This window comes from Diabrotica virgifera, chromosome 4, assembly GCF_917563875.1.
Source record: "Diabrotica virgifera virgifera chromosome 4, PGI_DIABVI_V3a".
In the NCBI taxonomy this organism is placed as follows: domain Eukaryota; kingdom Metazoa; phylum Arthropoda; class Insecta; order Coleoptera; family Chrysomelidae; genus Diabrotica; species Diabrotica virgifera.
Genome location: NC_065446.1, coordinates 215,751,026 through 215,869,533, shown reverse-complemented (window position 1 = coordinate 215,869,533; position 118,508 = coordinate 215,751,026). Strand labels below are relative to the sequence as shown.

The following is a 118,508-nucleotide window of genomic DNA, read 5'->3' as shown; positions in this document are numbered from 1 at the left end:
CAGAAATGGGAAGTAGGAATTGAAAAGTGCTAATTGATTAATATGTGACAGCCAAATTTAATTGAACTGTATGTTGTTGTAAATGGAATGAATGAAGTTGAAGAGTTATAACATAAACAGACAACTATAGTTTTTTATAGCTTTAAAATTTGTCAGATTCCTCCGTGGCTTCAATGTATGTTTTGCAAAATACTCAGCAAGAGGAAAAAGTGATAGCCAAGTTTATATAAAAAAGTATACATTTTGTACTTAAAATATTTATTTAGCATAATATATACAATTTTATTACTACAATTAAATAATTTACTAGTTTAATCACATTCATTCTTCAATCAGCAAATTCTTATCAAACGTATTTTTCGCAACTGTTTTCAATTGCTCACACGTACCAGGACCAGTGTCCTCCACCATCTTAGAGAAGATACCGTTGGAATTCTGAAGTAAAAGATGTGGGTGGTCAAATTCTGCTGCTGTTCCCTGATCCATAACCAATACTTTGTCAGAATCCATGATGGTGTTCAGTCTATGAGCTACGGTTAGGACAGTACAATTTGCAAATTTGGTTCGTATGGTCTTCTGAATGAGAGCGTCAGTCCTAAAAAAGTAATAATTCGTAACATTAAACAAATATAGTCAAATCAGCATAATTGATGAAAAATATAATCGGTTTTAGTCAAACTTTCAGTTAATCTATAAAATTTCCCACCCAAAGAACTCCAATTATACTCGAAAACTCTTAAAATACTCTCTCAATGTACATACAATTATCTCATTACCCTTTAATCAATATCTGGTAGGCGTCAATGATGATTTTTTTGGAACACTCGACATTTAAAACTAAATTACCTTAATCTAACTCTAGAACCTTGTAATTTGCTCGAATGAACTTTTATGGATTTAGAGAAAGCACTGACGAGGATTGAGTTTTTGAGAGCAAAAATGTTGAGAAAAGTTGAGTTTTAATTTTAAAATATTACTTGCAAAAATAAAATTAGGTATATTTAAAGTAAACTTGGCTGGGATTAAGAATTTTTATTAAAGTACATGATCAAAATGAAAAAGGAGCCACTAACTTAATTTAATGTAAATTGCTTATTTCTTTAGGTAGGAACTTAAAAATGTACGTACGCCTAGTACATACGTCAATTTTTCATAAATGAATAAAAAATATAAGTTTATTTTCTTCGTTTTTCTTGTATTCAGTAAAAAGCAAAACGTGACAACATTTTGCAATCACATTTACTTCGTTATTGAATTTTTGTCGATATTTACGTTAAGATTGTTAATAATTAATGATGGATTTTGATGTGCTTGGAAGCCCCCGGAGGCGCAGAGTGTATCCCACAGAGATTCAAATTGCTAGGGCAATAACTTTGATTCAAGAAGGTTACTCAAGACTCCGTATAGCAGTAATGTTAAATGGTAGTCATGCTGCTATAAATAGAGCCTGGACCAGATCTGAAATGTATGGAGTTAGACCTCCTTATACAGACAGATTAGATTTAGAAGACAGATTAGAAGACAACCTTATACACATCATGCAAGGACGATTGCAGCCAGAGAGGATCGACTTCTACAACTATGGGCAGTCAGATATTATCTAAGTACTGTTCGAACGCTACAAAATGAGTTAGAAGAAGCTACAAGTACAAGAGTATCTACTTAAACTAAACGTAATCGGCTTCACGAACATGGGTTGAATGCAAGACGGCCAGCTAGAGTACCTCCTTTGACCTCTGAACATCGTATAGCCAGACGCTGTTTTGCAGAAGAGCACATGAATTGGACCAAGGCACAATGGAGTAACGTGATATTTACTGACGAGTCCTGATTTCTTTTAAACCATATTGTTGGACGTGTTAGAGTCTGGAGAAGACCAGGGGAGCGTTTTTGGACTCCATCATTCAAGAAACCCAGGCTTTTGGCGGAGGTTCCATTATGGTTTGGGGTGGGGTAATTTTAAATGGCTGTTCTGACTATTCGGCAAGGGGCGATGACGGCAGAGCGGTACATAAATGAAGTTCTTGAATCAAACGTTGTCCCATTTGCTGAAAATGTGGGTCGAGAATTTATCCTTCAGCAAGATAATGCGAGACCCCACGTGGCCAGAATAGTGCAAAATTATTTGACTACCCACAATATTCAGATTATGGAGTGGTCAGCGAGGAGTCCAGATTTAAATCCCATCGAACACATTTTTGGGATAAACTCGGGAAGCGCTTGAAGGATCGTTAACCACTTAAGAGACCTACAACATATCGAGGAAGTCCTCGTGGAAGAGGGAACAACTAGATCAAGGAACTATTCGAGATGTAATTGAAAGTATGCCTTGACATTTTGCAGAAGTACGGCGAGTTAGAGGAGCCCATACACGAGATTAGTTTTGTTTTAAAGTAATTTTTAGCAACTCTGTTATTAAAAAAATAAATAAAATTTTTCACATTTTATCACTTTTATTTTTTTTTTACCAGGAAATTTACAGTTCAGTAACAAAAACTTTGCTATGTTTATAGCGAAATATATAATTAAATAAAAATAATATAATCATATGTAAAAAGAATAAATTAAAAACTACGAACAACATTATAAGTGGCATTATAAGTATACCTCTTGTCATAAGTTAAAATAGCTCTTATCAAAAAATTATATTTTGTTTAAATTTTGTTTTTTCCGATGGGTCCAATAAATCTGCAACCGAAGCTCATTTACCGGAGACATCAACATTCACACAGTTTTTTTGCTAATTATTCCGGTAAGTTCAATAAAATTTTAATAAAAACTTATGTACAGGAGGAACCGGAGGTATCCACATTTACTCAATATAATAACACGTCTAGCAGCTTGCGCCTTCGCGTCAAATCTCCTGGTCATGGATCTCTCTCAGACATTGCTTTTTGGGTTCCACTTATCCATGTAGTTTTCGGTCTGCTCCTTTTCATTATTACCAGGGGTTGCCATTCCATTATCAGCTGGTGTTCCTTCGATCTTCCTCCATTCTTTGTACATGGTCATACCAACAAAGTTGTTTTTCTTGGATTTCTTATATTATGTTTGTTTTCCTGTTCATAATATCTGGTACTCGTTCATTCGTTATGTGTGTGACTCTATAGATGCAGGCAGACCGATCTTCGCCAGAAGTCCATTTCCAGTGCCAGCAACTTCTGTTCTGTTCGCTTATTCAATTATCAGGTTTCACATCCATACAGTACCACGATTTTAAAGATGCTATTATATAGCTGTATTTTCTTTTCTTTTGATATGGTTTTTGACCAAAGTAGTGGTTCAAAGCTACTAATACTTTCTTTCCTTTCATAATTCTTTCCTATATTTCGAATTCTGTCCTTCCACTTTGTTGGATTCTCCTTCCAAAGTATACATAATCAGAGCTTGGTTCGATAACCATATCATCCTCTAATTGAAACTCATTTTTATCTCCTCCTATATATGTACCTACATATATCTGGTTTTCTCTATACGGACGTAATTGGTGTAATTATTACAAATCATAAAATATCTCCAGACTAAAAAAAAGAGAATATCTGTGAATGGCCAAAAGTTACCGAAAAAATCAGAGTAGTTGTAATTGAAGAAATGGTCTCTCCAAACTGAACTGATCAGATATCAAAAGGATGACCAAAGACGACATTTGTAAAAAGAAGGTCTTTTACGTGACAATTTACCACCGTTAGTGAAAAATTCCGTAAAAATAAGATTTTACGGAAATTTGAAAAAAATTTGTGAAAAAACCGCCCGTTTTTCTTCAGTTTCTCATGGTTAAAAAATATTTTTTATTTTTTGGTCAAATTGTGGTAAATTGTCACGTAAGAAACCTTCCTTTTTCAAATGTAGTACGATTTTTTTGTTTCGGATACCCCAATCCTGAGATTAACAACTGTCCGCCATAATTTTTCGAGGCCTCGAATTTTGCGCCCTCTACAATATTAGTGCACGTGCATAAATGAAAAAAGATATATTTCTTGTACTCTCTAAGAGTTAGATATTAATATGTAAAAAGTTTTATGTTCATTTTTAATACAGGTTCTGAGAAAAAAATTCTTGAAAAAATGCTTATTTTTGGTCTTCTAAAGTGTACTAGTACCTTAATATATGAAATCAGATTATCAAAAATATTTGCATTTAGTTTTTACTTCTCCGGCAACAAAATGGCTGATGGACTTTATAATCAATAAGAACAATCCTCTATTTCTTTATATCAATATAACAAATATTTACTTAGTTGTCGAAAAAGTACACAAAAGTAAATACTTACTGAGGGTCGACGTTTGCTGTAGCTTCATCCAACATGAGGATCCTATTATTCCTTATGATAGCACGAGCTAAACAAATCAGTTGTCTTTGCCCGACACTGTAATTGGAACCTCTATCCATAACTCTATTTTCTAATCTGTTAATAATGTTATTGGGATCTTTCAGCTCCACTTCGTCTAATACTTTGTACAGTTGTTCGTCGGAGTATTCTTCAAATGGATCTAAGTTGTACCGAAGCGTACCCGAAAATAAAACAGGGTCTTGAGGAATGATGGAAATTTTCGATCGGAGGTCCCTCAAGTAAATGTCTCTCGTATCGATATCGTCAATTGCAATTTTGCCCTCTACGTTAGCTAGTCTAAATAGAGCAGCGATTAAAGATGATTTGCCGGCACCCGTTCTACCAACTATTCCAACCTACAAAATTAATATATGAAACAAGATTAAAAGATGTTCAAGGATTTATTCATTTTATATATCCTCAATTCAGGTTCAGTAAACAAATGAGAACCAATACGCTAAAAGCTTCCTACCAGTTCAAGCCACTGATAACATCATTCTAAAATTATAGTAGACATACTATATTAATTAATTACCATTTCATGATAAGGAAAGAAGGTATACGTGAATGCAAGGACTGCAAGGTAATAGTGAGACAGTAAGCCAACAACATAAGCTGCTTGTTCTGGACATTGAAGTAAAAAGTAAAGCTAAACCAAAACATCGGAGAGGACCACAAAAAATCAAGTGGTGGATGCTAAAAGATGAGAAAGAAGGTCTATTTAGGGAAAGAATAGTAGACAAAATATGTTGGAACATGAAAGGAAGCCCTAATACAATTTGGAGAGAAATGGTCAGTAGTATTAGAGATACTGCTATTGAAATACTTGGGAAAACGTCAGGGAAAAAGTTTGAGGATAAAGGGACTTGGTGGCGGTCAAACGAAGTACAAGGAAAAATAAAAGAGAAGGGAAAATTATATAAAAAGTGGCAAGAAACCAGATCCGACACAGATCTTGTAGCAGTAGCAAAAGCCAAAGCAGAAGCGTATTCCAACCTATACGATCAACTTGATACCAGGGAAAGCGAAACGAAGATATATAAAATAGCCAAACAGAGAGAAAAGAAAGCAAAATATTTTAGAGTAAGTTATCAATCGAAGTAGCATAGAAAACGACAATAAATATCGTTCCCATACCACCAGATTGACAACAGGTGGAATACTTTCTTTGGTTACAACCTCCCGAGATTTTCAAAAAATATAAATCATACAGGATGCCGAGGAAATTAAGATGAGAGAATTTTAAATAATTCACAACCCACCTGCACAGCGTGGTAAAAGTTTCAACAAGAAAGATTCCTTAGTACTCAACAAAAGAGTAAATGAATTAAAATGTAAAACATTTTCAATTTCTTTGCAACATGAAAATGCAGCAGCTGCATAATACTCTGGTTAAATCGGAGAGTGCAGGAAGAGTCTATACCGGTTTCGGAGGTTTTTTCCTCCTCATCAGTAGTCCGAAACCAGGGAAAAAAACCTCCGAAACCGGTATAGACTCTTCAAAATAGTTCAGATTTAAGCACGGTTAACATTGATGTTTATGGATTTAATGGTTTTAAAATGTCAAAATTGAAAAAAGTGGAGTTAGTGGATTTTCCCAGTGCGCCCATGCAATGAGGTTGACGCTTTTGGCAGAAAAATATTTGGAAGGGCAAATACAACCGTACACTTGCTTTTTTAATTACCAGAAGGCATTCGATCGTATAATGCATGAAAACATGATTTAAATCCTACAAATGAGGAAATCAAAAGTGACTTATTCAAATAAACAACATTTAGATAATATTTAGCAACTAATATTAAAATAGGAGAATTTACTTACTTTTTCCGTTGCCTTAACATTTAGAGACAAATCTTTTATAATCGTAGGACCACCTTCGAAGTATTGGAGCTTAACATTTTGAAAATCAATCTTTCCTGAACTGGGCCAATTCTTGGGAAGTGGCTTTGGATTTTTCGGTTGAGGTTCAGGTGGAAGTTGTTCGTATTCCAGAACTCTTTCGACCGACATCATCTGGTTAGATATGTCAGCTGTCATTCGCATAGCCATTTGAATCATTCCGGTTAAGGTGCTAGCTTGAGACACTGCCAGACCCACAGTTCCTCCCGTTAGTCCCATAGCTGTAATGAAACATTAGTTTTTAGCTACGGAATATTTTGTCTAAGTTTAACTTTGTTACGAAAGTTGTTTCTTTTGACATTTACATAGAAAAATAAAAATATTAGACAAACTTAAAAAATATACTCAAACACAAATATATTGCATATTTTATCCGCAAACCTTATTTTTTGTTTATTTTTTATCTTTGAAATGAGCATTCAGAATGAGAAACAGGCATTCAACAGAGTACGATTGAAGGACGTGCTCACTATCCTTGGAAAGAAAAACATAAGTCAAAAATATAGAAATATAATCAAAGAGTTCAACAGATCCAACAAAACACGAATAAAAACTCCACGCGGAAGAACTCAAAATCAATATCGGCATTAGACAAGAGGACAGAGTCAGTCCATGCCTATTTAATTTAATAATGGATGAAGTTATAGGTAGTGTTAACAAAATGAATCAGGGACACAAAATGGGTAACCGTACCATGAGAATACTTTGCTACGCAGATGATGCAATCTTAATAGCCGAAAACAAAGATGACTTACAACGCCTAATACAAAAATTTAAAATAACCGCCGAAAAGTACCTATAATCTGATACTATCAACAGAGAAAACCCAATCGATGGTAGTACCCAAGAACCCAATTAGATGTAAAGTAGTAGTGAACGACCATATAATCGAACAGGTAATGGATTGTAGATACTTGGGTGTGTAAATATCTAGCGACATTGATCTGTGGTAAGAAACAAAACAGCCATGCAACGAAATCAGCGAGAAGAACTGGTTTCCTGAGGGATATAAACTGGAGGAATTAATATAGGAGCACCGAAAGCAAAGTCCGCATTTATAAGACATGATGTGTTAGACCCGTACTGACATAGGCAGCTGAGACAAGGGCCGAGAAAACAAAGACCAAACAAATAATGAGAACAACAGAGTTGAAAACCCTAAGATCCATAAGAGGTATCACACCCAGAGATAGAATACGAAACGAAGACACATTGAGAGAGCTAGGTTTTCAAGACGGATGGACAAGAACACTACGACGCATGTGGAGAGACCACGTAGATCAGATGGACCCTGAACGTATGGCGAAATAAGCGAATACACAGAAGCCTAACAACAAGCGACCCAGCGACCGTAGAAAGACGTACAAAACGATGGTACGACAGCTGGAGCCCCTAATCCCAGCGGATACTATAACAGAAGAAACAGAACATAATCCTAATAAAAGAAGAAGAAGCAGAAAATATGTTATGTATTATTTTTATTCCAGTATGCAAACTGTGCTTTGGCGGCTTACAATGATTCTTGTTTTGTTTCTTGGTATTGAAAGGTAAGTTGGAATATGTCCGTTGAATAGTTTTACGTTTTTTCTGATATTTTAGCTTTATCCTGCAGTTTTCTTGTTGGTATGCCACATTTAAGCGAGTTAGTTGGTGTTAAAATTCTTACTTTCGCCAATTAGGACAAGATATTACGCAGAGACTGTATATCCATCAATATACTGTTTCTCATGTAATAAAGCGATACAATGGGGCTGGATAATACAAACGGCGACTTCGTCAAGGACGAAAAAACAGTACAACGTCAAGAGATGACCAGTTACAGCTCCCAATCTCAATAATGAATTATTGATCACAATAAAAGTTAATGTATGTGTCAGAACAGTGACGAGTGACGAGAAGTCACAAAGGTTGGTGTAAATCCAAAACGGCCTGCCAGGCCGTTCCAGTTTACTGGAACGACCATCAATGGGGAATCCTTTTCACAAATGAAACAAGGATATAATTATGAAAGCCAGATCGACGTGGTCGAGCATATAGAAGGTCTGGGGAACGTTTAACTGAATTTAATCTTGTATGCAATGTTAGCTTTGGTGGCGGTTACATGGTTCCATTAGGATATTAGGCACATTAGCTGCGAGAGTCGTACGGAGCTTATTGAGATGAATATCTAAATGAATGCTGACTAGTATATACAAAACATTCTCGAAGAGCATGTTTTTTCTTATGCCGGCTTCATTGAGTAGCATAACTTTGTCCTAATGCATGATAATACCCGTGCGAAGATTGTAGGAACAGTTATACAATATCTTGAGGATGTTGGGATTGAGGCTCTAGACTGGTCACCTGTGTCCTGATGCAAATCCCATTGAACATGTTAGTCCTGTCACCAGTGGGGGTACAACGGCCTCCTTAATTCAGATGGACTTACCCAAGTTTTTTTTTATGTATTTTGGCCCGTAGAACACGAATTTTTTGGGTAACAGTCGATCCGGATGTCGATAAGATAGTTATAAACAAAAAACTTGAGGAATAACAGCGATTTCTCGCAAAACAAAACATTGCTTTGTATTTTTTGGGTCATTTTAAGCAAAAAATGTGTTTACAAGTTTTTTCGTAGGATGCATAGTTTTCGACATAAACGCGGTTGAACTTTCAAAAAATCGAAAAATTGCAATTTCTGAACCCGAATAACTTTTGACTGAAAAATAAAATAGCAATTCTGCTTACCGCATTTGAAAGTTCAAGTCAAATTCTATCGGTTTTGATTACTTTCATTGCTAAAAATTAATTTTTTTTATTGGTAAACAAAGCTTAAATCACATAGTGATTGAATGATGTTTTCAATGCATTTCCCATTTGAAATCGAACGAGTAGGCGCGCATATAGACAATTCTACGTAGATTACGTACATTAAAACGCATGCATTGGGCACGGGAAACATTATGTGTTTATGGCTTTGTTTAACAAATAAAAACTTAATTTTTAGCAAGGCAAATAATTAAAACCGATAGAATTTGACTTGAACTTTCAAATGCAGTAAGCATAATTGCTATTTTATTTTTTAATCAAAAGTTATTCGGGTTCAAAAATTGCACTTTTTCGATTTTTTGTAAGTTCAACCGCGTTTATCTCTAAAATTATGCATCCTACGAAAAAACTTGTAAAACCATTTTTTGCTGAGAATCACCCAAAAAATACGAAAAAATGTTTTGTTTTGCGAAAAATCGCTGTTATGTAATTCCTCAAGTTCTTTGTTTATAACAAACTTATCGACATCCGGATCAACTGTTACCCAAAAAATTCGTGTTCTACGGGTCAAAATACATAAAAAACTTGGGTAAGTCCATCTGAATTAAGGAGGCCGTTGTACCCCCCCTGGCGACAGGACTATGTATGGTACATCCTAAGACGACGTATATGAGCAAAAAATGCGGCTGAAAACTCAATTGAAGAATTAAGAATTGCTATACAGGAGTAATGGAATCGACTTCTGCAGGAAACCGTCCAAGACCTTTTGCAAAACATGCCTAGAAGGATGCAGAATATCACTATGGCTAGAGCAGGAAATACTAAGTACTAAATTGTTACATTGTTGCCATAAAAAGGTGTTCTATTGCCGTTATTGTTTCTCTTTCTAATTAAATGTTATATGTAGCTAAAAAATAAGCTAAATCAGACTATTTCATTAATTTCTCTATAAATTTGCTGTAGCTCTTTAATATTCAAGTTACTAGACAATTTATAATATGTAGAATAGTCCAGAACTACTAATTTGGTAATAAAAAGTACAAACATTTTCAAAACGAAAAAAATATACTTCAGAAACAGACTTAAATTAAAATATGCAATATTTTGTCTGTGAGTGTATTTTCATTTATAATAATGAATAATATGCTTACCTTTATCGAACGTAAGTATGCTGAATATTAGTACTGCTATAAATATATTTGAACACATACTTAAACTGATTCCAAAAGCTGCACCGCACGTGAAATTCATGAATCCGGCACTGATATGGTAATTTTGAATTTTATCGAATTCTGCCTGCAGAATTTTCTCTGTTCTTAGTGCCCTGATTGTTGGTAATCCTTGTAAAGTTGCACTTAGGTGAGTAAACACTGGACTTTTCACTAAAAAATAAACGGTAAAATCAAAATATTTTTTATAATAACTGATAACTTTTAGATAAGTGACGTTCACGCAGAAGTTAGCCATTCAGAATTATATCTTTACTTTTTAATTTATTAATTTCCATAGATTCGAATAAAGATAGCTTAAGGGCATTATTTTCAAAACGAAGAACTAGAAATTGGTGATTAAAAGAATACTTATGATCTTTGCGTACGTGGAATCTGTGTTTATATTATGGAAACCCTTTTGTGTTCGGCTGTACGTTTGTAAAAGGTTCTACTAGTTTGACCGATGTAAGTTTTTGGGCAGTCACCATAATAAGTAAGTTAGTATACACCACTGTGTAAGTGCTCTTTCTTTTTTTGACTCTTATTATATTGGACTTTCTTATATTTGCTTTATTTTTTCTGAAAGTTGGTGTTCTTCCTTTCCTTTTCATGTGTTTCGCTATTTTTTGATATCTTGCCTGTATAATATGTACTCAAGTCGAAGGTTCTGGGTTTTTTCTCTGGTGGTGGAAAGACTAATTTCAGGGCTTTTCTTATGCAGTTTTTGGTTTACTACTATGCTGAATGATATTCAATTCTATCTCGAAGTTATTTTTTGACATGATAATTTCTATTAATTTATGTACTTAACATGTTATGGTAGGCTGCTAATTTACGTTGTGTAGGATGGAATGATGAATTGTGGTTTATGAAATACGCAGAACTCATGTTTGTTGTCAAGTCTGATAATATTTAAATCTAGAAAGTTTATGGATTGATTCTGTTCTATTTATATTGCAAATTCAATATACTATGGAATGAATTACTGTAAGGTAAGAATTGGTTAAGTTGCCTGTTAGTTCCTGTAAAGCATACTTTAAAAACTGTTTGACCACGGAATGTTTTCCCGTATTCTTCATAAGATTTTCTTCTTCTTCTTCTTCTAAAAGTGGCTATCTTCTGAAGATGTTGGTGACCACATTGACCCATCTTATTCTATTTACGGCAGCTCGAAATAGATCAGTTGATGTTAGACCAGTCCACTTCCTAAGATTGGCCAGCCGGGATATACGTCTACGTCCAGGGCCTCTCCTGCCCTCAATCTTGCCTTGTAGAATCAACTGTAGCAGTCGGTATTTTTCATTACGCATAATGTGGCTGAAGTACGCCAATTTTCTGTTCTTTACGGTGTTAATTATTTCTTTGTCTTTTCTTAGCCTCTGGAGAATAGTTATATTAGTTGTGTGGTGTATATATGAGACCCTCAACATACGTCGGTAGTACCACATTTCAAACGCCTCTAACCGATTTATGGCATCTTCTGTCAGGCTCCAGCTTTCAACTCCGTAGAGGAGGACACTATAAAGACGTAACATCTAAGAATTCTTATGCGTATATGTATTAATACTTAAAGACAAGCTGCACATAATTTTCCTAAGACTGTTAAAAGAGCTCCTGGCTTTTTCAATACGAGTTTTTATTTTGTAGCTATGATCCCAGGTATCCTTAATGTTGCAGCCCAGATAGCATATTTTCTGTACTCTCTTTAGGGGTGTATTGTTTACGGTAATTTGGGCGTTTATGTTGGTGTTTTTACTAATTATTTTTGTCTTATTACAATTTAGTTTTAGGCCGTATTTGTTACATGCTTCTACAATATTATCCATAATCCTTTGGAGCCCATGTGCACTATCTACCAGCAATTACTGCAATAGCATCTTCTGATTCATCCAAGGCCTTTCTAAAGATGTTTTCAGAGTATATGTTAAATAATGCTGGTGACAGTATGCAAGCCTGTCTAACTCCTTTTTCGACTGTGAAGATTTCGAACAGTTCATTTTTGAATCGAACTGTTGTTTTTTGTTGGAGATATAAGTTTGAGACGAGTCTTATATCTTTACCATCGAGTCCTGATGTTTTTAGGATATCGATTAGTTTTCCATGTGGGAATTTATCAAATGCCTTCTCGAAATCTATGAAACATGAATACACATCGCAGTTGACATCCCTGGCTCTCTGTATTAGAACTTGCAAGCTGAAAAGTGCTCTGAATCCAAATTGAACTTTACTTAGCTGTTCTTCTAATTTGGTGTATATACGCGAGTAAATGATAGGAAGGAGTACTTTAAGTACAGCTGGTTCCTAAAAAAACTGATACGACTCTTAGTAAGATTTGATTATTTTGAGCAGTGTATTTGATTGGTCTGACATTATATTATATTTATTATGACAGACAAATAATAAAAAAAAACAAACAAACAACTGATTACTGATTACATTTTATATTAATTCATATATTAAAATAATATAAATATCAACATCATATTTATATATTAAAAGGATTCTCTTCTAATCTCTCAAAAAGCGTACGATCTTTATGAACGGTAGATATTTTTGGTCTTCCAGAACCTTGCTTTCTTTCGAAAGTTTCTTGTTCTCTCCATCTTTTAATAATCTTAAAAACTGTTGTTCTGCTTACGTTAAAATGGTTCGTTACGGCAGATAGTGACCAACCATCTTCTAATTTCGTTACAATTCTTGCTTTTAGTTCTTTGCTAACATGTGGAGCCATTTTTTGAGGTTGAACAAAATAAGTTATCTGACAAATTGTATTATTTGGCAGTGACAGTGACAGTGGCAGTAGGTAAATAATAAGTATTTGTCATTCAAAATACACTGCTCAATTTTCTACAAAATACGCTTCAAGTCGTATCAGTTTTTTTTGGAACCAGCTGTACATGGCTCATCAAACTAATTAATCTATGTTCTTTACATTTTCTAGCGTTGGCATTTTTGGGAAGTGGAATAAATATTGATAGTAGCCAGTCTTTTGGTAAGTAACCAGTCTCATATATGTTGTTGAATAACTTCGTAGGAGCTGTAATTTGGTGTGCCTCTAATAGCTTTAAAATTTCACCATGCATCTCATCAGGTCCCGGTGATTTCCCATCTCTAATCCGCTTAAAGGCCATATTAGTTACTTCTTCGTTTGTTATTTCTGGGCCGGACTATTTCTATTTCATACGGACTTCGTGCAGCATCTTCGAATAATTCTTGCATATATTATTTCCATCTTCTTAATTTATCTTCAATTGTAGTCAAAATCTGACCTTCGAGGTCTACGGCTAATATTTTATTATCTTAATATATTTTCTATCATTTTCTCTTTTCTTTTAATTGTATGTGTCTGTTGATTCCCTTTTCTTCTAATACATTTTTGTATTGTATCTCTCTTTAATACACTCCAGAATAAATTTATTCTATATTGGTTAGATTTATTTAGAAAGTGGTTGTTGACCTCTTACAATGACTCTTACCAGTTCGAAGAACATACATGAAAAACTTGGAATAGCGACCAAAACAAGAGGCATATAGAAGTAGAGGACGATCACGGACTAGATAGACGGATGTGGACGATCACCACAAATTTTATGCAACAAGCTCAATATACAGGATGATTGATTAGTGGGGTAAAGCTCAAAAGATCCGCTATAGTAATAGATAGCAATAAAAGTCAACAACAAAAATGTTAGCCACCTTTGAGCTTCACATTACAAAATTATTTAAAATGTTACAGGGTGTTCGATAACACAGTGGCAGACCAAACTTATGCTTTTTTAAATGGAACACCTATATTTTATTTTATATTCGAAATCCTGTTAACTTCTACATCACAAATATATAAAGGTTTGTTATGTTATACAGGGTATTTACAAAGTTATAACCGATTTTATATGAAAATCGGAACAAGTTCAACTTTCTGTATAAACAAAAGTAAGTACAACAGCAATGGTTTATTAATGCCATATTTTTTACGTATTGTCAAAATTTTCAAGAATGATTGATATTATAAATTTTCTTTATATCAAATACAGGGTGAGTCAAAACGCAAGAACATTATTTTCTCAGTAATTTTAAGTGGAACACCCTGTATTTTATATCACTATTGAAAAGTACCATTACTGTACTTTAATTTTTAGATAACATTCCCTATGTCTAAATTTATTAGTTTTCGAGATATTTCCATTTTTCAATGGACCAGTAGCGTGGCCACCCAAATCACCAGAATTTAATAAACTGGACTGAATTTTTTGGGGTTACGTTAATAATGAAGTTTATAAAATACCTCCAACAACAAGGGATGAGATGAAAAATAGATTACAAGGCGTATTTCGATGTGTTAATTTACAAATGCTTCGTATAGTAAGTAGCTCACTCAATGATCGTTTTAGGCGTGAATAAATGTGTTAGGAGATAATTTTGAACACCTTATGTAATTAAATATTAAAAATATTTTATTAAAAGTAGCTTCTAATTTTTTCAAACATGTTTTTTTTGCAAAATGTATTACTGCTAAATTATTTTTCGCTCTTTATTTGTTTCATTGTTATATTTACATACAAAAGTAGTGTTTAATTGTCTTCACAAATTGTTGTATTTTGTGTTTGTGTGTTTTTTTTTGTAAAATTTATTACTGATTTTCTTTCTTTATTTGTTACATTTACATAAAAAAGTAATTTTTAATTGTTTCAAATAAGTTGCATGTTGTGGTTGTGTTTTTTTTTGTAAAATGTATTACTAATAAATTATTTTTATTTCTTTATTTGCTATATTATTACATTGATTACCAGATTGATAATCAGTAATTGTCAATTATCAATTGAGTCATGGCTTACTTAAAATTAGATAAATTTAGACACCTAAAATAATTTGCTATTAAAAATAAAAATATCTCGAAAACTAATAAATTTGGACATAGGAAATGTTATATAAAAATTAAAGTACGGTAATGTTACTTTTCAATCTTCTTCTTCTTCTTCTTTTATATAGGCAGTACTGCCTGTTTTTCTTCAACGGTGCCTTTCATTCTGCCCCTAAGTTGTCATTCCATCTTTTCCTTGGGCGTCCTATACTTCTTCTATCTAACGGTGACTTGTCCCTGGCTATTCTTACTATCCTTGATTCAGACATCCTGCTTATGTGCTCATTCCACTCTTCTTTTCTGTTCTTTACCCAGGTATTTATATTTTCTACTCCACATATGCGTCTGATTTCCTCACTTCTTACCCTATCCTGTAGTCCTTTTCCAGCAATCCTTCTTAAGATCTTCATTTCGTTGGTTTCCAGATGTCTTCGTGTTTTGCTTGTATCTGGTCTTGTTTCGGCCGTGTAAGTCATAACTGGCCTAATAACTGACTTATATATTCGGGCCTTTGTTTCCAATCTTAGGTGTTTGTTTTTCCAAATTGTGTCGTTTAGGCATCCGGCCGTTCTACTGGCTTTAATTATTTGGTCTTTTACCTCTTCTTCGATATTTTTCAATAATGATATAAAATACAGGATGTTGCATTTAACATTATTGAGAAAATAATGTACTTGCGTTTTGACTCACCCTGTATTTGATATAAAGAAAATTAGCAATGTCAATAATTCTTGAAAACTTTGACAATAAATAAAAAAATATGGCATTAATAAACCATTGATGTTGTGCTTATTTTTATTTATACAGGGAGTTGAACTTGTTACGATTTCATACAAAATTGGTTATAACTTTGTAAATACCCTGTATAATATAACAAACCTTTATATTTTTGTGATGGAAAAGTTAACAGGATTTCGAATATAAAATAAAATATAGGGTATTCCATTAAAAAAAAAAAACAAAAGTTTGGTCTGCCACTGTGTTACCGAACAACCTGTAACATTTTAACTAATTTTGTAATATGAAGCTCAAAGTTGGCTACAATTTTCGTTATTAACTTTTATTGCTATCTATTACTATAGCGGATCTATTGAGCTTTACCACACTAATCAATCACCCTGTAGGGATAGGTTGAAAATTTTATGAGAAGCCTACTTTCAGCAGTGGACAAATATAGGCTAATTGATGATGATGGTGACATGAAAAATAATATTAAAAAATACTGACTATTGTAAAATAAAAATATCACTTACGTATTCCTTCCACTCTCTTTAAATTTTTCGAGGTTTTTAAATAAATATTTCTTAAGAAAAATGCAGCTATTGCCAAAATTAAGGCCATTGCAATTGCGTATGGATTGGCAACTCCTACTAGAATGAGAGATCCAAATATTTGCAAGATCATCTAGAAAATAAAAAGATACCAATCTTTACTACATATTATAAATATAATACTGGGTGTCCACTTATAGTTTTCCCCATTTTAACTGCCTATAACTTATGCTCAAGATAGAGATATGCGGTTTTCTCTGAAATGTTTTATTTTAGTAAAAGTTTTATCTAATTGGATTGAGTTTTTTTTATCGCTTTCAATTACGAAAAAAAATGTCGGATTTTTGAAAAAAAAAACGTTGTTGACTTTTTTTTAATAGAACACCCAGTATATTTTTTTGTAAATTAAAATAACGGTCATTTGCCTATCCAGCGATATCAAGCTTTTAAAACCGGTTGTCAAATGACTGAGTAATTAATTGTTATAATGAGAGGTGCAACGTGGATATCACATAACTACAATAAATAACATGAATCGGAAGTCGGACAAATGCCAGACGAATGGAGAAGCAGTATACTGGTACCTGTTTACAAAAACAAGGGAGATATACAACAATGTTCAAACTACAGGGCTATAAAACTGCTTAGCCACACCATGAAAATATGGGAAAGAGTAATTGATAGACGGATACGTGAAGAGACCGAAATATCCGAGAATCAATTTGGCTTTATGCAGGGTAGATCAACAACAGATGCAATTTTCATTATAAGGCAGTTGATGGAAAAATACAGGAGTAAAGAAACAAACGCTCATATGGTATTCATTGATCTTGAGAAAGCATATGATAGAGTTCCTCGAGAGATTCTGTGGTGGGCACTCAACAAGAAAGGAGTCCCTGGTGAATATGTAAACATTGTAAGGGATATGTATGAGGGAGTAACGACTAGTGTTAGGACAGGTGTGGGAGAGACTGATAAATTTCATGTGAAAGTAGGATTGCACCAAGGCTCTGTGCTTAGTCCGTATTTATTCTCATTAGTTTTGGACCAGATAACAGCGAAACTACAGGGTAACATTCCATGGTGCTTAATGTATGCTGATGATGTCGTGTTAGTAGGAAATAGTGAAAGAGACTTAGAACAAAAACTGGAACAGTGGAGACAAGCTCTGGAGGAAAAAGGTTTAAAACTTAGTAGAACAAAAACAGAGTATTTGGAATGTTCATTTAAAGATGGAGCTACTACAAATAAAATGGTATCTTTGGATGGTGAAATAATTGTGAAAAGCAATAGTTTTAAGTACCTAGGATCGGTATTACAGAGTAATGGAGAAATAGATGGAGATGCATTCAGTAGAATTAGGGCTGGATGGATGAAGTAGAAAGAAGCGAGTGGTGTGTTGTGTGACACAAAAATTCCAATGAAGCTGAAGGGAAAATTCTATAAAACAGCCATAAAACCGGCTATGGCGTACGGAACTGAATGTTGGGCAGTGAAAAAGAAAGAGGAACAACGAATGCATGTGGCGGAAATGTGAATGCTTAGATGGATGAGTGGAGTGACAAAGAAGGATAAAATTAGAAATGGGTATATTAGGGGAAGTCTAGTGGCACCAATTGATGCCAAAATGAGAGAGCATAGGTTAAGATGGTTTGGTCATGTTCAACGTCGAGACGTTAATCACCCAATACGAAGAATAGCTGAAGTGCAGATTCCTGGAAGGAGTAGGAGAGGAAGACCAAAGAAGACCTGGGGGGAGGCGATAAGGCAGGACATGTTGGTAAAGGGATTAACATTGATATGACCTAAGATAGAATTGTGTGGAGAAATGCAATTAGGGAAGCCGACCGCGCATAGGGATCAGGCAAAGAGAATGATAATGAATGATATTATCTTATGTGATTACCAAATTGCATCTCTCTGGGTGTTTCAATAAAAAAAGTCAACAACGTTTTTTTTTTCAAAAATCCGCTATTTTTTACTTAAAAGCGATATAAAAAATTCAATCCATTCAAACAAAACTTTTACTAAAATAAAACGTTTCAGCGAAAACCGCATATTTCTATCTTGAGTCATTTAGAAGTTATAGGCAGTTAAAATGGGGGAAAATATAAGTGGACACCCGGTATTTGGTTTTCAGTAATGCAATTTGACCAGAGTTGGTATAGTAGGCTCGGAAACCGGCCAGAAAATTTAAACCGAATATAACAAAACTCAGTTTGGCAACATTAATTTGAACCGTAATTTTTAGACAAATTAATATATTCTTTTACCAACAAAAATAGGATGTTTTAACCAAATAAATGTTTCAAATATGATGTCAAAAATAATTTTGATTCCGGTTCCGATATTGAACTTGCTTTTTTTATCCTTAAGCAATAAAACATAAAAGTAGAAAAAAGTTTAACTTCTCTTGCTCAACATTTATAGTCTAATTTTTTTAACTGTACTAATCTGAAAGTGTTTACTGTAAGTTCTAAAATGACTAATTTACAAATATTAATGGGATGTTAAAATACCGACAAAAGCTTATCTTTAAAGCGCCTACTCGAATTTCTTAAACATTTACACCAAATATGGATACCGCCACTTTGTTGCGCATTCTGACCGATTTACATAGGTATTACATTAGATATGACTGTATATTAAAATGTTAAAATTGATTCGACCGTTGTTAATTTTTTTCTTGATTCCTGTTAGTTTTACGGAAATATGTATTTGGTGAATACATTTTTTCATTAACATCTGTCACTAAATTAGTGCTACGCATTAGTTAGCCAGGTAGTAAGCAAACGTTGATCATATAAGAACCGGAAATCAGATTCTCAGAACTAACAGAAAAGTTAGAAAATTCAGGAAAAAGGGTAGTCAACCAAGGTTAGGAATTGATGTCTTGTTAAAAATAAGGAACGCACTGAAAAAATGAAAAGAAATAAAGCTCATCGAGAAGCCGCAGAGATAGGAGGAGACCGACATTTAGAAAATATAAATGAATTGTTCAAATTAAGTCTACACCAAAGTGAAACGCCTACAAGATGAATTATATGAATTAGATTAGATTAGATTAGATTAGATTAGATTAGATTAGATTAGATGAATACTTCGAGAATTAATAACCCATAAGCCTTATTTGAAATGTGGACCTATAGAAGAATTATGAGGGTTTCCTGGGTAGATAGAGTTACGAACAATGAAATACTGAGAAGAATAGGTAAAGAGAAGGAAGTTGAACTTACAATTAAAGAAAGAAAGCTACAGTATCTCGGACATGTGATGCGGGGCGAGAAGTATGGCATCCTATGACTCATAATGCAAGGAAAGATAGATGGCAGAAGAAGCATCGGAAGAAGACGAATTTCATGGTTGAAGAACCTGAGAGAATGGTTTGGATGTAGCTCAAAACAACTATTTAGAGCTACTGCCTTCAAGATTAAAATAGCTATGATGATTGCCCACCTCCGTAGCGGAAATGTCCCCTGAAGAAGAAGAAGCCTATTAAACCACCTCTACAAGTTATTCACAAGAATAATAACAAATAGAGTGGAAACAAAATTGAATTGTTACCAATCTAGAACACAGGTAAGTTTTAGGAAAAACTTTTGCACTAACGACCACCTCCACTGCATAAAAGCTCTCTTGATCCTAGCTTTCGTTGAGATTCTCAAAGCGTGGATACTATAGAAATTAACTGGGTAATGAAAGCGTCGGAGGAAAGTCGTATGCATTATCAGTATTCCAAACTGATCGCGAACATATACAATAATGTAACTTTGACTGTAAGACTATACAAGATATACAATACAATGTATAAAAATCAAAGGAGGAATCAGACAAGGAGACACGTTATAGCCAAATCTCTTTACGGCAGTTCTGGAACATGTCTTCAAATAATTGGAGTGGCCAAATGATCTAGAGCGGCAGTCAACAGGGTCCGCAAAGCCATGATGATTTCCAACCTTTGATAGAAGATAGAACTTAAAGCAGAAGAAGAATGATCTCCCACTTACGATTTGCGGACAACGTAGTTCTGATAACAGATAACCTAAAAGAGATTGAAACTATGGTTATTAAGTTAGATGCCGCCCATAAGGAAGTTGGTTTAAACATAAATGGTGCCAATCGAAAAGCTGAAAGTCCACTGCAACGAAATAGCATTACTTCGCAAATATAAATACTTATGAAATACATGAAATCCTAATTGTCAGGGACAACCAAACCGCTGAACTACAAACAAGAATCACTTTAGCATATGAAGCTCAGTCATTTTCAACAGCTTGAGTCATGATTTATGGCGCTTAAAAACTTAAATACTTTCCTTATCCAAGACTTAGCAACCAAACTTAGAGTGGCCCAAAGAAGAATGGAACGGTTGTTTCTTGGATTGACTCCCAGCGACAGAGTTAGAAAAGAAGAAATAAGGAGAACGACAGGCGTCACATATGGCATAGAGTATGTTCCGTGGTGTGTGTTGACGGAAACAATTATGAAATTAAAGTAAGTGTAAAACAACGAACAGTAATATATTTATTTATTTTGGGTAAACAAGCGTGCTTCGTTTATATCTCGTAAGGGTTTGTTATTTTAGCGAGGGTGTGACTGCGCTGTGTGCCCGCTGTGTCGATACTGACCGAGATCACAACCCTATTATGTCATCATGTATGCGGTTCTACGATGTTGCCAGAAAAGGCGATAAATTACTAAATCTGGCGTTTTAAAAGCTGAGAACCTTTCTGTAGTTTTTAAGAAGTTTACATAAACAGCGTGGCCAATCTGGCAATTTATGTTTCCCTGAAAAAGCCATTAATTTTATACAATCTGGTTTTGTACTTTAAGAACGAAAAACACATGTGAATTTAACATAAGACGTATTCTTTCGTTTTGAGAAAAGTTAATATTTAAAATTAGTAATTAACAAAATAATAAATGAAGCGTGTCGCTATAAGTACATAGCATGGCTGAAGTAGAACTGGGCGGGCCAAGTAGCCAGAATGATGACGGACAATAGACCCAAAAAATTACAGTGTGGAGACCAGGAGCAGCTAGAAGAAATAGAGATAGAGCACTTACACGATGGACAGAAGAGGTCAAAAGAATCGTAGGGAATTAGCTGCAGGAGGATGAAGACTGACAGAACTGGAAGAAATTAGGGGAGGTCTATGTTCAACTTCGGACGCAGAAGGCTGAATGATGACGGAGAGTAGTTTACAAGCTAGACTTCAGTTAAATAGTATGTTTATATGGGATTAAGGCACAATTGGTTGAAATGAAAATTAAATTTTATATTTGTTTTGACGTTTTGGACTGCCATATATCAAACATATGTATAAACTGCTCATTTTAATTTTAATTAAAAAAAAGTTTGAGACTTGAGACGGTTTTCGTTGTGGGAGTTCAAGCATCAAAACAAATATAAAATTTAATTTTCATTAAAGACAGTTATGGTAGGGGAGCCCAAGCGGGGATGTTTGCAGTTACTCGAGCGCGTCAGACTATCACATGGGGAGAAACCTTGTATCCTGTAAATGTACCTCTACCGTATATTGGCTCTTAATACACGGGAGTTCGTTAAGGGGGGTCCGAAAAGTAATCTATTCTTAGAAAAACTAGAAATCGTCAGATTAAGATAATTTAAGTTAAGTACATGCAAAACAGTGTATTGTCCTTTTTATGAGCATTTTTCAGTGCGTAACAAATGATAGGAAAAAGGGTAAGTCCGTGATAATACACATTTATGACATTTATTCTAACATGACATTTTAGTTAAATCTGAGAGTTTTGTCACATTTTATTTTCAATTTGGAATAAAAACAAATCAAATGTGTTTCTTGCATTTATAAAATGGTATTTTCTTTGATTTGTATAGTCTTATAAATTATACAGATTATATTTGAAATATTATTATCTAATTAAAAAAATAATTTTTTTTTATTATGGCGCCATATATCGACAACTAGAATAACTAGAATAAATGTTGTAAATGTCTGTAATCAGAGATGTGCGTTTTTTTCTGTCACATACAATTTAATGCGTTAGAAATAAATCGAAAAACTGTGACGCACTGAAAGATGATCATGAGAAAAAGAATATATTTAAAAAATATGACGATTTGAGTAAGAAAATGGGTGAGTCAAAAAGTTAAAGAAAGCGAATATTTCGCGAAATGAACGTCAGATCGAAAAACTAAAAAATGCGTATTTAATATTTTGAAAAATCTATCAAATGATACCAAACACGACCCCCACGGAGAGGGGTGGGGGGTAAATTTAAAATTTTAAATACGAACCCCGCAATATCTCGTGAAATGAATATCAGAGCGAAAAACTGAAAAACACAAGTATTCAATATTTTTGAAAAATCTATTGAATTACACCAAACACGACTCCTCACGGAGATGGGGTGGGGGTTTACTTTAAAATCTTAAATAGGAGCCTCCATTTTTTATTGCAGATTTGGATTCCTTCGGAATAGGTCCCAATAACGATCGAGTAACTGCAAATTTAGCATACTTTCCTCCCCTACTATTTCGGCTTAACTCCATATACCTAAACCCAATATTTTAAACGTATGCAGTTTAAGACACATTCCGAGATCTACCTCGAAAAATTACACTTATTTATAAAAAATTAACCGAAAGATTTAAGCTGTTATGATTCCTGGAGGTGATGAAAAAACCATCGTAAATTTCCGAGATCAAAACTTTTCACAAGAGTTAGTCATTAAATATACTAGATAAAATATGGTAGTAAATAGTGAACTAAATTTTAATATTTTTATAAAGCACCTTACCTGACCTCCATCCAAAAGTACTCTTGGTATACTCTCATCAACACTTCCAATATCCTTAGCAAATCTGTTGAGCACTCTGCCGCTAGGATTAGTATCGAAAAATCTCATTTTAGCATAAATGACACCTTTGAACAAAATTTGGTGAAGATTGCGTGAACAAGACATAACCAAAGAATAAAACGAAAATGATCTTCCTAAAGTCATCAAAATTGAAATGGATATAAGTATGCCATAGATGTAAAGACATTCCTCAGTAGTCCAAGCAGGAAATTGGATCCAAGCTTGTGGTTCGAGTTTTACAGTGGTATTTAATGTATTTAATGCTGCATCACTTAAAGTAGTAGAAGGAATAGTTGAAGGAAAATCAGCTAGGACGACAGTTGAATTTATATTATTGGAAGCAATTGTGGTAGAAATATCCTCTAGTAAGGTAGATGAACTATTCGATTCTAATAAGATACTAGCACTGGTTCTTTCATCTTCAATATTTGTCCAGATACTTAAGAAATAATCTACCATGCTACTGGAAACTTGTACTAATACGTAAAGAGATAAAATGAGAAAGACGTTGAAACAATTGGCTCCAGTCCTAAAGTATCTTAAAAGTAAGGATCCTAAAACTTTGCCCTTCGATGATTCTTCTTGCATATCTCGCATCTCCAATTTTTTGGTGTTCTCTTCATCTTCACTATCTTCGTCACTATCTTCCATTAAACCTTCTACGATTGTCTTTTCACTTATGATACTTGTCATCGACGATTTTCTACTCTGTAACAATATCTGAATATTAGTAAACTTTAAATAATATAATAAATTACAATAAATTATTATAAAAATCAAAAATGAATAACCATTTTCAATTTCGTTGCAACACGAAACTACAGCCGCATAATTATTCCAGTTCAATCAGAGAGTGCAGCAAGCACCTCTACCGGTTTCGTAACTTATTAGTCTCTCATCAGGAGGCACATATGCTACTCTCTCTGACCCAACTAGGAAAAACCCCGGCGTGCAGTCACGGATTGCAACGAACGAAATGGCAGGGATGCCCTAGCGGCAACTGCTAGCAAAAATATTCATGACTACGAATACTATTGCCGTTTATTCAACAAGAATAAAAAACCGCTGAACTCGGTAAACATGAGTGGCGCACACAATATTCCAGTTACAAAAGAGCGGATATAAATATACCGTGGCGCAATAATGTATTTTCATTTTCATGGAAAATCAAATAACAGTTTATTTTAAAAGATTTTTCCATAATATTTGCTAACTTTGAAGTAAAACGCGCCACAAAAGAGTACCTTTGATAAGGTGTTAAGTTTGAGGCTCTTTTATAACGCAATTTACTTCAAATTTAGCAAATATTACGGAAAAATCTTTCAAAATAAAACTATAATTTTATTCTTCATCAAAATAAAAATATATTTTTGTGCCACTAGTCCTGTCGCCAGGGGGGGTACAACGGCCTTCTTAATTCAGATGGACTTACCCAAGTTTTTTTTATGTATTTTTACCCGTAGAACACGAATTTTTTGGGTAACAGTTGATCCGGATGTCGATAAGATTGTTATAAACAAAGAAGTTGAGGAATTACATAACAGCGATTTCTCGCAAAACAAAACATTTTTTTGTATTTTTTGGGTCATTCTAACCAAAAAATGTTCCTACAAGTTTTTTCGTAGGATGCATAGTTTTCCAGATAAACGCGGTTGAACTTTCAAAAAATGGAAAAATTGCAATTTTTGAACCCGAATAACGTTTGAATAAAAAATAAAATAGCAATTCTGCTTACCGCCTTTAAAAGTTTAAGTCAAATTATATCTGGTTTGAATATTTGCATTGCTAAAAATTTATTTTTTGATTGTTAAAAAAAGCTATAAACACATACTGTTTCCCGTGCCTAATACATGCGTTTTAATGCATGCTACTTAGAAATAGCCCCGCTTGCACTTTTACCTCCTCTACGTACTCGTTCGATTTTAAATGAGAAATCATTGAAACATCACTCAAGCACTAGGTGTTTATAGCTTTGTTTTAACAATAAAATAATACATTTTTGGCAATACAAATAATTAAAACCGATATAATTTGACTTGAACTTTCAAATGCGGTAAGCAGAATTGCTATTTTATTTTTCAATCAAAAGTTTTTCAGGTTCAAAAATTCAAATTTTTCGATTTTTTGAAAGTTCAACCGCGTATATCTCGAAAACTATGCATCCTACGAAAAAATTTCTAGGAACATTTTTCGGTTAAAATGGACCAAAAAATACAAAAAAATGTTTTGTTTTGCGAGAAATCGCTGTTATGTGATTCCTCACCTTCTTGGTTTATAACAATCTTATCGACATCCGGATCAACTGTTACCCAAAAAATTCGTGTTCTACAGGTCAAAATACATAAAAAAAACTTGGGTAAGTCCATCTGAATACAGGAGGCCGTTGTACCCCCCCTGGCGACAGGACTACACGTAATATTCATATTATCTCTTTTGTAGCAGGAATGCAGGAACGATATTGACAAGAAGTGTCTAATGCATCTTATGATATTTATCTTATCTTTATCTTTATATGATTTATTGAGCTTAAAAAATCGTTTTTTCCCACAGGAAATGGATTTGATCACACTTGCGAGGCCTATAACTTAAAAATTCGAATTTGGTCAGATATGAGATATACACCGTTAGACGCATCTCGAGCCCTCCTATAAATGCTCAGTTATTGGCACAATTAGTAGGTGAAAATTTTCCAAGTTCAATTTTTTAGTTTTTAGGCTATACTGGGTCGTGTAGATGTCAGATCCTGACCACTTAGACTCCGTTTGAAAGCTGAACTCAAGCTCTACCGATTTAATGTATTTACGGTTTTCCTATCTCTCGTTGAACCTGAGATATATTCACCCAAAATGGGCCACGACCCCCTCTTGAAACAGAAAAAAATCAGAATAGTTCAACTTTTCCACACATATGTATACATACACACTTACACACCCACCCACATATCCATCCACAAACATTTTCCCCTTTTAAAATAGAAATTAAGTAAAATTTCTGATCTCGGTAACTTTTGAATATTATAACCGTCTTTCAAAATTAGACGGTTTGAAAGGTATTGACCAATTCAATACTATCAGAAGTCGCAGAGGTCGGAATTAAATTTTTGAAATTTTTGGGAGTTTTGAGGACGAGCCCGAAATGGCGAGGGTCGTAAAACACACACCCATGGACCAACATGGATGGTTGACATATGGAATTGGTGGGTATTTCCTAAACTTTAAGATGGGATTTGTCCATTTTTTAATTACTACTTACTTACTTTCCTTGTCCGGAACACCAACAACTTTAAATTTTATATTTCCAATGGTTGGTCACATAGATGGCCCTGTCATTTGCTAAAATTAAGTCTTCTTTTGTGCAGGTCTCTCTCATCTCTGTGCATGACTGTAGATGCCGGCTGATCTGAACCGCGCCACAATCGCAGATATCGTCCTCCTGGTATCACCATTTTTTCAGGTTACTGGCACAACGTGACACGACGCACGGTTCTTAGTCTATTTAGCGCTTTCCAAGTCAGATACGGTAAATTGTGTCCAGCAGCCATTTCCTCGGAGGGAGGAAAATGTGTTGTGGTAGCTGACGCTTGCCACAGGTGTATTCGGCGCGTCTCTGGCGCTTCGGGGATGGATCTTGATGTTTTCGGAAAGCTTTTCCGAGACCTTAATCTACTTGGCTGAGTTTGTTGGTCATATAAGGGGTGTCTTCGGTCCGTCTCCTGCTTTTTTCGTTCTACCTCTGACGTGACCATCCTCCTGATAGGTGGTGGAGCAATCCCAGATGTGTCGGTTTCAGGCAGCCCGATATTATACGAACCGTTTCATTTAGGGCTACGTCAACGTTCTTTGCGTGAGCAGAGTTTGCCCATACTGGTGCTCCAAACTCCGCGGCCGAAAAACAATGCTAAGGCAGAAGTGCGGAGAGTGTGTGGTTGTGCTCCCCATTTTGTACTAGTTAGGTTGCTGATGATATTATTTCTGGCACTTACTTTCTTCTTGACATCTTGACAGTGGTAAGACAGAGTTCTATCCAGACGTACGCCGAGGTATTTTGGCGTCTCGTTGTGTTCCAGCATCTGACCACGCCATCCCACCTCCAGCGGCATTGGGGCACTTGTTTCTAAGGTGGAAAGCACATACCTGGGTTTTTGTGGGATTGGGTTTCAGATGGTTTTCATCGTAGTATAGAGCTAAGTCTCCTAGGGCATCTGTCAGTTTCACTTCGACTTCATTGAAGGTTCTTCCGTGAGCTGCCACAGCTGTATCATCAGCGTAAATACATTGCCTTGTTTGTTGGTGTATGGGTTGGTCGTTGGTGTATATGTTGTATAGAATCGGCGCGAGGACACTTCCCCGTGGGAGCCCATTTTTTGGTCCCTCTACCGACTGTATTTGGACTGGAGCGTTACGTAGAAGCGTCTATTCTGGAGGAGATATTTCACTAAATCTGTTAATAGGAAATCCTTTGTAGTTTCGTAGAGTTTTGCGAGTAGACGTTGATGGTTAACTGTGTCATAGGCGGAAGTTAGGTCTATGAACGCTACTCCTGTTATTTCTTTCCGTTCAAAACCATCTTCAATATGTTGGGTGAGATTAAGAATTTGACTGCAGCAGCACTTTCTGGGTCTGAATCCTGCTTGTTCTGGAATAATTTTAGTCTCCACAGATTCAGCGGTCCGGTTCAGTATCATTCTTTTAAATGTCTTGGAAAAGCTGGCACAAAAGAGAGACAGGTCTAAAACTCTTTGTATCCGCCGGATCCTTCCCTGGTTTTAAGAGGGCAACCACTCTAGCTTTTTCAATTGACTCAGGTTGAGGTTGACAAAATCTAAAACTTCGCGTATATCTATAGTGTCGCGTGTAGAGGGTGTGAACCACTAGCGATAACCGCCGTTCTCTGGGATAACAAAACTCAAAAGTGGAAAGTCCCAGAAAAAACTAATATAAACATTACATGTGATAGACATATCCTTCAGATAGTAATATTACAATGTATACTGAAAAAATATCTGAAACAAGTCTTTTTGTCACCTCCTTAAAATCTAGGATATCATCTATGATATCGGTTTCAGTACTTACCTTTCTTGATTGTCTAGAAACTTGTCTGGCAAATTCAATTTGCTTAACTTTTTCCTCTTCTGTTATTTCTGGTTCTTTCGTTAAAAGTTGAGCGTATAAATTGTCACTATTAGCAAGATCATTAAATGAACCTTCGCCTTCGATTCTTCCCTACAATTATTAAATATTAATTTTATTTCTTTATTGGAATCCTTGTGAAAAACTTAAGAAGCACCAACTGTATTTCAAAAGTGATTATTATGTAAAGGCATTGTGGAACTACAATGAAGAAAACATGTAGAATTTAAGAGGTGGAAAACAAATACGATAATTTTATTCTTTTAATTTGACAGAGTGACAGAGAGTTCTTTTAAGGTAATAGTATTTGAGTACATTGGAGTAACAGTTACAAAAATAGAGGAGGCGAAGAGAGAGATATCAATAAACCGTTGTTGAAAGGTAGCAAAGGAGTAGGATCAGTAAACGCTCTGTTGAAGGTAAAAAACCTATCCAAGATTCTAACTTATGAAAAATAGTGAGACCAACGGTGTTGTATGCATGTGGTAGTTGGGCAATGAATCCGACAAAAGGAAAAGTTAGAGATTTGGGAGAGCAAAATTTGGAAGAGAAGAACGAGGCAGGAGCTAATGGATCTGTCAAACAGATGCAAAATAACACAGAAAATCATATCACAAAGAGTTAGATGGTTGAGACATGTTTTACAAATGTCAAAAGAAAGAAACTTCATCAGAGTTCTGCAATCAAGAGAAAAAGGCTAGAAAAAACGAGGGATAGTACGAAGAAAGTGGTTTGTTACTGTCCGGACTGACATAGAAGACATTGGAACAAGGCACTAGAGAGAACTAGAGAACCAAAGTGAAGGACCAAAAAAGGTGGAAGAAACTAGTGGAGACTATCGAAACTATGGGCCTCTAGGACATGCAGTGTTGTTATATGTAATATATTCACACACGGCTTTGCTTTACACAAGACCAATTATCATTAAGAAAGTGACATTTTATAAATAAAAGCATTATTAGCAACGGTCCTACTTACATTGTTTAGAATAATTATGTGACTAGCATTTTTCAAGTAATGTACTTGATGTGTAACTAAAACTCTTGTCTTATTTTTTAAAAATCCATTAATACATTCATCGTAAAGTACTTTAGACACGTGTATATCCACAGCTGACAAGGGATCGTCCAACAAATATATATCTTTTTCTCTATACACAGCTCTAGCTAAATTTATTCTTGCTTTTTGGCCACCGCTCAAAGAAGCTCCTTTATCTCCAACAACAGTCATATCCCGATCTTTGAACTGCTCCAAATCTCTTTCCAGAGCACAAACACGAATGACTTCCTTGTATCGTTTTCTATCATAGTCAGCTCCAAACAAAATATTTTGCCGAATGGTAGAGGAAAATATCCAAGGTTCTTGTGAAGCGTAGGAGTAAGTTCCGTTGGCATTTATGGATCCTTTGTCTATATCCAGCTCACCTGTAATAAAGTGTATGTATTTAGTTTAACTGTAATCCAAGCAACATCATAAAAAATAATATGTTTACGACAATTCCGCAAGATTTACTCCATATAGAAAACAACCCTTGTCGAAAAAGAAGAAGTATTAAGAAAATCTAGAATGTTCGAGATGTCATCGAAATATCGCGAAATGTCTCGTAACGTCTAGAACGTCAGAAAATGTATATAGGTAAACACAGAAAGTAGACAGTGTAACTAACAACAGTAATTGAGTTTTTGAATAGTTGTCATTCAGTTAAAGCTGTTTTTCAAGTATTGTAATATTGCTTTTGTCTTTAATAAAAGTAAGTATAAAGAAGAGTAATATCTTAAAGTAATATCGAGTACATATATATTAAAAGTGCTCCAATATATAATCTTTTAACATATACTTAGTCGCTATATCTATCACAATATTGACATGTAAATCATATATCTCGATGTTACCAATTTTAAAAGTGTGCTAGTTTCATCTACTAAGCAAAACGTCAGTATTTGCCACATTTTTTCTTTAACTAGTCAAAATTTTAACCTTTTGCATTCATTCTAACGTGGAAATACTTCGTTCTAGGCACTGAAGATGATCTGATCTAGATCGAGAACGTTTTGTAATCCATTTGGATGACTCTTTACTAGTTTTTTAAAAAACTTAATCTACTCTATGTCATCTTATGTATGTATAAGTTTTTAGTTTGTGAAATCTGTCATTATAGATAGCAGTGCGTGAATTGTTTAAAGTGTGCGTGAAGTAACAATGTATTTTAAATGTGATTTACTTTTTAGCACACTTTCAATGGGTTTTTTCACTTTCATATAATCAAATATCCTTAAATTTCGCGTTGTCATGGTGATGACAATATGAGCAATGACTTACAACAAAATTTTTGACAGTTTTGTGGTTTGAAAGTAGTTAGGATTTTTAAATGTCAAAGTTCTAAAAATTGTAGAATAGAAATGAATTCCAGTGACGAAGAGTTTCAGTTTTTTTATTTGTTTATCGTAGATAAAATATTGTATGAAACTGTGCGTGAAGTACTTTTTGAAAACTTACGCGATGTATAGCACTCGCTCCGTTGTCGCTCGTGCTCTAAAAATCGCGTGCGTTCGCAAAAAGCATACTTCACGAACTGTTTCATAAATACTTATTATCTACTCTACAGTGTGTCAATTTTAAAACTTACAATGGCTATATCTCACGAACAAAAGCTGATATAGAAAAATGCTTGAAACCGTTTCTAGGATAGTAAGGGGGAACTAAAATGACATGAAAGAGAACTCACCCCCATCAACCCCCTAGGCCCCACCCATCACAACCAAAAAAGTTTAAATTGCAAACCCCTACTTGTGATACATCATTGAAAAGGCTATAAAAAATGCTATTCAATGGTATAAATAATAATTATACAGGGTGAAGCAATAATTGTGAAACTTTGGCTTAAATGAAAAATTTAATAAGGTTTTGTTGAATTACAAATTTATTAAAAATGTCAATTAAGTAAATATTAATGTGAATTCCGTTGTTTGGTAAACAATAATACAGCCTATTTTCAAATTCCGCACGAAATTTAGCAAATGTTCTAGTAATAGGGCGACATGCTTGAGTAATTCTTTCTCGCAATTCCCCAAGTGAAGCAAGTTGAGTTTTATAAACAACTGATTTAGGATAACCCCATAGAAAAAAGTAATATACTATCCTACTATAAAAAGTACTATCCAATGGTATAAATAATAATTATACAGGGTGTTAATATCAGCTGGCTTACTATGACTTTTGTATTTGTAATGCTATCTCCCGGACTATTATTTTAAATGGTAAGTGTCCGCTCGTACTTTTTTTTGTTAATTAAAACTTAATTTGCCATTTTTGCCTTAAATCAGTTGTTTATAAAACTTAACTTGCGTCACTTGGGAAATTGCGAGAAATAATTACTCAAGCATGTCGCCCTATTACTAGAAAAACACTTGTCAAATTTCGTGCAGAATTTGAAAATAGACTGTATTATTGTTTACAAAACAACGGAACCCACTTTGAACATTTACTTAATTGACATTTTTATCAAATTTGTAGTTCAACAAAACCTCATTAAATTTTTCATTTAAGCCAAAGTTTCTCAATTATTGCTTCACCCTGTATAATTATTATTTATACCATTGGATAGAATTTTTTATAGCCTTTTCAATGATGTATCACAAGTAGGGGTTTGCAATTTAAACTTTTTTGGTTGTGGTGGGTGGGGCCTAGGGGGTTGATAGGGGTGAGTTCTCTTTCATGTATTTTAGTTCCCCCTTACTATCCTAAAAAAGGTTTCAAGCATTTTTCGTTTTCAGCTTTTGTTCGTGAGATATAGCCATTGTAAGTTTTAAAATTGACACACTGTATGTCATATTATGTATAAATTTTTAGTTTGTGAAAACTGTCATTATAGATAGCAGTGCGTGAAGGATTTAAAGTGTGCGTGAAGTAACAATGTATTTTAAACGGGATTTACTTTTTCGCACTGTTTTAACCTTCGCATTGTCATGGTGACAATCCTTAACTTTCGCGTTGTCATGGTGATGACAATATGAGTAATGAATTACAACAAAAGTTTTGACAGTTTTGTGGTTTGAAAGTAGTTAGAATTTTTAAATGTCAAAGTTCTGAAAATTGTAGAATAGAAATGAATTCCAGTGACGAAGAGTTATAGTTTTTTTATTTGTTTATCGTAAATAAAATATTGTATGAAACTGTGCGTGAAGTATTTTTTGCCAACTTACGCGATTTATAGCACTCGCTCCGTTGTCGCTCGTGCTCTAAAAATCGCGTGCGTTCGCAAAAAGCATACTTAACGAACTGTTTCATAAATAACTATTTTATACCATTATACAAACGAAGTTTTTTACTTCTGTATGATTTTTTTATTATGGTATACAGCCAGCTAATGGGACTTTCCCATCGATTTTGTAATAGTTATTTTCCTAACAAGTGCAGAAAGTCATTCTTTTCCGCACGCGACTGCAGATTGCCGAACGACGCGAAGCGGGAGTTCGGCAAGCAGTCGAGTGCGGAAAAGAGACTTTCTGCAAGAGTTAGGAACAATATTTTTTCTAAGAGTCTTTAAAAAATTACCAAATCTTAATCAATTAATTTACATTTATGAAAATACATACACAAATTAATTCTTTGACAAGGTTGTCAAAACCAAACTTTCAATATAATTAGTTAGCATGACGACGATCTTGGTTTCCATGACGATGATTCAAAACGACTGTTATTGTCTACCGATTTGACTTTCGAATATTATGTCAAAATAATTTTATTTCATCGAATTGTCGCGTTAATTTCATTAAAACAGGAACACAATAAGATATATTTGAAATAAATTAGTAAATATTATCTAAATATTAGTTTATTGCATGTATTATAATTACTTTAAGGCCATATTAACATATTTAAATTAACACGCGTGCGGATAAGTAAAAACCGCGTGCGGAAAAGTAACACGTGTGCGGAAAAATAACACGCATGCGGAAAAGTGAAACTTTCTAAACTAAAATGCGTGCGCGAAAGTAGACATTTTTGCACGCTCGTAGAAAAAAAAATATAAACTAAGAATAACTTGCGAAATACAGACGCAAATGAATAGGAAATGAATAGGATTCACCTACAAGCCAAATAGAAAAAAAGCCAAAATATAAGCTGTGTACAGACTAGGATGGGTATAGTTAAAATAAAAACAGTAAACATATTGAGGCGTTTGATTCCCGATACCGAAAGTGGTTCAAACATTTTTTGTTTTGAATTTAGGTACGTTTAACGACCTTTTTTCCAAGTCGTTACAAAATTAATAAACAATTATTGGAAAATATTTACATCCAATATATCAGCTTACCTAATAACGTCTGAAGAAGTGAGCTTTTACCGGCACCAACTGGTCCAATAACACCTAGTAGCTTTCCCTTGTTGAGCTCTAAAGTAATATCATTAAGTACACAATCGCTCAATGAGGCATCCCATTTAGCATAGATGTTTTTGAGAGATAACATTGATTTTGAGTTTTCATTCGGATCTGAGCTTATCTTATTTTGATCGTACTTGTATTCATCATTTTCAAGGAATTTTTGAAGACGGGCGATTGACGTGAACATCTCAGCGATTTCTGCAATTCCTCTTGTCAAAATACCAGTTAAAGTCATAGATAGCATGTTGAAGTATGAAATAAGTACAAATACCTAAAACAAATTAAGTAATTAATAAAAAAGAAGTTACCATAAGAGTTAAGCAAGCCTAAATAAATAACTAAAATTTTAGGCAGACTGATTCATTCATTCATTAAGCAAGCATTACAATCCCTAGGGATTATTTGCCGTTCAAAATCCTATTCTTGGGTGAGGTGGATTATTCCTCAATGTCATTTATAGCTAGCTGTGTATCTTTGCTGCCGTCGTGACACTTTTCCATTTCTTCCTGTCCTTGCACTGAACTTTCCAGTCTTTCAAATTCATTACTCTTACGTCTTCTTCTACATCATCCAGCCATCTTCTTCTAGATATTTCTGTATACCTAGGCCATAGTGGTTTAGTGGTGTTCGGTTAGTCATTCTTCTCAATATATCTGAGTGGAGCGTCTCTGTATTATTTATATCTTATCTATTCTAAGCGAAGAGACTTTATGTATCTGACTATATTTTCTCCATTTAATTCTTCTTCAATTTCGGCATTTATTTTCATTCTTCTGTCTCCCTCTCTTGTTACATTGTGGCCCAGTATAATTCTCATCATTTTTCTTTCAAATTTTAGAAGGCTATCTTCCTCTTTCTTGTTAATAGTCATCGTTTCCATCCCATATGTAACAACTGGTCTTATTAAAGTCTTATATAAGTTTATCTTTAAGCATTTTAACGTAACGCAGTAGAGCAATCATGTTGCTGGAAGTAATCCATTGGCATCCACATTAAGCCAAACTATTTTATAATTTTTACTATATAGTTGGAACATATAACTTAACCAGTGTTTGGGAGTGTGGTTATTTTGCAAGGACAGGAAGTAAGTAATCTTAACCACACTTTTCAATTTTTTAACAGTCAAAATTTCACCCGTTTCAATTTTATTAAGTGGGATTACTTACTTTTAGGTTCACTGATGATGGACTGATACGTCGGAAAACGTTTCGAACGTAATCCTTTTGGATTTTTCAAAATTTTAAATTTTTATTAAAATATACCAACTACACCAGGGAGTGTTTTACTTCACGTTAATTTTAAATTTATCTTTGTTCTCTTAATTAGAGTATTACTTATCAGCAAATATGTTTTTTGTTTTTCAGAATTCTTTCCTCTTCTCTCTCTCTTTTGGGTTTTCCCTACTGTTACTCCCAAATAGCTAAGGTGGATACAGTTTCAAATTTGTGGTTCTGAGATTCATTAGATTTTTCTAAGTTGTTGTATCGTCCTTCCCTCTATCGTCATGTATTTTGTTTTATGCCGGTTTATCTCTTCGCTTCCTTATCTAACTTTTCAACTGTTTTTATGTCAGTGTAGTCTTCGTCTTCGCTATCATGACTAGATCATCTACATACGCTATTACTTGAAGTTGATCTGTAATAATGTTCTTGATTGTAATTGTAATGTTTATCCTTCTTATTATAACTTCCAATATCAGGTTAAAAAGTGTCTGGAAGATAGAGTCACCTTGTTTCATGCCTTTATTTACTTTGATCTCCTTAGAAGTTATTCCGTTGAAACTGATCTTTGCTGTGGTGTTATTTAGGCTCACTATGATCATATGTTTTAATTTTTCTGGGATTCCAAGATCATCTGGCTCTTCCATCATCTTCGTCCGATTAATTGTATCAAAAGCGCTCTAAATTTTTGAATTATTTGTTCCACTACTGTATGTATGGAATTAATTGCCGATCTCCTCGATCTTAAACCGTTCTGGTATTCTCCTAATATTCGTTCAGCGCATGATTTAAGTCTCATATTTAGTATGTTTGATGTGTGCTGTTTAATGAGGTTTATGCTCTGTAGTTCTCGCACTCTTCTCGATCTCCTATTTTATAGAAACGTACTATAATACCTCTGTTTCAATCGTCTGGTATAGTCGATTCGCGAATCTGAGACACAACTGTCTACACTACAATCACAATAAAGATGCATTAGAAATAAACAAGCACGATGAGCACTCCCAAATCATGATATGGGAGTGCTTCTCGAACATTCAACGTGTCGTGGTTTGTTTATTTCTATATAGTGCATTTTTATTGTGACTTAAGTGTAGACAGCTGTGTCTCAGATTCGCGAATCGACATTATGTTTTGTGTAGGTAAATATTTCTTGTATTAGATTGTTTATTATTTGTTATTAGAAACAAACTGATGGACAACGAATCAATAGCAATAATCACAAAGATATTCAACAACATATACAACTCTGGAAAAATACCAACAGAATGGCTAAAGTCTGAGTTTATTGCACTTCCAAAAAAACCAGGAGCCAAAAGTGCGAAGAATACCGTCCGACAAGCCTGATGAGTCAACTCATAAAATTGTTCCTAAAGGTAATCCATACGAGAATTTACAAGCTATGTGAAAGTCAAATTTCGCCCAACCAGTTCGGGTTCATAAATGCTGTTGGTACGAGAGAGGCTTTGTTTTCAATACAAGTCTTATTCCAGAGATGCAGAGACGTAAATTGCGACGTAGATACATGTCTGGTTGATTACGAGAAGGCGTTTTATCGAGTACAACACGCCAAGATGATGCAAATACTAAAAGAAGCAGGAATTAACAACCAAGATCTGAAAATAATTAGAAACCTTTACTGGAATCAGACTGCAAACCTCAGAGTTGACAGTGAACTCACCGAATATGTCAAAATCATGCGTGGAGTGAGGCAAGGCTGCATTTTGTCCCCCCTAATTTTCAATCTTTACTCTGAAAAAATATTTATCGGAGCTTTGCACGAAACTGAAAAAGGTATTCTACTAAACGGGTACCGGCTAAATAATATCAGGTATGCAGATGACACCATAATATTTGCGGACAACCTAGAAGACCTACAAGTCCTTAAGGACAAAATCACGTATTACAGTCAACAATATGGACTCAATATAAACGTAAAGAAAACAAAGCTTATGATCGTTAGCAAGAAAAAGATAACAGAAGGTCAACTCTATATCAACCAAACCCTTGTAGAAAGAGTGAGGCACTACAACTACCTCGGCACCATAATAAATGAAGAATGGACCAATAACCAAGAAATAAGAGCGCGCATCGGAAAAGCTAGATCAATCTTCAACCGTATGGGGGCGTTTTTCAGGAGACACAACCTTTCTCTTGGTATAAAAGTAAGAATGCTGAGATGTTACGTCTTCTCTGTCCTTTTTTATGGTGTTGAATCATGGACCTTGAACGAGGATATGTGCCGAAAATTGGAAGCATTTGAGATGTGGCTATATCGGAGAATTCTTAAAATCCCATGGACTGATCGGGTCACAAATGAGGAGGTTCTTAGAAGAATGGGGAAGAACCGAGAGGTACTGACCACCATCAAATCTCGAAAGTTGGAATACTTTGGACACATTATGCGAAATGAATCCAGATATGCCCTCCTACAAGCCATCCTGCAAGGAAAATATTTGGAAAGCGAGGTCCAGGAAGAAGAAGAACATCCTGGTTAAAGAACCTCAGAACCTGGTTCAACACAACATCTGTGCAGCTTTTCCGCGTTGCTGCAGATAAAGTGAAGATTGCCATGATGATCGCCAACATTCGTCACGGATAGGCACATCAAGAAGAAGAAGATTGTTTATTTCTGTGACGGATAGATGCGGATAAAATGATTTAGAAGAAACTTTGCCCCGCCTCTATCTACAAAGCATTTTTGGATTTAGGAATACTCTGAGAAAGTTCGACTGTACTATTTAAATCAACAAAGCATTTTAAGTTCAACAAAACAAGTAAAATTTTTATGTAAATTTTTATCAAACAATCCTCGGAATAAATAATAATGTTTCGGCAAATTGATAACGCTCTTATTACAGTTGTATTGCCAGCGTTTTGTCGACAGTACTTATCAGTCTCAAAGTATCAAAATTGTAGCATTGCTTGATGATTTGTCTGTCACTAGCATTAAAATATAACAATAATTATTACCCAACAAATGATGTTGACTAATATTTCGATGTATATTTCGAATGATAAATAAATAGGTCTGGATCCTGATCCAAAAAAGTTGGCTAATAGCAAGCTGATTTGTAAACAGCTTAACAGTGTCTAGTCGGACAAACCTTGATGTATGGGAACACTGGAACAGGGGAAGTTTTAATTGTGGAACAGGTTAAAAATTTGGGACGTCAGACTACGAAAACGTTTCATGTATTTTGTTGGACAGAACTTCCAATTGATTTGTTACCATTTCATTAAACTCTCATGCAAAAATCAGACTGCTGTTTATCACCAACTGGGCATTTTAATGAGTGGAACACGAAGAAAATGTCAAATGACAGGAATCACGTTGGTTAGTAATAGCAGTCTGATTTTTGCATGAGAGTTTAATGAAAGGGTAACAAATCAATTGGATGTTCTGTCCGACAAAATACATGCGACGTTTTCGTAATCTGACGTTCCAAATTTTTAAACTGTTCCACAATTAAAACTTCCCCTGTTCCAGTGTTCCCATACATCAAAGTTTGTCCGAATAGACACCGGTAAGCTATTAACAAATTTTCAGCTTGCTAATAATCAACTTTTTTTTGGTACGCTGGATCCAGTCCTAAAATGGATTTATCATTATATTCATGGATCATATTGTAGGTACAAAGTTTAGACCTTTGTATGGATGGCATTCTAAACAAACAATAATTATATTTTAAAATAGTAACGCATCATTATGTCGAGAGCTATTAGGTCACAAGTGCACAAAACGCACACCGTTTCTTCCAGACCTTATTCTTACTAGCTCTGTAACTACTATTGGTAGAGTATAAATCAGCACCGAAATTCGTTAAGTACTTGGTGCTGAACAGTGCTGTGCTCTAACCCAGAAATCTTAAAGGGGTGATACACACGCGAGTAAGTACGCGAACTTATGGCTCGCGACCTTTTTCGCGCGTGTATCACCGCAAGTACGCGTACTTTAAGTCCGCCGAGTAAGTACGCCGTCGATCCAACAAGTTTGAAATCTTACTCGTAACCCGTACGTGTATCACTTCCACGAGCCGCGAGCCTCGAACCATCATGTTTTTGCGTTTACTAAAGTTACACTTATATTTTCACTGATTAAGCAGATTGCCTAGAAATAATTCAATCGTTTATTGTTGAAAGGAGACAAGTTAACATTTTATAAGTTTTGAGAAAACCGTAAAACACTATTTTAAGCTATACTAAATTATTTTTGATTATTTGTTTTTGAGTAAACGGGTCATTCCATTTCAAATCACTCAATTTTGGAGCAAAAAAATTTTGGACCTCCGATTTGTCTGAAAATTTGTATATAGCTTCTGCGGGACGTAAAAATAAGATATTTAAGGTCAAAAAATCTTCTTCTTCTTTTTTTCTCAAAATGTTATTTTTTGCGATTTTCCAGTGATTTGGTGTTTATTTATACAAATTTGCATTTTCTATCGTAAAGTATCAATGGAAAACATAATATTTTAATAGAGGGGACTCAAAATGTCATTATATGGCATTATAACAAGTTTATTTGATTTAAAACAAGCTTTTGATCAAATTTTATAGTGTAGAAAACGTTAAAATACCGTTTTTTACATTTTTCTCCATTCCCAAAATACATCATAATCGATTTGGCTGAAAATTTGCCCACATATAGACAAAACATAGGACTTTAAGTGGTGAAAAGGATTTGAATTATATTACAATACCAAAAAAGTTACATGCAATATTATAGTCAAAAATATAGGCGTCTACTGTAATTACAATTAACTCGAAAATATCGACCTCACGACAAAAACTGTTAAAAAGAAATTGCAATAATTGTAAATACGATTTATTTGGAACAATTTCAGTTCCTACCATTTTTGTCGAAAAGTTAAAAATGGCGGAGATATTGAGCAAAACAGGTTCTCCTTTAAAATCAAGATGGCGGCTAACGTAACGGAGGAATTCATTCGTGATTTTAAATCGAGGCTACTGTTGACTCCGCTAAAGATCAGAAAAATAAAATTTTGGGCAGCTCGGCATTCAAGGTCAAATGCTATCCCGACTGGACTAATATATACTTTTGAGTCTGATATTACTGCATGTAACTTTTTTGGTATTGTAATATAACTCAAATTCTTCTAACCACTTAAAGTCCTATCTTTTGGTTATATGTGGGCAAATTTTCAGCCAAATCGATGATGATGTATTTTGGGAATGGAGGAAAATGTAAAAAAAGGTATTCTAACGTTTTTTACACTTTAAAATTTGATCAAAAACTTGTTTTGATTCAAAGTAACTTGTTATAATGCCATATAATGACATTTTTGAGTCCTTTCTATTAAAATATTATGTTTTTTATTGATACTTTACGACAGAAAATGCACATTTGTTTAAATAAACACCAAATCACTGTAAAATCGCATAAAATAACATTTTGAGAAAAAGAGAAGAAGAAGATTTTTTGACCTTAAATATCTTATTTTTACGTCCAGCAGAAGCTATATACCAATTTTCAGACAAATCGGAGATCCAAAATTTTTTTGTCTGAGTGATTTGACATGGAATGTACCAAACCTAATTATTTATAGGCTGTTTTATCCTCCTAATGAAAATATTACCATCTTATCTATGATGTGTTGTTTGTTTATGCCTACCTTGTATTAAATTAAAATAGATTAAAAACAAGTGCTATACTTCACATCGTGATTTTGACAGTTTACCACACGTATAAAAAATCAAATTATTCTTCTATTTCAAAAAACCTGATCAAAAAAATAATCAAACTCTACTAAAAAACATCATTCAGCAAAATTAGGTATACAGAAAATAAAAAATTTAACCACGTGGACAGTTTCTAAATTTTTTGCTGAACACACTTCTCACAGCAGGCTACGATAGGATCCATGCATAAGTAACATTTGCAAAATATCTGGTTTTTCTTTTCGTGCCGTGTTTGAAATGCTTTTTTACCTGGTGTTTGGATTAGGTGGGTTTTGTGTAGGCATTCCAGAGTATGTACTTCATAACAGTTTATCGAATATGAGAAAGTCATTCTGAGGATGCAGTCCTAATTTGAAAATAACTTTCTACTAGGTCTATTATAATTTTTTAATAAATAATTGTCTTCGTTGTTTAGTATATTCCCTATTAGGGTTATTAGGTAAATTTTTATACTGGCGATATTTAGAACCCCATAAAAAAATTACAAGTAGCCATCGTTTAATATTTCTAGACAAATTATAAGGTGACGCCATTTTATGTACAATATCTACTCCACATTTGATATCATTATAGAATAAAATCATCTCTGGCCTGTTGCTAATTTCGTCTATTCAGTCTGCTGTATCAGTGTAATGAAATTATGAAACCAGTAATACATTTCTATTCTTTTTGGGTACATGATAATCTTCCTTATCTCCACGTAACTCTCTAACTAAATTCACATGTGATAAACGCTCTCTTTGCGTAAGCCAGTGCTTTACCCACACTTTTCGATTTCGTCTGTTTTTATTAGTATTTAAAATATAATATGATAAAATTCCTAAATAGCACAACGCATCTTCTCTCGACGACATTGCAATGAGTTATGAGTAAGTCTGCCGTGTGTCTAAAAACGCTCTCTTTGGAATTCGCTTTTTACCGTACTCGCTTTTTACCGACGGCGACCGCGATCTTTAAAACTGCGTACTTTAAGTCTGCCGTGTATCACCGACGGCGAGCCGAGTAAGTCCGCGATCTTTAAACCCGCGTACTTAAAGATTGCGTGTGTATCACGCGCTTTAGGCTAAGAGTAGCGAAGGAAGTTTACAGGTGAATTCCCATCCGGTGCGTGATACGATGTCTGGTTGGGAATGGCTCTCGGGAGACTCACGAACCGGCAGTCAACATACCTTATACCTCAGATTAGAATACCTCACACTTCTCTTCGTCAGTGAGTTTGTTTGTAAGATGGTTCTTAAGGAACAAAACAACAATTTTCTGTGACAGACAACCTGTCAACTTCCCACCAATATTCCAATGTTTCCATTACAGAGAACAAGCAGGGCCGCGCCGTCCACGTGTGCAATGTGTGAGGCGCACACAGGCGCCAGCAATTAAGGGGCGCCACTAGAGTTTTCACAAAATTTTTAGGTGAAACACTTACCCATTTTTTTCAGCTTCTACCAAACGGGATATCATAAAACAATACTTTGCAAGTCTGGCTTTAAAGCATTTACCTAATACACGCTGGTCCAGCAGAATTGATGCTTTAAAGCAATTATACAAAAATTTGTCAGAAATTTATTATACTTTATAGATAAAATATCAACATTTACATTCATATGCTCAGTTGCTCAGTCTACATACCTTTGGTATAGAGTTCTGATGAAAGTTAACTTCGTTAGGCAAATTTTTCGATCAAAAACAATAAACATGCAGCTGGCCTTAAATACTTTACAAGAGATAAAACAATTGTTGCTCGAGTTTCGGACAGATAGCAAATTTAATGACGTTATTACTACAGCAAATGAAACTGCAGAGAAACTGGATGTGGAGCCCAGTTATCAACCAGCCACACAGTTACGGCTCTGAAAAAAAAGCTGACGACAGTTCGATTACGAACATAAAGACGAACCGATTTTGGATCCTAAAATGTCATATTACAAAGTTATTTTTTTTTATTGTGTTCTAGAGCATTAATATCAGTAAATGAAAGATTTTCATATTGGAAAATCATGTTAATTCTTTCAAATTTATATATCATTTGAACGACAGTACAATTAAAACTGTTGCGTAGAAATTTGGAAAAAAACTAAGGTTTAATGACCATCTAGGATCTAGATATAGAGGGAGACGATTTGTTTGAAACATTATATGAATTATACAGCTGCAGGCTTTGTTAAAAGAATTAAATAATGATGTTTGTAAAATTTTAAAATATAAAAGGAATTAACTGTTTCTTCTTCTTGATGTGCCTATCCTTGACGAATGTTGGCGATCATCATGGCAATCTTTATCTTAGCTGCAACGCGGAAAAGCTGTACAATGTTGTGTTGAACCAAGTTTTGAGGTTTTTAACCAGAATGTTTTCCTTCTTCCTGGACCTTGCTTTCCAAATATTTTTTCTTGCACCATGGCTTGTTAGAGGCCATATCTGGATTCATTTCGCATAATGTGTACAAAGTATTCTAATTTCGAGATTTGATGGTGGTCAGTAGTACCTCTGGGTTCTTCTTCATTTTTCTGAGGCCCTCCTCATTTGTGACCCGGCAAATCCTCCTCACGGGATTTTAAGAATTATACGACATAACCACATCTCAAAGCTTCCAATTTTCGGCACAAATCTTCGTTCAAGGTCCACGATTCAACAGCATAAAAAAGTACAGAGAATACGTAGCATCGCAGCATTCTTACGTTTATACAAAGAGAAAGGTTGTGGCTCCTGAAGAAGGCCCCTATACGGTTAAAGCTTTTCCAATGCGCGCTCTTATTTCTTGGTTTTTGTCAATTTTTCATTTATTATGATGCCGAGGTAGTTATATGTGCGTCACTCTTTCTATACGGGTTTGGTTGATTTAGAGTTTGCCTTTCTCTTATTTTTTTTCTTGCTAATGATCATACACTTTGTCTTCATTACGTTTATATTGAGTCCATAGTCCATATTGTTGACTGTAATATGTGATTTTGTTCATAAGTAACTTGTAGGTCTTCCAGGTTGTCTTCAAATATTATGGTGTCATCTGCATACCTGATGTTATTTAGCAGGTACCCGTTTAGTAGAATTCCTTTTTCAGTTCGTTCAAAGCTTCGATAAATATTCTTTCAGAGTAGAGATTGAAAATTAGAGGGTACAAAATACAGCCTTGCCTCACTCCACGCATGATTTTTACGGACCCGGTGTGTTCACCTTCAACTCTGAGGTTTGCAGTCTCATTCCAGTAAATGTTTCTAATTATTTTCAGATTTTGGTTGTTAATTCTTGCTTCTTTTAGTATTTACGTTATTTTGGAGTACTTTACTCGATCAAACGCTATCTCGTAATCAACCAGACATACGTATACGTCGCAATTGACGTCTCTGCATCTCTGGAATAACACTTCTATTGAGAACTGGAATAATACTTGAATTAACTTAATTTTGTCCAAATTTAACAATAGCTCTTCGCATTCTGCCCATAACTGTTGCAACTGGAGAACGATCTCTTTCTAAATTGAAACTTGTAAAACATTATTTAAGATGGACCATCAGTCAAGGGCGGTTGACAAATTTATCTATCACCTCCATATAGAGTCGTCAATATTAGATGATATTCACCATGTTATAAAAATATTTTCCAAACTGAAGGCGCGAAAAGTGAATTTTTTCTGAAATAGATATTTATTTTCATGTTTACCTGTATCCTTAGTTTTTTATGTGGTTCGCCAAAGATTTATTTTTACTTAATTATTTTAACTTAGTTTATTTTCTTGTTGCTTGTATGTTAATTTTTAGTTATTTTTGTTTGGTTACAATGAATAATTGTTCATTTTTATTCACATTATTAAATTTAATGAGATGATTTTAAAAAATGCGTATTTTTGGGCGCCATTAAATGTTTTGCACACAGGCGCTAACACGTGCTGGCGCGGCACTGAGAACAAGAATCTCTCTCGGTTTCACAAGCGTCATGATAGGAGACAGTTTGAGGAAAACACTGGTCTCACTTATCCTTCGACTTATACGACCAAACTGACAATCTAACTCACACAAATCATACAACACACCCCTCAAGCCCCAGCTATCCTCGATAATAAAACCACATTTAAATAGCAAATTCCCAACTATAAACAAACGCACGTGTTACTATTCGCTCATTCATCAAGAGGCTGTTAAATGTAATTTATTGCCCTAAGCGAGGCGGATTCTCATTTTACAGGTCCAAACTGGTCAGTCTGCAAATTCAAATTGTAGATAGCGTGTTGGTTTTTAAGATACACTTCAGGACGACCCGGTTTAGCTTCCATGTGCGTTTGTTTACAGTTGGGAATCTGTAAAATGAATGGGCTTACGTTGGTATTTACACAAATATAAAATCAAGAAAATTTTCACGAATTTCTGCCACCCGCGCAAACGTTTCAAAAATAAAATCAGCAATCTCCTAGGATCTGCTATGAATCCATTGAGATCCTTTCCCAGAAACAGACAGCCGAACTTTATAACATACTACTTTATCAATCTTTGAGAAGCTGAATTCAAACTTCCCGTTATCACCAGATATAGAAATATCTTTGTCTATCTTTTAATACAACACTACTCTCAAAATTTCACCAAAAGTTGCACCTCTAAAGTCCACATCTACACCCATTAAAGATAGGAGATCTATCTCCTAGGCCACATATACCTCATAAACCGCATATGCCTTACAGATCTCATTTACCTCTCAAGCTTAACCCTTAAAAGACTATGGTTGCCATATGGCAACCATTGTAGGCAGTGATCTAAATAATTTTTTCAGTAGGTTTCTCTATTAAAAAGCAGATGGCTCATGCTGTTCTGAATAGTAAAATAAGTACATTTTAAGGTAGTACTGAAAGTTCAGTCTCAAGTCAGTGTTTGTTTGATTAACATCGTTGTGTATATATCCGATTTTTGTTGGTGCAAGAAAATGTACATCAGATTTCTGTAAGTAACTTTTTAATACCTAATATCAATTATTTTCTGTTTAGTATACGATTTTATTTATAAGAATAGACTAGATTTTAAAAATGTTACATTAGTTTGTCTTTTTCTTTTAGTGTGTAATTATTTTAGGGCGGGAAAAACTAAAATTGCCATATGGCAACCAGAGTCTCTTTCAGTACCTATTATTGAATGTTTTTATTTTATTTTAGAAGAGGCTTTACTCTTGAAGAGGCGTTACAAATGGCGTACGCGGACGATTTAGATGTGGGGGGAATCTAGATTGAACCACCAGACACAAAATGAATTGACCGATGAAGATTCTGCTGATAAGGATAATGGTGGTATGGTAGATAATTTACCAGCAAGCCAATTACGAGCTCCAGCCGAGTTTCAGGTTCGCAATTCGAACGAAAAGGATTTTGCAATGGAGAAAATAGACGCTACCAAGGTATATTTTGTATTTTTACGACAAATATAGGTGATAAAGTTTTATCGGAATTTTGCCGCTACAGAAAGTAAAAAAGGTTTTCCCAAAAAGAAATGAAAAATATTTTAGTTCCTAGACCATATGTTTTCGGTAAATACAATTTAGCAATGGGAAGGACAGATCTCAAGGACGAAAATACGTACAGAATAAGTATGAGGGGTACAAAGTTGTGGTGGGGCATTTTTTCTTGGCTTATTGATATATCGATACAAAATGCGTGGATTATTACAAGAAGTCTGGCCACAACTGTACACAGCTACAATTTAGACATGATATTGTAAAAGTAGCTTCTGCTAAGTTTCGAGATCCACCAAAAATTTTAGGTCGACCCTCGTTAAGCTTATCATCCAGCACTAATAGTAGAGTTAGTGATGATATTAGGTATGATAATCTTAGCCATTTGTGGTATCTACTCCGGAAAATAAGAAAAAGAAATGTGCAAATAAAACATGCAAGTCTATAATGATAACGATGTGCTCTAAATGTAACGTTGGCTTATGCCTAGCGTGCAATGTGAAATTTCACACTATATAATTTATAGTTTTTATTGTTATTTATAGTTGTAGTAATTTTTTATGTTTATTATAATATAGGTAGTAGGAAGGACTACGGTTGCCATATGGCAATCTTCTTTTTTTATAAAAAATCACGAACATAAATCACGAACTTTTTTCAGTTTTTTAATAAAAACAAAAGTCCGTCCTTTAAGGGTTAAGCTACTTTCCAACAGCTGAGGGGAAAAGTCCCTTAGATTATAATTTAAAAATGGTGTTCTATATCCAGTTTGGAACAATTAAGCTAATTGTTCTGTTTCCGTTCATCAGATTAAGTGAGTATTTAACGATTATTTTTAATCTATTTACAGTGATAGTAGTATATACATGCATATTGGTTTATAAAATATTTTAACTGTAACAGTCCAGGAATAAAACGTATTTGACTGACGACAGTTTGCGCATTCTTATTATTTGAACCTTCTTGGACATAAAAAGTCCAAAACATAATTTCACGACCTTGTATAAATAACGCAAGTCGCATATTTAAAGTGAAACAAGTAAATAAATTAAAAAGTACAATAATTTATCTTTCTTTTGGGAGACGTGAACATGAAAATTCAGTTGACTAATGCATCGGGAGTTTACCGCTATTAAAATACGTTAGGAAAATACGTTATAAATAAAAACAATTTTTTAAAATTTATAAGACTTTTCTTTACCTTCGCTGCCGTTATTTCTCCACCAGTTAATGTAATAGTAACAAGCGTAGCAAATAGAGCCAATTTGGTCGTAACCATTCCCAAAGTCATAAAAAGAGCCCTGATGTATGAATTTTTTTTAATTATTTTAATTTCTGCCTTTCTTGCCAATCCAATTACTTTTTGGAAAGGAATTTCCCAAGCATACATTTTGATAACTTGAATACCAAGAATGACTTCGTCCATCAGCCTGATTCTTTCATCTGTTCTCAGAGCAGTCATCTTCCTGAATTTTGTTGCCAGTTTAGCGGATGTTGCTGAAAATATCAAAAAATAAGTAAAATATGTAATCAATAAAAAATAAGAAATAAAAGACTTAATAACTAGTACTTCATTAAAGTGTCTGTCGAAATTATTCCAATATGCAACATGTACGAATCCTTCAATATTTTCAAGATTTACAAATTTTTTTATTAACAATGCCCTAAAATAGCCAAAAAGAAATTCTAACATCAACCAGATACAAAAAAACGATGAATAACGGAGGAAATTTTACATTTAATGAAAGAAAGACGTCAACATAAAACAAAGATAATCAGATGTACAAAAAAGTGGATAAAGATTAAAATATAAAATTTAGCAAGCGAAAGAAGAATGGTTAAAAGAACAATGAACAAAAATAGAAGAATCCCAGAAAAGACACGCTAGTTTCAACATATACAAAAAAATTAAAGAATTAGCTCACAACAATAGAAAAAGAAAACCGGAAATACTGAAAGATATATAGGGTAAACTAGTGTCGAATACTAAAAAAATTAAACAGATGGACAGAATACAGCAATGACTTGTTCAAAGACAATATAACAGAGCAGATGGAAGTAGAAGTAGAAAACAGTGTGGTTTTAAGGATATTAAAAAAATAAATTAAATAGGATTGAAAACAGTAAAAATGACAAAGCATGACAAAGCAGGTCCAGACCAAATTTCACTAGAAAGCTTAGAATGCATAACTAATGAAACCTTAGACGTTATAGTAGACTCGTTTAAGATAATATACAAAACAGGACATATACCGAAACGGTGGTTTCTTTCCACTTTTTGTGCTATCCCTAAAAACACAAACGCGAAAGGCTGTAGTGAATACAGAACAATATCATAATAAACATGTTTTTAAATTTTTTTGAAAATAATAGATAGTCGTATAAATAAAAAACTGGAAGAAGAAATAGATGATAGCCAGTTGGGGTTTAGAAATGGACTAGGAACCAGAGAAGGGTAATTTCCTTTTAATGTTATAGCTCAAAGATGCGTGGATAGGAATGTGGATGAGCATGTTTGTTATGCTGATTTTGAAAAAGCATTTAACAAAGTTAGACAAGAAACGTTAGTCCAAATTGTAAAGAAAAATACACAGATAAAAGGGACTTAAGAATAATAAACTTTTATAACACAAATTGTAATAGATAACGAACCCAATTCAGACATTAAAATCAGCAGAGATTTTAGACAGGGATGTATTTTGGCTTCACTACTCTTCAACGTACAAGTATAGTGATTGCTACTATTACGTAACTATATACGAAACACGTTTCACTGTATACGAAACATATACATATAGTGAAACGGAAATACTATTAACAACATAAAATATGCAGATGACACCGTGATTGTGACAAGCTCTGCTGAACAATTTCAACTACCACAAAACAAGATAAACAGAGCATAATGGCTCTGAGATGTTACGTGTTTTCAATACTACAATATGGATCTGAAAGCTTTACACTGAAGCAAGAACACGTAAATAAGCTAGAGTCATTTAAAATGTGCTGTTACAGAAGAACGCTTAAAGGAATTTTATCCATCCTTTGGATTTTCGATGTGTTCATTTATATAAGACTTTTGTCAGTTTTTTGAAAGGCTACCTTTGTATTTTTTGTTTGGCTCACCATGTTCTTGTAAGTATAACCAAACTTTTCTTTTACCTTGGTCATCATTTTAACTTTAACATTTTGCTTTAATTAATATGGTTATATTTATTTTAGGTAACACTGATGATGCTCTTGTTACAGAGCGAAAACGTTTTGTTTAAATGTTTGTAGCCCTTTAGGGCTTTTTAAACTAATATACCTTTTACCAAGAGGAAACTTTTTTATTAAATTTCACTTGTAATTAATGGTATACAGCCAACTACAGAAAGTCCTTGTGAACGCTTAAATAGACCGGGCTGTATCGTCGCCCCCATTAGCGAACTTACTCAAAAAGAGGTCCTTATAACAAATCCACAGGGTGCCAGGCGGTGCCGTGGTCAAAAAATTGTTTAAACAATTTTTTTTTTAACAAATTCACAAAAATAAATATTTTAGATAATTGGGGCCATTCTGAGCCAAAAAGGTCTCTAGTGATTTTTCTCTTAAATTGATTGTTGTCGAGTTATACGTAATACGCTTAGTTATTAAGCCTCGAAAATGACTATTTTCGCATTTCAAATTTTAAATCGCGTTTAACTCGACAAAAATCAATTTTAGAGAAAAATCACACGAGACTTTTTTTTGCTCAGAATAACCCAAATTATCTTAAAAAAATTGTTAGAAGTGAAAAAAATTTTTTGTGAATGTGTTTAAAAAAATTTTTTAAACAACTTTTTGACCAAAGTACCGCTGACGCCCTGTGAATTTGTTATAAGGGCCTCTTTTCAAGTAACTTTGTGCAAAAAAATCTAATCGAAATAATTTTGCTAACAGGGGCGACGCCGACGATACAGTGCGGACTATAGCAATAATTGTTAATAATTAAAAATAACAGCTTTGTAATAAATCTTGAAGGATCTTGAAGGAGGGGTTTTAAACTTTGATTTAGTCACCTTTTGACTTTCATAATAATAATTTTTAATCCAGTTATTAAGCCTCGAAAATGGCCTTTCGTATTTTCAAATTTTAAATCGAGTATAACTCGACAACAATCAATTTAAGAGAAAAATGACAAGAGACTTTTTTTGTTCAGAATGACCCAAATTATTTAAAAAAATTTGTTCGAACTGAAAAAATTATTTTTGTTAATTTGTTTAAAATAAAACAAAAAACAAAACACCAAATAATTACCAACAATACAGAGACACAAGAAATTACATCAATACTAAGATAAGAAATATAAAAAGGGAATATTGGACACGCTTTACCAAAGAAATGGAACACGATTTGTATGGGGGGCAAAGAAAAGTTTGGAAAAAACTAAAAAACAGGAAAAACCCATTAACGAATATAGAAGTTTAAATAAAATAGAAGCAGAACAATGGAGCGCCTATATAGAAGAACTATATAATGAAGATACTATAGTACCCGAAGAAGAGGAAGAAACAGAAAATGAAGACGAATCCAACATAAACACAGAACTAGAAATCACAAAAGAAGAAATAAGGAATAACATACGTAAATTAAAAAACAGAAAAGCACCAGGACCCGATGGGATACCAAATGAACTCCTGAAATACGGAGGAGAAACCTTAATCGAAAACATAGAGATCCTCTTTCAAGAAATAATATGTAGCCAGCGTGTACCGGACCAGTGGAGGACGAGTATAACAATACCTATACACAAGAGAGGAAACAGCAAAGACCCTAGCAACTACCGTACCATCACCTTGCTGAGCACAACTCTTAAACGCTTAACAAAAATACTTGCCAATAAAATAAATAAAGAATACACAATTAGTGAGGAACAACAAGGTTTTCGGAAAAATAGGTCCACAATAGACGACATATTCATAGCCAGACAAATTGCTGAGAAAGCACTGGAATATAATAAACCTGCATTAATGTGCTTTATAGATCTGACTAAGGCCTTCGATTGTGTAAGATTGGAAGATGTGATAAGATAGCTAAAGGAGAAAAATCAGCCCAACAAGATGATAAGGATAATTAAGGACATTAATACGAAGAACAAAATCACAATAAAAGTCGAGAATGAACTAACATCGGAAGTAGAAATCAACTCGGGAATCAGACAAGGGGATAGCTTGAGCCCATTGCTTTTTAATTTAGTCATGGACAAAATCATAGAAAACATTAAAGGTACTGGAAAAAGATATAAGATGGCGGAAAAACAAATAAAAATCCTCTGTTATGCTGACGAATCAATCTTAATCTCCGATAACGAGGATAACCTACAGCGAATGGCACAAACTTTCAATATAGTGGCGAAGAACTACAACATGAAAATATCAACAGCCAAGACAAAATCCCTGGTAGTGTCAAGGGAACCCATAAGTGCAATTTAGTAATTAACAACTAACTAATTGAACAAGTCTCGAGATTCCAATATCTGGGAATCGAAATATGTAGTTATGGAGATGTTAAAGAGAGCGTCCGAAAGCAAGCAAATAAAGCCAATTACGTATCAGGATGTCTGAGGGATGTCATCTGAAGAAACAAAGATATGAGGCTGGAAGGGAAAGTACGCATATACAAATCATGTGCAAGACCGATCATGACGTACGCGATAGAAACAAGATGTGACACAGCAGAAACCAAGAGGATACTGAGAACATCAGAAATGAGAACGCTGAGGTCAATAACTGGGAAAACACTGAGAGACAGAATACCGAACGACAGAATAAGAGATAAATGAAATAGAGAATGCGGAAAAATCCCCTTACGAACAATTCACACATCCACTACTTCGGGCTGGGAAAATTTTTTTTGAATAGAATCAAAGATAAAAACACCAGTTCTTAGAAATGTGTTTCGCCCTCTTCAACCTCTCTGGGCTCATCAGTGAAGATGAGAGGTTGAATATCTTCAGACACATTCCAATCAAAAAACAACATTCGAGAATTAGACACAGCAGGAGCGTAAATCTACGCCCAATCTGACAATGACCTTCTCAAGTTTTAATTCCCTAATTACTACTTAAAGTAAAATGTATGTTTTAAAAACAAAAGATGCAGATCTTTGAAACACACTCAGTGATCAAAAGATCCAAAGTTACTAGTTTGGACGACCACTCGTACGAAAACAAACAAATGAAATAGAGAATTCGGAAAAATCCCCTTACGAACAATTCAGGGCGAAACACATTTCTAAGAACTGGTGTTTGTATCTTTGATTCTATTCAAAAAAATTTTTCCCAGCCCGAAGTAGTGCATGTGTGAATTGTTCGTAAGGGGATTTTTCCGCATTCTCTATTTCATTTGTTTGTTTTCGTACGAGTGGTCGTCCAAACCAGTAACTTTGGATCGTTTGATCACTGAGTGTGTTTCAAAGATCTGCATCTTTTGTTTTTAAAACATACATTTTACTTCAAGTAGTAATTAGGGAATTAAAACTTGAGAAGGTCATTGTCAGATTGGGCGTAGATTTACGCTCCTGCTGTGTTTAATTCTCGAATGTTGTTTTTTGATTGGAATGTTTATGAAAAAACAAAAGATGTAGATCTTTGAAACACACTCAGTGATCAAAAGATCCACAGGTACTGGTTTAACGACCACTCGTACGAAATCAAACAAATGAAATAGAGAATGTGGAAAAATCCCCTTACGAATAACTCACACATCCACTATTTCTGGCTGGGAAAAATTTTTCGAATAGAATCAAAGATCCAAACACCAGTTCTTAGAAATGTGTTTCGCCCTCTTCAACCTCCGTGGGCTCGTCGGTAAAGATGAGAGGTTGAATATCTTTAGACACATTCCATCAAAAAACAACATCCGAGACATAGACATAACAGGAGCGTAAATCTACGCCCAACCTGAAAATGACAGTCTCAAGTTTTAATTCCCTAATTACTTTAGAGTAAGTAAGATAATGTTTATGAAAAAACAAAATTGATTGGAATGTGTCTGAAGATATTCAACCTCTCATCTTCACTGATGAGCCCAGAGAGGTTTAAGACGGCGAAACACATTTCTAAGAACTGGTGTTTGTATCTTTGATTCTATTCAAAAAAAATTTTCCCAGCCCGAAGTAGTGGATGTGTGAATTGTTCGTAAGGGGATTTCTTCGCATTCTCTATTTAATTTGTTTGTTTTCGTACGAGTGGTCGTTCAAACCAGTAACTTTGGATCTTTTGATCACTGAGTGTGTTTCAAAGATCTGCATCTTTTGTTTTTAGAATAAGAGATCTCTGTAACATACAAGATATAGTACGGTGGGGAAGACAGAGACGACGAGAGTGGAATCAGCATGTGACGAGAATGGACAGCGAGAGAATAGCCCGTAAAGCCAGGGATTCGAAGCCAACAGGCAAAAGACCAATAGGAAGGCCCTTTAAAAGGTGGCGAGATAGCTGGCAGTCAACATCACAGCTACGAATACAAGCTCAAAATCGGTAAGGAACAGGCCAAGAGGCCTATTATAAGAAGAAGAAGAAGAAGAAGTTTAAAATAAATTGCTTAAACAATTTTTCGACCACGTCACCGCCTGGCACCCTGTGGATTTGTTATGAGGACCTCTTTTTGAGTGAGTTTGTGCAAAAAAATCGAATCGAAATAATTTTGCTAACGGGGGCGACAAACAGCCCACTCTAAAATAAGAATTGACACAGAAGAATACGACCACGGAAGTTTTTCAAGAATGGGGCAAAGAATACGAAATAATAAATACATTAAAAATAACAAAATTTCAATATCTGAGACACGTAATAAGGGACAGCGATATGAAATGCTTAGCTTGATAAAACAGGTGAATATAATAAAAGTGAGTATAGGAAGAAGGAGAGTGTCATGGTTAAAAAATTTAAGGTACTGTTTCAAATACAGTTAAATGGAACCCTTCAAAACAGCGGTAGATAGGGTAAAGATGGTGATAACGATATAAAAACTCCGACTGGACTGAGAGACGGCACTTAAAAAAGAAGCCCTAAAAATTCCAAGTATTCTCCTTCTCATAGGCATCTTTCAGAGCATTACATTTTTTCGATTTCTTTCTAACGCACTAAGTTGGAACTAACAGAAAAAAAGGTACATCCGTGATTAAAATCATTTAGAACGTTTATTCTAGTTGTTGATAGATGGCGCTATAATCGAACAAAAAATTATTTATGTATTATTTTTCTGATTCGGTTTCTTTGTGGATTCTTATTCAAAAATGTCCTCTTTAAACAAATTTGAAGGGCGCCGGGCGGAATTTTTGGGCAGAAATTGTTTTTTAAACAATTTTTTTTCAACAAATACAAAAGATCACGTTTTTTTTGCTCCATAACATATATTTTTAAGTTTCGTGGGTCATTCTAAACAGGAAAGGTATCTTGTAAATTTTCTCAAAAATTGATAGTTTTAAAATACGCATTTTCGAGGCTTAAAAACTCGTATTCAAATTAATATTTTTGAGGTTACCATATATTTAAATTGAAGTTTGAACATTCAGCTTCAAGATTGTGAAGAGTGATCGAGGCTAACCTTAATACAAATAATTGTTTTTTAATTGTTAAATATGAATGTCCATCCGATATTTTTGCCGATGCGGCGTGCTCTATTCCAAAAATCTCCTATTTTCCTCCGAAAAATATTTTTATAGATTCTTTGGGCCATTTTAATACAAAAAGTTACCTGACATTTTTCTCAAACGTTAATAGTTTTAAAGTTATAAGCGATTTAAAAACCGAAAATACGTTTTTTTGTCATTTTTCGGATTTTAAATCGCTTATAACTTTAAAACTATTAACTTCTGAAAAAAATATCAAGAAACTTATTTTATTTAGAATACCCCAAACAATCTAGAAAAAATATTTTTCGACGGAAAATAGGAGATTTTTGAAATACAGAGCGCAGCACCGGCAAAAAAATCAGATAAGCATGCAGATTTAACAATTAAAAAACAACGGTATAAATTAAAGTTAGACGCGACCACTCTTCAGAATCTTGAAACTGAATATTTATCCTTCAAATTATGTATCTCGCAACCTCAAAAGTACTAATTTAAATATGAGTTTTTAAGCCTAAAAAATGAGTATTTTCGCATTTTTAGATTTTAAATCGCTTAAACTCGAAAACTATCAATTTTTGAGAAAAATTACAAGATACCTTTCTTGTTTAGAATGACCCAAAAAACCTAAAAATATATAATTTAGAGCAAAAAAGAGTGATCTTTTGTATTTGTTTAAAAAATTGTTTAAACAATTTCTGCCCAAAAATTCCGTCCGGCACCCTTCAGATTTGTTTAAAGGGGACATTTTTGAATAGGAATCCACAAAGAAACCTAATCAGAATTTTTTTCAGACGGGAACGGTCTCTCCACATGGACTATATAATCTATACAATTTATAATAATAATAATAATAATAATAATAATGTTTATTAATTTCACAGTACAAGAATTAAATACATACATTTTAACTTTATATTCTACGTTTTACATTATTACATTCTACATTTTAACTTTACATGTCAATCCTGGAAAATAAAGAAACATTTACTCACTACCCGTTAAAACCTATTGGTCGAACACGGGGATAGTGTGTGACAATGTTTAGTTATTGAATATAGTATGTGTATACTAAATGCCAAGGTACAAACATTCTATTATCTTACATGTATTTATTTATTTTCTTTTATTTTTTTTATATTATAAATAAAGGAACTGGGTAAATTTAACAAACCACTGTATTGCAAACATTCTTTTTTTTATCATTTTTTTTATTTTTTTTTAAATTTCATTCACTTGTTAAGTCAATCAAATAACTTATGTACACTATTACGATCAAGGTTCAATACATACTTTTTGAATATAGATTTTACCATACTTAATGAATTAAGAGTATTAAAATATATCGTGTATATGTTCGGCAAGTGATTAAATACTTTTGGAGCAAGATACATGGCAGATCTCTGTCCTATTGATTTTTTAATATTTCCCAATTGTACGTGTTGGTTGGTTTTAGTGCGAGTCTCATAGTGATGAGGTAATGTATGCAGGATATGTTTATGGTTGTATGTGTATAATACCAGGGAATACATATAAAGTTGCCTCGTATCCATTAAGTTAGTATCACAGAATAATAAATGAGACGGGTATGTCATTTTTTTGTTAATTATTATTTTCAATATTTTTTTTTGTAAGATGTCGACTTTCTTTAAATAAGTTTTTTGTACACCGCCCCACCCAAGTATTCCATATCTAATTCTAGATTCAACTAGTGCATAATATAATATTTTTAAATATTTTACATCTATTTTAGATTTGAGAAATTTGAACTTTGGAACCAAGGCTCTCAAACACTTTGTTATTTGATCTATGTGGGCATCCCACCTTAAATGAGAGTCGATTTTTACTCCAAGATATTTTATATTGTTACTTGATTTTATAATTATATTTCCTTTCGTGTTTTTAATTGTTATAGCACTATATGTTATAGCCTTATATATAAAACTATACAAATCAAAGAACATACGTTTTTATAAATGAAATAAACACAATTGATTTGTTTTTATACCAAATTACTTTTACGACTCTGACAACTGTCAGTTTTAATTAAAATGTCATAGTCCTGTCGCCAGGGGGGGTACAACGGCCTCGTTAATTCAGATGGACTTACTCAAGTTTTTTTTATGTATTTTGACCCGTAGAACACGAATTTTTTGGGTAACAGTTGATCCGGATGTCGATAAGATTGTTATAGACCAAGAACTTGAGGAATCAAATAACAGCGATTTTTGGCAAAACAAAACAATATTTTGTATTTTTTGGGCCATTTTAAGTAAAAAATATTTCTACAAGTTTTTTCGTAGGATGCACAGTTTTCGAGATAAACGCGGTTGAACTTTAAAAAAATCGAAAAATTGCAATTTTTGAACCCGAATAACTTTTGATTAAAAAATAAAATAGCAAGTCTGCTTACCGCATTTGAAAGTTTAAGTCAAATTATATCGGTTTTGATTATTTGCATTGGTAAAAATTTATTTTTTTATTGTTTAACAAAGCTATAAACACGTAGGGTTTCCCGTGCTTTTACATGCGTTTTAACGCATGTAACGTAGAAATAGTCTTGATTGCACTAGTACCTATTCTACCTACTCGTTCGATTTTAAATGAGAAATCATAGAAACATCACTCACGCACTAGTTGTTTGTAGCTTTGTTTAGCAATAACACAATAAATTTTTAGCAATGCAAATAATCAAAACCGACATAATTTGACTTGAACTTTCAAAGGCGCTAAGCAGAATTGCTATTTTATTTTTTAATCAAAAGTTATTCGGGTTTAAAAATTGCAGTTTTTCGATTTTTTGAAAGTTCAACCGCGTTTATCTCGAAAACTGTGCATCCTACTAAAAAACTTGTAGAAATATTTTTTGCTTAAAATGACCCAAAAAATACAAAATATTGTTTTGTTTTGCCAAAAATCGCTGTTATTTGATTCCTCAAGTTCTTGGTCTATAACAATCTTATCGACATCCGGATCAACTGTTACCCAAAAAATTCGTGTTCTACGGGTCAAAATACATAAAAAAAATTTGGGTAAGTCCATCTGAATTAACGAGGCCGTTGTACCCCCCCTGGCGACAGGACTATCATGCTATGATATGATTTTCTACATTCTTAAAATCAAATATTACATCATTAATTACACACTAAAAGACTTCTTCTTCTTCTTCTTCTTCTTCTTCTTCTTCTTCTTCTTCTTCTTCTTCTTCTTCTTCTTCCTCTTCTTCTTCTTCTTCTTCTTCTTCTTCTTCTTCTTCTTCTTCTTCTTCTTATAATAGGCCTCTTGGCCTGTTCCTTACCGATTTTGAGCTTGTATTCGTAGCTGTGATGTTGACTGCCAGCTATCTCGCCACCTTTTAAAGGGCCTTCCTATTGGTCTTTTGCCTATTGGCTTCGAATCCCTGGCTATACGGGCTATTCTCTCGCTGTCCATTCTCGTCACATGCTGATTACACTCTCGTCTTCTCTGTCTTCCCCACCGTACTATATCTTGTATGTTACAGAGATCTCTTATTCTGTCGTTCGGTATTCTGTCTCTCAGTGTTTTCCCAGTTATTGACCTCAGCGTTCTCATTTCTGATGTTCTCAGTATCCTCTTGGTTTCTGCTGTGTCACATCTTGTTTCTATCGCGTACGTCATGATCGGTTACACATGATTTGTATATGCGTACTTTCCCTTCCAGCCTCATATCTTTGTTTCTCCAGATGACATCCCTCAGACATCCTGACACGTAATTGGCTTTATTTGCTTGCTTTCGGACGCTCTCTTTAACATCTCCTAAACTACATATTTCGATTCCCAGATATTGGAATCTCGAGACTTGTTTAATTAGTTCGTTGTTAATTACTAATTTGCACTTATGGGTTCCCTTGACACTACCAGGGATTTTGTCTTGGCTGTTGATATTTTCATGTTGTAGTTCTTCGCCACTGTATTGAAAGTTTGTGCCATTCGCTGTAGGTTATCCTCGTTATCGGAGATTAAGATTGAGTCGTCAGCATAACAGAGGATTTTTATTTGTTTTTCCGCCATCTTATATCCTTTTCCAGTACCTTTAATGTTTTCTATGATTTTGTCCATGACTAAATTAAAAAGCAATGGGCTCAAGCTATCCCCTTGTCTGATTCCCGAGTTGATTTCTACTTCCGATGTTAGTTCATTCTCGACTCCGCCTATCCGCTGTTGGGTGAACTGAGTAGCTCAGCAGCGGGTTGCCGGTCCCAAGCCCGGGTGAAGAAGGAGGATTCGAGGGTGAGGCTAGCGACCTACCACGGTAAAAACGAAAATGCTCATAGAACCGATCACTAAGCCACGGACACTAAAAGACTGAGAACTTTAAATTATAGTCGTATAGATATGTAATAGGTAAATAATCGGTAAATCGGTAAACCTAAATCTTTTTTTCGATTATAGCGCCATCTATCAACAACTGGAATAACTGTTATAAATGTTTATGTATCACGGACGTGCCTTTTTTTCTGTCACTTGCGTCACACTGAAAAAAGCCTCTGAGAAGAACCATAACAAACACCTCACGCTTCTATAATTTCGGAGTAAGTACTCATTCGTCAAAAAAGTAACAAACAGTCAATTCACAATATTTCTACTCAAACAGTGAAATAAAACCTATATTCTCGTTCCTTATTTAAAGTCAATCGTTATTTATATTGTACTAATTAAATATTTTTATATCTTACCTTGTAAAGGAGACATTATAAGTATGACTAATATTCCAGCTATTCCTGGCAGTTGTGCTCTTTGATATAAAAAGTAAATAACGGGTATTGTGGAAACTGGTCCAATCCACAGCTGATGGATCATCATTGATGCGAAGTCAAACCTTGCGACGTCGTTGGAGAGGAGATTTACAACCTTTCCTGCAGGTGTGTCTCCCAGAGCAGTTCTACTGAGTCGAGTTGCCTAAGCAAAAAATTGTTTAGTGTTATTAAAAACAAGCTAAAAATGCGAGCATTATCATAACGAAAACTTTGTTTATTTACGTATTTTAATTCATAATATGAAAAATTGCTATTATGGAAAGTAGTTTAGAATTAATAATTATGTTTTAATGTGCAATTATATCATTATAATTTAAATGTTATGAACTATAAAGGTAGTTTACTCTTGATCGAAATTCATATTTGTTATATAGCTCGTATAAAACTAATAAAATTTTACATGATGGTTGCATCATAAATCTTAGAATATGAAGAGCTTTTTATGAAGAATAACTTTTCTTCGTCAAATTAAAAATAAAAGAGTTATAAATGAAAATGTTGTTGGTATCCATAATTTGAGAAAAATCTTCAAATATTTTTTTTCCATTAGAAGGATGTAATTGAACATATCCGACCATAATTTTTTATACCAAACAATTAGTACATTAAAAAACTCTAACAAGAAGTAAAACCACTTCTATGTAAATTGGTATATTTATTAAAACTTAAAAATCCCAATGGATTGAATAAAAATGTCCAATTCAGAACGTTTTCAGACCTATCGGTCCATCATCAGTGAATGTGCATACTTGCTAAATAGCCCCAGAACCAAACAATGGTTGAATTTAAAATTCAATTTACATTATTTAAAAATAATATTAAACAGGCTAAACGCCGATGTTACAGGATATTGCCTATGGGAACATGGTGAAACCCTACCAAAACCTCAATCAACCATCTTAGGCCAACTTTGACTATAAAGTGACTATAAAGTGAAAAAAGGCCACTTTATAGTCAAAGTTGGCCTAAGATGGTTGATTGAGGTTTTGGTAGGGTTTCACCATGTTCCCATAGGCAATATCCTGTAACATCGGCGTTTAGCCTGTTTAATATTATTTTTAAATAATGTAAATTGAATTTTAAATTCAACCATTGTTTGGTTCTGGGGCTATTTAGCAAGTATGCACATTCACTGATGATGGACCGATAGGTCTGAAAACGTTCTGAATTGGACATTTTTATTCAATCCATTGGGATTTTTAAGTTTTAATAAATATACCAATTTACATAGAAGTGGTTTTACTTCTTGTTAGAGTTTTTTAACTATATGGTATACAGCCAACCTAGGGAACCTCCCTTTTAATTAGTACATTCTTTCACGGTTTTTGCTGTAAATTTTAAAGAAGTTCTTGGATTGACATGAAATTTGGCATACCCATAGCTAACATGGTATCGAAAAAAAGTGATATTGTGCCGATGTGTGCTTTTGCCCCGGGGTGAGTTTCATCCCCTCTTGGGGGATGAAAAAATATATGTCCAAAACAAGTCCTGAAATGGATATATTAACAAATTTTAAGCAACTTTTTTTCTATAGAGTTTTTTTACAAAGTCAATACTTTTTGAGTCATTTGCGAGTGAATATGTTAATTTTTTAACAAAATAACCACGTTTTTAGACAGTTTTTCGCAAATCATTCAAAAAAGTAAGTATTTTATCGAAAAAACATTTTTATCAAAAATATAGCCTGTAAGTACAAAAAATTGTGTACGCATGAGGTCTCTACACCTAGTAGAACAAGAGTTATACATTAAATAGGTTAAATAGGAAAAATAGGTTCATGTTCGTCAAATTCCAAATGGAATATTTCAATATGAAATATCAAAATAACTAAGCACTTTTGGGGAATACTCATTAGAATTTTTTTAAAGTGTTTTAAAAAAGCTTTATTTCTATTTTTATAAAAAAAGTTTCTAGTATCAAATGTAAGCAAGTTACGCTCAAAATAAAGTTGGTCCCTTTTGTTTTGGCACAAAAATCGGGAAGATCAACCCCTAATTAGCCACTTAAATGAAATTAATCATTGCCGCTTCACAAGTTGCTTTAATTATGTTGTGTTTATATGATCTATAAGTTTTATCGATTCAAAGTACTTATGTTTGAAAAAAATTGGTTTTAAAGTAAAATTTTTAAAATTTTAATTTTGAAAAAAATGCTTTTTTTAAAAATAACTTAAAATTTCTTAGAGATACCAAAACTCTCAAACAATAAAAAAAGTCGGCTTTGCTTTTCTGAATATTTTGTATTTTTTGTTCTTTCTGTAAGACAAAAATTGGTTAAGATTTGGTGTTTCTCAATTTGCATACACTCATGATTAGAGAATCGTTCAAGCCATTCTAACTACAGCCCTTTGAAAAATTGACATTGGACCGATGAAATTTACAGATCATATAAGCAATACATACACGAATAAAGAAACTTGTGAAGTGGTAACGATTAAGTTTATTTGAGGTGCTAATTAGGGGTGATTTTCACGATTTTTTTATAAAAAAAGGGACCAATTTTATTTTGAGCGTAACTTGTTTACTTTTGATGCTAGAAGTGTTTCTTATAAAACAAAAATAAAGCTTTTTTTAAACGCTTTAAGAAAGTTGTAATGAGTTTTCCCCAAAAAGTACTTCATTTTTTGGTTATGTCACGTTAACATATTCGATTTGGAATTTGACGAATATGAACCTATTTTTCATTAGCTGTAACTCTGGTTCTACTAGGCATAGAGAGCTAGTATATACATCATTTCTTTCACTTTTTACAGACTATATTTTTGCTAAAAATGATTTTTTTCGACAAAATACTTACTATTTAAGTTATTTCCGAAAAACCGTCTAAAACGTGATTATTTTGTTGAAAAATGAACATGTTCACTCATAACTCAAGAAGTATTGCCTTGGTGATAAAACTCTATAGAACAAAAGTTGCTTAGAATTAATCAGTTTATCGATTTCCGGACTTATTTTGCATATATATATATTTTCACCCCCCAATATGGGGTGAAACTCACCCCCACGACAAAAGCACACATCGGCACAATATCACTTTTTTTCTTTAACTTGTTAGCTATGTTTATGCTAAATTTCATGTCAATCCAAGCAGTTCTTTAAAATTTAGAGGTTTTGCAATATTTTACCGTTAAAGAACGTACTAAATATTATTTCATATACTGTCGGTTCGCTAAACTCAGACACAACTGGCTAGTGATTTTAGTCAATAATTTTGCCAATTTGGCAAAACAATGATTACTAATTAGTTAATAATTACTAAATAATTAGTAATTTTGCCAATTTTGGCAAAATTCGCAAAAAACAAAAAAATTACCTACTAAAATCACTACACAGTTGTGTCGAGTTTAGCGAACCGACTATATTTTAATTTCATAGCAAATAGAACAGTCCATTTATCATAAAGGGGAGGCCGTATACTCGTATAAATCTTTTTAAAGGTGTTAATAAATTATTGACCCCCTCTGTGGCTCAGTGGTAAGAGCGCCTAACCTTTATATCGAAAGTTCCGAATGGTAGTGAGTTCGAATCTCACCAGGGTAAGGAATTTTTTCGTTTATTATAAATTAATAAGTTAAAATAGTTTCTGTTCTTGTGGGATCGGTACTCATCGGAGGGACCGCAGACGTTCGGATACAATTAGCGTCTCTTTGCAAAGACAATGACGTCGACTTTGCAAAGTAACAAGACACTTACTCAACACACACACTACACATTACACCTGAGTTAGTGATAAGTTATACAATTACGTGGCTAAAGGTTCTAGTTAACCAAGGCCAGAATCAGATAAAAAAAATAAATTATTGCTTTTAAAATATAATCAAATTGTATTTTTGATCATCTTATTTATTTTATATAACAATTAAATTCACACAAAGTGTCAAACTCAAATGCAAATAACCTATGCTTTGCTTAACAAATCGAGGTTAAAAAACTAATCTACTTAATAGCAACGATTTCAGCTGGACGTGTAGTGTGTCGGCAGAAAATAAAACTATTGTGACGTCACATTTTAGATTTTGAGGTCGATTATCTCGAAGACAGTTAGAAATATCGAAATGCCGTTTTCAGATTTGGATTCAGAAGAAAAAACTACATAAGAATCCATCGATAAATCTGATCTGAGTATTGCAGGAGCGGCAACGCAATAACACACACACTTTTGCGAATTTATAAACGAAATGTTTTCGTTGAAAAACAGATGTCACAATTTGATATACTTAGATAATATCTATAAACAATGCCTTGAGAGGTAAAGAAATCTATTATTCTTGAAGACGAAACGTTCTTGAAGTTAAAACATTCTTGAAGTTGAAACGAAACCGTAGATTTTCTTATTTTACTAATGCCATACTCTGTATAGAGTACACAGTCTCGTTTCGTACGGGTTCTCTGAACTGCAAAGTGGAATGTTTTCCTAGCGGTGCCTGTTGGTACGGTTATACCTGGGTAAACAAAGAACTTGAATCGAGTCGAAATTCATTTCACTATTATTATTGAAGAAACCGTGTTGGTATGCATCGTCAGAGGATGCCTGTCGGGAGGAGTTATGCACGCACGTGACCAGACATCTCGTAACGCGACAATTGGTAACCCGACAAGTGGTAACGGACAACTCGTAACGCCGACAGTTCGTAACAGCAACACTTCGTAACGGCGACAGTTCGTAACTGTACAAATTCGTAACGGACAATTCGTAACGTCAAAATTGAATATTTTTTTTATTTTTATTAACGTGGAAAACTTTTCTTACATTTATAATTGAAATTATTTTTATCAATTTAACGAATCAGTACCGGGATAAACATGTTTAACACATTTTATATTTCGTGTTTCAGAATATATTATAAGTCTTTAAACACAAACAAATATTTAAATACATACAAACTTTTCACAATATTTTTAAAAGTTTACCCCTATTATTGCACCTTAAATTTGCATATACCTAGACAAAGGAATAATAAAGTAATTCGTGAAATCTGTAAGTCGACAACCGTCTTTAGACATTCCCAACTTTCTAAGTAAACATTTTGTAAGGAAAGATTATAATTACCTGTTATTATAATAAACCTTGTGATTGGTTATAGCGTTAGGGTACACAATCAACAGCTACAGTGGATAATAGAGATAATAATTCAATTTGGACGTTACGAATTGTCCGTTACGAATTTGTATAGTTACTAACTGTCGCCGTTACGAAGTGTCGCCGTTACGAACTGTCGCTGTTACGAATTGTCCGTTACCATTTGTCCGGTTACGAACTGTCGCGTTACGAGATGTCATGGAACCATGCATGCACTGTTGTAAAATCTGTTAATGGTTTGACTAATAGGCGCTTTAAAAGCAAATGGTCTAAAATAATTGCATATGTGAATGATTTGGTGAGCAAAGATTATATGAACGAGGCAATAGAACTAGTGAGACAATAGACTTACATATGCGCCCCTATACAGCCACTACAGTTGCCTTCACACGAAGATGGAAATTAGAGGAACTACATACTCTAAAGCTGCCTGGACAAGGCATTTAGACAAAGTGAGAGGAAAAGTCTAAAATACTAAGGAGTCTGGATTACGTAAGATCTAAATCCGAAATCAGAAATTCGATGAAGAATAGAGCAGTCAAGAGCATCCTTTTTGAAGAGGAAATTTTTGAGTAACCAAAGTCTCAATCTGCAAATCCCATTTCAAGTGGTAAAATGTTATATTCACTCTATTATTCTTTATGGTGTCGAAGCTTGGACTGTTAATGTTGACTTAATGAGAAAACTAAAAGCTTTTGAGATGTGGCTTTTTAGGAGAAATTTGAAAAATACCGTGAATCGATCATATCATGAACAAAATGGTGTTGCAAAGAATGGGAAGAGACAGAGAAATTTTGACCACCATTAAAAAGAGGAAAACAGCATATTCTGGGCACATACTTAGAAATGACAAGTATGAGTTATTACAGCCGATTATGAAGGGTAAAATCGAAGGAAAATGGGGTCCTGGTTATACATGGATTACAAATATCCTGGCTACATTCAGAAGATAGAGATGAATTTGCAATGGTTATAGAGAACCTTCATTAGTGGAGTCGGAGTCGACACTAGAAGAAGAAGAAGAGAAGAAAAGTATCACAAGGTTACACTAGACTCAAAACTTATTTGGAATCGGTCAATAGAAAAAATAGCAAACAGTGCAATGAGAGCTCTTGTGAGTGCCAGACGCATATATGGAAAGAAATGGTATGAAATACCGCTCGCGGTGTACAATATGGTATAAAAACGCTTAATTGACCATGCAGCGACGATGTTGTGGACTAAGACACTTTAAACAGCTGCAAAAGACACACTTAACTAGGTACAACGACTAACGTGTCAGGGGAAAACTTTTACCATGCTCATCAGCAGCTCTGGAAACGCTACTAAGCCTGCCATTTGATAATACAAAAAATGCAAGATTGGACGCGTACAGAATAAAACAGTAACTCAAACTTCGTACTAAAGAGACAGGAAATATGAGTTTAACAAGAATTGAGACGAATGATATCTTTAATGTGGAATCAAATCACGTGACAAAAAGATACCACTTTAATAATTCATACAGGATGTCTACTACAGACACAGTATATAGAGAAACAAGGAATACCACTACCAACAGGACAAGGTCTGGTATACAGACATATCCAAAATTGGAGGTGGTATGAAGGCAGGAGTATACTCTGAAATTTCAAATGATAGCGAATATTTTATCTTGGGGAGGAATTGCACCATTTTCCAAGCGACGATTTATGCGTTACTCTAATCGGAAAGGGAAATAATGAGAGAGTTCTTAAAAAAGAGCAGATCGATATGTTCAGAATGTTCAGACAGTCAAGCGACACTAAAGGAATGTCAGGTAGGACTTTCAAACTAGGGTGGGACTGCATTGGAGAAATGAATTTTCTGAAAGATTGGAACTAGGTTGAGATTTTCTGGGTAGAACGCCATCAGGGCATCGAAGACAACGAAAAAGCAGAACAACTTGGAAAAAGAGGATCGAAAGAAATAAACGGACAAACGGAATCACCAAATACTGCAAACCAAAGAGTTTCAGAGCATTGGATCAAAAATACATTAGCAATATCGTGAGAGAATTCCAAATTATATACATGAGAAAATCTTCACTGGCAGACCATGTGCAAAAAATACAGAGGAATTACTTCATGTGAGCAAGAATAAACTTAGAACAGTAACAGTACTCATAGTACAGTAATAAGATGCTTCTTATCTACCATTAAAACATATGTCAAATAAGGGAATAAACGAACAATTACAGGTGACTTATAAACAAAACAACTAATCTGGTTTAGCAATATATAAAGGATGAATGAACAACAAATACCAAAAAAAATACTAGAATAGCAATCAGAAGGAAATGGAAAATGAGGTAGACCGAGAAAAAGTTGGAGCGAAGGAATAGACAAAGAGCTGAGTGAAAAACATAGAAGAGGATCTATGGAACAACCGGACGCAGGGAGATTGGAAGTAAGAAAACAGCGGAGAACATTATAAACCGACATGTACTAGAAGTCAAATAAGGGAGCTACTTGGGTTATTTTAATATGTTTATTTAGCTGATAGACGCCTTTCCATGAGCATTTTTCAGTGCGTCACAGTTTTTCGATTTCTTTCTAACGCATTAAATTGTATGTGACAGAAAAAAGGCACGTCTGTGATTACAGACATTTATTTTATTTATAACATTTATTCTAGTTGTCGATAGATGGCGCTATAATCAAAAAAAAATATTTACGAATTATATAATATATCTACGAATATAATCTGTACAATTTATAAGACTATACAAATCAAAGAAAACACCATTTTATAAATGCAATAAACACAATTGATTTGTTTTTATGCGAAATTACAAATACAATGTGACAACTGTCAGATTTAACTAAAATGTCATGTTAGAATAAATAATATAAATGTGTATTTATCACGGACTTACCTTTTTTTCTATCATTTGTCACGCACTGAAAAATTCTCATGAAAAGGACTTTACCTATATTATTTAAAGTAAACTTACTTTTCGGTATATTAAAGCACACACTGAAGATCGAACTTTCATCCCCGCATGGGCTGCATTAGTCATGTACTGATTCATTAAAATAGAAGAGGTCAAAGACATTATCACCATACCAGATCCATAAAAGTATGCTTCCAATTTTGATTTTTTAGATCCAGGAGTGTAATAGTCCAAAACTCCACCTAACATAGATGGTTGAAACGATCGTATACCTATATCAGATACTGCAGCTATAATTCCTATGAGGAGATATTCTAACCAGAAGGTTCTGACGACGGCTTTAAATAGACTAGGTTTTTCTTTTTTGTTTTGTTTTACCAGTTCTAATTCTCTATTCCAATTTCTACAATAAATAAAGAAATAAATGGTAATAAGTATGGAAAATCAACATAATCAATACAAGCACAAACTAGTTATCTCAGAATTTTTAATTTTCTTGTATAGTAGTGACGTACTGCAATCAGTCAGTAAGGTACCAATACCAAAACTATTGTTATTATTGATTAAAACAACGAGTTACTTGTTTTTGCTTGAACGAAAAAAAAAACAATTTACAATTTTTTTTGTGTCACCATTTCGGCTTACGAAGGACCACCATAATTTTTTAAAATTTTCGCAACGCCGTGTTTTCCTCCTTTGCCAGTGGTAGGTTTTCATTTTAATGGCATATTTATGTTTCCTTTCTTGTGAGCGCTGTCTAACGGAGCGAGATGCTGGATTAATTAAAGGGATAAGGTTCTTAGTCAATTTCACTTTATTTCGAAGACCTTGATGATCTTGGTTGTCACCAGTTAGAATTTCCGTTTATGGTAAATCTTTTTTACATCGCTTGCCCATTTTGAATAAGTTAAAAAATTTTGAAATTGAAATGTGAATGCAATGGATAAGTCTTTGAGGATTTATGCGAAATAGGTGACCATAAAACATACTTCCCTGTTTTCTTATGTTGGTACCAATGCCTTATAAATGTTTATAATTACTCATAATTGTGACTACAGTGGAATTCTCATTTTTCTTTGATTGATCTTACAATTTTCCTTAAAATTTTCCTATTTTTCATTTCAGTTTTAATAATAGCCTTTTTTACTATATTTAGATATCATGATCATCATCATCATCATCATCATCACCATCATCATCATCATTATTCATCATTCAATTTTTCATCAGCCTTCGCAAATCATTTGGCCATCATATAGGTGGTCTCCTTCCGTTTCGTTGATCTGTTCTTGGTCTCCATTCGGTTAACTTGCATATACACCATTCATTCTTCTATCTTGCTAGGTGGTCAACCCATCTCCATTTCGATCTGCAAGCTCTCTCTACAACATCTGCAACTCTGATTCTGTTGCGTAGGTCTTCGTTTGTGACCTTGTCTTTTATTGTTACTCCTATCATCGAATGCTCCATCTTTCTTTGTGCTATTCTCAATTCAAGCCATATTGGACGCATATAGAGCTGACGCGACGGCCTATTCACCGTATTCTTGTGGCTGAGTTTTAAGCTGAGTTTTGAGTTAAATAGTGTATTTTGAGAACCATTTTGGAATTGTAAATCGAAAAGTCAACATAAATATATTTTTTCTACAACCGTGTTAAAAATGCAATTTTTAGCACTCCATACGAGCGTTAAAAATGCTACTTTAAGGCACTAGTGCTTTAAAAAAATTTTAAGACACTGCAGTTCGTATTGACTGTATATGCAATTTTGATGTAATGTCAAAAAAATATAAAATTGGAATGTCAGTCAAGTTCAAGTAAAAGTTTTTGTAGATATTGTCCTGTAATTACGTTTGTAGAAAAAATATTGTATGATATGCGTGTTAAAAAGTACATTTTTAAGGCACTCTTGTGAATTGCAGAACTCGCTTTCGCTCATTCTGCAAACTTTCACATGCGTGCCTTAAACGTGTACTTTTAACACTTATATCATAAATAATTATTAAATTAAAGTTGTGTATTGTTTAATTAATTTATTCTAAATTCAATATAGAAATAGTTATTTATGTACCAAGTCAGTAAAGTGACTCTTTATCGAACGAGTCTGATATTACGAGCAGAGGGAGCGAAGCGAGCGAGGCGAGTAACAGACGAGTTCGATAAAGAGTCTTTACTGACGTGGTGCATACAAAATTTTATCGCCAATCATAAAAACATTAACACTTACTTAATTACATCCTTCTAATGACAAAAGAGTGTGTGTACTTTGTACGCACGTAAGAAGTTATACTTATATTATTATGATTTCAACGAAATAAATATATTTTAAACAATTTAATTGTATTTTTTTTTAAATAACTAATTTTCTTAAAATAATATCTACCAAAAATTAAAAATATCGTTAATAGTTACGTCATTGTTTATGAACAGTATATCCTTGCGCAGTTGCTTTTCTCTTGATGAATCATAGACAATCTAAATAAATATATTTACTAACAAATAATCAATAAATATCTATCACCGTCCTACATATAATCCAATTAACAAAAACACAATTTCTCACATTCTTTGCATTAGTAGGTAGTAACTAACTTAAAAGATTTAAGAATTTTATAAATTTTAACGTAATAAAAATTTTGTATGACAATGACAGTAATGACAGAATGCCTTATGGGCGGTTTTGATGTTTAATCGATAGTTGTTGTCAATATTGAATACCTAATTAGTAAATTTGTAAAGTTTGGTTTATTTTGTATGAATATAATTGCCAAATAATACAGAATTTCACTTTTTGACATAAATTTAATTGATAGTAACGTAAATTTTGTACAATATTTTTATTATTTAAAGTAAATAAATTTTAAATTCACACAAATAAATAATCGATTATTGCCATTGACCACTTACCATTGACCACTTACATTCAATCTTGGTTAATTTGACTAATCGCGGCAGGTAAAGTAAAATTCTTCTTTCAGTACAATAAAGTGTTACTTAACTGCCGCGAATGAGGGCAAATAATGAATGACTTTAGTGACGGTTGGCGATAAATAAATTTATCTCATAAAATACTTACTTTTCTAATCTATCTCCTAAATATTCGCTTCTATCACTTCTTAGTGTATTATATACATCCTCTACGCCTATCTGTTTTTTCATACCAGTTCTAAATGTTGGTATTGTAAACCTACATAAAATATAAAAATATATTTATTAAAATACATAGGTAATTAAGATACAAATAAAAAAATGAAATAAATCACTGCAAAATCAATTCGCTTCGATTCGATTCGAATCGATTCGATTCAATTTGGTTCGATTCGATTTTATTTAATTTTATTTACTTAATTTAATTTAATTTAATTTAATTTATTTTCTAAAAATATAATCCCGGACAAAACATCCTCACAAATTATTCCTGGACAAAAAATCCCCCGACAAATAATCGCCAGACAAATAATCCCCGGACAAAAAATCCCCCCAAAAATTCCCCGGACAAAAATCCCCACCAAAATCACAAACAAATAATCCCCACAATTTTTTTACCACTTCATTTCATTTCATTTCACAAATTCCCAACAAAATGGAATAGGATTTTTTTTGCATTACAATCAAGATTATTATTTTCAGGACCAGTAATTAGCATCACGAAGAGGCAATGTTTTGAACATAGTTATTCAAAGCAGAGTGAGCAAAAGATTTAAGCGAATAATATTACAACATGATTCCCACAACCTTAGCTAATTACCCATATCTTTCACAATTTTTGAAAAAACTCATACTCTTTTGTCATGTAAAATTTGTTTTCGACATGGAATTGAAATTCAAAATTTGATAATCGAAATTACAATTCATGCTTAATATAACTCTGATGAACTGTTTCTGAAAAACATTCGAGTCGATTGCATTCACGGGAAAACATTTAGAGAACTATTTAGCAGCAAATATTTCTTGGGGATATTTGGTCCGGAATTTGTTGTGTTAATATTTTGTCTAAAAAATTTGTGAAGATTATTTGTCCGGGATTTTTCGTTGAGAGTTTTTGTCTGGATATTATATATATCCGGGGTTTATTGTGGGGATTTGTTGTCCGGGGATTATTTGTCCAGGGATTATTTGTCTGGGGACTTTTTGTCCAGTGATAATTTGTGGGGATTTCTTGTCCGGAATTATTTGTCCGGGGATTATTTGTCCTAGCTATGATAAGCAATAAGAATTATTCTCTTCAATAATATTAATAATAATAACATACTAGAGATTTCCTTACCCAAAAAACATAATTGATAAGATCCCAGCAGTTTCCCTGGGATTGGGATTGTTTTGCACCTCCGTCGAATCCATCGCTGATTACAAAATATATTTTATTTCACACAAAATTCTGTAGGTATAATAAATTTAATGTGTTAATACCTAAAATTCTTCTTTTTCATATTCAGTGGAGGACGAGCTTTGGTATGATCTATAACATAAGAAAGTATATAAATAAGAAATATTTAGGTAGGTACACTTTTGTCAGGTAGGTTGTATCTTTACTCAAAGACATGTACAATTATCATATTTCGTGTTTTAGAAATATGAAAATCTGCAATAAGAATGATATTGCTGCAAAATGGCTTCTTTACAGTAAAAGAAATAAAACGTAATTTTTATATTTTTAAGTACACAGACTGACAGAGAAAGTAACAGTGTATGAAAAACGATATTAGAACTAAATCCACAAGGAAAAGAAAAGTTTTCCTGTAGTTGGCTGTATACCATCAATCATAAAATTGGAAAGAAATCCTTTGTAAAATGTATAAAATTTTTTTTTATTAAAAATCCCTTAAAAGGGCTACATCACAACAAAACGTTTTCGATTTTTATAAAAAATCATCATCAGTGTTCGATAAATTAGATGCTAGCTGAGCCACAAAAGAAAATATCTGGGTAAAAACCCTTTACATAAAATATAGATGCCTTAAAAGTGCATACTTCAATAAAAAGGCCTGTGATGGTCACATGGCAAACAGGATAATGCCCTAAGGTAAAGTATACAGGTTTCCCAACACGTGGGATCCAAATTGAGTTGATCACATTTCAATGACTTGCCATTAAGTCATTGAAATGTGATCAACTCAATTTGGATCCCACGTGTTGGGAAACCTGTATACTTTACCTTAGGGCATTATCCTGTTTGCCATGTGACCATCACAGGCCTTTTTATTGAAGTATGCACTTTTAAGGCATCTATATTTTATGTAAAGGGTTTTTACCCAGATATTTTCTTTTGTGGCTCAGTTTAACATCCAGTTTATCGAACACTGATGATGATGTTTTATAAAAATCGAAAATGTTTTGTTGTGATGTAGCCCTTTTAAGGGATTTTTAATAAAAAAATTTTTATACCTTTTACAAAGGATTTCTTTTCAATTTTGATATTAGAACTATTCAGACAGATATTTTACTATAGGTCTGGATCCCGCGTACCAAAGAAAGTTGATTAAGGAATAAGGATTGAATACCTTAAGGGTGTCTAGTCGGACAAACTTTGATATATGGGAACACTGGAACAGGGGAAGTTTTAATTGCGGAACAGGTTAAAAATTTGGAACGTCAGACTACGAAAACGTCAGTCTGATTTTTGCATGAGAGTTTAATGAAAGGGTAACAAATCAATTGGATGTTCTGTTCGACAAAATACATGGGACGTTTTCGTAATCTGACGTTCCAAATTTTTAAACTGTTCCACAATTAAAACTTCCCCTGTTCCAGTGTTCCCGTACATCAAAGTTTGTCCTTGCTATTAATCAACTTTTTTTCTTATGCGAGATCCAGACCTACTACTTTGTAGTGATGATAGCAGGAGGATTTTTGCAGTTACTCGAGCGCGTCAGATTATCATATGGGGAGAAACCTGGTACCCTGCAGATGTACCTATACCATATATTGGCTATTAACACAGGGGAGATCGTTAAGGGGGGCCCGAAAAAGAAAATTTATTCTTAAAAAACTCTAAATTGTCAGATTAAGATAAGGTTAGTTAAGTATATGCAAAACAGTGTATATTTCAAAAATCTGACGATTTGAGCCGGGCGTAAGGAAATGGGTGAGTCCCAAAGTTTCACAAGAAAAAAGCGAATATTTCGCGAAATGAATGACAGATCGAAATACTAAAAAATATGTGCTCAATATTTTTTAAAAATCTATCGAATGATACCAAACACGACTGTCCACGGAGAGGGATGGGGGGTAAATTTAATATTTTAAATACGAATCTCGCGATATTTTGCGAAATGAACATCAGATCGAAAAGCTGTAAAATAGACTTATTCACTATTTTTGAAAAATCTATCGAATGGCACCAAACACGACTTGTTCGTTACTTTAAAATCTTAAATAGGTGCCCCCATTTTTTATTGCAGATTTGGATTATCTGCGTAAAAATAAGTAACTTTTATTCGAAACATTTTTTCGAATTATGGATAGATGGCGCTATAATCGAAAAAAAAAACGATTGTTGGGAATGGAAAATTAAATTAAAAAATGGCAAGCGCCCACTAAAATGGAAAACTTTATTTAATTTTTTTTTTTGGTTTTAGGACCTACTCTTCACAACCCAATAGGTCCTCATAACGCTCGAGTGACTACACATTGAACATTGGCTCCAAAATCAATATACACCAAAATAAATATTATTGTAATAGACATTTTTTTATCAGATTATCACGTATCTTTACTATATTCTTCATTTAGATTACAATAAGCTATTCTATTTATGATTGTATTTAAATACTTGATATAAAGTTGATTTTAATGATAACATTGTAATTCTGCTACTAAAAATTACAAAAAGTTAACCTTGCTTGTAAGATTACAGTAGAATTTATTTTAAATCAGAAAATGCTGCTATATTCATCGTAACTGATAAGAATGGAACTCTCAAACCAAAAAGCTTGTCTAGCTTTATTCAACTATTTTTTAAAAAAACAGTTAAAAACTAAAAAATTTTATTCTCTTTATCTCTTTTGATTTTTTATTTAGTTCTAATAGCATTTGGTTCTTCTGCTTCATGTATTGGAATAAAATACAGATATGGTAAGTACAAACCTTTTTGTCACCATCAGGAAACATTGCATTTCTTGTGGTATGCAATATTTTCGTAATAATCGCCTGTTGTAATATCATTGTAATATGTTAAATAATAATACGAAGTATCAAAAATGATAATACAGAACACTTGGTTTTTGTCACAAATTTTATCATAAATATGGGTGTTTCATTAATAATTGTCCATATAGTCACTAGAGAAACCTTAGCACAAAGTACGAAGATTTAACCTAAAACACTTAAATAGAATGTGGTTCTTTACTGTGTTACAGGGTGTTTTATCTAAAAATTTAAAAACTATTTTTGTTCAGCATTTTAAAACTATTTAACGTATCCTTTTCATACTTGGCAGAAAGTGCGACTACTATACATTCTACTAAATTATGATAAACAAAAGTTTCTAGCTACTATCAGAGGCGTACGACAGGGGATAGTGAATGGTTGACCCTTCTCAAATTCTAAACCACTGGAGCAATTATTATTTTAGTGCCATTTTTAGATTCTCCAATACTTTATTTGTAAATAATATACCCTTCAAAAATAAATAACCATTTTCAATTTCGTTGCAAAACGAAAATACAGCCGAACCATATTCTAGTCCAATCAGAGAGTGCAGCAAGCACCTCTACCGGTTTCGAAACTTACTAGTCTCTCATCAGGAGGCACATATGTTGCTCTCCCCGATCCAACCAAAACAAACCCCAGCGTGCAGTCCCGGATTGCAACGAACGAAATGGCATAGATGCCCTAGCGGCAACTGCTACAACTAAGTTTTCATTCTAATGGCATACAAAACAACATATACCTCGTCCAATTTACTTACCGTTGCACGTCATCCGCGCCATAGCCTGTGACACGATACCAACACGAAATATTTAGGCGGCGGGTGTGTTCTTCTTTAGAATCAAAATGATTCTAAAGGGGAACACACCTACCGCCTAGATATTTCGTGTTGGTATCGTGTCACAGGCTATGGCGCGGATGACGTGCAACGGTAAGTAAATTGGACGAGGTATAATGCTATTCTACACCCCACCAGAATGAAAACAATGGGAACCTTCTCTGGTTACACCTTCGAGGCTTCTACAATATGCAAGCCATACGGATGCTGAGACTAAGGAAGATGAGGGAATTCTACAATTTACAATTCACGTCCCATCTGCCCAGCGCGGTAAAGTTCCAACGAGAATGGTTCCCTTCGTACTCCAATCAGAGTAAATGTAAATAAAAAATGAATAACCATTTTCAATTTCGTTGCAAAACGAAAATACAGCCGAACCATATTCTAGTCCAATCAGAGAGTGCAGCAAGCACCTCTACCGGTTTCGTAACTTATTAGTCTCTCATCATTAGTGAATTGTAAATTGTAGAATTCCCTCATCTTCCTTGGTCTCAGCATCCGTATGGCTTGCATATTGTAGAAGCCTCGGAGGTGTAACCAGAGAAGGTTCCCATTGTTTTCATTCTGGTGGGGTGTAGAATAGCATTATGTTGTTTTATATGCCATTAGAGTGAAAACTTAGTCTTGTTGTAGCAGTTTCCGCTAGGGCATCTATGCCATTTCGTTCGTTGCAATCCGGGACTGCACGCTGGGGTTTGTTTTGGTTGGATCGGCGAGAGCAACATATGTGCCTCCTGATGAGAGACTAATAAGTTTCGAAACCGGTAGAGGTGCTTGCTGCACTCTCTGATTGGACTAGAATATGGTTCGGCTGTATTTTCGTTTTGCAACGAAATTGAAAATGGTTATTCATTTTTGATTTACATTTACTCTGATTGGAGTACGAAGGAAACCATTCTCGTTTTAACTTTACCGCGCTGAGCAGATGGGACGTGAATTGTAAATTGTAGAATTCCCTCATCTTCCTTAGTCTCAGCATCCGTATGGCTTGCATATTGTAGAAGCCTCGGAGGTGTAACCAGAGAAGGTTCCCATTGTTTTCATTCTGGTGGGGTGTAGAATAGCATTATGTTGTTTTGTATGCCATTAGAGTGAAAACTTAGTCTTAATATACTCTTCATTGGTAACGATAAAGTCATTAGTTTTCGAGATATTTGAAGTTAAGTATGAAACGGCACAGTTATTTTGATTAATTTATGATATGATTCATATGATCTAAATTTAAAAATTATTTGTACCCAGTACTTTAAAACTATTTGGCGTATCGTTACCATTTTTGTCAGAAAGTGTAGGTACTGTACACAGTGTACACCCTACTAAATTAAGATAAATAAATGTTTCTAGCTAATACCAGAAGCGTACGACAGGGGATAGTGGCTCGTTGACCCTTCACAAATTCTACGCCACTGACGAAAATGCTATTTTAGTGTAATTTTTTGATTTTCCAATACTTTCTATGTATATAATATACTCTTCATTCGTAACGATAAAATGATTAGTTTTCGAGACATTTGAAATTAAAAATGAAGCGACACAATACATTAATCAAAATAACCGTGTCGTTTCATTTTTAACTTCAAAGATCTCGAAAACTAATGACTTTATCGTTACGAATGAAGAGTATATTATTTTCATAGAAAGTAGTGGAGAATCCAAAAATTGAACTAAAAAATCAATTTCGCCAGTGGCGTAGAATTTGGAAAGGGTCAACTATTCACTATCCCCCGTCGTACGCCTCTGGTAATAGCCAGAAACGTTTGTTTAACATAATTTAATAGTTTTTACAGTCTCATACCTATACTTCCTGCCAAGTATGAAAAGGATACGTCGAATAGTTTTAAAATGCTGAGCAAAAATAATTTTTAAATTTTAAGATAAAACACCCTGTAACTCAGTAAGGAACCACATTTTATTAGAGTGTTTTAGGTTAAATCTTCGTATTTTGTGCTAAGGATTCTCCAGTTACTATATGGACAATTATTAATGAAACACCCTGTATACTATCATGACGTACATGTAGATACGTGTACGCATCTACACATGTTATGTATTTAGTACAACTTCAGGAAGTGTTAAATTAATAAAAAATGACACATCACATATTTTCAATTCCATAAAATGTGACGAATCAATTATAGTTCAAATTTATCTCAATATGTTGGCGCATAATTACATTCCGTAGTTGAAGGTCATTGCAGATTGTACACATTCAAGGTCTCTTATCTAATGCATTGTGGAATAGGTTTCTTATTGAAACTAGTCAATAACATAGTAGTTTTCTTCCTACGTATTATATTAACGGTTAAATTACTAAAAAAAATCTTCCATGTCTTAATAATATGTTTCATTTTTGTTTCATTATTATACAGTCATGAAGTTAGCCTAACCATTTTGTTCTGGTTTTTAATTTTTTGTGGTATGAACAAAAATACTATATTAAGAATTGACCCGTGTTGAGCTGGCCCCCCCCCCACTTGCAAAAATTAAAAAACAAATAGCCCTGATTTATGAGCTATTTATGAGCTCTCATATTCCGCAAACTAAAAATTTTGAGCTCGTTCCACTGAGCAGGAATTTAATACCCTAGTGGGGGGGGGCTGAGTCAGCCCCCCCCCACTACTTAAAAATAGGAATATTGAATCGGTTTTTGCGGCAGAATTACGAGCTATTTATGAGCTCTTGAAATTATATAGTTTCGATTTTTGAGCTCATCCCCTTCACCCCCAAACAACCCTTTAATTGATTTAACTTAAGAGAAAGATGCTGAGAAAACTTAAAATATATCGTATTGCGGATATAATTCATATAGCTTATATACTCTAAGAATAAACTATTAAATCAAGAGCATTTCGATTATTGAGCTACAACCCCTTCGCAAGAAAACCACCCTATCTTCCCGGCTTAAGAGAAAGTTGTACTTTAGTTTGCACTATAGTGCAGTCACTGAAGGTAAAAATCAACGATTACCTTCAATTTCGGTGAACCTTCATCGATTTTCACGAAAATTGGTCAGTAGTTAGAGGATACGTCAAGAAACAAAGGTGACATAGTACCACCTTGCGCCTTTACCCTGAGGGTGGATACCGGCCCTTCTCGGGGGTGAAAATTATTTTATAAAAAATAAATGCACAAATCAATAAAAGAACAAATTAAAAGCAAAATTTATTATATAAAGTTAATAAAATAAGTCAATACTTTTTAAGTTATTAAAGATCAAAGATTTTAATTATTTGTGAAAAAAATGCATGTTTTGAAAAGGTTTTTTGTAAATCACTGAAAAACTTTAAGTTTTTACAAAAAAGTTAATAGTAGTTTAATTCGTATAGCTTATATACTAAGAATAAACTCTTAAATCACGCGTCTTTCGATTACAGAGCTACAACCCCTTCTCAAGAAAACGACCCCATATTCCCGGCTTAAGAGAGAGTTGTTCTTAAAATAATTTAAATTAATTATTTGGCGACTACATATCGTTTAATAATTTATGAGCTTGCAAAATATACGCATCTCAATTATTGAATTGCCATTTTCTTTCTATAGTGCGGTCACTGAAGGTAAAAATCAACTAGTACCTTCGATTTCGGTAAATCTCCGTTTATTTTCACGAATTGACAATAACAACTTGGGGTTTTAGCCTGGGGTATATGTCACCCCTTCTCGGGAGTGAAAATTACTTTATTAAAAATAACCCCACAAATCGAGAGAGGGACAAATTGTAAGCAAAATTTGTTATATAATGTGATTAAAATAAATCAATACTTTTTGAGTTATTAAAGATCAAATATTTTAATTTTTGGAAAGAAAATGCATGCTTCAGAGCGATTTTTCATAAATGACTCAAAAACTGTAAGTTTTTACAAAAAAGTTTTCATCACTAAAATTGAAGCTAATAAAAAATATAATAAATTGCTTACTTGAAAAACCCTTTAATGTTAATTTAAAGTAAGTTATTGGTAATTAAATGTATATTTTTTTCCGTGACTGTTAAAATTTAAGGGTTCAAGCTTAAATAACGGGAAAGAGATGCATTTTATAACACTTAGGTACTAAATACTTGTCAAAGTACTTAGAAATACCTATGAAAAATAAGATGCAGAAAAAGTTGATAGTATCAAAATCCGCTCACCAATTTTCGTGAAAATGAATGGAGATTTACCGAAATCGAAGGTACTAGTTGATTTTTACCTTCAGTGACTGCACTATAGAAAGAAAATGGCAATTCAATAATTGAGATGCGTATATTTTGCAAGCTCATAAATTATTAAACGATATGTAGTCGCCAAATAATTAATTTAAATTATTTTAAGAACAACTCTCTCTTAAGCCGGGAATATGAGGTCGTTTTCTTGCGAAGGGGTTGTAGCTCTATAATCGAAAGACGCGTGATTTAAGAGTTTATTCTTAGAATATAAGCTATACGAATTAAACTACTATTAACTTTTTTGTAAAAACTTAAAGTTTTTCAGTGATTTACAAAAAACATTTTCAAAACATGCATTTTTTTCACAAATAATTAAAATCTTTGATCTTTAATAACTTAAAAAGTATTGACTTATTTTATTAACTTTATATAACAAATTTTGCTTTTAATTTGTTCTTTTATTGATTTGTGCATTTATTTTTTATAAAATAATTTTCACCCCCGAGAAGGGGCGGTATCCACCCTCAGGGTAAAGGCGGAAGGTGGTACCATGTCACCTTTGTTACTTGACGTATCCTCTAACCACTGAACAATTTTCGTGAAAATCGATGAAGGTTCACCGAAATTGAAGGTAATCGTTGATTTTTACCTTCAGTGACTGCACTATACAAAATAAATTGCAATTTACTGATCTAAATGCGCGTAATTTGGAAGCTTATAAATTATTAAATGATATGTAGTCGCCAAATAATTAGTTTAACGCATTTTAAATACAACTTTCTCTTAAGCCGGGAAGATAGGGTGGTTTTCTGGCGAAGGGGTTGTAGCTCAATAATCGAAATGCTCTTGATTTAATAGTTTATTCTTAGAGTATATAAGCTATAGGAATTATATTCGCAATACGATATATTTTAAGTTTTCTCAGCATCTTTCTCTTAAGTTAAATCAATTAAAGGGTTGTTTGGGGGTGAAGGGGATGAGCTCAAAAATCGAAACTATATAAATTCAAGAGCTCATAAATAGCTCGTAATTCTGCCGCAAAAGCCGATTCAATATTCCTATTTTTAAGTAGTGGAACGTAGTATTAAATTCCTGCTCAGTGGAACGAGCTCAAAATTTTTAGTTTGCGGAATATGAGAGCTCATAAATAGCTCATAAATCAGGGCTATTTGTTTTTTAATTTTTGCAAGTGGGGGGGGGGCAGCTCAACACGGGTTAAGAATTGTTAATATACAGGAATATCTGTTTGTTCTTTTTACTATTGAATCGTTTAGTTATATTTGTATGAAACTTCTTCAGTTTTCCTTTTTAGTTTTAATTTTTTTCCAATTGAAATTGAAAAATGGCAATCATCATATTATTTACCTACTTCATTTTTATAAAGTTATGCTGAGTTTACATTTCCTTTCTTCAGATTTCTGTCATACGGTCTTTATCGTTTTTCTGTAAGGTTGGAAAGGAAATCTTATTATCTAGGTATATGTATAAGCTGTCCGTTTGTTCTGCTCACTAAAAATCATTTATTTAAACCTTGAAATATTTGAATCAAACTAGATGGACAACATACTAGCACACTGGTGACCAAGACAGACAAAACGTAGCGTCGGAAGACGCCAAAAGATGTGGCTTGATGATATCAAAAATGTACAGGAAATAGGTGGTTCCAAATTGGACAGGAGAGCATGGAGAAATATGAACGAGGTCTATGTTCAAGAGTGAGCAGAAAGTGACCAAAGAGGAAGAAGACGGGTATTCTGGATGACCAAATTTTGTCTTTAGAGGGATTGAAAACTGCATGGCTTAATTCCAGGATAACTAATAATTATCAACATTTTTAAACCAAAAATTATTTTAAGAAATAGTTTCATTTCTTTTACTTTTTAATAAAAATGTTATATTAATAGCTTAAAATATTCTTATATTCCTTTATTCGCTGTTCTATGTATATCTAATTGTATAATACATAGTTTACTCTATATGAAATATTTTGTATTTTTTTATTTAGCTAATGCCTCGACAACTAATGGCCATTAGCATGGTAGGTACGGTAAATTTTTGCAGTTAGGTACCTAGTGTCATGTGTAATGTGTGTGTTGAGTGTCTTGTTTAACAATAAAACACTGAAAACGTTTGTTTTCTATACTTCCACAAAATTTATTACAACTATGTGACTACAGCTGTGTCTTGTTACTTTGCAAAGTCGACGTCATTGTCTTTGCAAAGAGACGCTAATTGTATCCGAACGTCTGCGGTCCCTCCGGTGAATACCGATCCCACAAGGACAGAAACTATTTTCATTTATTAATTTATAATAAACGAAAAATTTCTGACCCTGGTGAGATTCGAACTCACGACCATTCGGACCTTTCGATCCAAAGGTAGGCGCTCTTACCACTGAACCACAGAGGGGGTTTATTTTGTATTTAATAAAATTAATAAAATATATTTGCGTAACCTTGAAAATGGCGTTTTTACTTCCAAAATAATTAGATATACACAATTGTTAATACTTTTAAATATTTGACAACTCTTTAGTAAATATGAATAGCTAAATTTCGACAATAATTGTATTGTTTTAAAATACATGTTTTCATTAACAAATCATTTACATTAGGGTAGGGGAGCCCAAGCGGGGATTTTTGCAGTTACTCGAGCGCGTCAGATTATCATATGGGGAGAAACGTGGTACCCTGCAGATGTACCATGTACCTCTACATTTATATTGGCTCTTAACACAGGGGAGTTCGTTCAGGGGGCCCGAAAAAAATCTATCCTTAAAAACATTCGAAATTTTCAGATTAAGATAAGGTAGGTAAGTTAAGTACATGCAAAATAGTGTATATTGCAAAAATCTGACGATTTGAGCGGGGCGTACGAAAATGGGCGAGTCAAAAATTTCACAAAAAAAAAGCGAATATTTCGCAAAATGAACGTCAGATCGAAAAACTAAAAACGACGTGTTCAATATTTTTCAAAATCTATCGAAAGATACCAAACATGACCCCCCACGGAGAGGGGTGGGGGGGGGGGTAAATTTAAAATTTTAAATACAGATGCCGCGATATTTCGCAAAATAAACATCAGATCGAAAAACTGGAAAATACACTTATTCAATATTTTTGAAAAATCTATTGAATGGTACCAAACACGACCCCCCACGAAGGAGGGGTGGGGGTAACTTTAAAATATTAAACGGGAGCCCCCATTTTTATTGCAGATTTGGATTCTATGCGTAAAAATAAGCAACTTTTATTCGAAACATTTTTTCGAATTATGGATAGATGGCGCTATAATCGGAAAAACGATTGTTGGAAATGGAAAATTAAATTAAAAAATGGAAAGCGCCCACTAAAATGGAAAATTTTACTTAACTTTTTTTGGTTTTAGAACCTAATAATCACAACCCAATAGGTCCACAAAGCGCTCGAGTGAATGCACATTTAGTAAACTTTGCTCCCCTACCATTATTATTTTTGTTTTATAAGTAATACAGTTCATACATAAAATTGAGTAATACTTCTGGAAAAGGGGTTTTCAAAAGATATGAGTTATAAATTTATTCAACACAATTAGAAAAGAAAAGCATATTATACCACATTAATAGCAATATTCTAATACTAACAGCGAACGTGATGTTCAATTCTAAATGCATATAAAAGTCTGTCATTTTCTTCTGATGAATTGGTCATAAATAGACGTTACACAAAACTAAAAAACGATCCAACTAAGTCAATAGAAAACAAAGTATATAAAACACTGCACAAATTTAAGGAAAACCTGACAGAATAACAAAGAAGAACACGATGCTACAGCAGAATATTACACCTAGGTGTATGAAGTCTCAAAAATTCACAAAGATTATGTCACCTATCAGACCAATTTGCAGCAGTATATACTCTCCTTGCAGCAGTCTGTTAAAGTTCCTCTTAGACATAAAAGCTCGAAGAGGTATTTTAAATCAAAGTTAATTAAAATTGTTATAAAAAATAAGGTTAACTGGTAAACAAAAATGATCAATGAAGATAAACTGTGTAAATCTTATAAATCAAAGATAATTTAAATTGTTATAAAAAAGTAGATAAATAGATAAATCAAACAGATAAATGATTATAATAAATTATTCTTATATTAATAAATTTAAAAAAATTCTTATAAAATTATTATATTATTCTTGAAGGTACATTTAACGTTGATTGAAATTATGAAAGAAATAAACAAAAAGGTATGGCAACACTGTGACGCACAAACATAAGATTCAGATGTAGGTAACGTAGGGTGCACTAATATACAACCTGGCCGACATAATACAGCCTTTAGCACACATCACGACTTGTATTAAAACTTTCATTAAAAGCTCACAGCCAATCTGGTAAACACTAGCAGAGATAGATTAAAATCCCAACAATATGTTAGTCAGTTTTGGTATCACCAGTGTTTTCATCAATGTACCATTGGAGACAATTTTAAAAATTATAAGGGGCAAATTAAAGAGTTATGATACATTGACAACAAAAACCAAGCTGAATGTGTCAGTTACAGGGGCGTAAGAGAGGCCCCCACAGCATTAAGCTTGCGGGGGGGGGCTTCTATTAGGGGCCCCATCTTGTCTTCTGATATTATGTAAACATTTGTTATTGTTATAATATTTTACGTTGTGTGTTTAACTTTAAGAATACAAATTCTAAATAAATACGCATATTCGGCAAGTGAATAATTATCTCATCTCTAGAACTAATCCCTTCTGGTCTTCCGAATTTTTATGGTGACGGCGATAAACCATAATGCTTTGTACGTGACTTATTGAAAGATTTGAGAATTGCAATTTTGGGAACTTTCAGAATAATATTTCTTAATCTAGAAATGGGTTTCTTCTTTACGTTTACGTTTAGAGCCTCCGAGTAGTATTTCGATACAATAATAATTATCGGCAGCAGTTTCATCTATCCTTAATTTGTTTGGTTTGCATTTTGTGTTATTTGTGTTGTTTTACGGTTATAGTTGCATCAGTTTGGTACGCATTTGTTTATCAATTTATTGACGACTTTTCTTGTGTAATCATTGGACAATCTCTCAACAGATAAACGATAAGATATGGAAATTATAACACTCCCCTTTAGGGAAGTCAAAATTGTTTCGGAAAAAATCAAACAAGCTTATATTTTTCTAAAACATTTTTTGATAGTTGAGGTATATAGGTATTTTATGTTAAAGTAAAAAGTTCTACTCACAGATTTAGCCTCTAATTGTTTATTAATTGTTTAAACAATAAAACTGTTTTGTATAATTAATTTTAAAAATATCGGTGAATTCATCATGTTACTTTGATCCAAAATGTTTCTATTTTCTTTTTGATTATGCTGAATCCGAGTATGACATTATAATTTGAAAATTTCAAAAAAAAATTTGGTATGTCTGCGTGACTTCTAACCATATGGGGAACTTTTTTATTATCAAGTTTACGAAAAAAAGTTATTCTTCATGAAATGCTGTGAATGGTCTTAAATCTAAGATAAAAGATACAACCCTCAGAAAAAATATGAATCTAACTCAAGACTAAAGTACCTTTATATTTCACAATATACAATGTTAATTTTAATATGCAATTACATCCTCCTAATTAAAAATTTAAATGTTAATTTTTGCAAATTTTTCTCAAATTAAGGATACCCAACATCATTTTATTACAAATTAGGATAACTATATTATTGTTAATTTTACGAAGAAACGTTATTCTTTATAAAAAGCTCTGCATTGTCTCAAAACTATGATTTAATCGTAATATATCACATTTTATCAACTTTATATGAGGTAGGTATATCGAAAAACATGAGTTTCGCTCAAGAGTAAAGTACCTTGATATTTTACAAGATTTCTACTGAAATGATTTTAATTGCGAACAACTTTTTATAATAACATTTTTCAATATTGTAAACTGTAAAGGTACTTTACTATTAAGCAAAATTAACATTTTTTGAATGAAATAAAATCCATAAAATTTAACATCTGATGAGTGCAACTTAGATTTTAGACCATGCAGAGCATTTTATGAAGAATAACTCTTTTCGTAAAATTGATAAATAAAAGTTTCCCATAGGTTCCAAGTTACACAAAAACACTGTTATAGTCTGTTCGCTAAACTCAGACACAACTGGCTAGTGATTTTAGTGGGTAATTTTTTTGTTTTTGGCAAATTTTGCCAAAATTGGCAAAATTACTAACTATTTACTAAATATTAACTATTTAGTAATTATTTTTTTGCCGATTTTATCAAATTGGCAAAATTATTTTCTAAAATTACTAGCCAATTGTGTCTAAGTTTAGCGAACGGACTATATAGTCGATTCGCTAATCTGAGACACAACTGTCTACACTACAATCACAATCAAGATGCACTAGAGATAAACAAGCACGGGGAGCACCAATCATGATTTGGAAGTGATCCTCGAACATTCAACGTGTCTTCGTTTGTTTATTTCTATATAGTGCATCTTTATCGTGATTGTAATGTAGACAATTGTGTCTAAGATTAGCGAATCGACTATACACTAAAAACGTTATCAGTGACTTAGGTGGTCATCCAGATTTCAAACTGTTCTTGCTAAAAAGCAGAACTACATGACAATTTTAAAAAATTGATGGATTCGACCGTTACTTGATGAAAGTTCATTTTATCTCACAATAAAACACTGAAAACTTTTGTTTTCTATACTTCCACAAAATTTATTATTTACAACTATGTGACTACAGCTGTTTCGGTAGAGTGCCTTTCTTAAGGGGGTATGTAAACGCCACAGTCAAAATGGTTGGTGATAATAGGAACTAAACGTTTAACAATTCTTTCAATAGATGGCAGCACGTATATATATTCGAACATTTTAATAACGACGAATTTTAATTCTATTAACGACGGCGTTGTTGCCACGTACTAAATAGAACTTATTATGATCGTTACCGATCGATCGGTACTGTTCGCCTTCAATCGTACTTGTATTGTATTTACAGTGATGAGGGTGTTTAATTATTTACCTGGAAATGGTAAATTCTTACTATTAATAGATAGCATTGTATAACTAGACAAATTTTTATCTTTTTTTAAACAATGCTAATAGATACAAAACGTTTCATTTGGAAATATTTTATCACTTATTGTATTTAGATTATATTTGTAATAATGTGATTTGTAATTTTGTGACAATTATTAATTCTTTACCTGGCCAAAAATTTTTATTTTAAACTGATAAAGAAATTTGCAATTGTTTGAAATACAAGTATGTAGTAAATATATACATTGAATCACACTTTTTGCTCTAAATTTTAAACAATCGCTTGGATTAACATGAAATTTGGCATACAGATAGGTAACATGTCAACCAAGAAAAGTGATAGTGTGCCGATGTAAGATTTTGCCATGAGGGTGAGTTTTATTCCATCTCGGGGGTGAAAAAATATACGTTCAAAATAAGTCTGAAAATGGATAAACTGACTAATTCTAAGCAACTTTTGTTCTGTAGGATTTTTTTACTAAATTAATATTCGAGTTATTTGCGAGTAAAAAACAAGTTTTTAGGCGGCTTTTACAAATAACTCAAAAAATAAGTATTTTATCCGAAAAAAACATTCTTAGCAAAAATATGTAGCTTCTAAAAAAGTATAAAAAATGGTGTATTAGACCTGGATCCCGCGTACCAAAAAAACTTGATTAATAGCAAGCTGAAAATTTGTTAATAGCTTAACGGTGTCTAGTCGGACAAACTTTGATGTACGGGAGGGAACACTGGAATAGGGGAACTTCGTAACAGGGGGTTACGAAAACGTCCCAGGTATTTTGTCGGACAGAACATCCAATTGATTTGTTACCCTTTCATTAAACTCTCATGCAAACATCAGACTGCTAAACAACCGACTTGATTACTGTCATTTGACATGTTCTTCGTGTTCCACTCATTAAGATACACAGTTGGTGATAAACACCAGTCTAATTTTTACATGAAAGTTTAATGAAATGCTAACAAATCAATTGGAAGTTCTGTCCGACAAAATACATGAAACGTTTTCGTAGTCTGACGTTCCAAATTTTTAAGCTGTTCCACAAATAAAACTTCCCCTGTTCCACTGTTCCCATATATGAAAGTTTGTCCGACTAGACACCGTTAAGCTATTAACAAATTTTCAGCTTGCTACCCATTTGTTAATAGCTTAACCCATTTGGTCCCACTGTACTCGTCCGAGTACAACAGCAAAAATGGCCTAGTAGTGACACTTCTTGCAAAAGAAAGGTAAATACTCCATGTATATATCCGATTCTATTAGGAAATGTTCTAATAGATTTTCACAAATTTTACCCTCGGAGGCGCTCCTCTTCCTAACATGTGACGCAGTAATTAGAAGCTAACCTCCATTATTTCTGTTGAATCATTGAAGTGTTGCTATTTTATGGTTTTGATATTATTTATCATTTTTTTAACTTTTATTGTTGGAAGGGTAAGTACTGGTAATGTTTATTTATACAGTGTAAGAATCTTTTTATTATTGTTGTTTTTATGTTACAAAATAGACATGTACTCATTTGAGTACAGTGGGTTTGTATGAGATCAAATATGTTTATTTGGTTTTTTATTCTTTCATGTTCAATATTTGTATTGGAATTGATTTTCAAGAATTGCGGCCTATGAGTCCCATCGGATTTTATGGAAAACATAAAACACCCGCTTTAGCTTCAAATAACATCATAAGATGTATCGGCGGTAGTCATTCCTCCTAAGGTTGACTATCAAACTGACAATGAGGACATATATAAGGCTGATCTTTAGACCCAAAGCTTTCCGAATGATATTCCCGGAGAAATAGAGAAATAGTTCATTACATGAGTGATGACTCTGACAACGACAAAGAAGACAATATTCCCCTCGCCATTAGAAAAGGAAATTTATTGAAGGGTCAAAATAAAACCAAAGAATCTGACTGGACAGAAGAAATTACTGATATTAGTATGGCATCTACAACAGGTTACAAGGACCGTCTGGATGAAAGAGTAAATCCGAGGTAAATCTCGTATCGAAATATTTCGAGAAATTTTTTGATAATGAAATCATTGAATACTTATATTACAGAACAGTCAAGTATATATTATAGTTATATGCCGTTCAAGAAAATAGAGTATAGTTTTTACAATTTTATGCTAGTTAGATTATAATACAGGATATACCCAAGTACGTATGTACCTACCTATATTGTAAGAAAATAAAACATTTTCATTTTTACACAATGTTTTACATTTTGACTCCCGATCAGCCCATTGTACTCGTACGAGTACACCTACTTTTTGCTAAAAATTCAATTTTTTTATGTCAAATAACAATGAAGTTTTGCTATTTAACCAAGGTTCAACAAGGATATTAAAAAAAAATTTGCATTATCGAAAAATAAATGTCGTGGGATCAAATGGGTTAATCAACTTTTTTTAGGTACGCGGGATCCAGGTCTATATATTATGAACTCTATGGACCCAGTTGAAACAAAGTTGTAGCTAATAAAAAATATTTTCATATCCGCCAAATTTCAAAGTGAATATTTCAACGTGAAATAACCAAAAAATGATGCACTTTTTTGGGGAAAACTCATTACAACTTTTTTAAAGTGTTTAAAAAATATTTATTTTTGTTTTTTTTTTAGTTTGTAGCATCAAAACTAAGCAAATGCTCAAAATATAGTTGGTCCCTTTTTTTGGTCAAAAACCTCGGGAAAATCACCCCCAATTATCATCTTAAATCAAATCAATCGTAACCACTTCACAAGTTACTTTCTATCTATCTTTGAGCTTTAGGACCAGTATTTTATGTCCTGGTTAGCTAATGGGGGTTTAATCGGGACAGAAAACTACCTCTTAGGGTCTCTTGCGTTGTCCTCCTCCTCCTAAGTTCCTTCTCTATTGAGGTTGGCGATCAATATGGCAAATTTCTCTCTGTTCTGGGCTTGATGAATTAAGTCATTCCCTGTTCTGTGGGTCCAATCTCTGATGTTTCGGAGCCAAGATTTTTTCTTTCTTCCCATACCCTTTTTACCTTCGATTTTGCCTTTTAATATTACCTGAAGCTACTCAAATTCCCTATGGCGCATTATGTGTCCTAGATATGACGTCTTTCTAGTTTTTATTGTATTGACCAGATGAGGACGTGTGTTCATTATTTACAGTACTTCTTCATTTGTAGTTTTGGTGGTCCAGCTTATTTTTAGCATTCGGCGGTACATCCACATTTCGAATGAATTCAGTTTGTTGACATCATACTGTTTTAATGTCCAGGTCTCACAGCCATATAGTAATAGAGACCACACCTAACACTTTAGTGTTCTCAATCTTATTGTGACTGATAGCTTGGGGTTACAGAGCATTTTAAGCATGTTCATGAAGCCAGATCTTGCTATTTCAATGCGTCTTCTAATTTTTTTGAGTGGTCTAGCTGACTGTTTAGCTCTGTGTCCAGGTATATGAAGCTTTGGGAGCTCTGAAGGGTGATACCATTGATTTGTATGTTGGAATGTCAACACGGGAAGTTTTTTTTCCTCGGAAATTTTTACATTTTCATCTCATTTCTAATTCTTGTTCTTCATGTGCCTTGTCCGTTGTGGAAGTTGGCTAGCATCATAGCAATTTTAATTTTGTTTACAGCGTGTCTTTAACTCGATCGATGTTAGTCCAAACCATTGGCGTAAGTTTTGAAGCCATGAGTGTCTTCTTCTTCCGGGTCCACGTTTACTCTCTATTTTACCCTATATTATCAGCTGCAGTATAGGGTTTTTCATTCACAGTCATTTGTTTCGAGCTTCTGTCGTGTGTCATATAATATTAATATATCTACGTCGTACGTTATTGGTATTTCCAATGATACAAACCCAAGACGTATGACGTAGATATATTAATATTATGTGACACATGACAGAAGCTCGAAACAAATGACAATCGATGAAAAGCCCTATACGATATATATCATGTCCCATAATATATGACCGAGGTGTTCACGTTTTCGTTTTTTAATTGTGAAAGATATTTCTTTTTGTTTTCCCATTCGGCGCAATACCACCTATTCGTTGATGGTGTGAGTCGTCCAGAATATTTTGAGGATACGTCGGTACACCCACATTTCGAATACATCTAGCCTTTTCGATAATGTTTCCGTTATTGTCCAGCTTTGCTCCATACAACAAGACTGGAAATACATAGCATTTTAGCAGCCATATTTTTAGTGGGACAGATATGTCGCAATGATTAAATATATTTCTCATGTTAAATGTAGCTCTGGTTATACTCTGAATATATTTCGGTTTTTTGATCCCATTTCGAGTTGACGACTGTTCCAAGGTATATATACGAGTCAACGTGTTCAATTAATTGGTTTTTTATATTCAATTGTCTGGCAGGTTTTTGAGTTTTGCTCACTAGTGTCTATTTTTGTTTTATTTATGTTGAAGGTTAAATTCTCTTTTTTCACTCGCTCTTTGTAGGTACCCTGTCCATAAGATGCTGAAGTTCATCAATACTGCTAGCAACCACAACTGTATCGTCTGTATATCGGTTTATCTAATTATTACTCCAGTAAATTTCAATATTTTTTTTCACTTACGGAAATTTTTGACATAAATTAATCAATGATTATACAATATTGTTTTGTCTACAATTTTTTTATTAGGATAATGCCTCAACAAATACTAATGGCCATTGGCATGTGTAATGTGTGTAAAAATGTCGATGTCATCGTCTTTACAAAAAGCTAATTGTATCCGAACAATGCATTATTTGCGTTATTATAAAAATTAAATTTGCCAGAAAGTGAATAAAACTTAACTTGTTTTTAGATACGCCCCACATAACATACTAGAGCTTAGGTTATCTATGTATTATGTCAAAACTAGTATAATCCCCCCGTAAACACTTTAAGACATTTTGAGCCTCGTTTAACTTTCAACCATTTGTATAACGTCACGGTTTCAAGCATAAAATATGTATATTTGTATTGTTAAGACACTGAGACGTTATACAATCATGATTGAAAGTCAAACAAGGCCCAAAATGTGTACTGAGAGGGGGTGGGGCCACTTTTCTAAACAAATCCGCGTGATTCATCGTATTTCCGTGGTTACAAAACTCGTTTTCAATTGTCTGCAGATTTTCTTAAAATCCGGCAAACGTGCATCTGTCGCCATTTAATACATCACTGCTGCCATCTACTAAATGACACGTGAACTCATCTTCTCATCTATTAAGTGACAGCGGAACTAATTTATCACTAGAAAAATGCCAACTTAATGCTGTAATATGAACACAATCCCCAGATTGCAGCTTTTAACAATAATTTTTACCTTTAGGTACAGTTAATTTAAAAATTATGGCAGTACGGACAATGAAATTTTGTTTAAAATAAAGCTTTTTGCGTAGTTAATCGTTTCTGATAGTTATTTTCTACCGAAGTTCAAAAATTATTAAACAAAACGAATTTTTACAACAAGTTACTAAGTAAGTTATGACATGGGCTCCTTTAAGTACAGTTATAAAAAATATACTACTTTCTTTGGAAATTTTAACTAGATACTATTAAAATAGAAAGTCTACAGTTCACGTACATACCCCTAAGTTGAAGATTGGTTTTGAAATAGTGACTGTAACTGTACCTAAAAACTATATAAATTTTAACATTGTGTCATACCACCATAAGTGATATAATTTACAATGTGTTTGCCTTTTTAAGTCTCTAACTGAAAAATACAGATATAATTCTGAATGACCAACTCGAGACAAACAGCTCCCCACTCCTCAACCTCTTCAGTTAGAGACTTAAAAAGGCAAACACATTGTAAATTATATCACTTGAGAAAGGTACTCTGCCGAAACAGCTGTAGTCACATAGTTGTAAATAATAAATTTTGTGGAAGTATAGAAAACAAAAGTTTTTAGTGTTTTATTGTGACAATTTTAAAAACACTGTCTAAAATAATATTAACTTCCACAGCTCGTGAGGACAGAATAACAGCTAATAATTTAAGAAGTAAAATGGAACAGTTTTAATTTGTCTTCCTTTTACAAAATAAAGTTTTGGAATCTATAAATCTAGCTGACACTCTTTTGCAGTCCAAAAATATGGATCTCTCACGCGCAACAATACTTTTACATAACTGTAAAGAATTTTTATCAAATCTTAGGCAAAACTATACGTCACGAGTGTCACGACCGCTAGTTCAGAGAGATCTTTTTCTAAACTTAAATTAATAAAATCATATTATATCCTCCTAGCACAATGTCAGAAGCATTGAAAATGAAGTTGACCATCAGATAGATATTAATCAAATTGGAGATATATTTTTTGCTGATAGTAGTGCACGAAGAAAATCGTTCATCTCATAGAATAATACCTACTATGTAATAATGTAATCTTTTATTAATGTTTGTTTTATTTTATTCTATAATCTCTATACCAATGAAGATGAGAAATGTAAGTTGTTATGAACAGTGCATTATTACGCTATCACAAATAAGTTTTTGTTACACAAGTCGTATTTAGTAATTGTTTAAAGGGGGCCCCATTTCCAATTCTGCGGGGGGGGGCTCCGACGGAGTTTGTTACGCCACTGGTCAGTTATAATGGAGCCACTAACGCTTTGAACAGACAACACTTATTTTCAACTAGATAGTGATTTATACTCAATCTTCAATCATGACAGGAATGGTCGCGAAAAAGAAAAAAGAAGACAATACTAAAAGAACTTAACGAAAAGAATATATAACAGCAAAATAGCGTATTAATAAAGTCGGAGACATATTATCATCTACAATTATATAATATATAATACATATGCAACACACAATACACAAACATATATAAATTACATCAACACACATTACAAAAACGCATAATACACAAAGACATGTTTATTTCAACTTGGATTTTTTCCTAATTTGCCACTTCTTTTGACACACAGTTTGTCTTAAACCATAAGTAGGATATCCAGTCCAGTCTGCTTTCATGTGTCTAATGCTATCAGTTTGTAGGTACCCATAATAACAATCCAGAGGTGTAACCAAGATGATGCTAAGGGGAGGGGGTTACAAATACTTGATGGTCTCTGGGGGGTATGGAATAGTAATGGTGTTAAGTGTATAGAGCTCAAAGTACATCCAAATGACGGGGGGGGGGGGGGTTATAACCCCCAAACCCGCTTCCTTGGTTACGCCTATGTAACAATCCGTAACAAGCCCACAAAAAAACATTAACTTTACCATGTTTAACTTTCAGTGTTATATATTTTTAATTAAACCTGTTATTGATTGATCATTGTTAGATATTATTTTGCTACATATTATCGGTCTATATTCATATTTTTCGTAGCTTTACCGATTTTATAGGATACGGATAGGATGCAATTATTGTAAACACTTTGTAATTAAGTAACTCAAATTGTCTTGAAATTTCAGTTTATTTTTTAACTTGCATGAATGTATTCACAATCCTCTGTATTAAAAAGTAAGTCTTTCTAAATTGGAATACCTCTTGGCATGAATAATTCAACACAGACATGTTCAACATATTATAAACTAAACTCCACAAACTGTGGCATCAAAATTTTTTTTCATTACTTCCAATAGAAACATTATTTTTGGGAAAATATTTCAAATGTTGCTGTACTTTTGACGCTTTGCTAATTTTTAGTAGAAACTTTTATGGGTTCATATTACTTGATAGTCGGAAACGCTGTTGTAGCCGATAACAGCAGCCTTCTTTGATGTTTTAAATGACAAAATGTACGAAACGGAACTGCGATTTCATGCATAATATACAGTTGAGTCCGCGAATCTTTACCTGTGCGTCATCATTTAAAGCATACGAAATAAGTCGATGATAAGTCGGAAATTGAAATTTATTAAACGCACCAGCAAGTCACTTACTGTCACTTAATGTTGCGTTTAGTAAATTTCAATTTCCGACTTATCATCGACTTATTTCGTATGCTTTAAATGATGACACACAGGTAAAGATTCGCGGACTCAACTGTAGTATCGGAAAGCCGGGATTTCAAATTTTTGTCAAATGACGGCTCTACTTTTATCGGATGGTCTGGTCAATACCAGAAATCAAGGTGAATAGAATTCCAATGAAGGCTGCAAAACTTATAGTTAATAGGACGGCGATATGGAGAAAACATATTATAAAATAGGTATATACTCAATAAATGTGTAGCAACTAACTGTTGAATAAGAAAAGGGTGGATAAAAACTCTGAAAGACACGTATAATAGAGCAAAAATGACTGGCAATACGGAAGAAAGATAGACTAACAATTTAAACAATTAGAGGTGTACATCATAGATTTAATGACATCATAACCCACTGGTACAAACTTGACGGCAAACAAATTCAACATACTCTTCCTTAGTTTTTTCGCTAATGTGAAGTTTAGCAGGAAAGCGCTGTTGCCAAATAAAAAACATATATGTATTTACCACAGCAGCTACCGGCTACACTGCTTCGGCTTAGTGACACAGAAATCTAACTACATTTTGTCTCGTCTTGAGATATTTACACCACTGAACTTACCTTAATGAGTTCTTTTGAGTGACACCTCTTTCTGAACACCTAAAACCCTAGTGAGGAGTTACGAAAACTCCTCGCTACGAAACGCACTAAGGTAAGTTCAATTTCGTAGATTGAACTTCAAAATGTGAAATGTAGTTAGCTTTCTGTGTCACTAAGCCGACGACTGTTTCTCTTTGTCTTTAAAAGTGTAAAATAACTATCTTTACTATTTTCCATAACACATAAAAATACCGATTAATCTTATTACGATTCAAATTATTGTACACTCGTGACGTAATCTCACACATAATGTTCATTGGTTAGTCGGAGTACGCAACCGTAGTAAATGTCTAAGAACTGTGATTATTTCCTATACATTTTTTCAAATTTAGTATAAAGCAATAAGGGAAAAATTACGTGCAACTAAAAGGTCTACAGTCAAACCCATTGGAATATTCGTGCCAAGTAAATGTATTCCTATAACTGGGATATTCTAATCATCGGTGGCTAATAGAAACGTTTCGGAACCTCAAATTTCTATTCCTTAAATCCGATTATTTCTATAAGCGGCATTCTACTAAGCGGGTTCGACTGTATAAGGGCTAGCAGATGACAAGTTCGTGAAGACGTACAGCTAATTTTGCTTTGTTTTGTTTTATTAAACCATTCTAAGAAGTGAAAAAATATTTTTTGCCCATAAAACGTTTCTTATACATTTTACAAAAAATAATGGTTGAAATAAAAATTGTAGATCATAAAAAGTTCTTTAACTCTGAGAGTTTGCAAATTAAAATACAGAAATATTTGAACGACATAATTGCGAAACAGCATTAATTTTGCAATAATTTATATAGCCCAGTAAATGAACGGGAAATTCGGCGATACCGTGTAATTTTCAGGGGCAACTCCGAATTGCATGAAAATTTGGATTCTACTTACTTAGGTTCTACTTACCCTCCACTTCAAAGTTGAAATTGTGCCGTTGGTTGCTTTTACTTGGGGAGTGACAGTCACCCCTTCTCGGGGGTGAAAAAACATACGTTCAAGATAAGACACGAAATGGATAAATTGACTGATTTTAAGCAACTTTTGTTCTATAAAGTTTTTTACGTAAGTCAACACTTTTCGAGTTATTTGCCATTGAAAATGTTGATTTTTCGACAAAAAACTACGTTTTCAGACGGTTTTTCGTAAATAACTCAAAAAGTAAATATTTGATCGAAAAAAATATCCTTAGCAAAAGTGTAGCTTATAAAAGACCCAAAAAAATGGTGTGTCAGTAAGGTCTATCAATCAAATAAAAACAAAGTTGTAGCTCATGAAAAATACGTTCTTATTCGTCTAATTCCAAATCGAATATTTCAAGGTGAAATCACCGAAAAATTAAGCACTTTTCGGGAAAAACCCATTAAAACTTTTTTGAAGTGTTTATAAAAAGCTTTGTTTTAATTGTTAATAAAAGTTTTAGTATTAAAAATAAGCGAGTTACGATCAAAATAAAGTTGGCCCTCTTTTTTTTTTGTAAAAAATCATGAAAATCTCGCCCTGTTTAGCTCCCCAAATGAAATTAATCGCTACCGCTTTACAAACAATTTACTTACCTATCTATTTTTTATATAATCTGTCAGTCCCACCGGTTTAAAGTGTTTATTTTTGAAAGGGTTATAATTTAGAAAGCTTGAATGGGTCACTAATCACGAGTGTGCAAATTTTGAACAGCCATATCTTAACCAATTTTTTTCTTAAGGAGAAACAAAATGAAACTAGCATATTTATAATAGCAAAACCTACATTTTTTTACTGCTTAAGATTTTTCTTATCACTAATACCTTTTAAGTTATTTTGAAAAAATGAAATTTTTCAAAAATTTTTGGAAAATTTTCTTTTACTATAAAACCAAATGTTTTCAAAAATAAACACTTCAAACCAATCAAACTTACAGATCATACAAACAATACACATACAGTTAAAATAGATGGTAAAGCCAAACGATTAATTTCATTTAGGGTGCTAAATAGAGGAATGCTTTCACGATTTTTTTACCAAAAAAAAGGGGCCAACTTTTTTTCAGTGTAACTGGTTTATTTTTGATGCTGTAAACTTTTGTAAAAAACAAATAATAAGCTTTTTTTTTGATACTTTAAAAATGTTTATAAGGTTTTCCCGAAAAACGCTTCTTTCTTCGGTGATTTAGCGTTGAATTATTCGATTTGGAATTAGACACATTTACACTTTTACTAAAAATATTTTTTTCGATAAAATATTTACTTTTTGAGTTATTTGGGAAAAACGGTCTGAAAACGTAGTTTTTTTTGTCGAAAAATCAACATTTTAAATCGCGAATAACTCGAAAAATATTGACTTAAGTAAAGAACTTTATAGAGCAAAAGTTGCTTAAAATAAGTCAATTAATTCATTTCCGGCCTTATTTAAACACGCGTTTTTCACCCCCCGACAAGAAGTAAATGTCACCCCCCAAGTAAAAGCAATCAACGGCACAAATTCAACTTTGAAGTGGAGGGTAAAGAGAACCTAAATCCAAATTTTCATGCAATTCGGAGTTGCCCCTGGAAATTACACTCCAAAACGGTCATTTATTGGGCTAATAAATGTAAATAACTTTTTATCACAGAGATGCAATATACAACAAAAGATAAAAAACAAAATTCGCAAAAAAAAATCCAAAGGCGGATCCACACCAAGAAAAATTTATGTGTACGTTGTATTTGACACAAATTTGTTCGTGTGCGTCGAAATTTTTGTTGATGTGGACTGTGCGGCGCATGGATTTATGCAAAAATATTTTCGTTACGAACAACGCACGCTGTCCGTCGTCGTGTCGGTTTTTCAATCAACTTCACAGAAATTTTCGCTGCACAGCAATGTTAATGTGGACTTAATTATCCACTTGTCGCTAATACTTTGGGCTAATTAGCAAAATTCATGGAAAAGTTATTTACCAGCAATTTTATTGCTGTAATCGAATTATAAGATCCTACATATTAATAATATAGGTATGCAAAGTCCGCAGATAGTGTGCTACTTCTTTTATAAACAAAATGGCGCCGACAAATCGTATTTTTTTCAATTATTGCTCTATAACTCCGACTGTTTACAACAGAAACACCCAAATAAAAATTCACCGAAATTAAATTCTACATAGAGATTTGTTTTTCTTGATTTGCTCCGACGAAAATTTTCCTCGGAAAGTGCGGGTCTTCCCAACAAAATCTCTAATTTTCAAATAAAGTTTTAGGTAAGTAATTATTAATCAATAATTAAATAACTTAGTGACATCAAAGCTTTCTTGGTATAGATAGTAATTCCAGAAGCCGGTGAAAATGAAACGAATATTTTAGCAACAATTCAATTGTTAATTAACAATTTACGATCGCAATAATAACCAAAATTATCATGATACATTGATCAAACTTATTAAGATTATAAAGATGAGATGCTTATTTAATATTTTATCGACAAAATATAAATTTTTCCTTTTTTTGCATAATCTTTAAATTAAAACAAAAATATTTATAATACGCTGGTCTAATTAGTAAAGTACAAAGAAAGGTTATTTACCAGCAATTTCATTGCTGGAATCGAATATTATGATCATATAGATTAATAGTATAGGTATGCAAAGTCCGCAGATAGTGTGCTACTTTTTTTATTAACAAAATGGCGCCCTCCAATCGTGTTTTTTTCAATTATTGGTCTATACACCAAGAACACTCAAATAAAAATTCACCCCAATTTAATTCTACATAGAGGCATGTTTTTCCCGATTTCCTCCGATGAAAATTTCCTCGGAAAATGTAAGTTTTCCCAACAAAATCTCGAATTTTCAAATAAATTTTTTGAGCAAGTAATTATTTATCAATAATTAAATAACTTTGAAATAAAAGCTTTCTTGATATAGATTATAACTGCAGAAGCCGGTGAAAATGAAACGAATATTTTAGCAACAATTCAATTGTTAATTAACAATTTACAGTCTCAATAACAGCCAAAATAATCATGAGACATTGATCAAACTTAGAAAGATTATAAAGATTTTATATTTAATATAAAATTTAATATTTTATATTTTGTCTGTTTAATATTTTGTCGACAAAATATAAATTTTTCATTTTTTGCATAATCTTTAAATGTTAAAAAAAATAGTTATAAACAAATTAACATTTCTCAGAAATTGTTTATTATATTATAATTTTAAAAATACTTAATATGCGTATTTCAAAGGTCTTGAAAATGAATGCTTTAAAATTTTTTTCCAACCATTTGCAAAAAAGTTATGAAACAGCGAAGTAAACATACGATTACTCCGTTGTTTAAAATTTGTTTTAATTGTTTCAAAGCTTAAAAGTGAGTTTATGGTACAAACTACCAAACATTAGTTCAATGATTATATTTTAATCAAAGATTAAATATGTTTTTTTTTGTAACTTTTAGCGCGAAAGTAGGCTTGATACAGAGCCGTGGACGGGTTATAATACATAATTTTATTTATTAACTAGTACACGTCGCGCGACGGTCGTCGTCTCGAGTGAAAATTTTAGCTACGCTACTGTATTAGTCTACTTTCAGGCGTGTAAATTACAAAAAAAATATTTATTATCTTTAATTAAAATATAAATATTAAACTAATAATCGATATTTTTTGTAAGTAATTAGCTTGTACTTTAAACTCACTTTTACGCTTTGAAAGAATTAAAAAACATTATAAACAACGTAGCAATCGTATGTTAATTTTGCTGTTTCATAACTTTTTTGCCGATAGTTGCAAAAAAGTTTTAAAGCATTCGTTTTCAAGACCTTTGAAATACACATTTTATTTAGTTTTTAAAATTAGAATATAATAAAAACTTTCTGAGAAACGTTAATTTGTTTATAACTATTTTTTTAAGAATTTAAAGATTATTCAGAAAAGTTAAAAATTTATATTTTGTTGACAAAATATTAAATAGGCATCTCATCTTTATAAGATTTCAAAGTTTGATCAGTGTACCATAATTATTTTGGCTATGATTGCGACCGTAAATTATTAATTAACAATTTAATTGTTGCTAAAATATTCGCTTAATTTTCACCGGCTTCTGAAACTATAATCTAAACCAAAAAAGCTTTTATTCCACCGAGTTATTTAATTATCGGTAGATAATTACTTTCTAAAACTGTATTTGAAATTTAAAGATTTTGTTGGGAAAACCCGCATTTTCCGAGGATAATTTTCGTCGGAGCAGATCGGGAAGAACATGTCTTTATGCAGAATTTAATTTCGGTGAATTTTTATTAGGGTATTTTTGGTGTAAAGTTCAAATGTTCGGAGTTATGGAGCAAAAATTGAAAAAAGCACGATTTGGGGGCGCCATTTTGTTAATAAAAAAAGTAGCACACTATCTGCGGACTTTGCATACCTATATTATTAATATATACAATCATAAGCTTAGATTCCAGCAATAAAATTGCTAGTAAATAACTTTTCCCAAAAATGGCCTATTCTCCGATAATCAGCCCAGACTATAAGTGGATTCGGCGGTACCGCAAATATTTTTTCTGTATTTTAAAATACAATACACACACAAATTTTTATTGATGTGAATCCAGCTTAAAACAAAAATTTCGTTATCTTCTTCATTCGTCATGTTCCAACTAATTTAACAGTAACAACAGCAATTCAAATTCTAGTTAAGATTCAACAATTTTTTTTTATCTAAATCTCAAAGACACCTGCTTATCATTATTATTGGTAGTTCAAAATCTTTCAATAACATAATAACTACAAAGGATTTTTCCAATTTTTTTTATAACTATAATAATTTTAATTATTATAGTTATAAAAAAAACTGGAAAAATCTTTTGTAGTTATTATTTATGTTATTGAAAGATTTTTAACTACCAATAATAATGATAATAATTATAATTATTATAGTTATAAAAAAATTGGAAAAATCCTTTGTAGTTATTATTTATGTTATTGAAAGATTTTTAACTACCAATAATAATGATAAGCAGGTGTCTTTGAGATTTAGATAAAAAATTTTTTAGATAATTATTATCTAATATAAATACCTTTTTAAGTATATACACATAATCGTAGGGGAGCCCAGGCGGGGATTTTTCCAGTTATTCGAGCGCGTCAGATTATTACATGGGGAGAAACCTTGTACCCTGAAAATGTACCTCTACCATATATTGCCTATTCATGCAGGGGAGTTCGTTAAGGGTGGGGACGAAAAAAAATCTAACCTTAAAAGAACTCGAAATCGTCAGATTAAGATAAGGTAAGTTAAGTACATGCAAAACAGTGTCTATTTCAAAATTCTGACGATTTGAGCGGGACGTAAGGAAATGGGTGAGTCCCAAAGTTTCACAAGAAAAAAGCGAATATTTCGCGAAACGAATGACAGATCGAAAAACTAAAAAATAAGTACTGAATATTTTTCAAAAGTCTATCGAATGATACCAAACACGACTTCCTACGGAGAGGGGTGGGGGTAAATTTAATATTTTAAATACGAAGCCCGCCCGCGATATTTCGCGAAATGAGCATCAGATCGAAAAACTGAAAAATACACTTATTCAATATTTTTGAAAAATCTATCGAATGGCACCAAACACGACTACCCTCGGAGGTGGGGTGGGGGATTACTTTAAAATCTTAAATGGGAGCCCCAATTTTTTATTGCAGATTTGGATGCCTTACGTAAAAATAAGTAACTTTTATTCGAGACATTTTTTCGAATTATGGATATATGTAGGGCTTACAATACCGAGCCAAAATCTCAATACCGGTATTTGGTATTTAAAATTTCAAATACCGGGATGCCGGTATTAAAACCGGCATTATGAATAAACATATACACGTTATATTTATACTATCCTCAGTTGTTATATCGACTTGTTATTAAATAAAATTTATGAAACCTATTAAATTTTGTTTTGACATGAGTAGATGTTGTTTATAATATTACATAGAGAGTAGGAATAGATAGATATAGTATTTTTCCTACAAAAACGTTATTACGTAGGTCAAAATTTTTGACGTAAGAGAACTGTCAAAACATTAGAATGTGACTTTTCATTATTGCTATGTTTATTATATATAAACACGGCAATATGAAAAGTCACATTCTAATGTTTTGACAGTTCTCTTACGTCAAAAATTTTGACCTACGTAATAACGTTTTTGTAGTAAAAATACTATACAAAAAAATGTGCAAATAGAAAAACTAGTCGAACCCGCTTAATAGAATACCTCTTAAAGGAATATCCCGGTTTAAGGAATAGAAATTTGAGGCCCCGAAACATTTATAGTAGCAACCAATGATCTGTTATTAGAATATCCCGGTTTATATTTTCAATTATTATAAATAATTATGAAAATATGTGAGCTTCATTTATACACCACAATACACAAAAAAAATGAAAAATAGATCTGCAAATGTAAAAATAATTCTGATTAATAAATCTTACGGCTTATTTATAAAATAAAGTAGTCTAATTTTAAATATTTAAGAATTTTTATATAGCTCATTCTATGTATTTGTATAGACGAGATTTAATAATTTGGTTGTAAAACTGATATAACCCTTCGCCTTAAATTAACGACATTCACGCTTTTAGAAAGCGCTATACTTGACTTGTATGTATAATAAACGTGTTTAATAAATATTTTTTACAATGATATTATTTGTTAATCTTCAAAAATAATTTCTTGTAATAACAAAAAATATTTTAGAAGAAAGTTTATTGTGCATCAATTCACTTTTTATAAATTAAGCTAATACCGAAATACCGGTATTTTTATTTTAAATATCGGTATCGAATACCGGACAAAAATCGTCCGGGATTCCGGTATTCGGGATCCCGGAATCCCGGTATTGTAAGCCCTAGATATATGGCGCTCTAATCTAAAAAATCTTTACTTAAATTTTTGAAGTTATACTTCTTTAGGCGCGATATGAGGGTGATTATTTATTATTAATCTGCGCGCATGCGCACACCGACAGTATGGTATTAGTCGTTATACGGGCTCTGATTGGGTGTTGAAATGATCTGTCAATAATAATTGTTCAATATGGAGGTAAACAAATGTTGTATAACATATTAGTTTTATTGTTGTGAGGACAGAAACAAAAAAGTTTATAATTGTAGTGACTTTTTAAATAGTTCTTAAAAGCAACAGGTACGTAATAATTGTAAATGTTTCAGTGTCCTAATAAAAAATTTCATAGGTACCTACCTATTTGAACCTACCAAAATACATAGTATGTAATACTTTTATTTACATAATTTGATTACCATCAAAATTTCTATCAATATTCACCTAATATACTGTTTTCTTACTATATGTTTTGTTGTATTTTTTCAATTCTAAATCATTTCAATTCAAAATCAAAATAATTTGATTTAATTCAGAATTGTCAAAAGTTTAATCCGTTTAATTACTTGAACTTCGCACATGATGACGTATAGTCTCCGTGGATAAGCGTTTAAGGTGAATAAATTTCAACACCAACCGCGCTAATAAGCGGGTTCGAACCCCAATAGAAACTTTTATTTTTTTATTTTTTTTTATACATTTTATGATTGTAAGTGTATTTATTATATAATTTTATTTTCAGAAAATACGTATTTATTTAAAAAAATTTCCGAAAATTATTGTTCAGAAATCATTTGTGGCATTTTTCAATGTGTTTGTGTGTGTTTTATTCTTTTATTATTTTAATTTTTTGCACTGTTTTAATAAAAATGTTTGAGAAGTAGTAAATATAAATTAGTTTAATATTTAAATAAAATATAAATAAAAGTATATAAATTTCGTTTAAATCATATAATAGAAGTATAACTTCTTACGTGCGTACAAAGTACACACACATTCTTTTTTTGATTTTAGGACCTACTCTTCATAACCCAATAGGTCCCCATAACGCTCGAGTTAGTGCACATTTAGCATATTTTGTTCCCCTACATATTTTTCATGTTATTTCTTTTATGTAATTTATTGTAATGCCTGCTTACAATAATTACAGGCTCCACAGTTATTATTTTTGTTGCGTAAACTATTTTAATTCCAATTTATTCGACGTATTCACGTATCATCATCACGTATCACGACGTATCATAATAATATTATCAGTGTATAAAGGAATTACGTTATCAGATAAGGAGATAGCGTCGATTACTCGTCACTTGTAACACATTCTTCAGAAAATAAAAACCCCCATTTTTAAATTTAAATCATATTAGGATTCATAAGTTGTTCTAAATTTATCAGTAAATATTTTTTTTCTGGAGCATCTTGATAAAAAATTAATGACATCGTTAATGATTTCACACGTATGTATATGTATAAAGCACATATTTGAACAGTGTGTGCGTAGGAAGTTTCTTCTCTGGTATTATAAGAAAAAACCCAATTTAGAGCTGTCAGACAGAGGATATAATTCGGTTCAGTTTTCCGGGTAAACCTATTCACAAAACTGAGATCAAACAATTTGCGAGAACTAACCCTCTTAAAAATGACATAAAATTTTGGCCTACACTTTCTTAATGATCTTGTGTCGAAATTCTGTGAATACATAATAGAAAAATGTAAGGAAAAATCAATTATCGATTAAATAGATTCATATTAGAAAAAACAATGTAATTGACGCTCACTACCTGTTTGTAGATTTTAGATTATGATAATATTGATTGGAATTCAATTTTCAAAGTTATGGTGTAATTTAATAGACCAGTACACTTAATAAAATTAAAACAAAAACAGCACTATCCATATAGTAGGGGAGCGAAGTATGCTAAATTTGCAGTCACTCGAGCGCTTTGGGGACCTATTGGGTTGTGAAGAGTAGGTCCTAAAATCAAAAAAAGTTAAGTAAAGTTTTCCATTTTAGTGGGGACTTTCCATTTCTAATTTAATTTTCCATTTCCGACAATCGTTTTTTCCGATTATAGCGCCATTTATCCATAATTTGAAATAATGTTCCGAATAAAAGTTGCTTAATTTTACGTAAATAATCCAAATTTGGAATAAAAATTTGGGGCTCCTATTTAAGATTTTAAAGTAACCCCCCACCCCACCTCCGTGGGAGTCGTGTTTGGTACCGTTCGATAGATTTTTCAAAAATATTGATTAAGTGTATTTTGCAGTTTTTCGATCTAATGTTTATTTTGCGAAATATCGCGGGATTTGTATTTAAAATTTTAAATTTACCCCCCACCCCTCTCCGTAGGGGGTTATGGTTGGTATCATTCGATAGATTTTTGAAAAATATTGAACACGTATTTTTTAGTTTTTTAATCTATCGTTCATTTCGCGAATTATTCGCTTTTTTTGTGAAATTTTTTAACTCACCCATTTAAAATTCCCTTACTCCCCGCTCAAATCGTCAGATTTTTAAAATATACACTGTTTTGCATGTCCTTAGCTGACCTTATTTTAATCTGACAATTTCGAGTATTTTTAAGGATAGATTTTTTTTTCGGGCCCCCCTTAACGAACTCCCCTTTGTTAAGAGCTAATATATGGTAGAGGTACGTTTGCAGGGCACCAGGTTTCTCCCCATATGATAATCTGACGCGCTCGAGTAACTGAAAAAATCCTCGCTTGGGCTCCCCTACCAATAGTCGAGTGGAAGTTTAGGAGTGTCAATATAATTCCAGTATAGACAGAACTATGCATAGGAGCTAGCTTATTATGCCTATTTAACATTACTGATGACCTAAATCTTTCAAAGCATTATACTTAGTAATAAAAAGAACGGAACTACAAGTTGATATAATAATGGTCTCCCTTTATACCGCTAGTTCGGCTTTGTGATTATGGCAGGTTAGTCTTGTGCACAGTGTATATATAATAGACAAGTCGAAAACGGCGGGCTCGTTGGGAAAAATATTCCCATGAAATTTTTTTGCATAGTCACATTCGTGAGACACCCCATAATAAGGTTCAAGAAGTCGCCCACGAGAAAAGTGTTCAAAATTTTTTTTAACATTTTTTTTAATAAAATTGCAAAAATCAATATTTTTGGCGCGGACAGATTTTTTTTATTTTGTTTTGGACCATTTTGGACAAAAAAGGTCTGTTATATTTTTTCTCTAAAGTTGATCGTTTTCGAGTTATAAGCAATTTAAAATTTGAAAAACGCGAAAATGGCCATTTTCAAGGCTTAATATCTCGGTAAAAAGTTATTATTATGAAAGTCAGAAAGTGACTAAATCAAAGTTTAAAGCCCTCGCTACACGATACTGAAGAAATCTGTGTCATTAATTTATTACTTAGCTGTTATTTTTAATTATAACAATGAGCGGTTAGATCGTATTAACGCGGCTGTAAATGTGAGTGCGAGTAAGACGCACAAGTGGACTTCCGGAATTGCATCTCTCTCGCACTCAGCATTACTTAAAAATAACAGCTTAGTAATAAAATAATGACAAAACTTTCTTCAGGATCTTGTAGGTGGGCTTTAAACTTTGATTAAGTCACTTTCTGACTTTCCTTTGCGAAAATGGTCATTTTCGCGTTTTTCAAATTTTTAATTGCTTATAACTCGAAAACGATCAACTTTAGAGAAAAAACATAAGACCTTTTTTGTCCAGAATGGTCCAAAAAACCTAAAAAAAATTTGGGTCAAACCGGCAAACAGGTGTATGTTCTCAAAGAAATTGAAAGTGTGTAAAAAAAGTTTTTTTTTACACACTTTCAATTTCTTTGAGAACATACACCTGTTTGCCGGTTTGACCTATTTAGAAGTGTGTTCAAGTCATACAGTCTGTTTTAATTAAAAAAAATTTGTCCGTGCCAAAAATATAGATTTTTGCAATTTGATTAAAATTTTAAAATTAAAAAAAAAATTGGACCACTTTTCGCGTGGGCGACTTCTTGAACCTTATTCTTGGATGTCTCACGAATGTGATTATGCAAAAAAATCTCATGGGAATATTTTTCGCAACGAACCCGCCGTTTTCGCCTTGTCTATATCGACGGTAACAAGGTCAGGGCTACACGTCAATCTCCTCTAATTCATTTATATATAATAATATATACAGTATGTCCCTGTAAGTTGTATCCATATGGAAAACTTTTTTATTATTAATTTTACGAAAAAAAGTTATTCTTTATAAAAAGCTCTGCATGGTCCAAAACCTAAGATTTAACCATCAAATATCAAATTTTTTTAATATTATACGAGGTATCTCAAAAAGTTTGAATTTCACTCAAGAGTAAAGTAGCTTTATTTTTCGTAATATTGGAAATTGCTATTATAAAAAGTTGTTTGGAATTAAAAACTATATTCTAATATGCAATTACATCCTTCTAATTAAAAAAAATTTTTGAAAAATTATGGATAACTCATTATTTTTTCAGTTATTTCAATTCTGATAACTCTTTTATTATTAATTTTACGAAAAAAAGTGATTCTTAATAAAAAGTTCTGGATGGTATAAAACTTAAAATACAACCATCTTATATCAAATTTTATCAATTTTATACGAGGTATGTCAAAAAAGATAAATTTAGATCAAAAGTAAAGTACCTTTATAGTTCAGAATATTTCAATTAGAAGGATGTAATTACATACTGAAACATAGTTTTTAATTCTAAATAACTTTTCATAACAATTTTCGATATTGTGAAAAATAAACGTATTTTACTCTTGAGCGAAATTCATATACTTTTTTTCGTAAAATTAATAATAAAAGAGTTATCTGAATTAAAATAACTGTAACTAATGTTAGTTATCCATAATTTTTCAAAAAAAAGTTTTTTCAATTAGAAGGATGTAATTGCATACTAGAATACAGTTTTTAATTCCAAACAACTTTTCATAATAACAATTTTCAATATTGTGAAAAATAAAGAGTAAAAGGGCAGCAACAGTTCGAGCGCACAAAAATAAAATTTCCCCAGATCTACTGAAAAACTGGACGTTTCACAACATCTGGCAACAGCGCCTCCCATAAGAGCCTGTGTGTTAGAGTGAGATAGAAAATCAATTTTTCCCCAGATTCTGGGGAAATTTTAAAAAAATTTTAAGGTTCATTCTGCTCATTTTTGACGCTTTTTATGGTGGAGGCCGACGACTTGTCGGATCGTATCATTGGAAAGGGGAAGAAAAATGGGGATGAACATAGTATGTGTTGTATGCATCGGAGCAGGCCAGAAAGGCATTACGTCATATCTTTGTTTCTATTGGTCGGAGCGGGGTGTTAGGTGGCTCGTTGGAAAGGGGAGGGGATATTAAATATTCTCGCATGAAAAACAAACGCAAAAACATTGCCAAAACGGCACTATATCGTATCATCGTTTCTACTATATCGATCATCGTGTATGAGGTCTTGGTGGAAAGCGGAAGGCTGAAGGAATATGTTAACATGAAAATCAAATGCAAAGACATTGCCAAAACGGCACTATATCATATCTTCGTTTCTATTGGTCCAATTCGTGTGAATATGGTCTCGTTGGGAAAAAGAGGGGATATTGAATATGTTAACATAAAAACAAAGATGTCAGCAATGACAAAACAGCACTATATCATATCTTCGTTGCTATTGATTTTAGCGCAACAGACATCGAAGGGAAGGAGAAACATGGCAACACTGCCAAAACGGTGATATATTTGTTGCTATTGGAGATATTGTGACCTGTCAACTTAATGGGGATTCCACGTTTATTACAGTTCTTCGCCTAATCATGCCACCTGTTGGCTGCAACATGTAACTATGCCCAAGCCCTCTAGAAGAACGTATACCATTCTTACAGTATGACCAAACCATCAAACATCCGATCACAGTTGATAATCTCGTCATACAAATCGCCACCTGTCGGCTGCAACACGTAACTATGCCCAAGCCATCTAGAAGAACGTATACCATACTTACAGTATGACCAGCAAACATCCTCGATCTCCCTCCTATCATACATTCCTACAATGAACATATACCATTCTTACGCTGTGGCCAAACCAGCAAACATCTCACGTACAAGTCTTTTCTACGGAAAGTTGGGTAGTATCATGAAAATCACCAAACAAAAAAAATGGTATTGCGATTCGCATACTGTATTTTATCTACGGCAAGGAGGGTAATACTATGTAGGTTGGCATTGTACTTCCGGTCTCAGGTAAAAAAATGGAAATATATGTTTAGAAAAATCACATAACAATATAGCATAACACAAACAACTGTTTGATATGCTGATATGATGTATATGTTGTCATAGAAAAGCCATTTTTACATAGTGTAATAAGCAGTGTTGTTAAAATAAAAATACATATATACACTATATTTTATCTATGACAATAAATTAATTTAGAGTGTATAGCTACATAGACTGTCGGAAAAAAAATGTTAGCAGGTCAGTTAAGTATTGGTTAAATGTAATAAATATGTGTAAACGTTAATAAAGTAATGATAATAAGTTAGTGAATGTATGTAAAGCGATGTATAAAAATGATTACAAGCATGCGATGAAAGGAACGTAACCAATTCGGTTCGAACATAAATTTGTTGAAACAACAAAAATATGTTCTTAACAGCAGTCACCAACGTGAAGGTACGGTTATACGACTACCAGGAGAGGTTATGTTAGTATAGGACAAACAGTTAGTATGAATGATTTCTTTTACAGTCATTATGTAAGCATGCAATGAAAGGAACGTAACCAATTCGGTTCGAACATAAATTTGTTGAAACAATAAAATATGTTCTTAACAGCAGTCACCAACGTGAAGGTACGGTTAAATGACCACCAGGAGAGGTTATGTTAGTATAGGAAAAACAGTTAGTATGAATGAATTATTTTACATTATATGATAACATATTTATTAATTACAATATACTTTACTTACTTACTAAGATTTGCTCAATATTTAACTTGGTTTAGTAGACATCTTTTTTATTGATCTGATGGACATCTTTTGTTTATTCTTATTAATGTTAAAACATCGATACTTTGGTGCTCATTCATTAGTTACTATGTTCTATAGTATTCAGAATGAATTATCGAGGGTAAATTTGTTCGATAACTCTAGGTTATCTAATTTTAAAACTAGGGATTTTCCGACTCCTGTTTTGTGACAGGCTATCGAAGACTTAAAACTAAATCGAGTAAAGAAGACCATTAAGTTATCGATTGTCTTAACTTGAAGGCTACATGAGCAACAGCTCTAGAATTAACCAGAACGGCTCATTATTTTGCCATTTATTTTGGTCCATATCAGATATCTTTTTAGTGGTCATAACTAAACATCTTTTTTTATATGTGCTAATCTTAATAATTTTACTTAATTTAGAGATAATACATGCAAAACTAAGATCTAGTAGAATTATCATATTATATAAAAACGATGAATGTGAGAAAGGTTTAGAAAAGGAATATAATAAAAGAGTCTGCTTCAAATATATTTAGCATTATGTTAGCTGTAATAATAAAGTTTTATAAATGACTATATACAATCAACTAAATATGCTAATCTTAATTATATAAAAATGATGTGTGATATTAAAGGGTGATATGAGAAATATAATAAAAAAATTGTCTGGTTCAGATGTATCATTATTGTAGTTGTAATAAATAAAGTTTAAAAAATGACTATATTCAATTAGCATCAATCTTAAAGTCAATCAGATCATCAAGGATAAATGTTAAAATATGCCTGGCTTATTGTAATCTTGCTTTGTGGTATATCTAATCAATATCTATCTCAAGATTTTCAATTAAATAGTGCCCCCACGGAAGTGTATCATAAGACTCTGGAAGGTGATATCTTTTATCATCATGTGGGCTGAGCGCAATCTTGCTTTGAGTTATAGAATAAACTTGGTGTTTATCAGAGCGTATAAGATTTTGCGAGGCGATCTTTGTTGTAGAAGTATCTAAACACTCTACGTAGTCCTCAAAAGTAATTTTACTATTTACCACAGACTTCTTTACCCCCTTCGCCTTCTTCGTTACACCATAATTTCGTATAATATTATCAATTTCGTCATCCTCATATTCCTGATCTATCAACTTCATTCTCAGTTGTTTTATATCATTATCTGTGATAGCTACTTTTGTAGTGTATAATTTCGATCGAAGACCTATGTAGTCGGTCATAATGCGGCCATTATTCTCATCCTTCATCATACCCAACACCTTCTTGTTAACCTGGGGGATGCCATAAATATTATCTTTAGGATAGTCAGACGTGTCAAAGTGCTGATGGCAGTCTGTTTTCATAGCCTCATAGGGATCTTTTTCCCGAATCTCTACGATCACACTATCAGTATCTGTATAGCAAGTCGTAAAGTTCTCACCAAACCTTCTACCTAAATACCCAAAGTGAAAATCGTAGATCGTAGTTTTTGCCAAATCCAGTATACTCATGCCCACATATATTGGTTTATCTAGCCATATTACCGCTCTATGCATCTCGACAGCTACCAAGTTTTCATTAAAAATAGTAGCATTCTTAAACAGGGGACTGCTTATTCTGGCATCAGCTCCGTAACGACCCTCCCATTCAGTAAGCAATTTAATATCAACGCGCTTGCGCACATTCTCCATGGTCTTGCCGAACACAGCGTTGTTCATGAGCTTAAAAAGATTTTTCTCAAATTCATTTTTCGCTGCCTTCCGGAGATTGGTATTCAAGTCAATGTAGCTCTTTAGCCAAGGAGACTGCTTAAATTTCAGGACTCGGTGAATCTTTTTCAATATCAATCCGTGAGCTAGCGCTTGTTTTAAGGTCCTGTAATGAATCACATATCTCTCTTTATCATGAAGTGTAGCCATTAATTTGGTTTGCTCTCGCGGACGTTTTGGAGAAAGCATAGTTTTAGGGTTCAATGATTGGGGGCAAAACGGAAGATCTTTATGACGATCATGGATATGTTGGGGGTACTCCAGATCAACCTCGAGAAAGTACCCTTCAGAAGAATCGTCAGGTATGGACAGAACATCGATGTTGGCATCGACCCACTCAAACCCTCCATACGGAAGGAATTGCGACATCGCCCAGCCGTATTGATTATTGACATCGAAATACATTAGATAGGAGTCGGGCTTCGATGGATCGTAAGATTCCATATACTTGTTATTAGCGTGGACGCGGCGTTTCGAGCATACTTGACTCAAACCACCACGAATACCACGCTCCACAAACAAAAACATATCTGGATCTGTTAAAAGCTCTAGTTCCTGTTTTGTATGCTTAAACATTGCATCCCACGTGAAGCCGGGAAGAGTAAAGTAATGAGCTGGGTCAAGATTATATGTTTTGAGACAACTGGATCGAAATTGCTCAAACACGTCTGCAAGAAGAAGAATGTCCGTTTTCATATATAAATCGATATAATCACCGAGAGTGGAGCAGGAGAATGAAGACCACACGTCTTGAGCTCTACGATAATGTCGACGTGGACATGGTTTATCCTCAAGTTTATTGTAAAATGCTTCCTGTGGTGGTAGACATGTTTCATTGAATTTTTGGAATGAATCGATATAATCATATGGCATGATGCCTTTCTTAGTTAGAAGATTGAAATTCTCCTCAGACAGTGATAAAAATTGAGAGCGGAGATTAGGATATTCTGTCAAATACGAAGAGAGCTTATCGAGAGAAGAAGCCATAAATCTAAAACTGTCGATAAAACGGAATTTAATTCGAGCATCATCGATATGTTTCGTAAATGATATATATTTTTCCTTCGTAATAGGAAGAAGATCTACGGGGCCTTTGATGTGTGTGGCAATATCATTAACAATGAAGTGGGCGTCATAACCGCTAAGGTTGTGAAATATTACTGGAATGGTGTGGGTGTCTTGATAATTAATGTTACACCCTTCGTGACTCGCACCTCGATAATTGTGTTCAGGAATCATGTGATCATGGTCTCGGACTTTCTTATCACTGGGGGAAAAGCGCTGCTCGCAGATATGGCAATGAGTGGCTACATGAAAATCACTTTCCTCCTGAGATGTCATATTTATATCATATGGGCACATAAACACTGTAGTTACATTCTCAGCAAGCTGATTAAGTTCATCTGCAAACCATTTCATGCAGTCCTTTCCTCGATAAGAGTTATAAAAAGAGAGAGTATCATCATATGAACATTTGAAGAAATACCCAACTGCTACAGGAATATGTTCTTGATGTTTCTTAGGATCTCCCGTACGTTTCAATGCACTTTCGAGATCTGCATATACGGCAAAGGGGGCTTTAATCTTATTCTTATAATTCTTAAATCTAAGCATTTTTCTACTCTCCTCAGGCATTTTAATGGCTGTTTCATTAATTCTCACACAATCTTCAGTGTGAGCTTCAAGCTGTTTTAATGATGAAAACGGCTGTAAGCACCTATTACAGATAAGATCTGATCGACCTTTGCAGCATGTTTTATGAATATTTAACTTTTTTTGCGATCGAAAGTAATGTAGGCAGGCGTCACAGAAATATTTTGTTCCATCTTCTCTGCTTAACTGCTTGGAAAGGAGGCGGGATAGATTTTTTATCCATACATAGTGGTATCTAATCGGACCTTGCTCGTCATATTTATCTTGAATCAAAAGCAGATTAACATGTTTATCCTTAGTGTTCTTTGTTAGTAAGGTTGGGAGGGTGACATAGTTATTCTTCTCCTTTTTCAAAATATATACGTTAATGGATATATTGTTTTGCTTTTCAAAGTTGGGAATTTGTTTGATGGTCATTGGAAACTGAATACCTTTTAATTTCAATACATCAGAATAGTGCGGATATTTGGATACTCTTTGAGGATCTTTGGTAGCAGGATATAATGCCGATATGACAGCCCATGCAAAGCATGCCTCGTCATCGTTCTTGACATTTACGCATGCTTCTTTTCTTTTAATCTGAGGAGGAAGTTCAACGAAGGAGGATCCGAGTTGTGGTGTAAATTTGTTGATGTTGACCCCCAGGTTAACAACAGCTTTTAGTGCCCAGCCACTATCACGCTCTTGGAATTCCTCCAATTTTGCAGTGATAGGTTCCATTACTTTCTCTTCAAACCATTCATCAAGATTGGTGTCTCGATATATGGCTGAGTTTGAAGTAGTAAAATATTTTGTATCGTTAAGCACTTTTTCTCCCTGAACGATTTCAAACTCTCCTCCGAATGCCGTGTTAACTTTCACTGCAGCGTCATTTTTTAGAGCATTTTGGATTCTCCGTTTAAATATGGCCTTACAATCATTAAGAAAACTGCCAGGGTCCTTGTGTTTAAGGTTTGAGATGACTCCCGTTCTAATTCTAGAGTTGAATGCTGATAAAGAGTCATCCCATTGTACCCTCTTGTAAGCAGTCTCCGGTCGAGTGTTAAGCCCCGCCCCCTTCTTCTGTTCAGCCTTCAGTTGCTTTCTCATTGTTATAATTTGCCTCATCTGGGCTTCCAAATGCTGCTTCTCCCCCATAGTCTTAGCATATCTCATCGAATCTCTTAATTTTTTAGATGCCTTATTACATTCAATCAGCCCTTTCTTAACATTATCTTCCTGATAATTATTTCTGACTAAGCCTAAGATGGATGTAATTACCTGTATAAGTTTAGTCAACATGTTAAATTAAAAATAAAAGATTCAAAATTTTCAAAAAATTGTCAATTTAGAACTAAAACTCGAAAATATTTATGAAATTAAAATTTTCAAAAAATCAGAATAAAAAATTTTCAAAAATATTAAAAATTTTCAAAATTCAAAAAATTTAAAATTTAAAAAAAATTGAAATTAAACCTCACCAGTGCACATATCTGAACGCTAGGAATATCTGAAACAGAATAAATAAAATACCTTAATGCAGAGTATAAGACACACAATGGTCGGACGGAAAACTGAATGGTATTATGTTATGCTCAAATGGCCCCTGCAAAGTGTAGATTTGTGCTTGTTTTTTCATAAGAAACAATGTAAAAGTGCTGCATTTAACATATTTGTCAAACTTGGTTACATTTTTCTATTCATGTACAATAAGTATAAATAGCAAATTTTAGATGAAAACATTTCAAACATATTGATTACCCCACCACTTTCAACACTAACACACTCGATAATTCTAAATAATACAAAGTTTTCATTCATCAAATAAAAATTGTTTAACAACTTAGCAAACCACAAATAACTGTTTGATATGCTGATATGATGTATATGTTAACATAGAAATAGCATTTAAAATAGTGTAATAAGCACTATTGCTGAAATAAAAAAATACTTACTTTATTTTATCTACGACCATAAATTAATTTAGAACATATCGCCGCATAGATAGATAATGCCAATGTAATTTTTCTGTGTACAAAATAAATATTTTTTAGAGTTATGGGTTTTTTATTTAAACGCCTTATTTATTGATCAAGTCTTATATTACATGATGATTCAAATTTTCTCTTAACAATTTTAAATATAATCTTTATAATTAAAATAAACACTGAAGCTAATATTATACAAGTCATTGCAAAAACATTATCTATTTCACTTTTCATGCTTTCTTTGTTCATCGTTGTTGGCGCCGGCGTCGATAACATCATTAATAGTAATTGGATGAATTCGCCTTGTTGGAGTTTCCCTAAATAAGTAATCCACAGCACTTGAATATTCTTGTCGCAGCTGCTGGCTAAATTCCTTAGGTGTCCAGTCTATGCTGCTTCCCAGTGATAGGTTCTCTATTTGTTTTATAACTTTATTTTTATCCTCATAAAATAAAACCTGACTTCTTAACTGTGTCAGTTTTTCTCCAAATTCTGCTAGTTTACGTCTATACTCATTCAAAGACATGATGTTACTACCTCACGTCGCGCTGTGAAAATAAAGCCTTGCGACTGAGCTCCCCGTGACAATAAGGCCTACGCGACATTTCACGAACCCACGTGACGTTTTGATGTGGCGTTTTTACGTGCTTTGACGTGACGTTTTACGTGACGTGCTTTGACGTGACGTTTTTACGTAGCGTGCTTTGACGTGACGTTTTTACGTGCTTTGACGTGACGTTTTACGTGACGTGCTTTGACGTGACGTTTTACGTGACGTGCTTTGACGTGACGTTTTACGTGACGTGCTTTGACGTGACGTTTTCACGTGACATTTCACAAGCCTACGTGACGTTTTGATGCGACGTTTTTACGTGACGCGTTGACGTGCTGTGTTCCTTTTCTTTGCAAGTCAGGTCGAGTGGTCTACGGCGTCGGCTTTAAGCACCGATGGGGTGCGAGGGTTCGAATCCCTCACCTGACACATTTTTATAGATGACCAGACACGTCACATTCTGTTAGGTACTGTCAGGTACGGACAAGAAGATTACGTGACGTGCTTTGACGTGACGTTTTCACGTGACATTTCACAAGCCTACGTGACGTTTTGATGTGACGTTTTACGTGACGCGTTGACGTGCTGTGTTCCTTTTAAGTTCTTTTAATAAAAAATTGCATTATGTTGTTGTTTTATTTAAATTCCAAAATTACCAGCCGCGCGCTTCATATCTACGAGATCCGCGAAAAACTTAAGGTACCGACCGCGCCTCTGGTTCGCGCAAAGCGAAAAATTAAGGTACCGATCGCACATCTGGTATCGCGCACCGCTGCGCCGCCTGTGTTCCTTTTAAGTTCTTTTAATAAAAAAATTGCATTATGTTGTTGTTTTATTTAAATTCCAAAATTACCGCGCGCTTCGTATCTACGAGATCCGCGAAAAAGGTACCGACCGCGCATCTGCTTCGCGTTCCGCGAAAAATTAAGGTACCGATCGCACATCTGGTATCGCGCACCGATCGATCAGCGCTAGAACGCCGTCACATCGGAACGCGCCCCATCGGACGTCGTCACATCGGAAAGCGCCCTTTTGACACTATGCCGCCATGTTTTTTTGTATTCGTTATCTCCCGCCCATTCCAACGAGCCGTCGTACGTTTAAATCCATGGCGGCATAGTGTCAAAAGGGCGCTTTCTGATGTGACGACGTCCGATGGGGCGCGTTCCGATGTGACGGCGTTCTAGCGCTGATCGATCGGTGCGCGATACCAGATGTGCGATCGGTACCTTAATTTTTCGCGGAACGCGAAGCAGATGCGCGGTCGGTACCTTTTTCGCGGATCTCGTAGATACGAAGCGCGCGGTAATTTTGGAATTTAAATAAAACAACAACATAATGCAATTTTTTTATTAAAAGAACTTAAAAGGAACACAGGCGGCGCAGCGGTGCGCGATACCAGATGTGCGATCGGTACCTTAATTTTTCGCTTTGCGCGAACCAGAGGCGCGGTCGGTACCTTAAGTTTTTCGCGGATCTCGTAGATATGAAGCGCGCGGCTGGTAATTTTGGAATTTAAATAAAACAACAACATAATGCAATTTTTTATTAAAAGAACTTAAAAGGAACACAGCACGTCAACGCGTCACGTAAAACGTCACATCAAAACGTCACGTAGGCTTGTGAAATGTCACGTGAAAACGTCACGTCAAAGCACGTCACGTAATCTTCTTGTCCGTACCTGACAGTACCTAACAGAATGTGACGTGTCTGGTCATCTATAAAAATGTGTCAGGTGAGGGATTCGAACCCTCGCACCCCATCGGTGCTTAAAGCCGACGCCGTAGACCACTCGACCTGACTTGCAAAGAAAAGGAACACAGCACGTCAACGCGTCACGTAAAAACGTCGCATCAAAACGTCACGTAGGCTTGTGAAATGTCACGTGAAAACGTCACGTCAAAGCACGTCACGTAAAACGTCACGTCAAAGCACGTCACGTAAAACGTCACGTCAAAGCACGTCACGTAAAACGTCACGTCAAAGCACGTAAAAACGTCACGTCAAAGCACGCCACGTAAAAACGTCACGTCAAAGCACGTCACGTAAAACGTCACGTCAAAGCACGTAAAAACGCCACATCAAAACGTCACGTGGGTTCGTGAAATGTCGCGTAGGCCTTATTGTCACGGGGAGCTCAGTCGCAAGGCTTTATTTTCACAGCGCGACGTGAGGTAGTAACATCATGTCTTTGAATGAGTATAGACGTAAACTAGCAGAATTTGGAGAAAAACTGACACAGTTAAGAAGTCAGGTTTTATTTTATGAGGATAAAAATAAGGTTATAAAACAAATAGAGAACCTATCACTGGGAAGCAGCATAGACTGGACACCTAAGGAATTTAGCCAGCAGATGCGACAAGAATATTCAAGTGCTGTGGATTACTTATTTAGGGAAACTCCAACAAGGCGAATTCATCCAATTACTATTAATGATGTTATCGACGCCGGCGCCAACAACGATGAACAAAGAAAGCATGAAAAGTGAAATAGATAATGTTTTTGCAATGACTTGTATAATATTAGCTTCAGTGTTTATTTTAATTATAAAGATTATATTTAAAATTGTTAAGAGAAAATTTGAATCATCATGTAATATAAGACTTGATCAATAAATAAGGCGTTT

General features: G+C 33.5%; 2 protein-coding genes across 2 annotated transcripts; both read right to left on the bottom strand.

Annotated features, from left to right (window-relative positions):
• Positions 1–241: 241 nt before the first annotated feature.
• Positions 242–71,856, bottom strand: LOC114339177 (ATP-binding cassette sub-family C member 4). The gene is made up of 14 exons (XM_050648645.1): positions 71,657–71,856; positions 70,466–70,576; positions 67,451–67,793; positions 59,317–59,539; positions 47,226–47,521; positions 33,614–33,953; positions 29,275–29,720; positions 28,240–28,389; positions 23,108–23,875; positions 16,304–16,454; positions 10,130–10,360; positions 6,153–6,451; positions 4,271–4,686; positions 242–595 (listed from the first exon to the last, which is right to left on the bottom strand). The coding sequence occupies exons 1-14, from the start codon at positions 71,728–71,730 to the stop codon at positions 322–324; spliced, it is 4,122 nt and encodes a 1,373-aa protein (XP_050504602.1). The 5' UTR covers positions 71,731–71,856; the 3' UTR covers positions 242–321.
• A 38,914-nt stretch (positions 71,857–110,770) lies between these two features.
• Positions 110,771–114,643, bottom strand: LOC126883804 (uncharacterized). Its single transcript, XM_050649474.1, has one exon. The coding sequence runs from the start codon at positions 114,641–114,643 to the stop codon at positions 110,771–110,773; it is 3,873 nt and encodes a 1,290-aa protein (XP_050505431.1).
• Between the last annotated feature and the right edge of the window lie 3,865 nt (positions 114,644–118,508).

Excerpts from the sequence above, each read along its gene's own strand:
- LOC114339177 (XM_050648645.1), bottom strand. The coding sequence starts at position 71,730 with ATGGATTCGACGGAGGTGCAAAACAATCCCAATCCCAGGGAAACTGCT. Across the intron at positions 67,794-70,465 it reads TTAGGAGATAGATTAGAAAA|AAATTGGAATAGAGAATTAG; the intron begins GTAAGTATTTTA and ends TATTTATTGTAG. Across the intron at positions 23,876-28,239 it reads TTTCTAGACAATCAAGAAAG|AGTAGAAAATCGTCGATGAC; the intron begins GTAAGTACTGAA and ends ATATTGTTACAG.
- LOC126883804 (XM_050649474.1), bottom strand. The coding sequence starts at position 114,643 with ATGTTGACTAAACTTATACAGGTAATTACATCCATCTTAGGCTTAGTC.